The sequence below is a fragment of the Xenopus laevis genome, chromosome 1L (genome assembly GCF_017654675.1).
Source record: "Xenopus laevis strain J_2021 chromosome 1L, Xenopus_laevis_v10.1, whole genome shotgun sequence".
Lineage (NCBI taxonomy): Eukaryota > Metazoa > Chordata > Amphibia > Anura > Pipidae > Xenopus > Xenopus laevis.
The window spans coordinates 18433136-18537655 of NC_054371.1; the positions used below are offsets into that span (position 1 = coordinate 18433136).

Consider the following 104520-nt stretch of genomic DNA (forward strand, 5'->3'; position numbering starts at 1 on the left):
TACTGTGAGATACAATATAAAAAAAGAAATGTTGCCATGTGGTGCCTTTAAGCTCCATTTTATTATTATTTCACCTGTATTCGTTATTGTTCCATAAAACGAGGCCGGTCTATTTTATTCTATTAAAGTCATAATGATGATATTTGCTTAAATTTCTGCAATAACCTTGACACCATTTTGGATGGAAAGATTAAATACTTCAAACAGTGTAGTGTGGATTCGCACACCCTCCTTTCCAATGGATAAAGATTTGCCTGGTGCACGTGGGTGGAGGCTTGGCACCCTCCCAATGCAATAGTGTAGAAAAACCTCACAGCACTCAGGTCTGCGTGAAAATTTCAATCATTTATTGAAGCGGAGTGCAATGCAACGTTTCGGGGTAACCCCCTTTACTTGACAAGGTTTTTCTACAAGATTAAATGCTTGACAGGAGGGAAAGGTAATCGCATTTTGGTTCATAAATCTCCATTGCCCACACAATAGCACAAGTTAAATGGATACTGTCATGGGAAAACATTTTTTTCAAAACACATCAGTTAATAGTGCTGCTCCAGCAGAATTCTGCATTGAAATCTATTTCTCAAAAGAGCAAACAGATTTTTTTATATTCAATTTTGAAATCTGTCATAGGGCTAGACATTTTGTCAATTTCCCAGCTGCCTCCAGTCATGTGACTTGTGCTCTGATAAACTTCAGTCACTCTTTACTGCTGTACTGCAAGTTGGAGTGATATCACCCCCTCCCTTTCCTCCCCCCCCCAGTAGGGATGTCGCGGACTATTCGCCCGCGAACTAATTCGCGCGAACATCGACTGTTCGCGTCCGCCGAATGTTCGCGAACGTCGCGCGACGTTCGCCAATTTGGGTTCGCCATAGCTGGCGCTTATTTTTGACCTCTCACCCCAGACCAGCAGATACATGGCAGCCAATCAGGAAGCTCTCCCTCCTGGACCACCCCCACACCCCCTGGACCACTCCCCTTCCATATATAAACTGAAGCCCTGCAGCGTTTTTTCATTCTGCCTGTGTGTGCTTGGAAGAGCTAGTGTAGGGAGAGAGCTGTTAGTGATTTGAGGGACAGTTGATAGTAACTTTGCTGGCTAGTAATCTACTTGATACTGCTCTGTATTGTAGGGACAGAACTCTGCAGGGATTTGAGGGACATTTTAGGTTAGGTAGCTTTGCTGACTAGTAATCTACCTTCTACTGCAGTGCTCTGTATGTAGCTGCTGTGGGCACTGCTGCTGATCTCATCTGCTGACTGCTGTAATAACCCAATAGTCCTTGTAAGGACTGCTTTTATTTTCTTATTTGTTTTTTTACTTTGCTACTATAAGAGCCCAGTGCTATTAGTCTAGCTGTGTTGGGGAGTGGGACTGGTGTGCTGCTCCTAGTAGTTCAGCACCAACCAGAGTAATTTTTTTTTTTTTTAATATACATATATATATTTTTTTATTTTACTTATCTTACTGTTCTTTAACGTGTCCAGTGCTGTTTGCTGTTCTTCATAGTAGTGCACCAATAGTAGTGCACTTGCAGGCATTGTTTGCCCAGTGTGTTCTTCAAACAACTGCCACCTAGCTGTGTGAGCTTTTTCACATTCTGTCTAAATATCAATAATAATACCGTCTCCAGAAACACCACCTGAGTGACGTTTCCCAAGCAGCAATAATATATTCCGTATCCACTGCTGTAGTGTATACGTTGACATTGCAGACATTGTTTGCCCAGTGTGTTCTTCAAACAACTGCCGCCTAGCTGTGTGAGCTTGTTCACATTCTGTCTAAATATCAATAATAATTCCGTGTCCGTAAACATCACCTGAGTGATGTTTTTACAGCAGCAATAATATATTCCGTATCCACTACTGTATACGTTGCCCTTGCAGGCATTGTTTGCCCAGTCTTTAACCAAGTGCCACCTAGCTGTGTGAGCTTTTTCACATTCCGTGTCCAGAAACATCACCTGAGTGACGTAGTGTGATTTCTGCCCTTTACAGCACAAAACGCAGCGCTGTGTCAACAATGTATTTTTCAGATACATTTTTGCCCTTGATCCCCCTCTGGCATGCCACTGTCCAGGTCGTTGCACCCTTTAAACAACTTTAAAATCATTTTTCTGGCCAGAAATGTCTTTTCTAGCTATTAAAATTCGGCTTCCCATTGAAGTCTATGGGGTTCGCGACGTTCGCAAACCGTTCGCATTTTTGACGCAAGTTCACGAATATGTTTGAGAACATTTTTTCCGACGTTCGCTACATCCCTACCCCCCAGCAGCCAAACAACAGAACAATGGGAAGGTAACCAGATAGCAGCTCCCTAACACAAGATAACAGCTGTCTGGTAGATCTAAGAACAACACTCAATAGTAAAAGCCAAGTCCCACTGAGACTGATTTAGTTACATTAAAGGAACAGTAACGTCAAAAAATAAGTGTTTTAAAGTAATGAAAATATAATGCAGTGTTGCCCTGCACTGGTAAAACTGCTGTGTTTGCTTCAGAAACACTACTATTGTTTATATAAATAAGCTGCTGTGTAGCAATGGGGGCAGCCATTCAAAGGAGAAAAGGCTCCGGTTACACAGCAGATAGCAGATAAGCTCTCTCTGTCTAGTGGTGTTATCTGTTATCCATTAGTTAACCTGTGCCATTTACCCGTTTTTCAATTTCCGCCATTGCTCCACAGCAGCTTGTTTATATGAACTATAGTAGTGTTTCTGAAGCAAACAGATCAGTTTTACTAGTGCAGGGCAACACTACATGATATTTTCATTACTTTAAAACACTTATATTTTTTGGTGTTACTGTTCCTTTAAGTATGAGAAATAACAGCCTGCCAGAAAGTAGTTCCACCCTAACGTGCAGGCACAAGTCACATGACTTGGGGCAGCTGGGAAATTGACAATATGTCTAGCCCCATGTCAGATTTCAAAATTGAATATAAAAATACAGTTTTCAGTCAAAATCCAAATCTTGAAATTATTAATTAGATCCCTATGATTGCTACCAATTGAGGGGCTCCTACTGGTTGCTAACAGATAAGCATATTTAATGTACATTTGCAAGACATGGGAGTTGCTGGTCTTCTGAATGCAGTTAGAACCCTCCATGCAAGATAGAATGCTTAACACCGAGCATGGACTCAACTTTTCATCTTAAACAGGTACAGGTACAGGTATAGGATCCATTATCCAGAATAGGGATGCACTGAATCCAGGATTCGGTTCAGGATTTGGCCAGGATTCAGCCTTTTTCAGCAGTCTTCGGCCGAACCAAATCCGAATCCAAATTTGCATATGCAAATTAGGAGCAGGAGGGAAATCACGTGACTTTTTGTCACAAAACAAGGGAGAAAGAAATGTTTTCCCCTTCCCACCCCTAATTTGCATATGCAAATTAGGATTCGGAATTCTGTATTCAGCCAAATCTTTCCGGAAGGATTCGGGGTTTCGGCCGAATCCAAAATAATGGATTCGGTGCATCCCTAATCCAGAAACCTGTTTTACAGAAAACTCTGAATTATGGAAAGGCCGTCTCCCATAGACTCCATTTTATACAAAGAATCCACATTTTTAAAAATGATTTCCTTTTTCTCTGTAATAATAAAACAGTAGCTTGTACTTTATCCCAACTAATTAATCCTCATTGGAGGCAAAACCAGCCTATTGGGTTTATTTAATGTTTATATGATTTTCTAGTAGACTTAAGGTATGAAGATCCAAATTACGGAAAGATCTGTTATCTAGAAAACCCCAGGTCCCAAGCATTCTGGATAACAGATCCTATACCTGCAGCTGCAAATCTACCATGTGATAAGTAATCAATAGGCTCAACAGTTTTAAACATCACTTCTACAATTTCAATTAAAATGACATGGACCTCAAATCCATTGGATAAATGAATTGTCACCAATTAAAAAAGTCAAAAACAAAACAACTAGTAAGAAATATTGATCTAGTGTAGTGTTTCAATTGCTGTAGAGCAGAGGTCCCTGTTAAGGCTGCTATATCTAGAGACAACAAACAGGCAGCATTCCCAACAGGTGAGACACATTCAAATAGAAAAAGAGTTGGGGAGCAACACAAGCATGAAAAAGTTCTGAGGGTGCCAAATAAGTGCCACGACTGGCCCCTATGTGGACTGGTAGCCTACAGGAGGCTCTGTTTAGCAGTGCACCTGGTTTATATACAAATTCAAAAATAAGCACCTGCTTTGAAACCACTGGGAGCAACATCCACGTGGTTGGGTGAGCGACATGTTTGGGGATCACTGGTGTAGAGTTAGCCCAGTTCAGTTCTGTTCACAGGGTCGGACTGGGCCAACGGGACACCAGGAAAAAACTCGGTGGGCTCCCTGGCTCTTGTGGGCCCCGCCGGCCCAGATCTGCACCCAGATCCATGGCTTCTTTCGGCCGCGACCTCACTTTGTTGAGTGGTAGCGGCAAAAACATTGCGCAACGGCATGTAGCGAGACAACGCAGCGGGGGGTCTGGAGGGGGTCCTGGGACAGAAGCCCTGGTGGGCCAGAGGCCCAACAGTCCTAACCTATCTGTTCAGTTCAGTATTCAGCCAAATCCCAAGTCCTTTGTGAAAGATTTGGCCGAATACCGAACTGAATCGGAAACCGTGATTTGCATATGTCCCAAAATAGGGGATTTGGAGCATCCCTACCATGAACACAAGATATGATTGTGGACTCACAGTTCTATAATAGAATCAGGAGTTCATTTTATTAGAAAGGTTCAGGGAAGTCAAAGCACTATTTACCCCAATACATTGTAATCTCTCTTTTCAAATATGTTAAAATCTTCATATTTTCCCCAAAAAATTACCCCAGACCATCACCCTTTGCACAATGTCCCTTCCTCAAAACAGGAGTCTCTATTCACTCCCTCTCTCCCGATAAATCAGGCTCTGCCCCCTGTTCCCCAAATTCATCAACATGTTCCTTTCTCTTCCCTACAAATACAAAAGCCCCCTTCCTATAGCTTTGCTCTTCCATACCTCCCAACTGTCCCGTTTTCAGAGGGACAGTCCCTCTTTTGACAGCTCAACCCGCAGTCCCTCGTTTGTACTGGAAAGCCCCGATTTTCTCTGCACTGAACAGCCAGAAAAAGAAACAATGTTTCTAATTTAATTGGCTTTTGGCAGAGAGACCAGAACAGCCAGGAGGTTCAGATAAGATATTTTTGTAACAATTTTGAGATAAGCAAATAAGTAATTGTAACAATATAATATAACAGGTCCCTTGGGAGAAGTTAGACTCACAACTTAAAGTGCAATTCCCCTTCATTCGCAAAACTGTAATTAGGGCATGTGGCCACAAAAATGGTCATGTTTAAAAGAAATGTGTCACGCTAAGCACAGGTCATTTTTTGTCTCTCTTTTTATTTCCAAAATGTTGGGAGGCATGGCTCTTCAATTCTACTTCTACCAAATACATCAGCCTCTACATCGCTCTCCCCAAATATACCAAATATACATTTACAAGCCTCTGCATCTCTCTCTCTCAAAGTATCCATTTACAAGAAAATCCAGTAGAAATCCCATCAATTATATTATAACAATTATAGCCAATGTTTGTTATGCTGGGAGTCTTCACACACCAAATCCAAATAAGTCTGATGTCAAAAATTTCAAAAATGAAATCTCCCAGGAATTCCTTTGTTTCCGGCATTGCCACATTGAGTATTATCAAGCTGAATGAATTAATAACATCTAATAAATGTCCCTGTGGCTGTAACCTTGAACAATGTGAGAACAGAATGAGACGATGAATTGGGGAATGAGTGAGTTAACTGTACACCTGTGGGTTAGCCAAGCAGAAGACCTCTAGTGGTGCCGCACATTACTGTCTCATTTATCCACGAACTGTCTCTTGTCTTCTGTATGTGCTGCCAGTGCTTTCCTTTGCCTGCATGCAATTGCTTGTGCCAGTCTGCATCCAGCCCTGTGCCCACCTCCAGTAGCCTGCACATCCACACACACACACACACACACACAGACACACACAGACACACACACAGGCACACCTCTCTCCTTGCCAAACTATGGGCTGGAATTAAAATGCACTCGTCTGCTGCCTCTCAGCACTCTCCAATGGACTTGCACAGAGATAGGGCTGCAGGGACAAGACACCTTCCTCTCTGGAACCCACTCGTTGCTCTCTAACAGCCTCTATAGATGACCTACAGGCATCCCTTTAAATGCCAGGGGTTTGGCATGGCCTCAGGTAAGTGATATTTACTTTGCATAGACTGCTTGCCCTTCCATTCAGTGTTTGATCAGAGTGATGTGTCCCACCTGTATAAAGGCAACTGATAGCGGAGGAGACTCACTTAGATGTACAGACAACACTTCTTGTGGCTTGGGATCTTCTTTGTTTTTTTGGAACGTGATTTCTACCAACAGGGTTGTCATTGTGCCATCTGCAGGGATCGGCAGGTTAATTCCACGTGGTGACTTTATATACAGGGGTGTTATATGTGTATATAAGGGACAAATCCAATTGTATCAGTGAGGATGTTACAATACAAACAGTCTTGTGTATAAAAGCAGTGAGTAGCATTTATAGAGCTCAGTTAAAGTGTCACAACAGCAGGATTGTCCTGTCACTGTCACACACACATATATACACTTACACACACACACACACACACACACTTACACACACACACACATATATACACTTACACACACACACACACACACACACACACACACTTACACACACACATTTAAACACACACACACACATAGAGTCGTGCTGCTGAGCGACTGGAGCGACGTCGCAAACATCCCTGCGGCTAAGGGAAACACTGCATTAAGCTGATTTATTCGCTGGTTAATTAGGCTTAGCTGGTAAAATGTTTTTAATTACAGATTCACGCCAGTCGGTTTATTTGTCCCATGGGCTGCTGTTGTTGGAGGCAGGTGCACATTCATTTGTTATATGTGTTCACTATTAGAAGCTCTTATTTCTAAGTACTGTTTATGGTCTTTGTCTTTCTGTGTGCACAGACCATTCCTTATCTCTATATTCTCCAAATACTAATACACAAAACCCCAAATGACCTGTAAAATATTTATAAATAGTGCTTAATGATGTCATCAGAGCTACATGAAATTCCTTTGTCGTGGTAACTTCTAATAACCTTATCATTTACAGTAGGGGGTACATTATCTATTATAATACATGAGTGATACTCAGAGTTCCCTGTATAACTCAGCCTGCAGTCTTGTGTCTTTATATGGTCACAGAACCACTCAGTGACTTCTAATATCCTTATCATTTACAGTAGGGGGTACATTATCCCTTATAATACATGAGTGATACTCAGAGTTCCCTGTATAACTCAGCCTGCAGCCTTGTGCCTTTATATGGTCACAGAACCCCTCAGTGACTTCTAATATCCTTATCATTTACAGTAGGGGGTACATTATCCCTTATAATACATGAGTGATACTCAGAGTTCCCTGTATAACTCAGCCTGCAGCCTTGTGCCTTTATATGGTCACAGAACCCCTCAGTGACTTCTAATATCCTTATCATTTACAGTAGGGGGTACATTATACCTTATAATACATGAGTGATACTCAGAGTTCCCTGTATAACTCAGCCTGCAGCCTTGTGCCTTTATATGGTCACAGAACAACCCCTCGGTGACTTCTAATATCCTTATCATTTACAGTAGGGGGTACATTATCCCTTATAATACATGAGTGATACTCAGAGTTCCCTGTATAACTCAGCCTGCAGCCTTGTGTCTTTATATGGTCACAGAACCCCTCAGTGACTTCTAATATCCTTATCATTTACAGTAGGGGGTACATTATCCCTTATAATACATGAGTGGTACTCAGAGTTCCCTGTATAACTCAGCCTGCAGTCTTGTGCCTTTATATGGTCACAGAACCCCTCAGTGACTTCTAATATCCTTATCATTTACAGTAGGGGGTACATTATCCCTTATAATACATGAGTGATACTCAGAGTTCCCTGTATAACTCAGCCTGCAGCCTTGTGCCTTTATATGGTCACAGAACCCCTCAGTGACTTCTAATATCCTTATCATTTACAGTAGGGGGTACATTATACCTTATAATACATGAGTGATACTCAGAGTTCCCTGTATAACTCAGCCTGCAGCCTTGTGCCTTTATATGGTCACAGAACAACCCCTCGGTGACTTCTAATATCCTTATCATTTACAGTAGGGGGTACATTATCCCTTATAATACATGAGTGATACTCAGAGTTCCCTGTATAACTCAGCCTGCAGCCTTGTGTCTTTATATGGTCACAGAACCCCTCAGTGACTTCTAATATCCTTATCATTTACAGTAGGGGGTACATTATCCCTTATAATACATGAGTGATACTCAGAGTTCCCTGTATAACTCAGCCTGCAGCCTTGTGTCTTTTATGGTCACAGAATATCCAGAGAATATCCTTATAATTTACAGTAGAGGTAAATGATATAAGTTATATATACACAAGCTGTCTAATTCAGCCTGAAGCTTTGGGGTGATGGAGTTGCTGATATCCTTATAATACACAAAAGCCATGAATATCTTGTAAATTATATCCTTATATACGGTGAGTTCTGATGTCATCAGTTATAAATGGTGAGTTCTGATGTCACTTTTTATTAGCAGATGGTGCTTTGGTAATACCATAATTAAGCAGAAACAAACAATATGGCTACTCTCATCAAAATCCATAAATATAAATGTGAATGTAAGGAATGTTCTCTACAGATAATATTCTATCAGTCTCAGTGCAGAAAAAATATACTCTGAATGTTCGGTAAAACTTAAAGACATATGTTATCACACATGGAGCTTTATCAGCTTCACTGATACAAGATGTTCCCGTAAGATAAATATATCTAAAGACTCAAATGAAACAGTGACCAATGTTGGACACATTTATCATGAAAATGGTGATATTTTACCAAGCCATGCCAGTTTTTATTAACATGTATTTATAGAGCACCAACATATTGCGCAGCGTAGTTTTGGTACAGAAGTAACCAATAGTGTGATTGTGAGAATATTTTGGAGACGCTGCTGCGAACGATGGTTTATCTATGGGCTGAGAGGAGCGGTCTCTAGAGATGCCATACATTCATATTCAGTTCTTGGGCTTCCCACTCATGTTCCGCTTAACAAGAATAATAACTTTCTACATGGTACAGTATCCAGCAATCTGAACAAACAAAGGGGAACTATCAGTCATTTCTATCATTACGAATAGCAAGAGCTGTAACCTCCATAACTAATGAGAGAAGCTTTTTTCACAGTGATATATGACACGAATATTAAATAAGGTTTTTAGAGGATAGTTTAAAAAGCGTAGGGAGTTTATCATTTAAGTCTGATTTTATTCTTATTGTACTTAAAGGGGAAAAACTATTTTTTTGGTGATTTATTAAACCCATATGGTGTTACAAGTCTAAATAAAAAAGTATTCCAACTCAGACCTGTCGAGTTCATGTAGAAGTCAATGGCAGATGTCCCAAATCAGGTTTAAATGGGTTTCAGTAAAAGTCGCGGTATTCAGGCATCGAATCAAAAGAGTCGCAGTATTCGGGCATCAAATCCGAAACAAGTTGCGATATTCGGGTGTCAAATCAACAAAGTTGTGGTTTTCAGATTTTTTCCGCCGTTTATCGAGTTTTTTTCTGCACAATAAATTTTCAGGAACATGTATTGATAAATAGGGGAAAAAATCTGTGCGGATTTGGACGTAGTAGTTTTTAGAAAACTGTGAGAACTTTTCGAATTTTGCTAAATATCCCACTGTGTGTATGGGTCCTCAAACTATGGGGTTAGCTCTTTTAGGATACCACTGGCCTCTATGTTTGGGTATGGAAAAGTGTGTAAGCAAAGTGTGTATGTGCAACTGTAATGGATAGAATGCAGGTGAGTGTGAGGCACAATGGGGAATGGATAGAGTGCAGGTGAGTGAGGCACAATGGGGAATGGATAGAATGCAGGTGAGTGAGGCACAATATGGAATGGATAGAATGAAGATGAGTGAGACACAATGGGGAATAGATAGAATGCAAGTGAGTGAGACCAATGGGGAATGGACAGAGTGCAGGTGAGTGAGGCACATTAGGGAATGGATAGAATGAAGATGAGTGAGACACAATGGGGAATGGATAGAATGCAGGTGAGTGAGGCACAATAGGGAATGGATAGAATGAAGATGAGTGAGACACAATGGGGAATTGACAGAATGCAGGTGAGTGAGACCCAATGGGGAATGGATAGAATGTAGGTGAGTGAGACACAATGGGGAATGGATAGAATGCAGGTGAGTGAGACACAATGGGGAATGGATAGAATGCAGGTGAGTGAGACACAATGGGGAATGGATACAATGCAGGTGAGTGAGACACAATGGGGAATGGATAGAATGCAGGTGAGTGAGACACAATGGGGAATGGATAGAATGCAGGTGTGTGAGGCACAATGGGGAATGGATAGAATGCAGGTGTGTGAGGCACAATGGGGAATGGATAGAATGAATATGAGTGAGGCACAATGGGGAAGGGATAGAATGCGAGACACAAGACTAAAGACCAGTTAAGGTACAGAACTAAAGTGAATGCTCCTTTATTATCCATGATACTACAGGACCAACACACTTCCTAATATTGCTGTGCTTACTGCAGAAGAAAATATAAAAAATATTATGGCAGGGGTTGATTACAATTCCTTTGCGACCCAGGAGGTGCCTCCCCCTCCCGCCAGAACCCTGGTACTTCCCCCACTCTAACCACATTCTGCCCATGCCCCATCTCCAAATGATAACACTGGGCCCCCTTGGTACTATGGGCCCAGGCAACATCCCAGATCGGTCTAAAGGGGATCCACTACTGATCTACGCTAGCTTAGTGTTATGGGATTTCTCTGTGATGGCTCTAAGCAAACTTGGGGGGCTGTTCCTTCTGAATTATTCTTAGTACAGGAAGGGTTCATATACTGAAATTTTTTGTATATCTATATATGCAAGTTATGCACATACTTTGGGGGCAGTTTTGTGCTTAATACAGGTGAGTACAAAAAGGCTTATTTATGAAGGTACCTGTACAATAGGTGCAAAGCTGCCACTTACCCAGAATGTACCCGTTGACCACCTTTAGCACTTTTCCCCCCACTAACAATCTAATGTACCTGAATAGGTGCTGGTTATTAGTGATTAGCAAATATATTTTGGTTGCGCTGAGTTTCAGCAGTGAATTTGAGCTGCACATAATGGTGTTTGTATCCTGACATTAGGGGAAGGGACTCTTGTCTACTTATGGGATATGGTTAATGAAAGTCATTATTTCCTATCCTCAGTCTTTTTCCCCCCAAGTTCTCACATATGTATCATAGTTAACACCCAGTTCTTACCTATATAAACCATCAATCATGGGATCACAGTTGGGTTTAAGAATGTCTGATTGATATGTATATGGTATACAAGGTAGTACCTTAGCAAAAACATGTTCTGGACCAACAGAAAAGCAGGAGCTTATATAGAAAGCAAGGAACCTGCTGATGCCTCCCCAAAATAAAAAGAGAGACTCACAAATACAATTGGCATCCTACTCTGAGAAGTTACCCTTGATTGAGGTTCTTCCTGTCAGGTTTAGGGAAGTTGGTCTTGCACCCAGACTGCTGTCAGGTCCCTATATTTCCTATATTCCATATATTCCACCCATTGGCCAGCTAAGCCTGCTGGATGGTGAAGTTTACAAGTGATGGAAATAGGAGATTGTTATCTTTGTGCTGATTAGCTATAACGAAGATGGGAATGCTTTGTCTCTTATGTAATGAAAGAATGTCAAATGAATCGGATTATTTCACACAAAGCCGTGAGGGGGTTAGCACTTACCAACCAAATCTCCTATGTAATAACACTGTGCAATTATCACTGAGCTGGGATCACTGCTCATATGACAGAAGGGCAATAGGCATTAACGGACTGATTAAACATATTTTTCTCACATGCTGTGTGAAACCGAAGTGTGAATTGTTTCCTGCGCAGCCTTGATAATACAGCAATAGACGCAGTTAGGGAAACCATTTTAATATAAAACCCCAAGTGGGGCTTCTCCTTTATTATATATAATTACTGATGCCAAGTTACTTAGCACCACAAGAGAGGAATTGGCTATACTTACTTAACTACAGTTACGGGACACTAATAGCGATGGGCGAATTTCTCCCAGTGAAAAATTAGCAAAACTAGAATTTTGACACCTGCATCAATTTTGACGCCCGCGTCCATTCACCTAAATTTTGATGTCTGCCTTAAAGTCAATGGGCGTCCGAATAGTGTTGACGCGAGACGATTTTGATGCAAGTGACTTTTCCGACGCATGCCCAAATTTTTTTGACGCCAGTGAATTTTCACAAATGTATTCGCCGCTGGCGAAACACAGAAATTCGCCATGGATTCGCACATGCCAATTTATTCGCCCATCACTAGACGCAAATTCTGGAGTTGAAATGAACACAAAAACACACAAAGTAACCCATAAATAGAAATAAAAACAGAGAGGGAAGTAGCCCGTAAAACTATTCCACCTTGTCTCAGTCCCTATATACTGGGCAGAGGCTAGAGGTGCAGCTTTCTGTAGCCTGGGAGAATCGATTCAGATCTGCATATGAAAGAAAGTCTGATGTTTTATTTAGTTTTTGTTGGGTGATGGAAACTGGAGGAGGTTGGTCCAGGAAAGACTTTTCTCAGATGTTCATTTCGGTTAGTGGTGAGGGAAGGAAGGTGATATTGACAAACCAAGACTTTGCAAACTGCCCATTGATTTGGTTTGTTTGGTGGAAAGTTGCCAAAGGACAGAGCGATGGACTCTGCTGGCTATTGGGATATTGGTGGGTTTGTGGGATTTTCTTTGTTTCATGATCTATGAATTGTTTATAATATGTTGAATATTACTCCTGGTTGGGCTTTATTTAAGCCAAAACCACCTATTTACTTAAAAATCCAGTTCCTAAAAACTAAAAGATGCTAATGATGTCAATGTGGAGCCTCTTACAGACTAATATTAGAAACATTAATAATTCCCTTTCATCCATTGTCTTAAAACACCCACATAATCGAATGCGATTCTTCTACTGGGTATAATTTATAAAAATGTGTATTTGCAGGGAAGGAGAAAAATCTTCATCAGGCACTTGAGCAAACTCATTTACTAACCTTAGTGCCTAAGACTGATTGGAAATCTATAGTTCTATAAATCGTAGAATGGTTGGCAAGAAATTGTCCATTAATAATTTCCCTCCTTGTTTTTATGGTGTTTATTCTTTTCCTGGCCCTGCAACAAAACATTTGAAAGAAGGAAAAGCTTGAATGTTCATGTTTTACTGATTGATAGAAGGAATTCAGTCGAGCCAAAGACTCACTTAAAATGTAATAAACTAATATACTGCAGGTCTCATTTATCTTTCAATTTACATTAGTTCTGCATCTTCCTCTAGCCTTGTTAGTCTCAAACATAACATATAGGCACCAAATCAGAAAATGAAATGAGCCTGATCATGGTTTATTTGCCAACGAGCTGGGAGATGTAGGAGTAGCATGAGGACACCACCATAGACATCTCTTTGGATTCAGTATTCGTCCAAATTAAAAAATACTGTATTTGGTGCATCCATAGTAAGGTCATCACAAAGGACAACCAGTCTACCCAACCCAGTTTTAAGCCATTGGTAGATAAATAAAAGGCCTCATATTTAAAGTGACATTCTACATCTCTTCCCCAAATCTGTGTCTACACCCCCTGCTCTGTCCCAAAACTTAGTGTTCTTCCCATAAAATGGTGCTGGTATTTAGAGCTGATTAAACATTGTATAACCGATGTGCATTAATATGAAATCCTATGCTTTTTCCTTCTAACCAGCCCCCAACCAAATTAAGGTACAGTTCTAACAGTCATAAATGACGATTATTTCAAATTCCTCCATTAAATGAAAAATTGGCCAATTTGTCAACAAATTTACCACTGGTTTGGAATGGACACCTCTTTTCTGCATGGAAAGCGTTTTCCTTTCAGCTCAATTTGACCGCCGTTTAATCATGCTGCCAGCAGTGATTCCCAATTATGCAGCCATCTCTAACTAAGGTTGATTATTTGCATTTTGATAGTTTGTTCAGAAAAGGTGCCATGGGTGGTTTTAGCTTAAATAAAGCCCAACTAGGAGTAAAGAAATTCCACAATTCCACATTACAAACAACTTTGTCAGGTCCCACCAGCTAGTATTCCTCTGTGGCTAATATGAAATGTTACAGTATATAAGAATGTGCATAGTTACATTATTCACCAAATTATGACATATTTAATGGGATCCTGTCATCAGAAAACATGTTTTTTCAAAACACATCAGTTAATAGTGCTGCTCCAGCAGAATTCTGCACTTAAATCCATTTCTCAAAAGAGCAAACAGATTTGTTTATATTCAGTTTTGAAATCTGACATGGGGCTAGACATTTTGTCAATTTCCAGCTGCCCCTGGTCATGTGACTTGTGCCTGCACTTTAGGAGAGAAATGCTTTCTGGCAGGCTGCTGTTTTTCCTTCTCAATGTAACTGAATGTGTCTCAGTGAGACATGGGTTTTTACTGTTGAGTGTTGTTCTTAGATCTACCAGGCAGCTGTTATCTTGTGTTAGGGAGCTGTTATCTGGTTACCTTCCCATTGTTCTTTTGTTTGGCTGCTGGGGGGGGGGGGAAAGGGAGGGGGTGATATCACTGTAACTTGCAGTACAGCAGTAAAGAGTGATTGAAGTTTATCAGAGCACAAGTCACATGACTTGGGACAGCTGGGAAATTGACAATATGTCTAGCCACATGTCAGATTTCAAAATTGAATATAAAAAAATCTGTTTGCTCTTTTGAGAAATGGATTTCATTGCAGAATTCTGCTGGAGCAGCACCATTAACTGATTCATTTTGAAAAAAATTTTTTTCCCATGACAGTATCCCTTTAATGTCTTCACAACCATGGAGTGATAATGCCTTTGATAATTGCAGGCTTTTGTCAAATCTTTATACAGGTTCATCCCAGTCAATGTTTGCATAGATCTTGTCACAGAGCTCGTTACTCTTCCCTAGACCTTCTCACTCATGTTCCTACTCTGGTACCAACTCCATTGCTCTCCTTGTTGGAGGCCAAGTCTGCTTTGACTACCGTACTCTTATCTGTCACTCCTGGAGTGGAGTTATCTACATGGGACCTTTTTCTCCACTACTTTGAGGTGATGTTCTATCGTAGAATTCTCCAACCCTCTACTTCTGCCTCAGGCACTTGACACCACATACTTCACTTTTATAGTACAGCACCCATAGAGGCTTAGCAGGCTTTCCCCTTCTCCTTTACTAAATACTAAATAGAAATGAAGCATGCTCTACTGAGCCCTAATACAGGTCATCTTCCTGCTATACCGAAATTCCATTTACAACGTTCAGTTCCCTTTCCTGATCAGAACTCTCTCTCTTTGGTCCTCTCGCAAAAAGGCCTGGCGGCACCCGATTACTGGTGGTCTCCTCCCAGAGTTAAAGGTGGTTGTTATAGGAGGAGGAGTGAGCCGTGACTGTGACTTTGGCTCTAGCTCTGGGTTTGGAACTCTGTTTGTAATAGCGAATGGGTATTTGGAAGACCATATGTGGACTTGCAGCATACAGGACTGTCTATTTGACAGTACACATGGTTTTTATGCAACCAAAACTTAGCTCCAAGCCTGAAATTCAAAAATATGCACCTGCTTTGAGGCCACTGGGACAGGGTCGGACTGGGGGGGGTCAGGGTCCACCGGGTCTGACACATCAGGGCCCCACCACCGCCCCCAGTAGCAGCCAGGTCCCCCCGCTAGCTCCCCATCCCAGTAGCAGGGCCCCCCTGCTGCCCCAGTTGCCAGGCTCCCTCTGTCCCTCCCCCCCTGTTGGTGCATACCTGCTTTGCATATTGCGCCTTCCTTACGCAATTGGGTGGGAGGAGGGGAGGTCTGGCGGATCTGGGCTGGCGAGGCCCTCCCGGTTTTTTCCCGGTGTCCCGCATGCCCAGTCCGACGCTGCACTGTGAGCAACATCCAAGTGGTTGACAAGCAACAGGTTGCTCGTGAGCCACTGCCCTAGAATATCTCAAAGTACCCATCTCTCACTTATGCCAGGGTGCCCGTCTTGCTAAAGCACATACAATGATTTCTATAATTTCTTACCTTAGCTTAAAGTTTGAGAGCTCCCCAAAAAATCTCCCACCCCCCCAACTCCACCAAAGCCTTTTACAGAAATGACCCGCATTACGCTCCCATATTGACACCCACGGTGCACTCTATTATATGGTCACTGGGTGAACTGACTGTTTCCCTTTTTGCCACATTTCCGAAGCTGAAGTCTTGGTCTGTAATTAAAAAGTTGCATATAGTTACACATTGCCTTATGTTCTCGGAGGAATTAGAGAAATAGAAGGGGATGCTGCTAGTAACAATGTTAAAGAAGAAATACAGCAGCACCAGGTCACCTATATAAATGCTCGTGTGCGGTGTTGCGTAGAAATAATGTATTGTGTGTTTTTATATAAAAAGGTTTAAATAAAAGGAATGCGTTCCTCCATCAGGAAAGAGAACCTGCCAGATTTAATATGTAGTATAGATTGTATAAGTGTTTAAATATTCATATTAATAACTATAATGATGGCCGCATTGTCGTTCTTGGATGGTAATATAAAATCCCTGCCACTATTCTGCTTTCGTTTCATCTCTTTTTATCTATTTATTAGCATAAGATGAATAGTTATAATTAGCAATGAGAAGAAAAGAACTGCTCAGGATTGTAGAGCTGATAGAGTCCAAAGCGGAACATCCTTGCCCAGATATAGAGCCCAGTGGACACATAGAACCTGGAGAGAAATTCCCTAATTCAGTTTTAATTTTTTTTTTATGTTGGAAGTAATCGAGTTGTATTGTTTCTTACCAGCCTGTGTGGTGGCGGCTGTAAAAGGCAGGGTTAGTTAAATACTTTAGGGAGTGAAGGTTTGGCAATTACAATCTCCAGTTCTGATTTTTATTTGTAGTGCTACAAGCGCAGGAATGTAAAGGAGCCTGGGGATAGGACTAAATTGTGAGTAATCCTAGCTCCTATTTAATACCCATCCTTTAAAGGACCAGTAACATCAAAAAATTTAATTGTTTTAAAGTAATAAAAATATAATGTAGTGTTGCCCTGCACTAGTAAAACTGCTGTGTTTGCTTCATAAACACTACTATTGTTTATATTAATAAGCTGCTGTGTAGCAATGGGGGCAGCTATTCAAAGGAGAAAAGGCTCAAGATACACAGCAGATAGCAGATAAGCTCTGTAGAACATAATGTTATCTGTTATCCATTACTTATCATGTGCCATATAGCCGTTTTTCAATTTCCGCCATTGCTACTCAGCAGCTTGTTTATATGAACTATAGTAGTGTTTCTGAAGCAACCACATTAGTTTTACCAGTGCAGGGCAACACTACATGGTATTTCCATTACTTTAAAACACTTTCAGTTTTTGGTGTTACTGTTCCTTTAAGTAGTTTTCTTCCTTTCCTATCTTTAGAATAATTTCTTTGTTGGCCCAGCTCCTCAGTAATTGTTTTCCTTAATGGCAGGGTGCACGCCACATCATGTGTTCACCTCCACATGCTTCTATGGAACCAAAATACGAAATTGGCAGCACTCCCAGTTGTAGTATAAAACCACCTTTATTCTTTTACATATATCATGGCAACAGCAGCAACGTTTCGGACCTACAATGGTCCTTTTTCAAGCTGACAAAATATTATGTCAGCTTGAAAAAGGCGGTTTTATACTACAACTGGGAGTGCTGCCAATTTCGTATTTTGGTTCTATCTTTAGAATAAGCCTGCTCATCCCCCCATACAGCCATACAGGTATGGAATCTATTATCAGTAAACCCCTAGTGGCAGATATACTACCCGGCGAAAAATTCGCAACTATCGATTCATTTCACCAGGCGAAAATTCGTTAAGACAATGCTAATTCACTAAAATGCTGAGTGACGTTGGCGACTTTTTTGCTATCGTTACTTCGGCAATGCGAGCAATTCAAAGCGAAGATGCACTAGCGTTCATTTCTGCCTAGCGCAAATTCGCTAGAGGCCTTGCGATCGGGTTAATTTGCAGACGGAAGGGAAATTTAAAGTTGAATGGACGTCTTTATGTTACATGTTGCAGCAAATACATTACGTTTCGATTGTTAATTACACAAGTCCAGGGAACCATAATAAAGACTATAGAGTTATTATAATGCCCTACACATGAGCCCACTGTATAGTGAATCTTCCATATGTTAGAAAATGTAGGGGGTACCCGGTTACCCAAAAATAAATTTATGGACTTTTGCAGCCTATCAGGAGAAAAAAAAAAGGAAAAGACGCCAGCGTTTTTTTTTTTAACTTTTTTGCGTTTTCCACTCACAGAATATGATGTAAGTAACAGAAGATTGAGGAAGATCTATACACTGCAGTGCATTTTGCCTGGTCTGAGGTGGTGAAGGCAAGTCTGGCGAAAGAGGTAAAAACCGCATTTTAGTGAATTTGAGGAGTAACGTTCATTCGCCAGAGCGAATTGTTGCCTGGAGACAGAGTGAGAATGAGCGCTAGCGCCTATCTCTTTCGCTAGCGAATTGGCATCTGTGCCCGTTAGTAAATTACCGATGTCCCTGCGGGCGGTAACCCTGGCGAATTGTCACCAGTATTTGCCATTTCGCTCCTTTAGTAAATCTGCCCCCTAATATCGAAATATGCAGGGTCGGACTGGGGGGCCCGGGGCCCACCGGGACTCCAGTCCAGGGCCCCCCTACAGGCCCCCGTCCCCCTGCTGCAACGCGCCGTGCGGCGCCCTTCAGTGTGCATGCGCACACGATGGCCCCCTCTGTGTGCGCACCGCGCTCCGTCTGCACACATGCGCGCACGGCGCTGTGTCTGCACGCATGCGCACACTGCGCATCCACGAAGATCCTTTTTTTTTTTTTTTTTCAAAAAACAAGCATCGGGGGATGGGGCCTGGCCCGGCGGGGGCCCACGAGGGTCGGGGCCCACCGGGTTTTTTCCCGGTGTCCCGCCGGGCCAGTCCGACACTGGAAATATGTACAGGAACTAACATAATAACAGATACATAAAGCCTACAATATATACAGAATCACAGATTAAAAGATCTTCTTTCACTAACAGGTATGACTGGGAAACTACAGAGAATATATTGATTGCAAATGATTTAATACTCACACACACGTGGTTCAGACGTGAGATATTGACAAAAAAAAGCTGCAATGGAAAGAAAAGCAACAGGGAGACATATGAAAGCAAAGAGTATATGAAAGGAGATAAGCAAATGTTTTTAGTGGCATTGCAATCAGGTGAATCAGCTCCTTGAGTTCTGACTCCAGGGAAAAGGATGCGAGCGACGATTTTATCAGTGCAATTTGTATAAAATTTTGTTTTAATTTCTTCGGCTGCTGCTGTTTAACGTGTTTATTAAAGGCTGAGAAAGCTGAATTTTCATAATTACAGATGCAGCTGAGCACTGTATAAATACTCTCTCCGTCTTTTCAGTTTACACCTACCTGTAGTGGGAAAACTCTCCAACGGTTCAGCCATTAATCGGGTCACTTAAAAGAAAACGAAAGCTTAACTAAAGAAGTAGCTAGAAATGTTGTACATTTTGTTTTGTGCTTCTGTACCAGCCCAAGGCAACCACAGCTATTTAGCAGTAAAGATCTGTGTCTCCAAAGATGCCCCAGTAGCTCCCCATCTTCTTTTCTGCTGATTCACTGCACATGCTCTGTGCTGCTGTCACTTACTGAGCTTAGGGACCCACTCACAATATACAGTACACATAGAATAGAAATGTCACAATATAAGGCTGATTAGTAATTAATACACATAATTACTACATGGCAGCACAGAAACTAGTGCAATTAGCATCAGAATTTAATAATCAGCAAACCTGTAGCATCAGCTTATATTACAGCCAGGGAAGCTCATTTTCTGCTGGATAATTAGTGACGAGACCTAAGCTTAGCTTCTCAACAGCCAATCAGAGCCCACTGAGCATGTGAGTGTCACAGACACTTTCCAAGATGGTGACCCCCTGTGACAAGTTTGAAGTCCTGGATCATTGCTGCTATTGACAAGCTGAAACTTTAGCCTCGTGCAATAAGTTCACTATATAAAATATGGCATTTTTTAGTTCTCCTTTAAGTCAAGCAGCACTGAGTTCAATTCCAGGTGTCCCAAACTTGTGTCAGAATGCAGTCACACTTTATCTCCCTGTGCAATGGAAGCCAAAATTGTGCCCCCTCCCCCATGTTGATGGCTGTAGTTATTTAGGGTCATTTCGAGAAATTTCCTTTGATAGACCCTGGGAATTAGGGACAGTTATGACTGGTGTCAGTATCACAGCTAAGGTTTTATGTGAGTGATAATGGATTGGTCTTACAGGAGAGATTGTCCACTGACGTAGTCATTTGGCACAAGGAATGACCACCTGGGCTAACTGCAGTCTGGGCAAGTACATTAGCATTACAAGATCACTTGACAATTCAGGGACACGTCGAGAAAGAGCTGGAGAGCAACATAGCATGAAAAAATTCCCAGGGGTGCCTTCAAAGGACTGTGATTGGCTATTTTGTAGATCCTATGTGGACTGGCAGCCTATAGGAGACTCTGTTTGGCAGTACACCTGGTTATTATGCAACCAAAACTTTCCTCCAAGTCAGGAATTGAAAAATAAGCACCTGCTTTGAGGTAGGGATGTGGCGAATCCACTATTTTGGATTCGGCCGAACCCCCGAATCCTTCGCGAAAGATTCGGGTGAATACCGAACCGATATTTGCATATGCAAATTAGGGGTGGGAAGGGGAAAACTTTTTTTACTTCCTTGTTTTGTGATTTACACAATTTCCCTCTCCACCCCTAATTTAGGATTAAGATTCGGTTCAGTCGGCAGAAGGATTCGGCCGAATCATGCTGAAAAAGTCTGAATCCTGGCCGAATCCAGAACTGAATCCTGGATTCAGTGCATCCCTACTTTGAGGCCACTGAGGGCAACATCCAAGGGTTTGGTGAGCTCGTGTGCCACTGGCTGGGGATCACTGCTCTATCAGGTAACCATAAAGTACATGTATGGATTTGCCTCTTATAAAACCATGCAGATGACCGCAGCCTCCGACAGGCTTTCCAGATCGCTATCTGGCCGGATGTCGATCGGACGGGACTAAAAATCTCGTCAGATCGCGGACCGAATCTATTCGTTGATGCAATCCGACTGCCCGTTTATCCATTGTTATGATCTGATCGTTGGGCCCTATGGACTACGATCGGATCAGCCTGATTTCGCCCACCTCAAGGTGTCGCCAAACGAGCGGATCTCTCAGTGTATGGTAACAAACAGGTACTGGTCTGTAGCCTGGGCTGATCGGCTCAATATCGGAAAAGTGGCCAGTGGCATAACTAGCTATGAGGGGCCCGGGTTGCCACCTGTCCGGTTTTGACCAGGACAAGCCGGTTCTTTGAAGGGCAGCCCGATCAAAACTTTCCAAATCAGGAAAACCAGGCAGGATTCCCTGGGACTGACACGGTAATCGGCCAATCACTGATCGCCACGTCATAGTCCCGCACCTGATGTCACAACCCTTCCCCACAGCGTCACAGCCCAGTCCCATGCCAAAAGATGGCAACCCTAGCCTGGATATGGGATAAGCACCCAGGCCGCCCGCTGAGACCCTCCTTTGAAATCATGCACTCTACATGCATCATGGAAAAAGTCCCCACCCTGTTGCTCGTGATATGCTTATTGGGGCCCCGGCAGGCGTCAAGGGGGTGTCACTGCAGGTACCAACCCCAGCCAATGGGCATCTCTTACCTTTCACAGGTCATGGCTTAAGTCTTTGGGGGCTTCCCAAATGGATGTGGTAGGATTTTAATAGTTGAGGCAAGAAAGAAAAAAAGAGGTATCACTTATTGATCAATTAAAACTCCACCCTTCAAAATGGTATACTTCATTTTTGGATATATTCTATATAAAACAACGGTTTTTATATACAAAACTGGATATTAATGACACTTATCAGTTGATAAAAAAGTTGATATATCTGTGCTAAAAAAGCCTAAGAAAAAGCTAAAGCAAAGCGCGTGTCGGCTACATCTTAACAAACGGTTTATACCATTTTAACTTCATATTTGGGGGGTTTTAGATAAATCCTAAAAAAAACATTTTTTTCTTCAATACCTGCTCAGGAATCTATTTCTTATCTAAGCAATCTGCTTTCTCTCTTAAGCGCTCTGGGAATTGGGGTTTTGCTGGATAGCTAGCTCTTAACGGAGGTAGATAAGGTAACATTGAGACCACAGTCCCAGAAGCCCTGACTTCTCCATCTTTTGTGGGGTCCCGAAGATAGCAAAAATACTGAACGGGACTTCTCCACCCACTACATTTTCTCTTTTCCTACTAAGTTGTACAATCTGAGCAAGTACATGAATTTTTCTGGATGAACTGGTAATTTGATTCAAGCACTATAGCACTTTATTATTTATTAATTCAATAATTTCATAAGAAATTTAATCATTGAGTTGCTAAAGAATTCTTCATTTTAATAATTAGCAACAAGTCACTTTTTGCACCAGCACTTAGACACTTTAATTATTAGGAATGAATATAAATCAGTTGGACTTATCTATTGCACTAGCACTTTATAATTAATTATTAGGGATGTAGCGAACGTCGGAAAAAAAGTTCGCGAACATATTCGCGAACTTGCGCAAAAATGCGAGCGGTTCGCGAACGGTTCGCGAACCCCATAGACTTCAATGGGAAGGCGAACTTTAACATCTAGAAAAGACATTTCTGGCCAGAAAAATGATTTTAAAGTTGTTTAAAGGGTGCAACGACCTGGACAGTGGCATGCCAGAGGGGGATCAAGGGCAAAAATGTATCTGAAAAATCTGCCTGTGTGTGCTTGGAAGAGATAGTGTAGGGGGAGAGCTGTTAGTGATTTCAGGGACAGATGATAGTAAGTTTGCTGGCTAGTAATCTGCTTGATACTGCTCTGTATTGGAGGGACAGAAGTCTGCAGGGATTTGAGGGACATTTTAGCTTAGGTAGCTTTGCTGGCTAGTAATCTACTGTTCTCTTTAAACAACTGCCATACGTTGACCTTGTAGGCATTGTTTGCCCAGTTTTTTTGGACGCAGCCACTGAAGCACAGTTGCCAGAAAAAATATGCCATATAAATGCTGAAAATAGTCATTTTTCGCCATACGTTGACCTTGTAGACATTGTTTGCCCAGTTTTTTTGGACGCAGCCACTGAAGCACAGTTGCCAGAAAAAAATATGCCATATAAATGCTGAAAATAGTAATTTTTCGCCATACATTGACCTTGTAGACATTGTTTGCCCAGTTTTTTTGGTTGCAGCCACTGAAGCACAGTTGCCAGAAAAAATATGCCACATAAATGCTGAAAATAGTCATTTTTTGCCATATACGTTGAGTCAACGTATGGCAAAAAATGACTATTTTCAGCATTTATATGGCATATTTTTTCTGGCCTCTGTGCTTCAGTGGCTGTGGCCAAAAAAACTGGGCAAACAATGCCTACAAGGTCAACGTATACACTACTACAGCGGTGGATACGGATTACGTAAAATATATTATGGCTGCTTGAAAAAAGTGACTCCGGTGTTTTTTCTGGAGACGGTAATATTATGGATATTTAGACAGAATGGGAACAAGGTCACACAGCTCGATGGCGGGTTGAAGAAAACAGTGTGCAAATAATGCCTACAAGGCCAACGTATACACTACTACAGCGGTGGATACGGATTACGTAAAATATATGAATGCTGCTTGAAAAAAGTGACTCCGGTGTTTTTTCTGGAGACGGTAATATTATGGATATTTAGACAGAATGGGAACAAGGTCACACAGCTCGATGGCGGGTTGAAGAAAACAGTGTGCAAATAATGCCTACAAGGCCAACGTATACACTACTACAGCGGTGGATACGGATTACGTAAAATATATGAATGCTGCTTGAAAAAAGTGACTCCGGTGTTTTTTCTGGAGACGGTAATATTATGGATATTTAGACAGAATGGGAACAAGGTCACACAGCTCGATGGCGGGTTGAAGAAAACAGTGTGCAAATAATGCCTACAGGGCAAATAATGCCTAAAAGGTCAACTTATACACTACTACAGCGGTAGTAAAATAAAAAAAAGTAAAATAAAAAAAAAATGAATATTAAAAAAAAAAATTAAAGTTGGTGCTGCTGAACTACTAGGAGCAGCAGATTAGCACACCAGTCCCACTCCCCAACACTGCTAGACTAATAGCACTGGGCTCTTATAGTAGTAGTAGTAGTAGTAGTAGTAAAACAACAAAAAAATAAATAAAAGCAGTCCTTACAAGGACTACTGTTATTGCAGCAGTCAGCAGATGAGATCAGAAGCAGGACAGCTGCCCACTGCAGCTACATACAGAGCACTGCAGTAGAAGGTAGATTACTAGCCAGCAAAGCTACCTAAGCTAAAATGTCCCTCAAACCCCTGCAGACTTCTGTCCCTCCAATAACAGAGCAGTATCAAAACGATTACTAGCCAGCAAACTTTCAACTGTCCCTGAAATCACTAACAGGCAGCAGCTCTCTCCCTACACTATCTCTTCAGCACACACAGGCAGAGTGAAAAAACGCTGCAGGGCTTCGGTTTTTATAGGGAAGGGGAGTGGTCCAGGGGAGAGCTTCCTGATTGGCTGCCATGTACCTGCTGGTCTGGGGTGAGAGGGCAAAAAAAAGCGCCAACAATGGCGAACCCAAAATGGCGAACGTCGCGCGACGTTCGCGAACTTCCGGCGAGCGCGAACACCCGATGTTCGCGCGAACAAGTTCGCCGGCGAACAGTTCGCGACATCTCTATTAATTATCTCTTTTTAGTCCATATATTATCTTATTAAGGGTCTTTTTTTAGCACAGATATATCAACTTTTTGATCAACTAAGTGTCATTAACATCCAGTTTTGTATATAAAAACCGTTGTTTTATGTAGAATATATACAAAAATATAGAAGTATACAATTTTGAAGGGTGGAGTTTTAATTGATCAATAAGGGATACCTCTTTTTTTCTTTCTTGCCTCAACAAAAGTCAGATCCCTTTTTTGATCATTCCAATCTATATTTACCATTAGATAGATCCTCTTTACTCATCGGGATGTGGTAGGATCTAATTCAGTTAAGAAATTTGATCACAAGTGGAATAGATATAAAATAGACAAGGAATAGGGCATTACTTGTGCAGGCTATACAGACAAACTTGCCCATTAGTTTTCTTAGAAAAAGCAAAGCATTAGGAATGGGAAACCTGAAGGTGGGAGAATCCATAGACAGTAAATTGCACAGCACTAGACTCTCTGAAACAAGCTGAGATGTGTCCTCTTACCCACCATTAAGGGCCTCTGTTTCTTAGAAACTACAAATAATACCTGGTACCCTTGTGGCTTTGTATTAAATCTGCACTCAGACCCCAGGGGCACCGAATCCAAGATAAATAGACCTGTCACTTGTCGGCAGTCACACAGAACAGTCTCATGTCCCCTGAAATGTAATTGATTTGGCCTTTGGATCTGGAGAACTTTCTGCCTTAACATCTGCTGACAGTTTCTATGTGACATGGTTATTAAATAAAATGTGAAATACTGTATATATTATTCCATTACTGGGGTGCCTTACTTTTTATTCTTAGTATACAGGTATGCGACCTGTTATCCTGAATGTCCAGGATCTGGGGTTTTCCGGTCAACAGATCTTTCTGTAAGTTGGATCTTCATACCTTAAGTCTACTAGAAAATCAAGTAAACATTAAATAAACCCAAAAGGCTGGTTTTGCCTTCAGTAAGGATTAATTTTATCTCCCTTGGGATCAAGTACAAGCTACTGTTTTATTATTACAGAGAGAAATTAAATCATTTATAAACATTTCAATAAAATAAGAGACGGCCTTCCCATAATTCGCAGGATTCTGGATCATGGGTTTCCGGATAACGGATCCCATACCTGTTCTTATGAATATCATCAAATATGAGTAGAGATGGTTGAACTTTTATTTCTATATTATTTTTGCTAAAAAATAATATAAACTCCCATAAATTCCTGCGCGACAATCTGAAAAAGTTTTGGTTTTCGTGCGACAATCTGAAAAAGTCACGGTTTTTCCCAATCTGATTTTTTTTGTGGTTTTTTAATGATTAAAAACGGTAAATCGTGGATTCTAGTTTGGTTGGACTTTTTTTATTTAAAGCATAAGAAAAATTCGCAATTTGATAAATAACCCCCTTAATGTGGCTTGCTTTGTATGATCTATTGCTGTTTGACATTGTTGGGAGACCATTACTGATTGTGATGTTTTACTTTGATTGGGTTTTTAAGCTATGGGAGGGTCTGTTAGAGAATATATATATATATATATATATATATATATATATATATATAGGTGTTAGGCTTTTGGGGGGTCTAATGAATTTTTAACATGTTGAAATAAATGTGATTTTTTTAATACAGTTGCACGAAATATGTGCTTTGGGGTTTGCGAAAAAACGTCATGACTAATTTGAATCGTCGATTGATGCTTAGTGATGGGCGAATCTATTCGCCAGGCGCAAATTTGCGGCAAATTCCCACGATTCGCCGCCGGTGAATAAATTCACTAAACCGCCGTAAAAATTTGCCAGCAAAAATTCACCGGTGTCAAAAAAAATGGACGCCGGACGCCAATGCAATTTCATCAAAAACGAGACGCCGGCCCCGTTTTGCGAATCTTGTGGGAAATTCGCTAATTTTTCAGCTAAGCGAAACACCCCAAATTCGCCCATCACTATTGACGCTCTGAAAACGTGACTTAATCGATATGTAGCCGTGAAAATTCACCTTTATCAGACAAAATCCCTGACTTTATCGGATTATCCAGTGCAGAACACGATGTCAGGAAACAACTTCAGGGACATCTGCCATTGACTTCTACATGACCTTCACAGGTTGAGTATTTTCGCATTTTTAGCAGCTTTGAGGTATAAAAAAATCTCTAAAAATGTTAGGTTTTTTTCTTCTAAAAATTTGATTTATCCCCTTTAAAAACTCGATCAGAAAAATTTGAGGGTTAATAAATGGGCCCCTAAGTGTAATGTTATCTATGGTGTCATTAAAGCCAGGATTAGACCACAATCTCTCCAATGACATGGAGCTGTAATGGCCACGTACTTTATATAAAAATTAGCTTTGTTTCGAAACTTAAATATTTTTATCAAAATAAAAATGTTAATATTTTTCATAAAATAGACATTATCACAAAAAAATTCTGGTTTATAAACAGTACCGCGTGTTTACGGTTGATCATTTATTTGGTTGTTTCCATTTCCATTTCGCTCGGCAAATGATTTCTATTCTGGGAACATCGTGCCCTTAACAGTCTCAAGTTCTTCTTATTTTAAATAATGTGAAACTGATGGAGCAACGTGAGAGAAATAAACGTTCTGATCCCCACTGAGAGCAGAAATAGACCAAGCATGGCCAGACATACAGATTTACTTACACGTAAGCCGTTTGGTAGTTTGGAATCCTGATGATGCAGTAAATCTATAATCAATCCCTTCTCTATAAACTATTTGGAATGTCTCATTCTCCAATGAGTGGGTGACACACAGAAGTAATGAGAGATGGAACCCTTTTTTTCATTGTATTCATCAAACCTCAACATGAAGTGACCATCAAAATATTTCTGCCAATCACCTCTCAGCAACCCCATGTATCTGGCCAATGGAAACATATGCTAACGCTTCTGTTTGGTAGATCAAACCCAGACAAGCAACATTCTGTATGGTGCCAACTCATTAGGACTCATTTTCCAGCAGAAGTCAGAGTTTTAGGGGGGATAGATAAGTGCAGATTTGTTCCTTTCAAATGAGTAGTCACACCTATACTGTGCCTATATCATTTGTAAGATGAATTTCCCCTTTAGTATCATTCTTGATAGAATGATACATAATGGGGCAGATGTATTAAGGGTCGAATAGCGAGGGTTTATTAACCCTCGATATTCGACTGGTGAATTAAAATCCTTCGAATATCGAAGTCGAAGGATTTTGCGCAATTCGTTCGATCGGACGATCAAAGGCATAATCGTTCGATCGAAAGATTAAATCCTTCGAACCAAACGATTTCGAAGGATTTTAATCCATCAATCGAAGGATTATCCTTCGATCAGAAAAAACTTGGAAAGCCTATGGGGACCTTCCCCATAGGCTAACATTGACTTCGGTAGCTTTTAGGTGGCGAACTAGGGGGTCGAAGTATTTTCTTAAAGAGACAGTACTTCGACCGTCGAATGGTCGAATAGTCGAACGTTTTTTAGTTCGAATCATTCGATTCGAAGTCGTAGTCGAAGGTCGAAGTAGCCCATTCGATGGTCGAAGTAGCCAAAAAAAACACTTCGAAAGTCAAAGTATTTTTTATTCTATTCCTTCACTCGAACTTAGTGAATGGGCCCCAATATGTTGTCATTCTATTTTCCCAGCTGTCCCAGTGTAGAATAGTGCCGACAGTTCACATTGAGAGGTGCAACTCACCAATCGTGGGGGGACCCACACATAAAGGGGACCCAGTAAGCATCCCCTGTACCCCCACTGGCCTTCTGTAATTCCCATTCCAGACCCCTCCCCCAGTATTTATATACACAGTAGCAGTGTGTGAACAGTGCCACCATCAGTAAAAATGGAGCCCCATCCACAATGAAATACCGTAATTATGCAATCGTTCCACCAATAATCCACCCAAACTCTGCCCACTCACCACAACCTTCCATGACTTTCTTGGTACATCTCAAGTCCCCTTCTGCAATTGAGGCCCTTTCTTCAATAACCCTGTACCTCCCTAATGCCTACGCTCTGAGTGTGACGTATAAATAGTGGGTGGTGCCATGAGCGTGCCATACTAGCACAAGGGTTTGATTCAAGGAATTTAAGCTCTGAATTTTTAAAGGACAAGTAAACCTAAAAAATAAGTGAATGTAAAATTGATGAGGGTGATATTTTAAGGACTTTTGTAATGTATATTCATTATTTATTTATTTTTAATTCCAAGATATTAAAGGAAACATGTACTGTTATTATTAATGAAATTTGTTACAACAGCGCCACCTGCTGGTCAGTTTCTCACCAGTCTGACCACCAAGTAGTCAAGGAAGTTGTCAGGAGAAAGAAAGAGGCTGCTCTGATGTTCTTCTGCTTAGGAACGATGTGAGAAATGTTTCTATTTTTTTTCCTAAGCAGAAGAACATCAGAGCAGCCTCTCTTTCTCCTGACAACTTCCTTGACTACTTGGTGGTCAGACTGGTCAGGAAATGACCAGCAGGTGGCGCTGTTGTAACAAATTTCATTGATGTAATAGTACATGTATCCCTTAATATCTTGGAATGAAAAATAAACAAATAATGAATGTACATTGCAAAAGTGCTTATAATAGCCCCCTCATCAATTTTACATTCACTTATTTTCAAGGTTCACTTATCCTTTAAGCTTCCCAAAAACATGGCACCCAAGCATCCAAAATCACTCCCTGTTGAGTTAACCACCTAACAAGCACTTGTACAATGACTTTCAGGCAGTTACAGCAGATCTGTGCCTGAACTGGCCACTCACTCACTGGGCCAAAATTCAGCAATCAGATCATGGTGTTTGATGAGACCCATGGGCTGAGGAAGAGGATTTTCAAGAACAGAGACAAGTTCAGCAAGGCCATCGGTTAAGGGAAAGCAACAAAAGTAATGGTCCAAATTCCTGGTCAAAGGTCAGGGCAGACAGCAATTGTCAAAATCCCAAAATGTCAGAAAGTTGACAGGAAGTACAAAAGGCTCATGGACACAGAGGTGATTGACAGCAGTTTTTATAGATATGGCAGCATGAAGCAGCAGGGGAAAATGAAGGACAGTCAACACATTTTAGGATGTTATGAACTAAGTTTTTCATAACTCCAAATATTTCCAAAAGAATAATTCATTTTGATCTGCAGCAGTAAGGTCCCGTGTGAATCTTCCTACCGTTATCCTTTTCCCTGAATTTCTTGTACTTCTCCATGTCTTGGCTTCCCCATGTTATGGCCCAAATCAATCAGAGAATCCCTGGGGCTAACTCTGGCCTTCTTAAGGTCAGTTCCATTAGAGTTTGCCTCTTGCATTCTTCCTAGAATAAATGTTTGAAGCAGCCAAGCAAAAAGATCATTATGATATTACTGTTGCTGTGGGTTCAGAAGAGCCATAAGATGATGGAGCCTTCCCTTCTCAAACATTGTACTAATCCCCATCAGGTCCTGCGGTTCTTCCAGTGCGTCTGGCTTTCCATTTCAGTCAGTTCCTGGAGCTGTTTATTTATATTTTACAGTTAGGGGACCTGTTATCTAGAATTCTCGGGGACCTGGGTTCTCCATGCTTTAAGTCTACTTAAAAATAATTTAAAATTCAACAATCCTAATAGAATTCATTTACCTCTATTAACAATTCATTATACCTTAGGTAGGAGCAAGTACAACGTACCGTTTTATTGTTACAGAGAAAAAGGACATCATTTTAAAAAATCTAAATTATTTGATTACAACGACTTCGGTAGACTTTGGAAAATTAAGTGCTTTGAGCGCTCGGCAACAAATCGCCTCTTCTTCGGGCGACTAACCTCCCCAAACTGCCTTCCCGCCAGCTAGAATCTAAATTTGTTGCCGGGCGACTAAATCTCCCCAAATTTTCGAGTGTGTCTTTGCCCTTAATTCTGAACTTTCTCTGTAATGAGTTTCTGGATAACGGATCCCATACCTGTACAGTAATACTATGGGATGTTTTATAGTAAATTTAAATAAGAAAACAACAAACATGAATGTTGGTTTATAGACTTCAAATAATGTGCAATTCCACGCTCATTAACTAATGTAATGCAAAATGCTCTTTTCAATCCGTTCATTGCCATGTTTTATACCCACTATCTGGGTCGGACGAGGCCAGCAGAACACCTGGGAAAAACCCAGTAGGCCCCACCAACCCAGACTTCTCCCTGGTTGAAAACCCTGGTTGCTGGTTGGTGCCCCCCTGACCTCCCCACATGGCTCTGATCCCAGCCACAAAAACAATAAGGTATGCAGGGGGAGGAGGGGTTGCCACTGGTTGGGGGAGGGAGGCCGATTGAGGCTGGGGCAGGGGTCGAGTCCAACATTGCCCACAATGCAGTACTTCCCCCCCAGTATGCCAATATTATTGTGGGTATCTGTTAAGTAATGTTCTCCCCAACTGGCATTCAATATGCCACTGCAGGCCACTATGGGCACAAGCTTTGCTGCACAGATTCAGAATGGGAATGGGATCATTTCTGCCCAATACCTGTGGTGCCAATAATGGCAGTGTCATACTGGCCCACCAGGACAGGGTCAGCCAAGTGTCATTGGTCTCTCCTATTCCTAGCCATTTGACCTGTTACATGGTCATTCCCTATTTCTAATTGGGAACAAGGAGGAAAATAGATGCAAGGATAGATTATATTATGTAAACAAAAGAGTCTAGTACAATAAAGAGCCTGAGTGAGGACAACAGGATGGATCATTTGGAGATGGGGCCAATGTCCTAAGGCTTTATGGGAGGCCCCTGGCATCCCAGTCTGATAATGAATGATGGCATTAGCATCTGATTCCCTTGGCACAAGTCAATTGCATCAATAGATGTAACTCTCTAGGGGAACAATAGAATTCCTGCAAGGTCCAGGTTTGTGGTAGATCCAGGGTTCCTTAATGTTCATGAATACAATAGCATCGCATGCAATAATCAGAGAAGGCTGAATGGCTCTCACCACAGGTTGATAGGATCATGCATGGGTGCAAGTACCATTATGAATTTTGCATCTCTCCTAGCACTTTGCACTTTGCAAATTAATTGAGCAAAAATTGTATAAAAACCTGTTTGTAAATACCATTTCTTAAGTGAGTACAGTAGCAGTGATTCTGATTATTACCTCCAGTGCATGAAATATCAAGAAGTAAATCCACAATTGTTTTAGTTTAAATTATATCTCTCAACCTCTTACCCATAAGCCATTGCATCATAAGGTTCTACCCAGAAGTCCGACACGTCTTTTGATCTCTCGTTCTTGTAACAGCACCCTGGAGAAGTCTTATAAAATGGATTAGCTCCTGGGTAAATCCTTTGGGAGGAAAATAATTTCCGTAATAATAAGTAATAAGACAAAACCACCTAAAGGCTGGTATAGGAACGCTGATAAAATGCTTACATAGTTACATAGTTAAATTGGGTTGAAAAAAGACAAAGTCCATCAAGTTCAACCCCTCCAAATGAAAACCCAGCCCCATACACACACCCCTCCCTACTTTTAATATAGGGAGGTCACCTATCACTGTTTTTCAGGATTTTGGTTCATGATACAAAGTGACCTGATCACCTTTGCAGTTAGTCGCTTATATCCAAGTGCATTGGCATGTTAAGCTGTTCTGTTTTAAGGGTCAGGGCACACAGGCAGATTCGGGGAGATTAGTCGCCTGGCGACTAATCTCCTCTTCTTTGGGGCGACTAATCTCCCCAAACTGCCTCCCTTCCTTCCCTCCGACTAAAATGTAAATCGGCGGCGGGATGGCACTCTAAGCAATTCTTTTTCCGAAGTCGCCCAAAGTTTCCTCATCAGGCAACTTCGGGCGACTTTGGAAAACATATCCGAGTGCCATCTCGCCGCCGATTTACATTTTAGCCGGCGGGAAGGCACGGGAGGCAGTTGGGGAGATTAGTCGCCCCAAAGAAGAGGAGATTTGTCGCCGGGCTACCCGAATCTGCCTGTGTGCCCTGACCCTTACCAGTGTGGGCCACACAATAGAAGTCGGACCCTGAATGAACATAGAAAAACAGCATGACAAAGATATACAGAGATATCTGTGTAAAGGCAATACATTTAAATGGTTTACAAGGATGAATCTATTTCACATTCAAGCAGCAGCTCACAAAGGGGATTGTTGGAATTCTCTTTGGCGTCGAGCCAGTAAAGAATTAGAAGAAAGGTCCCTGCAGGTTAATTCATCTCTCAGATTGAGTGAAAGACCTTGCCAAGAGGCAGCAACTGACGTCTCATCCACAGAGCCAACCTGAATGGTACAATGTAGCACCGTCATAATCATCTGATTTATATTTAAGGGCCAGAGAAGATCCAACAAATGAAAGGGAAGCGTTTAAATATAGTATTCGGTTACCCTTCACTGGCTGTGATTGCTTTAGGGACTCTACTGTAGGGATGTCGCGGACTGTTCGCCGGCGAACTTGTTCGCGCGAACATCGGCTGTTCGCGTCCGCCGCAAGTTCGCGAACGTCGCGCGACGTTCGCCATTTTGGGTTCGCCTTACCTGGCGCTTTTTTTTGACCTCTCACCCCAGACCAGCAGATACATGGCAGCCAATCAGGAAGCTCTCCCTCCTGGACCACCCCCACACCCCCTGGACCACTCCGCTTCCATATATAAACTGAAGCCCTGCAGCGTTTTTTCATTCTGCCTGTGTGTGCTTGGAAGAGCTAGTGTAGGGAGAGAGCTGCTAGTGATTTCACTGATTTGAGGGACAGTTGATAGTAAGTTTGCTGGCTAGTAATCTACTTGATACTGCTCTGTATTGGAGGGACAGAAGTCTGCAGGGATTTGAGGGACATTTTAGGGTAGCTTTGCTGGCTAGTAATCTACCTTCTACTGCAGTGCTCTGTATGTAGCTGCCTGCTGTGGGCACTGATCTCTTCTGATCTCATCTGCTGACTGCTGTAATAACCCAATAGTCCTTGTAAGGACTGCTTTTATTTTCTTTTTTGTTGTTTTACTTTGCTACTTTAACAGCCAAGTGCTATTAGTCTAGCAGTGTTGGGGAGTGGGACTGGTGTGCTACTGTGCTGCTCCTAGTAGTTCAGCAGCACCAACCCGAGAATATTTTTTTTTTTAATATACATATAATTTTTTTTTTTATTTTACTTATCTTACTGTTCTTTAAGGTGTCCAGTGCTGTTTGCTGTTCTTCATAGTAGTGCACCAATAGTAGTGCACTTGCAGGCATTATTTGCCCAGTGGCCATCTAGCTGTGTGAGCTTGTTCACATTCTGTCTAAATATCAATAATAATACCGTCTCCAGAAACACCACCTGAGTGACGTTTTTCAAGCAGCAATAATATATTCCGTATCCACCACTGCTGTAGTGTATACGTTGACCTTGTAGGCATTATTTGCCCAGTGTGTTCTTCATTTTCAAACCACTGCCACTTAGCTGTGTGAGCTTGTTCACATTCTGTCTAAATATCAATAATAATACCGTCTCCAGAAACACCACCTGAGTGACGTTTTTCAAGCAGCAATAATATATTCCGTATCCACCACTGCTGTAGTGTATACGTTGACCTTGTAGGCATTATTTGCCTAGTGTGTTCTTCATTTTCAAACCACTGCCACTTAGCTGTGTGAGCTTGTTCACATTCTGTCTAAATATCAATAATAATACCGTCTCCAGAAACACCACCTGAGTGACGTTTTTCAAGCAGCAATAATATATTCCGTATCCACCACTGCTGTAGTGTATACGTTGACCTTGTAGGCATTATTTGCCCAGTGTGTTCTTCATTTTCAAACCACTGCCACTTAGCTGTGTGAGCTTGTTCACATTCTGTCTAAATATCAATAATAATACCGTCTCTAGCAACACCACCCGAGTGACGTTTTTCAAGCAGCAATAATATATTCCGTATCCACCACTGCTGTAGTGTATACGTTGACCTTGTAGGCATTATTTGCCCAGTGTGTTCTTCATTTTCAAACCACTCCCATCTAGCTCTGTGAGCTTGTTCACATTCTGTCTAAATATCAATAATAATACCGTCTCCAGAAACACCACCTGAGTTGTTGTTGTTTTTGTTTTAAAAATAATGCCAGGCAAAGGCAGGCCGCCACGCAGAGGCACTAGGGGCCGTGCTGCTATGCTATCCTGTGGCCCTAGGAAATTGCCCAGTTTTAAAAAGGCAATGACCCTGAACTCCCAAAATGCTGAAGAGGTAGTTGACTGGCTTACACAGCACACCCCATCCTCTACCGTTTCTAACTTTACCACAACATCCTCATCCTCCACTGCTATGGGCACCCCACGTAACACTTCCTCCACCACCGGCGCCCCTTCTTCACTGGAGTCAGAGGAGTTATTTTCACATGAGTTTCTTGAACTGAGTGATGCGCAACCATTATTGGCAGAAGAAGATGAAGGAGATGAGGACGTTACACCAGATTTAATTCTGGCAGAGAACACAACAGAGATGGACATAATGAGTGATGACGAGGAGGTCCCCGCTGCTGCTTCCTTCTGTGAGCTGTTAGAAGAAATTGATGCATCTGAGGAGAATGATGATGAGGAGATTGATGTTTTGTGGGTGCCCAGTAGAAGAGAGCAAGAGGAGGATAGTTCAGATGGAGAGACGGAGAGTCAGAGAGGCAGGAGGAGAATAAGACTTAGAAGAAGCAGGGAGGACAGCTCGCAGGGAACAGTAGGGCAACAACATGTATCGGCACCTGTGGTCAGCCGGCCAACGCACCCGCCATTGCCGTCAACGCCGCCGACTTCTACTTTTACCCCCAGATTGCCAGCCTCAAAAAGGTCAGCAGTGTGGGATTTTTTTAATGTGTGTGCCTCTGACAAAAGCGTTGTAATTTGCAATGAGTGCAGTCAGAAACTGAGTCTTGGGAAGCCCAACAGCCACATAGGTACAACTTCTATGCGAAGGCACATGAACGGCAAGCACAAAGCACTTTGGGAGCAACACCTCAAAGGCAACAGGCAAACTAAAAGCCACCCTCCTTCTGGTCCAGCATCTTACTGCTCTACCTCTGCTGTCCTTGACCCGTCTGAACCACCCTCCACTCCGCCTTCCACCTTGACCACCAGTTCCCATTCCCAGTCATCTGCCCCCAGCCAAGTTTCTGTGAGGGCCATGTTTGAGCGTAAGAAGCCAATGTCTGCGAGTCACCCCCTTGCCCGGCGTCTGACAGCTGGCTTGTCTGCACTCTTAGCCCGCCAGCTTTTACCATACCAGCTGGTGGACTCTGAGGCCTTCCGCAAATTTGTAGCAATTGGGACACCGCAGTGGAAGGTACCCAGCCGCAATTTTTTTTCAAAAAAGGGAATACCACACCTGTACCACCATGTGCAGAGCCAAGTCACCGCATCTCTGTCACTTAGTGTTGGGCCAAAGGTCCATATGACTACTGACGCATGGTCCTCCAAGCATGGTCAGGGCAGGTATGTCACCTACACTGCCCACTGGGTGAACTTGGTCATGGCTGGGAAGCAGGAAATGTGTGGCTCAACAACGACAGTGGAGTTGGTGTCACCGCCACGGATTGCACGCGGTTCTGCCACCACCTCTACTCCTCCTTCGCTCTCTACCTCGTCTTCTTCCTCTTCTTCGTCCTCTGCTGCTGGGTCCTCCTTCTCCTCCACACCTGTGCACCCCCAGCTCCCCCTAGGCTATTCGACGTGCCAGGTACGCCGTTGTCATGCTGTCTTGGGGATGACGTGCCTGGAAAGCAAAAACCATACCGGATCTGTACTCCTGTCATCTCTGCAGTCACAGGCCGATCGGTGGCTGACCCCACACCAACTGAAGATCGGAAAAGTGGTGTGTGACAATGGAAGCAATCTGTTGGCAGCACTGAGACTGGGCAATTTAACACATGTGCCCTGCATGGCACATCTTCTGAATTTAATAGTACAACGTTTTGTCTCAAAGTACCCAGGATTCCAGGACGTTCTCAGGCAGTCCAGGAAGGTGTCGGCCCATTTCAGACGTTCCTATACAGCCATGGCACGCCTTGCTGACATTCAGCAGCGGTACAACATGCCAGTCAGGCGTTTGATTTGCGACAGCCAGACTCGCTGGAATTCAACGCTCCTCATGTTGGAACGTCTGCTGCAACAACAAAGAGCCGTCAACGAATACCTGTTTGAACTGGGTGGTAGGACTGGATCTGCAGAGCTGGGGATTTTTTTCCCCCGTTACTGGGTGCTTATGCGCGATGCCTGCAGGCTCATGCGCCCTTTTGAAGAGGTTACAAATATGGTCAGTCGCACCGAAGGCACCATCAGCGACCTAATACCCTTTGCTTTCTTCCTGGAGCGTGCCGTGCGACGAGTGACAGATGAGGCTGTAGACCAGCGTGACGAGGAGTAGGAAGCGCACGATTTCTGGTCGGAATCACCAGAACGAACCCAGGCACCTGCTGCAACGCAGGGAGAGGTGTCAGAAGTGGAGTCAGAGGAGGAAGGTGGCTTTGTGGAGGAGGAGGACCAACAGGAGCAGGCTTCCCAGGGGGCTAGTGGTGACCTTTTGGGGACCCCTGGTCTTGTACGTGGCTGGGGGGAGGAGACCGTGGATGATGCAGTCCTTGATAACGAGGAAGCGGAGATGGATACCTCTGCATCCAACCTTGTGAGAATGGGGTCTTTCATGCTGTCATGCCTGTTGAAGGACCCCCGTATCAAGAGGCTTAAGGAGAAGGACCTGTACTGGGTCGCGACTCTACTAGACCCTCGGTACAAGCATAAAGTGGCAGAAATGTTACCAACATACCACAAGTCTGAAAGGATGCTGCATTTACAAACCAGCCTGCAAAACATGTTGTACAATGCTTTTAAGGGTGATGTCACTTCAGGAACTCATCAACATTCCAGGGGCAGAGGTGCCAGTAATCCTGCCACGAGCGCACCTGCAAGGACAAAGCACTTTGGCCACTCTGTAATGTCAGACATGCAAATGTTTTTCAGTCCAAGGCAGCGGCAGAACCCTTCGGGATCCACCCTCAAAGAACGCCTCGACCGGCAGGTAGCGGACTACCTGGCATTAACTGCAGATATCGACACTCTGAGGAGCGATGAACCCCTGGACTACTGGGTGCGCAGGCTTGATCTGTGGCCAGAGCTGTCACAATTTGCCATGAACCTCTTGTCTTGCCCCGCCTCAAGTGTCCTCTCAGAAAGGACCTTCAGTGCAGCAGGAGGGATTGTAACTGAGAAGAGAACTCGCCTAGGTCACAAAAGTGTGGATTACCTGACCTTTATTAAAATGAATGAGGGGTGGATCTCGGAGGGTTACTGCACGCCGGAAGACTTGTTCTGAGTTTCTGATTCTGACTCCCCATGCAGCTGTCCTTCTCTGCACGCCTCATGACTCCACATACAGCTGTCCTTTAGCGTCCTCCTCCCTCCACCACCGTTACAAACTAGGGTGCAAACCCTACTGGTTTAATTTGAATCCAGGTAAATCCTGAGTTTTTCTGGCCTCTGTGCTTCAGTGGCTGCGACCAAAAAAACAGAATATTTTCAGCATTTATATGGCATATTTTTTCTGGCCTCTGTGCTTCAGTGGCTGTGACAAAAAAAATGAATATTTTCAGCATTTATATGGCATATTTTTTCTGGCCTCTGTGCTGCAGTGGCTGCGACAAAAAAAAATTAATATTGTTTGCATTTATATGGCATATTTTTTCTGGCCTCTGTGCTGCAGTGGCTGCGACCAAAAAAAACAGAATATTTTCAGCATTTATATGGCATATTTTTTCTGGCCTCTGTGCTTCAGTGGCTGTGACAAAAAAATGAATATTTTCAGCATTTATATGGCATATTGTTTCGGCCTCTGTGCTTCAGTGGCTGCGACAAAAATAAATGAATATTTTCAGCATTTATATGGCATATTTTTTCTGGCCTCTGTGCTTCAGTGGCTGCGACCAAAAAAAACAGAATATTTTCAGCATTTATATGGCATATTTTTTCTGGCCTCTGTGCTTCAGTGGCTGTGACAAAAAAATTAATATTTTCAGCATTTAAATGGCATATTGTTTCGGCCTCTGTGCTTCAGTGGCTGCGACAAAAATAAATTAATATTTTCAGCATTTATATGGCATATTTTTTCTGGCCTCTGTGCTTCAGTGGCTGCGGCCAAAAAAAACAGAATATTTTCAGCATTTATATGGCATATTTTTTCTGGCCTCTGTGCTTCAGTGTCTGCGACAAAAAAAATTTATATTGTTAGCATTTATATGGCATATTTTTCCTGGCCTCTGTGCTGCAGTGGCTGCGACAAAAAAAATTAATATTGTTTGCATTTATATGGCATATTTTTTCTGGCCTCTGTGCTGCAGTGGCTGCGACAAAAAAAAATTAATATTTTCAGCATTTATATGGCATATTGTTTCTGGACTTCTGGTTCAGTGGCTGCGACAAAAAAAACATAATTTTTCAGGAAAGTACACATGCCTAATTTTTCAGGGTTCTGCAACAGTGGCAAAATCGCATCTTTTATGGTCACCGCAGGTGATCAATAAAGTAGACCAAAACTGGGCCCACACTGCAGAATCAGTGTTTTTTGGTTCACTTCACTGTACATTGAATTACCTCTGCCTGACAGTGCACGTGCGCACAAGCACGGTGACTGCTAAACACACCACTACAGAAATATTGCCACCAACAGGACGAACATCCTGGAGGTGACAAGCAACTAGTAATTAAAAACTATTATTTGCTCACTTGACGGTATCATTCATTAAAGCTCTTTGCGTCTTTTTGCGTTGCAGTAAGCACCGCGTTTCGTCTTTGCGTGTGAACAGGCTGTAACCTTTACACGACTTGATTGGCATGTAGACGCCGGACGTTTTAAAGCATTTTATTACACAGGTTTAGAAATGTAGTGTGATTTCTGCCCTTTACAGCACAAAACGCAGCGCTGTGTCAACAATGTATTTTTTAGAAACATTTTTGCCCTTGATCCCCCTCTGGCATGCCACTGTCCAGGTCGTTGCACCCTTTAAACAACTTTAAAATCATTTTTCTGGCCAGAAATGTCTTTTCTAGCTTTTTAAATTCGCCTTCCCATTGAAGTCTATGGGGTTCGCGACGTTCGCGAACCGTTCGCATTTTTGACGCAAGTTCGCGAATATGTTCGCGAACATTTTTTCCGACGTTCGCTACATCCCTACTCTACTGTACATTTTATAAATAAACTGCTGTGTAGCCATGGGGGCAGCTATTCAAGTTTAAAATAGTGAAAATAAAAATGTAATATAAGATTCATCATACTGAAATAAGAAATTTTCTGAAATTACAGTTACAGTTTCTAAAATAATCAAGTTTATTTTCACTATCCCTCTCTCAGCATCTGTTTCTCTTCATTCTGTCTTCATGCGGCAGTTGGGTGTCAGATATTTATGGACAGTCAGATCCAATATATCTTATAGGGGGGAGCTCACTCAAACTGATTCCAGTTCAAACAAAATCTAACAAAATAACTGCCTTTTGCACAAATTCTGCATGTAGAGAGACAAGTGGATCAGGATGGATTTCACTGCATGTTGAACCTGTATAACTATGCACGTGACAAATAAAGTAACGTATCTTATCTTATGATGTCTGGTGATTTTAATAGAGTGAGCTCTAATACATCTTCTAGAAAAAAGAAGATATATTGGATCTAACTGTCAATGAATATCTGACACCCAACTGCTGAATGAAGACAGAATGAAGAGAAACAGACACTGAGAGAGGAACAGTGAAGATAAACTTGATTAATTCAGAAACAATGCAGAATATTTAATTGATTGTATTTAGAGAGTTAATTTTTGTCAGTATGATGAAGCTTATATTAAATTTTCATTTTTGCGATAGTTCCCCTTTAAAGGGCACCTATCACAGCCAAAATCAAACACATATTAACAATCTGACCAGTACAAGCTAAACACGTTTAATCAAACTACATATATAGTTTTTTGAAAAAACTGCAGGTTTTAAAAAAATCCCTTACTTGTCAAATGGGTTCTTTCACTGAGGGAGACCATACTGAGACTATAATATGCAAATTTCAGGAGCATGCTCAGATTGTAACACTGCTTTGAGTATTCTACCCAGAATGCCTTGTTTTAGTAAACTCCTCCACTAGAAGTATCAGGATATTTCCCTATCTTGTCCCCTGCTGGTAAAGTCATTATGCAAATGAAGGGCACACAGTAACTTCCAGCAGGTGGCAGCACTACTGAACAGCAGCTAACACACAGGTTTGGCTGATTTGAAAATAGCTTAGAAGGGTTGATAAGCAACAAGGAATTTCAACTGAGCATGTGCAAGATTTCAGAGCTGCAGTTGGCTGGGAAGATATAGGTAGGAGGAGCCAGTGAAATCCAAGATGGCTGCCTCAGCTAGAACTGCAGGGGAGATAGGGGAGATCTTGCAGAAGGAATAGTGAGCTGATCATTTACATTATACAAACAATTCTAACTGTTTTAAAAATCGGATTTCTTGAACTTTCACATAGTGTATTTACTTAATGATTTTGGTCATGATTGGTGCCCTTTAAGTTCAATTCCGCAGGATGGACTGCATTGATTCCAATACATGAGCTTGATTGTGAATTTTGCCTGTCATCAGCAGTTAAGCAGTCTGGTTGATGAGGTGTATGGTGAGGCACAGGTAGCAGCAGACCCCAGGGAAGAGTACAATTTTGGAGCCACAGTATCAAGAAATGTTGGAGCAACAGTGTCATACATTGCTGGGGACCTGGGCCAATACGTTGTGAAATCCTTGGGCACTGTGTCATATATTGCTGGGGCCACTGGGTCATTAAACTTGAGCGCTATTGCATTTATCACTGGGACCACTATGTCATGAAATTCTTGGACAACTTTGTTATCAAATGACAGGTCATGTGCCATGCTCCTTTCACCGTAACATGTTATGAAATGGCGGGGGGACTAAGATATATATTGCCAGGGCTACTGTGAGATGAAATGCTGGGTCCACTGTTCCAGTTATTCATACACTTATTGGAGGGGGTCACAGCGCTATCCATGATGGGGGTAGCTTGGAGCGTCTTTGACCTATAATGCTGAAGGGTCATTGTGACCTTTGTTTATTGGAGTCATTGCACTCATTAACATGAGGACAGAAAAAAACATGTGATTCACATATGGATATAAAAGTGTGTTACATATCATCCTTCTATCCTTTTGGAGCCCTTTGAACTGATTTATACCTTAGTAACCAAGCCCTAATCTGGTTATAATACAATAGTTTGAATGGAGATGAACTAATCACTTGGTGTGACCCAGGCATTGTGCAGAAAAACTGCAGATATTGTAGAAATAATATCATAATCAATACATGGATTTGGTGGGTTTCATCTGAAACACTGATACTGGTAGTACAGCCCAACACCAATCTGCCATAACCCATAACAAAAAAAAGGACGAATTGGTGTTACCCTAAAAACCAGTGTTTAAATCCACTGAATGCTGGGACCTTATCAATAAAGCTGTACACAATTAACTATAAATTTGCACTGAGCTGTAATCCAGTAATTCTTATACATGAATGGGGTATTGTGTGTAATTATGTAAAATTATACACATTGCCAATATTGTCTGGAAAATGTTCCCTTTGTATGTAGCATTGCTTAATTAATGCACATTTAATTGCATTTAGTGACTCATTTGCTTTAGAAGAAAAATAACCCACCACTTTTTGGTTATTTATCTAGAGTAAAATCAAGGGATGCACCAAATCCTGGCTTTAAGGGTTCCGGCTGAATCTCTGAATATAGGGTTATGGATTCGGACCAATACCCAACCGAATATGAACACTTCATCTGCACCGTAAAAGCTGACATACGGATGAAAAAAACAGATGGACGCTTTTCTTAAAGTTATATAGGATTCGGTTTGGCCAATGTCTTGGATTTGTCTGAATCTTTCTAAAGCTTGGATTTGCCCTAATCCCGAACCGAAGCCAGGATTTGGTACATCCCTATTAAAATCCGTAAAATCCACAAATACAAAAGTACGGCAAGTATAAGTGGTCGAGGTCATGTAGAAGTCAGTGGAAGTTGTTCTTCTTTTTGTGCAAATTTCTGCTTTTAATTTGTGTTTTTTGTTGTTTTTTGGAGATCTGGACATTTATTTACAAAAGTTCTTCATTCAGATTTTTTTTAGGGGGGATCGCTCAGCGGATACTTTGATTTGTGCATTTTATAATCAGATCTTTGAATAACTTTAATGGCATTCTTGGTTTTAGAGAAATAGAGTTTGGTGGTTTAAAATGCCTCTACCACTATTGACCGACTTGACTTCTAATAAATGGGCCTCCACGTCTAAATTCATATTAAGCCTTAGCTTTTCCTGATTATTGCATTCCATTAAACACATCTCTGTGCTCCAGAATATAGATCTATATCTCTAATTTGTTGGATCCTCGCAACTGCTCATGGTTTTGTTTTCTTGTACTGCTTGAGAAATCTTGAAGAACTCAAGACTGGGCATGGTGGTGGAGACTAGATCTTCCTCAAGCTCATTTTGATTGTAGTCATGCTGTGAGGGTACCTGTGCGGCGGGGTCGTCCGCCGCGCCATCGGCGGGGGCCCGCCGCACCATTCCTCTTCCTAGCCGCGCCAGCGTGTTTTCGCTGGCGTCAGCTCCTCTATAGGGCGCGCGTGGCGCGCCTCCTTCCATTTAAAGGCGCGCTGACGTATGATGTCAGCACGCAAAGGCGCGAAGTTCAAAAAGTATTTAAGCCCATTTCTGTCCACCTTGCCCGTGATAGAACTTGTTCTAAGTGGTTTTCCTGAGCTTTGTGCGTTTGTCTTGAAAATTCTGATCTGATTATCTGTGTTTGACCCTGCCTGTTCCTGACTACTCTCCAATCTGTATCCTGACCCTTGCCTGCCTACGACAACTCTCCTGCTTAACCCCTTGATTGACTACCCGGTTTTGACCCTTGTCTGCCTGACGATTCTGATATCCGCCTGCCTCGACCCAGCCTGTCTGACCATCCGCTTGCCTAATCCTCTTGTGCTGTGACCTGCGGCCCAAAAGACTCTGCTTCCAGCCCTGCCCCCTTTGCCAGCCAGAACATCTCGCCTTGCACCCCTCGTTAAGTCCAGGTGGCACCCAAGTAAGCTGAGGGCTCCTCCCGAAGCCCAACGGTGGTCACACTACTGGTGAAGCCGAGCCGAGACCAGGGTGCTTGGCACTTGTTCTGGTATTGGGTGCCGGCCGTGACACATGCTCTTAGTCTTGTCTTGGTCCCAGACAAGAAAGGTCCTGTTGATATTTGTAAGTGAATAGCTGCTGAATAAGTGTCCAGTTTAGGCCAATTCTGGCATATCCACAGCCCACACATGCTAAATTTAAAGGTTCCTGATTCTGAGAGTCAAATAGATGGGAATAATCTGTCTGTGTCTTATATCAGAATTCTAAAATCCCCTGTACTGACATTCTATTGAAAATACCCTTGTGTCATTTATGTTTATCCACACATTATTTAAGCACACGGGACCCATTCGTGTCCTGATGACTAAAGATGAGGCTCTTAGTGGTCCAGCCCTGGTGACCATTAAGGAGCAAAAGCTGCAGGGGGTCTTTGTGTTGTAAGCGGTAACCGTGGGCAGCAATTTAATAAGCAACAGCAGGTGAGACATAGCAGGTCCCTACACATGTCATTGTGAGACATTTATAGCAGATAGAAATTATATCACTGTTATAGGAAAAATCTCCTCTGGTGACCTCTTATTTCTATTTGCATAAAAGCATGAGCAGAATCCATGAAAAGCACGAGCGGCTAATGGTATTTGGCTGGCTTTGTGCAACATAAAAGCAGAACAATTTGGAACAGCAGGGACTGGATAGGGGAAGGTTCTGGGTAATAACATATTTCAAGTTGTTTAAACATAAAAGCACAAATCTATTCTAAAAGGTAAAGGAAATTAGTTTCTAGCAAAGATCAAGTTTATTAGCAAACCTTTTACTAGGACTTAAAATATTGAACATGTTCCATATACTCTTATTATTATTATAATCATTATTCACAATAATAATAGTAGGGATGCACTGAATCCACTTTTTAGAGATCCGGCCAAATCCTTCGGGAAAGATTTGCCTGTTTGTGTGACAAAAAGTCCCATGATTTTAAGGATTCGGATTCGGTTTGGCCAGACACGAAGATTCAGCCAAATCCTGCTGAAAAAGACCCAATTCTGGCTGAATACTGAACCGAATTTTGCATTCTGTGCATCCCTAAATAATAGTAATCCAGTTTTACAGGAAAATGTTGTCTCTAATTATCTTGCCACCAACTTCTTTACTTGGCCAAGTTGACCAGCAAATCTATTCTACCTCAGTTGCCACAGCAGTGACATTGGGTTAGAGGATGATAAAAGATTCCATTAGGCTGAATTGACTTTTACGTTAGCACACCAGTCTCGTGGGGCTTTGTCACATCTCCAAAACCAATCTATCCAAATCTGCACAACAGCTTCATTCCAGGAGCATGGGAGGTCTCGGGATCACTTGACTGCCTACCATTACTCAGTGCATTACCCCTGTTCACTACTTTGCTTAGAAGTACCTTGTACCTTCACTATAATTTTCCATCAGAATATTCTACTCTCTGCTCCACTTCCACCTCTGCTTCAGATAAATACTCCCTATAGGCTGCCATCAAGGATTTCTCATCTTCTCAACTAAATGAACTGAAGTGCTAACACCAGGCATTCATTTAGATTATAGATTCTTGATTAGATTGGCGACATCTTTGGAGGTTTTATTTCTTGGCTTCCCCTAGAACTTGCCCTTTTTAATTATTAGTGTTCATTAACTATCATATAATAGTACTAATTGTGAGCCCAAAAGGTCCTTAGATCATGCCACCCAACATAAAAGATACCCTAAAGAAAGGTGAAAGGTTTCAGCTCTTGAGTTGCATCTGCGCATTGGGCTAGACTAGGTTGGGCACAGGATAAATGTGGACGATCCACAGCTTCACCACCGCATCGTGTTGAGGGAAACCACTAGGTTTGGTGTCTATCAGGGACCTGCATGGTTTAGGGTACCTGTTCAGTCAACATTATCTTACCTAGTTAGCTTGCCTAAAACGTATATTTTGGGATGAGTTTGGCATTTGATGTGGGAGGTTAGTACCCGGGTACATTTTTGAGAGATAAGCGTTTGGTTGTGTACAGACATTTATTCTAGATATATATGGAGTCTATATCAATATTAATGGTGGTGCATTATGGCTTTGACTTTTCTTTTTTTTTACTTTTTGTGTGTTTTTTAAGGTAGAAATAACTTTATAAATTTTGTATTTCAAAAAGTTGTCCTTTTAAAACAAAAAGGGATTTCCTGCATTGAGATTGCTTAAAGGATAAGTAAACCTTGAAAATAAGTGAATGTAAAATTGATGAGGTGGCTATTATAAGCACTTTTTTAATGTACATTCATTATTTGTTTATTTTTCATCCCAAGATATTAAGGGATACATGTACCGTTAACATCAATGAAATTTGTCACAACATCTCTACCTGCTGGTCATTTCCTGACCAGTCTGACCACCAAGTAGTCAAGGAAGAAATTGTCAGGAGAAAGAAAGAGGTTGCTCTGATGTTCTTCTGCTTAGGTAAAAAAATAGAAACATTTCTCAAATCTTTCCTAAGCAGAAGAACATCAGAGCAGCCTCTTTCTTTCTCCTGACAACTTCCTTGACTACTTGTTGGTCAGACTGGTGGGAAAATGACCAGCAGGTGGCGCTGTTGTAACAAAATTCATTAATAATAACAGTACATGTTTCCTTTAATATCTTGGAATTAAAAATAAATAAATAATGAATGTACATTACAAATTACTTAAAATATCACCCTCATCAATTTTACATTCACTTATTTTTAAGGTTTACTTGTCCTTTAACATACTAAGGTTTGACTCTTCTTTAGGGCATCTTTTGTGTTGGTTTAAATGCCCCTTAAGCTTCTTGCCCATGGGAGGGGGTTTAATATTTGCAGGATATCGGTTATTTACCACTGATTAATAGTAGAGCCCTGACATATATATATTTCTGTATCCTTAGATCATGCCACCTGCCAAAAGGCACCTCTATGGGGTCAAAATTGAAGTTTAGAAGGGGGGTCAATCAGAGACCCTGTTATTTCACCATTTTCCTGTCCTGCTGCATCCATACATTGAAGGTCCTGCTGTTGGCAGAATTACGGAGGCATATGCCTGTAATGGAGATTAGATAGTACAAATGTGCAGCAGTAACTACTCACAAGCAACAGATAACTGGAGGTAATTTCCATACAGCATTGTGTTGACATCAACTGTGCTTCCAGGTATTTAACACATGTGCCTGTGCTGTTCAGCAGTAAATGTTATAAATATATATATATATACACAAAAGGATGCAGGATTCATTTTCTTCAGATGGTAATATCACAGCAGCATAGAGCAATGACATAGAAGTACGACAATTTTTAGGCACAGTGGGACATAGGAACTGCTCACCATCCCACGTGCTAATGATATGGTACAGTCTTTGCATATAAATAAAGGCAATTCTTACTCTGAGAGGTTTCAGTATTTCACTTCATTTTGCAATTTCCATGCATTCTCTGCTTACAACTTTGCGCGTGCCTGCTAAAGAAGTATATAATATATAATTTATTTATATGTGGTTTATTTCATTATGTGTATATTTATGTCATTTATACACAGCAACAGATGGAGCAATATGTTTGTGCATCTGGTACATTATCACCCTTTTCTTCACTGTAGAACAATTTGGATTAAATCTGCATTGCCCTATATCTCTCGTCTCATGGCTGGCATTTAGAATAGGAAGTGGGTCACCAAATGTCATTGCAGACATCGGTAGTAACACACACGGTGCTCATGTGAATCATTTACAGTGTTGGTCAGAGGCAGACAATGCAGATCAAGAACCAGGACACATTTACAGGGGCTCAAATCAGGCCAAGGTTCAGAATATCACTCTACAAGCCCAACGGAGAATTGTGTGTTAAGTATGTGGCTCCACAGCACCTTGTGTCCCCAAACACCACCCAGTTTCTGAATGGCTTACAAGCTACAACATGGAGCTGGCCACTGCTCCTGTATAAACTATAACAAACAAGGGAAAGTTGTGCTCACTGCTTAGAAAGCAGCAAGTAGGTTGCAGGTTAAACGTAGTCCCTGTGTAAAATGTATAATGAAGCAATAGAATTCTTAATGAATCAGATGAAAATTGAGCATAGGACTGGCCAGATATGGGATGACTTTGACGTAGTTGTTCAGCTTAAATATATTGCAATATATGGACAAACAATCCCTGTTTTGTTTAAAGGATAAGTCGTTTTAGTAGCAGTATGCACAAATGTCTCAATGTCCTGAATATACCGTATTGATAATGGGTTGAGTGCAGAGGACTCTTGTATTTGACTATATGTATTTTGTGGTCACAGCCTCATTGCACCCCCGCCTAATGGTTTTACAAATTAGTGGTGAGCACAACTTACCCTTGTTTGTTATGTTTCTGGTTTTGACCATTACCTGTACTGACCCTAACTTGTTCTTGACATTTTAGAATTCTCATTGTGAACCGTGTTCCTGTTTGGTTTTGACCCCGGCCTGTTACCTTGACTGTTCCTGGTTTGGTACCGTATTGTCTGATTGGTATTGACCTGTCTCGTCCCTTGACCACGCTCATTGTTCCCTGTCCTTTCTGTTTATGTTACAGTTCCCTTGCCTGCCCAGAGCTTCCCCCTTGATCCTCTCACGTTAAAGTGATATTGACACTATTTCAAAATGCTAATCTACATGAAAGGTTACCTATAGGTCATGTTGATCGTTTTTTGTTGATAGTTCTGCTTTTGTAAGTAATTGTCACTTGAAGCAGGGCCGGAACTAGGGGTAGGCAGAAGAGGCACGTGCCTAGGGCACAAAGGCAGAGAGGCGCCAGGCACGTACCTCTTTTGACGCTTTCCCCTAGTTTGGACCCATCTGTGGCTGCAGTTCCTGCTGAATGGCAATCGTGTGTTCTTCTGCACATTTGCATGGCACCGGCGCTTCTGCGCATGTGCAGTCACTCGTCCTCCTCTGTGCATGCGCAAACGATTGGGGGCTCCATAGTCGGCCGGGTTGCCTAGGGTTCCTGGCCAACTTAGCCCGGCACTGACTTGAAGTTCCTAAAGCTGACTGTTTAGTCAACCTGATAATGCTAATGGACACCGACTGCACAGATATGGAAGCCCCCTCATAGGGAAAAAAGGGGGAAAGAAATGTAATGTAAAAGCATCAGGCAGATACTTTTATGGCAAAATTATAAATAGCATTCAAAGATAATGTTATGATAAATATTAAAAAAAAGTTTATTTTCTGGTGTCAGTATCTCTTTAAGTCCTGGCGGCATCAGAATATTCAAAATTAGACGAGCACTCGATTTTCATCCGTATAGGCTAAAAAGTAAACTTTTATTCCAAACTTGTTAAAAACATCAAATCTCTGGTGCGTTTGGTATCAACGGAGACGTAGTCATAGGGGTTACACATAAAAACAGCAAAACGGCTTTTTAACAGCTTTTCCAGACATGACTTCAGTGATTACAATAATTACAATTAAAACAAAATGGGTTGTTAACCCTTTGCTGCCGACAATGTTTTAACATGAATCGAAATAAATGTCACTTTCATATTTACCTTAAAGAAGATCAATTAAATACTCTTAAAGTGGACCCGTCACCCAGACATAAAAATCTGTATAATAAAAGTCCTTCTTAAATTAAATATGAAATCCAATTTCTTTTTTTTATTAAAGCATTCATAGCTGTTGTAAACTCATTTAAAAATATCAGCTGTCAATCAAGTATTGCCTACCCCATCTCTATGCCTAGGCATAGAGGCGGGGCAAGCAATTACTTTCACTTTCCATTCAGCACTTCTTACGCTCTCCCTACATTCCCCCAGCTCTCTTAACGATTTAATTGTGTAACCAGGACATGGGGATGGACATCAGGTCCCCCATTCTGGTGCAAAACAAGATTCGGAGATGATACAAGACTTGCCTTAATAACAGTGTCCACAAAATGGCTCCTTCCTGGTTGCTATAATTATGAATTCCCAGACTGATGGAAACAATATTCAAATAATTTATACAGTGTAATTAAAGTTCATTTTGCTTGACTAACATGATAAAATAGGATTTGGATAATTTTTTTTGGGTGACGGGTCCCCTTTAATTACATTTTAACAATATAACATTAATGCTTCTACTCGAATACAAATGCGGTTAAAGTTTGGCATAACTGAGCACCAATGTTAGCCTATGGGGAAGGTCCCCATATGCTTTCCTACCAATTTGGGATCCAAGGAAAATCGTTTGATTGATGGATTAAAATCCTTCGAATCGTTCGATTAATCATTCGATCGAACGATTTTTCCTTCGATCGTTTGATCGTACTAAATGCGGTAAATCCTTCGACTTCGATATTCGAAGTCGGAGGATTTTACTTCGACGGTCGAATATCGAGGGTTAATTAACCCTCGATATTCGACCAATAATAAATGTGCCCCTAAGTATTACCCAATGTTTCCTAAACATGCACCCCCTTCTGTGTTTTAGGTATTATAATAGGAATTCTTAATTACTGCCCATGTTTTAACTTTGGATAATTAGGCTTTTCGATCATTATTTTGGACGTATTCCCTATATTGTTGTGACAGGTGCCTGAAGTAGCCTTTGCTCATGTGTCCAACCTTGCAGCAGCTAATATCACTTCCACCAGCGCCAAACCAGAAGAATTTCAGATTTGTGATGTATGAGTCGTTCATAGTGTTCTTATCAGTTGCTTTTCATAAGTTCATTCTCTCCTTAATAATGCTGCTGATGAAGAATCGCTGTTGAATCCCAGGCTGATGTACATTAGCAGTGTAGAATGAGGAGGTTGCTTGAATTTGTAGCTTATTAAAAGAATGTCTATCACTGTCGTGTTGTGGAACAAACACAAATGTTTCCCTCTTGCTTCATCATTACAACTGCCCAGTAAAGGTCAAATAAAATGTTTGTTGCGGGAAGCCTATAACCTATAATCCTTGTGTTTCTTGTTACAGGTCAAAGCAGACTAAAAATGTCCATGGATAAAAATGTCTCTCTACTCTCCAATTTTTCCTATGCCCCGTCTTTCCTGCGGAGAGAAGGCAACAGGACAGCGTTGGAGATTGCTCCACAGCAAGTGGTCGTTGGATTATTATTGACTGTTATTGACCTGATCACCTTCTTGGGCAATGCGGTTGTTTTCATTTGCCCAGTGGTAGAAAAGAGACTTCGAACAGTCACGTACATGTTTATCATGTCACTGGCCATGGCAGATCTTCTGGTTGCCTGCCTGGTCATGCCTTTTAGGTAAGGATGTTTTTATTAACATTGTGCTTCCCATAAGTTTGCATAAAAAAAACTAGTTCTGTATTGTATTCTATGTTTAACACCCAGGAGCTGATGTATGAACAATTTCCACTCAGAAAAGTGTTTAAAAAAAACGGACACATTTATCAAAGCCTAATTTATCAGGCTTAAATTAATAAGCAGTCACATTCCGTTAAACACCATTGGGTGTTAAAGGGCATGTAAAGGCAAAAAAAATAAAATCCCATTTTTCTTTCTTTCATGAAAAAGAAACCTATCGCCAATATACTTTAATTAAAAAATGTGTACTGTTTTTATAAGAAACCTGAATGTATGCAGTGAAATTTTCCCTTCATTTACTGCTGTGGATAGGAATTGTCAGACAGTCCCTAACTGCTGAGCAGGGAAACAATCATACTTATGAACAGCAGGGGGAGCCCCCGCCTTACTTCCCAGCCATGCAGAACTCAAGCAGCTTTGTTTGTTTCCCTGTAGAGCAGTCAGCGACTCTGAAGAGATTTGTATTTGATTTTATTTTTGCCTTTACATCCCCAGCTGCAGGGACAAAGATCATGGAGCCAGATTCAAACAGAAAAACTGGGATTGTATTCGGAGGATTATTTTGTTGCAGCCACTGGTTCTGCAGAGTTGGAGAAAGTTTGTATTAAACAATACAAAAACTATAAAATCCACATTAGATTACATGACAACACAGGACCCAGTGCAGTCTGTATATTCTGATTATTAGTCAGTCTTGCTGTATCGTTTTCTGGCAGATGTTATTTGACTTTTTTTATAGATAATTTATGTTGATCCCTAAGCAGCCCAGATCACACTGAGCATGTGCACAGTCTTGGTCTTGCAAAGATGTTTAACAACGTTACAAGATGGTGACCCCCTGTGGCCAACTTTGAAAGCGTAAATCATTAATATTTTAGCCCAATTTGGCACAAAACTTCTGTGGCTGCTACTTTAGTAACAAATAAATGGTAACAAAACTATAGAAAAGTATTAGAACCCCGAGCCTTTGCCCTGCCATCACAGACCCTGTGCTCCCTTATGAGAGAAACCATTTTTCTTGTTGGTGGTTCCCTAGCATCTGGCTGATTACTAAGTCTCACAATGTGGGAAGCAGCAAAGCACTTCTGGTGAGCCACAAGAAGCAGATAAGCTGGAGACGTAAAGGCCTCTAGTAGCTTGAGAGAGAGATAAGGGCCTTCAACACCCAAGAGCTGGAGCTCCCCTAGTGAAGAAGACCTTTCGGATTATTTGCCCGAAGAAGAAGCGGTTTATCACTGGGCAACTAATCTCCCGAAATAGCAGCGTGTGTCTCTGCCCTTAAGTGATATTATATTGAAGGAGCTCTCAAAGATTTGTTACTTCTTGGACTGTGACTACTTACTGACTTCCTATTATATTATTTAATAAAGATATGGCTTGCCCTGTCATCTTGTGAGTCCATACTAAATGGTACCAAGTACCCAGTCTCTACGTATACCACCATGGAGTGACCCAGGGCTGGCCCCATGTTAGTAGATGAGTGCCACCATTTCCAGAAAGGGAGAAAATTATAAAAACAGCCTTCTTATATCTGATATATATCTTCCCAACTTGCATCAAGTATTAAAAATTGTGGAAGGGACCTGTTCTGATTGGCCAGACAGTTATATCTATACTGAGGCACTGAGACTCCATGGTGTCTTCTCTCCACTATGTTACTGTATTCTTCATTTCTATTTCTTTTGCTTTATCTGAACTTCTATCATGAATGCAATTTTCTGAGTTGTGGTTTCAATCCAACGCATGACAAGATGCATCAGCCCTTTTAGATTAGGAGTGTTTTAAATCTTTGCAATTCCACAGAGCGCGTCGGGGTTATCATTGGATCATAGGCAAACGCATGTCATTAGTATTCAAACTGACAGTTCTTCTATTCCCCGCGCTATCGGTTCAGAGGCTCAGGAATTATGTTTTGGCTTCTTACAAGTTGATCAAGCTGAAACATGAGGGAGTTATGATTTGGGATTAATTAATGAAGAAACTCTTGTATCAAAACATTTCTGATAATGAAAGAGCTTTGTGTTTTATAAATTCATTGTTGAGACATTGATCAGGTGCAAATGTGAAATTATTTTTGATGCAGACATTTGTCTCAAAAAGGCAGATCCTAACACTTGTTTTTCTTTATGTTAGTATAATGCCCCAACATGTATACAGTATGTATGGATACTTGGCTTAGTCTGTATGTGTGGTATATATCTACAGTATATATATATATATATATATATATATATATATATATATATATATATATATATATATATATATATATATATATATATATATATATATATATATATATATATATATATATATATATATAAAAATAAAAAAAAGACCAGCAACATCATGATTTTTTTTTTTTTCAAGTGGAAAAAAGTGTTATTGCATGTATAACCGACGTTACGTTTCGGTCCCCATTGGAACCTTTCTCACCTTGGGGACCGAAATGTAACGTCGGTTATACATGCAATAACACTTTTTTCCACTTGCAAAAATCTTGGTGTTGCTGGTCTTTTTTTATTTATATATATATATATATATATATATATATATATATATATATATATATATATATATATATATATATATATATATATATATCTAGAGAGAGAGAGAGGTTAGCCTTCCTAAGGTGCATCCCTAATACTGACAGCCATGACAGATTTGATATATAGCATCTGATATATTGACTGGCTACAGGATCCTTTACATAATAACAATTGTTTCCCAAACAGAAAATTAACAACAGCCAAAACACTAATCCATGCCCTTATCTTATCCCGTTTAGACTACTGCAATCTTCTACTAACTGGTTTTCCTGACTCCCATCTCTCTCCCCGCCAATCAATATTAAACTCTGCTACCAGGCTCCTTCTGCTTTTTCCTAAAAGTGAACCTGCTCAACCCCAACTAAAATCCTTAGCGTGGCTGCCTGTTAAGCAAAGGATAGGATATATACTTCTTCTGATAACATTCAAAGCCCTTCACTCCTCTGCTCCTCACTACATTTCTTCTCTTGTCTCACTATATGTTCCTGGTCGTCTTCTCTGCTTCTCTCAGATTCACCTTCTCTTCACACCATCCACTTCTCATCTCAAACCCTTCTATCTTGCTCCTCCTTACCTCTGGAATTCCATCTCTGAATTCCTCCATAAGGAATCATCTCACAATCTCTTCAAGTAAAAACTAAAGTTGGCCATAGATGCACAGATAATATTGCACGAAACAAATTTTCGTACAATATTCGGTGCGTGTATGGTGGGAATAGAGCCAACCGATGTCGGCAGAAGTCGGCTCGTCGATCGGGCAGGAGGGAAAATTTTGATCGATGCCTTTGAAGGCACCAGAACATCGCCCATTGTTAGTGCTGAATCGTCAGATACAGGTAGAATTCTATTGTTTCTATCTGTATATCTGACGATACAGTTCTACACATGGGTATTGAAACCAACGATCTTTCCTGGAAACATCTTTTCCAAGAAAGATCGTAATTGTTACGTCTATGGCCACCATTAGAGTCTACCTTTTGGTGCACTAGAACATTAGCCTAGTCCTGTACCTACTGACTATGACTCTCCAGAAGAGTAAGACAGTGAGAGAAGAGAGAAAGAGCAGCTTTGTGCTCCATCAAGGAGGTGTAGAAGGAGCTCTGAAAGTGTATTTCCGTATGATTGGAAGGACCAGCTGAAACACTGCAATCTTCATACAAATAGAACAAGCCAAGCACAAGTTTCATGTGGCTAGACCCACCACAATGGATTTTAGGGCAAGGAAAGATAGAATCGTAGGGTAGGGTACTAAGTTGTTTGTGATTCTTGTTGCTGGTATGGGGTCCCTTTCCTTCAAATAATGCAAAAAAGCAGGGTACTCTTCTTCTCAGTGTCGTGCCCAGTGTCGGACTGGGACATCAGGGGCCCACCCAAAAACCTTAGACCAGGGGCCCACCATAAAACCTTAGACCAGGGGCCCACTCTCAGTACTATTATTCTTCATCTCCTCAATTAACCTCTATTATCCTAGTCTGTTATCTTTACATACTATAATCAATTATTCCATATATTTAGCGTCTGTTATCAAAGAAATAGGAAATGGCCATGAAATAGGCCAAAAGTTTAGCAGCATGAGGGCCCACTGACACCTGGGCCCACCGGGAGTTTTCCTGGTATCCCTGTGGGCCAGTCCGACACTGGTCGTGCCGCCATATTTTTGTGGTTTTCCAGCATCTCTCATTTCTGTACTGCTCATGTGCAAGTCCTGGGGGTGCCTGTGGCACAGGGAAAATATAACGATGAAGAAAAAGTGCTGGTTCGTGGTCAGAATGGAAGGGAATGGTCCAAACACTGTACCCTTTGATGTACTTTATGCTATGTGTACAAAAATATGTAAAGAGGTTTAGCTGGGTCAGCTCAGATGGAGCAGGTGCAAGATAATATTCCGAAAAAGCTCACAGCTCAAATAAAACATTGGGTGCAAGAAGCTCACAGCTCATATCAAACATTAGGTTCAAGATAATATTCTGAATCTGCTCAAAGCTCAAATGGAACATTGGGTGCAAGAAAATATCCCAATTAAGCTCACAGCTCAGATGGAACATGGGTCCAAGATAATATTGCCAATACAGTGTGTTAATCTCACTAACCATTCTCTATAAGAAGCCCACATTTAGTTGGCACATGCTGATTACAGTGCAGGGTAACTTTGTCTTGGGCTGCTTGTTGAAATTAAAGGACAGATAAATATAATTGCATTTTGCTTCTATATAATGATGATGAGTGAGTGTAACAGAGTCAGTGAAGAGGCCGTACAAGTATATAATGAGGGAGCCATGATTTACACCATTGGGAAGCTGGAAAAGTCTTGGCAAATGAAACATTAACAACACTCATTTATCACACAGCGGGAAACAAAAATCCTCAATGGAAAGAAGAAGTTCAAGTGCGGATGAGCTGCAGTGAAGCTGTTCATCAAATGTAGTCATTATAGGGATAACTTGATGAACGTGATTATGCAATTTTCTTTAGCGGTTGGTTTTATGGATCGGTAAAGGTTTCAATGGCAGTTAAAGGGATGGCAGGAAAACACATATGAGAAGGATTTGGAAACTATATTGACTGTGTGGATCTGTGCGGTGGAAAGCAAAGGTATAAGATACGCTGGGTGCAAGTGATATTGCTCTGGTGGAGCTATGTCTGTAAGGCTGGTCACAGGCATGTTAATAGATAAAATTGGGGCTCTGTGACCATATGTCCTTGGAAATCATTTGCATAAAAAAATGTAAAACAGCGTGACGTGACAAGTCGGCTTAGTGCATGATGTATTGGAGGAATTAGCTGTATCAGAAGCTTCTCGAGTCCTTGAGGCCCAAATGTCACAAAACTCCTGGCTGCAGGAAAGTGCTGTTATACACACCATGGATGGATAATATTCTTATAATACACAAAAGCCATGAATATCTTGTAAATGATATCCTTATAAACGGTGACGAGTCACATGACTCACTAAAAATTGTGTATTATAATAAAGTGCCACTTGGAAAATATTAGGATACTAGAAGTAACCTTGGATATGGAACTCCTTGGTGACTTATAATATCCTAAGATTTTACAATAGGGTGTACTTTATTCACTATATATTTCAAGGAAGATAATGACAACACTAATTAATGCTAACTCCAATACAGCAGTTGTGGGGGGGTGGTGACAAGGGGGCCCAGAGCGTGGGGCCTCCAGAGTTTTTTTTTGGGGGGGCAGCATATTTACGGTACGCTACTGATAGTGTGAACTACTAAACAAGGGGACCCTAACCTTTTATATATGTGAGCCGCATTCAAGTTAATTCGCCAAATATTATAGATAGTTCATTAAGGGGTTTTCTTCTAAAATTTCTCTGATCTTGGCCCTTATTCGGAAAGGGAGAAAACCACAATGCTGGCCTCCACAAGCTTTGGAAGCTTTCAAGACTCTCAAAGAATCTTTTTCATCTGCTCCGATCCTTAGATACCCCAACCCTCTTCTGCCTTTCTTCATTGAAGTTGATGCTTCGGGTGTTGGGGCTGGAGCCATCATGTCACAAAGGTTACCTTGTGATGGGAAACTGCATCCATGCGCTTTCTTTTCTAAAAAATTCTCATCTCCGGAAAAGAACTATGATTTGGGAAATCGTGAGTTGTTAGCCGTCAAATTGGCTCTTGAAGAATGGAGACATCTGTTGGAAGGTTCCCCTGTACCTGTATCAATCTTCACTGACCATAAGAACCTTGAATACATCCAAACACTCAAACGTCGTAATCCCAGACAAGCTCGTTGGGCGCTCTTCTTCTCCTGCTTCAACTTCATCATTACTTTCTGCCCTGGCTCTCGGAATAATAAAGCTGATGCACTTTCCAGAAGTTTTGTTCCTGAAGACCCTTGTTCTGAGAATCCTGAACCCATAGTGCCCCCAGCTAAGATTGTGGCTGCTTTGTTTCCTTCTATGGCCTCTCAGTTGTTAACAGCACAATCTTCTGCTCCTTCGGATACTCCGTTGGGTGTAGCTTTTGTTCCTCCAGAACTTCGTCACACCATCATTTCCCAATCCCATAACTCCAAGCAAGCTTTCTCTTTGAAAGGACGTTAAGGACTTTGTATTGTCTTGTGCCACTTGTGCAACCTCCAAGTCTGGGCATTCTCCTCCCAAGGGGCTACTTTTACCCTTGCCCATTCCCTCCCGACCATGGACTCATTTAGCAATGGATTTCATCGTGGATCTTCCTGTTTCCCTTGGACACACTGTTATCTGGATTGTGATCGACAGATTCAGCAAGATGGCCCACTTCATACCATTACGCAAGCTACCTTCGTCCTTTGAACTGTCTAAACTATTCATATCTCATATTTTTCATCTTCATGGTATTCCGATTGAAATTGTTTCTGATAGAGGCTCCCAATTTGTCTCTAAGTTCTGGAGATCCTTATGCAAAGCCCTCAACATTTCCCTTCAATTCTCTTCTGCCTACTATCCTCAATCCAATGGTGCTACAGAGAGGGTTAATCAAGCACTCGAGCCGTTTCTTCAGTGGCATGTATCCCTGTGTCAGGACTACTGGGCAGATCTCCTTGCTTGGGCTGAATTTGCTCACAATAATGCTCTACACACTTCTTCTGAAAGATCCCCCTTCTTCTGTGTCTATAGTCAAAACTTGTTGACGTTCCCTCAAGATTTTCTTCTCACAAATGTCCCAGCTGCCAACGATAAAGCCGTTCATATGTCTGCTATCTGGCATGCCCCGAAAGCCAACCTGGAGAAGAGTTCTCTTTCTCAAAAGAGATTTTCCAAGAAAAGAGTTTTGTCTCCTCAATATAATCTTGGCGATAAAGTTTGGTTGTCTACAAGAAATATTCATCTCCGAGTGCCGACTCCAAAACTTGGTCCTAGGTCCCATTTCCAGTTATTAGATCATTAATCCTGTGGCAGTTGTCTTCAACTTCCTCCGGAGATGCGGGTGCCAAACGTCTTCTACGTATCCCTTCTCAAACCATCAACTTCTTCTGTTTCTTCTTCTTCTACTATTCCTACTCCTGTTCAGGTTGAGGGCCACCAGGAGTTCGAGGTGAAGAGGATCCTGAATTCCCGGGTTTCCAGAGGCGTACTCCAGTATCTGGTCGAGTGGAAGGGGTTTGGTCCTGAGGAATGCTCCTGGGTAATATCCATGCTCCTCTTCTCATCCAAAAGTTCCATAAGCAGTTCCCGTCTAGCCCGAGTCATGGTGGTCCTGAGGCCCCCCCATAAGGGAGGGGGTACTGTAAGGGAAACTACTCACCAACGATATTCTCATCGCCATTCCTCGATCCAAGATGGAGGCGCCCAGTCCTCTCATGCCTCTCATGTGGTTCCTCCTGGTTGCAGTGCTGTGACGTCAGCACCTTCTTGCCCGCTGATTGGACGCAAGCGCCGGAATGGGCGCCAGCTTCAGAACACCAGCATCGGGATGCCACTGCGTCCGTTTTGGCGCCAAAGGAGGTCTATTTAAGGAGCCTGCGGACTGCAAACATCGCCCAATTGTAGGTTCTACCTCGTGTGTACCTAGGTGTTTTACTGTGTATTGATTCTGATCTTGATCTTGACCTTGCCTGTTTATCGTCTATTGAACCCTTGCTGCCTGAACTGACCTTGTTGCCTGGACTTTGACCATTATTTTGCCCAATCCTATTGTACCTCGAACTGTGCTGGTCTACAGCTTCATCTTTGGTCCGCTACTCCAGTCTGAGCCTTCAGGCCCTTACAACATGTTACTTGTGATTGGGAATCACTGTACTAAACCTACTAAAAGTAGCTTTCTGCTCCACTGAGGAGGCTCCATGTACGGATATTTTCCCAGGTGACACTTGACAAGTTGTAGTTACTTTTATTGTATTCCCTAAGAAAAAGAGCATTATGTTACACTGGGAGCAGACCACTGTGGTGTGATTATTGCCCAAGTGAACTGGAAATTTTCACATTTTTTTAATCAAAACAAAGTCGACCTAACGCCCATCCACGAATTTACCCAATATATCAAAAAATCTGATCTAAAAAGTTGGTGCGGAAAAAGTCATGACAATATCATGGGTCTAATCGAATCATATGACTTTTTAAATTTTTAGCTCAAATTGTGTGACTTTTCCGATTTAACACCAGAAAAACTTTTACAGATTTTCTAAATAAAACCAGTGCAGATCATGATGTTGGGAAACATCTTCAAAATGTAAAAGGCACATCTTCCATTGATTTCTACATGACTTCGACAGGTTTTAGCGAGTATTTTTGTATTCAGATTTTTAGCAGCTTCGGAGTATAATAAATCTAAAAAAAAATACGTTTTTTTCTTCTAAAAATTAAACTTTTTCCCCTTTAGAAGCCAGAAAAATTTGAGGTTTGCCAGAAAAGTACTTTTCAGTAAATCAGCTTTTCCTGTTTTAAACCACAGGTGTGGGATCCATTATCTGGAAACCCGTTATCCAGAATTATGGAAAGGCAGTCTCCCATAGACTCCATTATAACCAAATAATCCAAATTTTTAAAAATGAGTTTTTTCTTTGTAATAATCTAACAGTGCCTTGTACTTGATCCCAGCTAAGATATAATTAATCCTTATTGGAAACAAAACCAGCCTATTGGGTTTATTTAATGTTTACATGATTTTCTAGTAGACTTAAGGTATGAAGATCCAAATTACAGAAAGACCCATTATCTGGAAACCTCCAGGTCCTGAGCATTCCGGATAACAGGTCCCGTACGTAGGGGCTTATTTATTAAACCTCAATTTTTTCTGGTCGAGTTTTTAAAGGGGAAAAAGTTGAATTTTTTAGTGGAAAAAAACTAAATTTTTTTGAGATTTATTATACTCCGAAGCTGCTAAAAATCAGAATAGAAAAATACTCCAGCTGAAACCTGTCAAAGTCATGTAGAAGTCAATGGCAGAGGTCCTTTTTACAATCTGAAGATGTTTATTGATATTGTGATCTGCGCCAATCAGTAAAAATTGATGTGTTCGGTGTTATAGAATCTTGCTACAATATTTTGGAGAGGACCCAGCTGAGATGAGGAGTCACTTGTAGCTTGTGCTCTTCCCTTTAGAACAGCTGGAAAAGGAACCCCAAGTATTTATAGAGATGAAGTGCTTCATTCCTTCAATTCACTTTAATATCAAATGACTAATATTGTAACTTAATGTATAAAAACTATATATTTCAACCCACTACCTGAAGAAGAGGCTATAGACTCCTGAAAGCTCACTTTTTCTATAGATATTTAACAATTTATCACATCCTGACACAAGAAATTCCCTTTTTTAGCACTTGGCCCTGTGAATCCAATAACATTGGCTGGAGTAATTAGTATATCCATGGCTATGGCGGTTGGGCGACACATCGTTGAGTTCATGAGGGCGCCAGTCTCACCGGAGAGGAACAAAAGAGAAACAATTTCTTTTGTCCTTGATTTGCCGTATTTGATATTGTTTGCACAATTCTCAGTGGTTACAAAACTGTTCAGTCAGTGATGTTTGTCCTGCAAAGGAACCGCGTTGTTCAGTACAACTTGCGTGACTTAAAGAGAAGATACATTGGGTACATTGCTGAGTGATGTGAGATACAGCGGCTTTATAGTCACACTGAGCTGTGCTTTCATTCTCTTTCTCCCTGTAAAGCGCAGAGAGATTAGCGGCAGATTGGAAAACAGACAGAGATGAAAAGCGGTTTCGATTTCAATCAATTGTGTGATGTCATTGATGATGACGATGTCCTTGTACTCCTGTAATACCCTCACATGATTACATTTCTGCTTAAAGGGGGACTAAAGTCTTAAATAGAAAACACTCATTTAACACCTGCGGTGCTCCTGAAGATGAGGTTAATAGGGATCACCGTTTGTTTCAAGAATATTCACTTCCCCGCTCTGCAGCCTTTGGTAATGGAGTACTCCCGCTCCAAATGTATAGAAATCTGTAGTTAAAATTAAAAGCACAAAGAGAAAAGGGATCTTTTCTAAGTGCAGAATTTAGTTATAGATCAACATATCCCCGCATATAAAGTTACACTCACAGGATAAAAAAATATAGTAATCGCATATACGTTTCTTATCTGTCCGTATGTTTCGCTCTCAGTCCTAGTCCGCGGGGGTTATTTATAAACACCGGGTAAAATTGCACCTGGGCAGTAACCCATGGCAACCAATAAGATCATTGCTTTCAGTGTTCAACCTGCAGCTGCCTGAAAAAAGCTGATCACTGATTGGTTGCTATGGGTTATTGCCCAGGTGCAAATTTGCCCAGTGTTTACAAATGAGCCCCCGTGTATTTGGTGCTCAGAACCAGTCCCGTGCCGGTAATTAATCCTTCTATGGTCTGGATTTTGAGCTCCCTCAATTTACACTCGTTCTTGGAGTAGTTTCAGATATACGGACTCTTCACTCTTTAACCAGCGGGTTTCGCGGACTCCGATCCGCTTTCTCAAGGACTTCTTGTTTCATACATCACTTCCTTGTGACTGGTTCTGAGAGCAAAACATACGATACATATGCGATTGCTATATTTTTTTATCCTACAAGTGTAACTTTGTATGCGGGGATATGTTGAACTATAACTAAATTCTGCACTTAGAAAAGATCCCTTGTCTCTTTGCACTTTTATTTTTAACTACAGATTAAAAAGAATAAGGCTATAAATGCTGTATTTTGTATACTAAACATAAACATGAACTTACTACACCAGAATCCTAATTAAACAAATGATTTATGCTGTCAAAGTTCGCCGCAGGCGGCTGTCATCTTGTGGCTATGTTTAACATCTTTGCAAGACCAAGACTGTGCACATGCTCAGTGTGGTCTGGGCTGCTTAGGGATCGTCATAAATTCAGCGTGGGATCCGCTGGGCGGGCGCCCCTAGGCCGTGCGCTCCGCGCGGTCATAGCGCCCGCCCGCACTACCACACGCTGGCGCAAAACCTGTGCTCCCCACAGAGCGACTGGGCGGCATGCCGTCCCCAAAAATGTGCGGCCCTTAATTAATAATCAGAATATACAGACTGCACTTGGCCTGTGGATACAAATCACTACACGGTCACTGGCTGCTTTACAGGGAAACAAACAAAGCTGCTGTAGTTCTGGAAAGTAAGGTGCTGTTTGAAAATATGATTGTTTCTCTGCCGCAGTTAGGGACCGTCGGAAGTTTCATATAAACAGCAGTCAGATCAAGTATAACGAAGAGGGGATTTCACTGCATATAGTCAGGTTTCTTATAAAAATGATACACATTTTTTTAATTAAAGTATATTGGAGATAGGTTTATTTTTCATTAAAGAAAGTAAAAATGGGATTTTATTTTTTTTTCCTTTACACCCCCTTTAACAAAGTGTTGAATGTGCTTGAACTCAGTAGTTAATAGACAAGTATTTGTGTAACTGTAACATGGCAAGAATAGGGCTGTAAAACTTGCACATTAAAGGCACCCAAAGTACATCATTATCGACAAAGAATGGGGACATAGACTAGAAAGAGGTTGGAAGGGGGAGTGCCTCTATGCTATCAATACCGCACTGCCATTTGCAGACTGTAGAGTCCTGCATTGGGTCAGGTACCCACAGAATACACCAAGGTAGTCGGATTTTGATTGGAAAACCCCCAGTCCCCTTACCATGCAGATGGTCCGTGTGTACCCTGCCTGGGTACCCAGGCCAATTGCAGGCTGCATTCCCCCGACCTCCTGCAGTTAAATATAAGGATTTTCCCCTAACCTGGTTGATATGCGCTCCGGAGTGATGCCACTTCTGGTTTTTGCAGGTCCCAGGTCGGCCGAAGATTGGGGGTGCTGCTGGTAGTTTCCAGTAGTGGGAACAGGGGAATTTATAGAGGGCCAGCGGGTCTGGTTATCACCTAGTGGGTCTGAGTTGGGCACGGGTCTACCCAACTGGACCAGCGCAGAACTCTAGCGTCAGGCCTGGATTTGTGGCGAGGCCCCAAAGGTCTAGAAATTTTGGGGGTGGAATGCCACCCAGACGCATTTCAAATTTGGCGGAAGCATAGGGGATGCGATGCTGTTTAAACTGCCTTCTTACCTAATCTCCAGTGCTCCGGAGGGAGCCTGCGCACGCATGCACGGGGGGAGCATGCTCGCAAGGGTCTCTGCGTTCCAAAATGGAGCAGCAATGTGTCTATGTGCAGGGCAAGATACAGTAGTAGATTGTGCCTGTTGTTTGCACATTGCACCCTCCCCTTTACACAATAAATGATCTGTTTCTTGCACCAAAATCACAGTCATAGGCCAATCGAGTTCATTGATTTTATTTATATATAAATAAGAAAGTGCTTGTTGTATGACAAACCTGCATCTTCATATTTATATATAAGCTGATAGCGTCAAATGGGAAGATATAAGGCTGGTACATGTATGGGACCTGTTATCCAGAATGATCGAGATCTGGGGTTTTCCAGATAATGGATCTTTCTGTTATTTGGATCTTCTGGAAAATCATATAAACATTAATAAACCCAATAGGCTGGTTTTGCTTCCAATAAGGAAATTAATTATATCTTAGCTTGTATCAAGATACTTTTTCATTATTACAGAAAGGAAATCGTTTTTAAAAATGTTGATTATTTGGATAAAATGTATTTCTATGCGAGATGCCCTTTCTGCAATTCAGAGCTTTCTGGATAATGGGATTCCAGAAAACAGATCCCAGACCTGGTACACAATAAATGTGCCATTTTTAGTAGGAATTCCGTTATTGTGATCAGGTGATATATTTTTTACTTATTATCAGGGGTTGCATTCTCTCTGCATCTTTAAAGTTCCTTCATTTATCTACAAACCTGAGACCTTTAAGAAGGATGCAGCCGGCCTGCAGTTTGTCCCACAGAGATACAGATCCCCAAGTCACTTTTGTTGCTAAAAGCAGCCACAGAATGGGAAATGCTTCTCAGCGCTGCAGGGGAGTGAGCTCAGTAACACGGATAGCTTTGATCATTGGGGGGAAATGCTGTTTTTAAAAGATGAAAGATATTTGAAATAAAAAGTGATATCGGGGGAAATGCTGTTTTTTAAAGCGATATGGGATTCATTAGAAATGCAGCCCTTGCAAACTTGACTGTAGATAAAGCAAAAAACTCCCTGTTGGGCAGAGTTTGGCGAGAAAGTTGCAATATGAAGCACAAAGACTGCAATTAGAAATGAAAGAAATGAAGATATGGATGTGTCTGGGGCACAGCCAGCAAACTAAGTGTCACACTGTGGCTGTTTAAGGGTTAAAGGACAAGGAAAGTCTAAAATAGAATAAGGCTAGAAATGCTGTATTTTGTATATTAAATATAAGCATGAACTTACTGCACCACAAAGCCTAATCAAACAAATGATTTACACTTTCAAAGTTGGCCACAGGGGGCTGTCATCTTGTAACTTTGTTATACATCTTTGCCTGACCCTGACCCTGACCCTGCACATGCTCAGTGTGGTCTGGGCTGCTTAGGGATCGTCATAAACAAAGCTGCTTGAGTTCTGCATGGCTGGGAAGTAAGGCGGGGGCTCCCCCTGCTGTTCATAAGTATGATTGTTTCCCTGCTCAGCAGTTAGGGACCGTCTGACAATTCCTATCCACAGCAGTAAATGAAGGGAGAATTTCACTGCATACAGTCAGGTTTGTTATAAAAATGGTGCACATTTTTTAATTAAAGTATATTGGAGATAGGTTTCTTTTTCATTAAAGAAAGTAAAAATTGGATTTTATTTTTTTGCCTTTCCTTGTCCTTTAAAAGGTGCATTATATTATACATTCCTGAAACAGTGTGTAGGATTTGGGTTATTCTTGGAAACATGTCATTTGATTAATTCTGACAAAATAGGGTAACAGTAATGTTTTTTGCACACTTTGTGCCCTGGCCTTGGAGCGTAGAGACCTGCATGTGCCCCACAAATACAACTCTGCCTGATTTCGTATTCACAAGGCGCAGGTGGGATTGAGGCACAAAGGCTTCACCGTTCCCTAAACAACCCCTAAAGTGTTTCCCATTCAGGCACAAGCTGCCAGCGAACTCTGTACTTTCCACCTACTCTGCACCCAAAGCTGGATTTGCAATTGAGAAGTGCAGGGCATCGTCAGACCTGGTTTAATAATGAGCACTAAGGCCCTGTTGTGTTACAGATCTGCAAATAACCAACGAGAAAAGTGCAGATTGGGGATAAATTAACCAGTTCTTCAGCTGTTGCTGTTGTCCATTGGGATGTCAAAAAGGCAAAAAAAAGCTCCAAAATATAGGAACATAGTAAGTTAGGTTGAAAAAAGACACACAGCCATCAAGTTCAATCTTTTAAGTCTATATATAACCTGCCTAACTGCCAGTTGATCCAGAGGAAGGAAAAAAACCCATCTGAAGCCTCTCCAATTTGCCTCAGAGGGGAAAAATTCCTTCCTGACTCCAAGATGCAATGGGACCAGTCCCTGGATCAACTTGTACTATGAGCTATCTCCCATATCCCTGTATTCCCTCACTTGCTAAACACCATCCAACCCCTTCTTAAGGGCAATGGCACACGAGGAGATTCATCACCAGCGATAAATCTCTGCTTCTGCGGGTGACTAATCTCCTCTAAAAGCTTTCCCATAGAAAACAATGTGAATCCCTGGTGGTAAAAGCCACATGTCACTTCATTCTAGTGATGCACCAAATCCAGGTTTCTTTTCAGGATTTGGCCTTTTTCAGGAGGATTTGGTCGAATCCTTCTGCCAGCTGAACCGAATCTGAATCCTAATTTGCATATGCAAATTGGGGGCAGGGAGGGAAATCACGTGACTTTTTGTCACAAAATAAGGAAGTAAAAAATTGTTTCCCCTTCCCACCCCTAATTTGTATATGCAAATTAGGATTTGGATTCAGTTTGGTATTTGACCGAATCTTTCGTGAAGGATTCAGGGTTCGGCCGAATCCAAAATAGTGGATTCGGTGCATCCCTACTACATTCTCCCAAAATCACTTGAAATTGCCTCAAGTGGAAACTTCGTGCCATTTTGGGAGACTGAAGCAACTTATGAGTTTTACCACCAGTGATTCATATTATTGAGTGGGAAAAGAAGGAAAGCTTTTACGGGAGATTAGTCACCTGCAGAAGCAGAGATTTATCACTGGCGATTAATCTCCATTGCCCTTGAGATATCTAATGTTTCAGCCAGTACCGTATTGACGTGTTAGAAAACGACCAAATTATTGTTGCTTTGTAAATCCACTTCCTCTAAGCCATAAATCAATACGTCAGTCAACTCAATCCCATGATAAAGGGGCAGTGTGTGCCTGAAATTGTCACAGAAACAATTAGTTTGTTTTCACTCTGTAGTAGTAACCTGTAGCAACCAATCAGACTGTTGCTTTCATTACTCTTATTATGATTGTCCAATCAGACGACCCCAAAGCAGTAGACTGATAGGGAAGGGGGCAGGCTGACAGCCAGTAATCTAGTTGGAAGCCTTTCATAAGGGTCAAGGCAGATTCGGTGTCGGCCGGCGACAAATCTCCTTTTCTTTGGTGCGACTAATCTCCCAAACTGGCTCCCCTGCCTTGCGCCTGCTAGAATATTAATTGCTGGCGGGATGGGAATCAGTGCGATTTATTTTCCGAAGTCGCCTGAAGTTGCATCATGAGGAAACTTCGGAAAACTAAGTGCTCCGAGTGCCATCCTGCCGGCAATTTACATTTTAGCCTGAGGGGAGGCAGTTTGGGGAGATTAGTCGCCCCGAAGAAGAGGATATTTGTCGTCGGCCGACTAATCTCCCCGAATCTGCCTGTGTGCCCTGACCCTAAAGAGTAGACAGTGTTGGACTGGGGGGCCTGGGTCCCACTACAGAACCTGACCCAAAGGCTCTGATTGAACCCCCTTCCCTGGCCACTAAACAACCCTGACAGCAGTCGGGCAACCCACCCAGTCAATCCCCCGCTCGCCCAACTTTGATACTAAAAGCTCTTATAGCGGCAAAGGCAGGGCTAACTGTCAGGATATGTCTTTAAATAGAGTGTAAATCAGACGGGAAACACAAACCGTATTATTTCTTTATAAAGGATTCGATTTACAATCACTCCTCGCTGCTGCCACATTAATACACACAGATAAGTGAATAACTAAATGTTCCCTTCCATTAATCTTTTTTCTGCTTAGCATTTGCCTCTCACTGGAATTCATTTCCGAACACACATTCCTGTTCTACATCTCCCAGGAACACACTGCCTTTTCCTATTGTGACATTTACAGACCCAGCCCTAGAGCTGTAATATTTACAGGGAATTTCCATCTCTGGGCTATTGTAAGATGCCTCGCTCACACACGTCTTTATTTACTACAAACAGATAAATAACAATCAATTCATTAGCATTTTCCTCCCAGCAACCGGCTCACTGGAATTCATCTCACACATTTATTTACCTGATCCGTCCGACTACATCTTCATTTTGTGACATTTCCATACCCAGCTCTACAAATGTTGTGGGATTTCAGGATATAAATAATATATACAATATATACAATGGTTCTTAATCTTTGTTTTTTGTTTCAGGGGCCCAAATTATATACCTCACAACTGTCCCGTTTATAGAGGGACAGTCCCTCTTTTGACAGCTCAACCCACAGTCCCTCGTTTGTACTGGAAAGTCACGTTTTTCTCTGCACTGAACAGCCAGAGAAAGAAACAAAGTTTCTAACTTAATTGGCTTTCGGCAGAGAGCCCAGAACAGTCACAGTTGCAGATAAGATACTTTTGTAACAATTTTGAGATAAGCAAATAAGTAATTGTAACAATATAAGATAACAGGTCCCTTGGGAGAAGTCAGACTCACAGCTTAAAGGGCAATTCACCTTCACTAGCAAAACTGCAATAACTGGAAAAAAAACACAGAAATATGTTCAAACTTTCATAACCTGCCAAATTTTGTGAAATCAACATGGTAATTAGGGGGTGTGGTCTCATAAATGGGCATGGTCAAAAATTTGCCAAACTGTGCAGGGCAAACTTTTTTGTCCATCTTTTTATTTATAAAATGTTGGGAGGTATGAAATTATGTTGCAGAATGTTAAAACCTATTATTCACAATTTTATTTATTCACCAACAGCTTTGGGTCTCACCCCATAAATTAGGAACCCCTGGTATATTGCAACTTTTTGTTTTGTTCACTTAAATAAAGAGCTAAACTACATCCTTGTTTTTAGAAATCTGTAGATATCATACATTTTTCAAATATTCTTCCCAAAAATTCAGATGACATAAAAATACACACAATACATAATGTACAATTTAGAGAGATAATAGTGATGCATTCCAGCTTTGTACAGGAACATGTCAATGCCAATTTAAAAGCATTATTCACGATTCCTTAATCTAATCCCTGGTCCTTTTGCAGCCTGTATTACTTATCCCAACCGACTCTGACATTGCTTCTCCAATTGCTGGAGTTTTGGCTCTGGGTTTGGGCTAAATACTCTGTTTCAATTGGTGCAACAGCTTCACCAGTGACTGCTTCACTCGCAGCACAACACTTCGTCAGACGTAGATTCGCCAGGACAACGCTAATTCACTGAAATCCATAGTTGCGTCCAGGGTGCCGAACGCTGGCGAAGTTGCGCTAGCATTACTGTGCCAAGTAAATCGAAGTTGCGCCAGCGTTGGCTAATTTGTATATGATGGGAAGTTAAAGTTGAATGGACGTATATGTTGCAGCCAATACATTACATTACACAAGCCTGGGAAACCTTAATAAAATAAAACAGAGGTGTTATATTGCCCTACAGTTGTTATATGAGCCCAGTGTATAGTTTATGTGCGATATGTTAGGAAATGTAGGGGGGAAGCCAGTTAACCCAGAAAAAAATTATGCTCTTTTGCAGTCTATCACCCTGAAAAAAGGAAAAGACGCCAGCGTTTTTTGGGACTTTCAACTATTTTTTAAGAAAGTCCCATCTACTCTATTGCACTTGGCCTGGTCTGAGGTGGTGAAGGCAAGTCTGGCGCAAGAGGTAACGTTCAGTAAAATCCGCATCTTAGTGAATTTGTGTATTTACGTCCATTCACCAGAGCGCAAATTCGCCAGGCGTTAGGGAGCGAAGTACCGCTAGTCCTTCGCTAGCGACCAACAGTAAATCAGCGAAGTTACGAAATGACGTTATGCTGGTGAATGTTCGCCTGCATTAGTCACTTCGCCCTTTAGTAAATTTGCCCCCAAACTCTATAGTTAATATAGGTATGGGTATATAGAATTTATGGGAAAGTAGAGAGGGGTGTGTGTATGGGGCTGGGTTTTCATTTGGAGGGGTTGGACTTGGTGGACTTTGACTTTTTTCAACCCGATTTAACTATGTAACTATGTAACTATGTAACTATGTAGCCATGGGGTAACAAGAGCCTGAGATTGGGGCAAGGAGGACCATGACTTGGTGGGGGGCCCTGAGTTGGCAGCCCCAGTGGGCACTGGACACCCCACACACACATATATCTGTAACAAGTTGTGGCTAATTCCTTCCTGTAGAGAATTACAGAATTATCTTTGCTTTACTCGAATCAAATATTAAGGGTTTTTATTTAAAGTGATATTTATAGATCCTGGAAATACTCCTGTTTAAACTAGAACAGGTCCATTGATCAAGTGGGTTATAAGTGCTGTTATTACATATGTGCCCCATGTAATGTACTTCTTGCCCCTAAACCATAAACTGGAGCTTAGTCTCTGTAACATGAAGCCCATACCGACTGCCCCTTATGATGCTTTCAGACTACAGACCCTAAAGTAGCTTCTCAATAATTCATTCAACAAACAGATTAAACCACAAAACTTTGGGGGAACATTATATCCTTTATGGTAGCAGTCAGTTATGTACCCTGATCATTGAAAATAGACTGGTTCTTATTTTGTGGAACCATAATGGAAAGTGAAATTATTTCGGCAGATATGTGGCTTCCTTTTGAGGGACAAAAAATACAATTTGCTTTTTCTGTGAGCCTCTTCCCATTTGGATTCAGCGATGAGCTCGTTTTCCAGAGGACACCGGCATTCATAAGCTCCTTGGCTTTCTGATCCAGTCGTTTCATGTTCCTTTTATCTGATGCCAAAGACTCACACGTATAAGGTGCCTTCTAAATCCATTCACTTCGGATCTATATCTAATATAGAATTCACAGTAGCACCTCTTCCCGCGACAATTCTTTAATCCTTTAGAAGAAGCGGTTGGAAAGCTGGGAGTAGAATTATTTCTTGTCTGGAACCAGAGCAATTTACTGGGTCACTATAAAACATGGGCACAAGTCACAGATTATTTGTACATGGAAATTAAAATTAAACCTGGAATATCTTTTGGGAGCAAGGCATTATATCTACAGGTATACTGTTTGTATTGGAACACAGTACACGTTTTATTTCCTTGCATTGGAAAAAATCAATTGAAAAAGTGACAATACTGATCTGTGGCACCGAGGCATTAAAAGCTGGATAAGAAATGATACGGCTATTACCATCCAAAGTCTTGAAAACTTATAAATGAATGAATTCTTAAAGGACAAGTAAACCTAAAAAATAAGTGAATGTAAAATTGATGAGGGTGATATTTTAAGTACTTTTGTAATGTATATTCATTATTTATTTATTTTTAATTCCAAGATATTAAAGGAAACATGTACTGTTATTATTAATGAATTTTGTTACAACAGCTGGTCAGTTTCCCACCAGTCTGACCACCAAGTAGTCAAGGAAGTTGTCAGGAGAAAGAAAGAGGCTGCTCTGATGTTCTTCTGCTTAGGAAAGATGTGAGAAATGTTTCTATTTTTTTTCCTTAGCAGAAGAACATCAGAGCAGCCTCTTTCTTTCTCCTGACAATTTCTTCCTTGACTACTTGGTGGTCAGACTGGTCAGGAAATGACCAGCAGGTGGCGCTGTTGTAACAAATTTCATTGATGTTAACAGTACATGTATCCCTTAATATCTTGGAATGAAAAATAAACAAATAATGAATGTACATTGCAAAAGTGCCTATAATAGTCCCCTCATCAATTTTACATTCACTTATTTTCAAGGTTTACTTATCCTTTAAGAGCTACAAGGACTGTTGCAAAATGATTGTAGGGGGTAGAGGGAATAATGCAATGGAGAAAGTAGGAGAAAAGAAGCTGAATGCGGTGATACAAGTTTGCTGGTCTTCAGGTGGAGACATCAAAGTCCTCCTATATGGAACACGTTTCATTTGGCATTACACAGATGATAATGGACCCTATTGTTTACGTTAAAGGGGTTCTTCGCCTTTGAGTTAACTTTTAGTATGATGTAGAGAGGGATATCCTGAGACATTTGCAATCGGTTTTCATTTATTTTTAGTTGTGATTTTTGATTTATTTCTCTTTTTGTTTGGCAGCTCTCCAGTTTCAGCAATCTGGTTGCTATTGTCCTAGTTACCCTAGCAACCATGCATAGATTTGAATAAGAGACTGGAATATGAATAGGAGAGGCCTGAATAGAAAGATAGGCAATAAAAGCTAAAAATAACAATAAAGTTGTAGCCTTACAGAGCATTTGTTTTTTTTTATTTCAGCGCTGGAAAGAGTCAGAAGAAAAAGGCAAATAATCCAAAAACTGAAAAGTTGCTCAGAATTGGTCAATCTACAACGTACTAAAATTTAAGTTAATGGTGAACCGCCCCTTTAAGGCTAAAGTACTAGTTTAATTACTACCAAGTCTAACTTACTCTTCCAGGACTGTGCCTAGTACAGTAGTCCCCTGGTGTTAGGAATAAATGTTGGCTTGTACGGAGCCTATGTGCTGAGTAGCTCACCACTTACAAGAACTGCAGGTTCTAGTGATATTTGTTAAATAAAAATGAAATTTCTGGGACAGACAGAAAAAACAAAGATAAAGTAATCCAGGAAACAGGCCGAAGGTGGGGACAGGCAGAAGCCATACAGAGTCAGATAATGGGGAACAAGGACAGGGAAGGAAAAGGACTTACAGGAACAGGGTCACAGGATCACAAGGCTTGGAGTAGACTGATTGGCCAATGATCCAGCACCAGGGATTTGGGGGAGCAGGCATAAATAGCCCTTTAATGAGTAGTGCTGAGCAAAGCTGCCCAGTTTCAGCCAAAAACTTTTTTTTGCGAAACACATTGAGTGAAACACATTGAGTGAAACACATTGAGTGAAACACATTGAGTGAAACACATTGAGTGACAATATTTCACGCTTCAAATGCATTAAGTCAATGGGAGTTTTTTCTTGTGGCGACTTTTTTGTCCAAATGCATTAAAGTCAATGGGCTTTTTTTCTTATGGCGACCTTCTGGTCTCTGCAACTTTTTTGTCTCTGCCAATTTTTGACGGAGTTTCATGGAAAAATTTGCAGGTGGCTAAATGTGGAATTTCACTGCGAATCCACGGCTGCCCAAAAAATTCACTCATCGCTATTAATGGCCAATTGTCTGCAGCTGGAATGTGGGCAGTGACCAGGGAGTATCGACAGCAAAAAGGAGTCACAGACATTCTGTTAGGTTCAGATGATGCCGCATTGCCTCCAGTGACTCAAGCAGGGGGAACATCAGCCAGTATATAACAGACCTGTATATAACAGGTCCCTGGTTCGAAACCAGTGAATACCTGAGATATTGCTTATTCCACCACCAATTGCTTCCAACTAACCACACTCATACGATACTCGAATGGGAGTTGTCAGACGTATACCTTGCAAGTCCACCTAGGAGGTCCAACTATTGCTCCCGGCCTCCATTACCTCATATCATAAGGTCACATATATAGGGAAAAATGTATGTATCAGCAGTGGTGCACCTTTAAAATCTTCTTGCTCATTGTGATGGGCAGTAATGTTAACCTGGGAGTGTTGCCCAGGAAGGGGCAATTACTATACATCAAATCCCATGGTCTGTGTTTCCCCTGAGCCCCCCTGTAGTTATGGGGTCTGCCGTATGGTAGTTATGCCTTTGTGCATTAGTCATTCAGCCATTTTCAAAAATAAATATGTTTATCTCACTAAGTGACCTTTATGGCTCTTCAGTGTTGGACCGGCCCACAGGGATACCAAGAAAACTCCCGGTGGGCCCAGGTGTCAGTGAGCTACTTGCTTCTAAAAATTTGGCCTATTTCATAGTCATTCCCTATTTCTTTATGGGAAACAAATGCTTAATTATGGAAGAATATATTAAGTAGAGATAAAAGACTAGGATCATAAAGAGGTTGAGTGAGAAGAGTAGGAATAATAGTTTGGAAAGTGAGTCCATGGTCTAAGGTGGCCCCACAGTCTAAGGTTTTTTGGTGGGCCCCTGGCATCCCAGTCCGACACTGGGGCTCTTACAGACAATCGTTTTTAGCTGCACACCCCTGCGTTCCGGTTTCATTCGTTCAGCCACAGGGGAGCGCAGGAGTAGACGCACTGAATTCTTTTCAATGGAGCTGTACTTTCAGGGGCACATTTACTTAGGGTCGAATATGGAGGGTTAATTAACCTTCGATATTCGACTGTCGAAGTTAAATCCTTCGACTTCGAATATCGAAGTCGAAGGATTTAGAGATCGATTCGAATCGAACGATTTCAATCCATCGATCGAACGATTTTCCTTCGATCACAAATTGGCTAGAAAGCCTATGGGGACCTTCCCCATAGGCTAACATTGATGTTCGGTAGGTTTTAGGTGGCGAAGTAGGGGGTCGAAGTTTTTTTTAAAGAGACAGTACTTCGACTATCGAATGGTCGAATAGTCTAACGATTTTTAGTTTGAATAGTTTGGTTCGAAGTCGTAGTCGAAGGTCGAAGTAGCCAATTCAATGGTTGAAGAAGCCAAAAAAATACTTCGAAATTCAAAGTATTTTTTATTCTATTCCTTCACTCGAGCTAAGTAAATGTGCCCCTCAATGTGATTGGGACGCCGCATGTTGCATTTTTCCTACGTTCGGCGCTTACATGCGTCTTTGTGAGAACAGCCCCATTGAAAAGAATTCAGTGCGTCTACTCCTGCGATTTGCTGTGGCTGAACTCATGAAACTGGAGCGCAGCTGAAAACGCTCGATTGTGAGAGCCATAAAGCAGGGCTTCCGGAATTATCTCGCAGACCAAATAGTCATTGTACTACAACTGTCCTTCAACTTCAGCCTCCCTGACTCTACAACTAAAACTTACTGTATGGCTGAAGCTACAAGCAGTGTCAGCACTTACAGAAGTCAGCGAATACAAAGCCAATGGAAGATTTTATTTTTTTAATGTATTTATTAATGTATTTATCAATGTATTTATAAACAGGTAATTATTAATTTAATAATATTCATTTAAAGAGTACAGTGTAAAGGCAACTGCGCAGCTCTGGAACCCTATACCCAAAAAGTTGCCTGTTCCTTTAGGTTATGCAGTTGAAAAAATATTTAAATAGCGTAAACCTGATATTTCTACCGTATGTAAATGATATTTGCCTTACACATCTCATTGAGTGCAACAGAAATAAGGCTCCTATTGAGATGAATAAGTAACGCAAGTACAGATAATATACTAAATGACCCTATTTAACTGCTAAATGAGACCTAAATGAGCAGCTCGGCTCACGGCCTTTCACAGGTTAACAGAAATCTGGTTGGTTATATAATAAATATAATATAATAAATATGGATAGGATTCTCAGCGGCAGACGAGCAGAATAATGCAACATGACTAATGCATGACAGGAACACTTGACTCTGTATGAGCAGAGATTTTATATTTATTGGAGCAAATTCACTGGCTCTTGCTTGGCTGTAAAATCATCATTGTTATTTGCCTTGGACGTTTGGATCTTTAATTAAAGGGACAGCCGCACTAAAACAAATGGCATAAGGGTGCAGTGCAGAAATGTGGCTACTTGAGCTTGCTTCCATACTATTTGCTGGATGCTTTAAGGAAATGTATCACCTATTAGGGCTAGTCCACACGGGGAGATAGCCCTGCGTTTGCGGTCGCGGCGACAAAGCACCGCGCCAGTCGCCGCGACCGGCGCAGGCGACAGTTTTGTATGGGCGCCTATGTAAAAACGCCTGTGCTAACCACACGAGGCGATGCGCTTTTCAACAGTCGCCTGAAAATGCCTCGCCAGGCTGTTGTCATTACTGCTGCCTAGCAGTGCTGGGTTCAAGGTTCATTCCAGTCAGCTTATTACAGGTATGGGACCCATTATCTGGAATCCTGCTTTCCAGAAAGCTCCAAATTACGTAAAGTCGTCTCCCATAGACTCCATTTTATCCAAATAATCCACATTTTTTTAAACGATTTCCTTTTTCTCTGTAATAATAAAACAGTAACTTGTACTTGATCCCAACTAAGATATAATTAATCCTTATTGGAAGCAAAACCAGCCTATTGGGTTTATTTAATGTTTACATGATTTTCTAGTAGATACAAATTACAGAAAGATCTGTTGTCCAGAAAAACCCAGGTCCTGAGCATTCTGGATATGCAAGCAGTTTATGGTTTTTCTCTGGGTACTTTGGCTTCCTCCCACCCTCCAAAAACATACATCCGGGTAAAATGACTTCTGATAACTATGTATCTGAGTGCAAGCTCCTCTGGGCCCCCTGGATAGTGGACTATGGATAGTCTATGGCCAGAATTTGGTTAGACTGTAGCACCAAGACTCTCCTTGTATCTGTGCCATAAATTACCACCAAAATTACAGGGCACTGATGCCGGTTATGTGTTGTGCTAATTATTTCACTTGATCAGACCCAGCTTGTAATCAACACTTGCACCAGGAACAAGGGCCAGAATTAGGAGTAGGTGGAAGAGGCACGTGGATCATTATGGACATTATAGAACTAAATTGTTTCTGTAATTATGGAGCTAACCTATTCAAGAACAAATCTATAATAATAGACATTGAGATTGGAAATATATGGGAAAATAGACCAACATGGCCACCCTCCTTGCACCCGTGTGTTTGTCGCTGATGGGGCAGAAGGTAAAATGATGTGCGGACAGTGGGGGAAAATTTATAGGTTCCCAACGTTTCGGGGTCACGCCCCTTTCTCAAGCATGCTTGAGAAAGGGGCGTGACCCCGAAACGTTGCACTTCGCAATAAACACGCAAGGCAACTTGCTTGCAATTATGCTGTGTGCCTTGGGAATCTTTCTGCTAGACTGTTTGTGAGGCGCCCAATCCTCTACCTTCGTGCACCAGGTGTCGTTACTTTAATTTACTAAGGGTGTGCGAGAGCCATAGTTGAACTGGAAAAGTTATAGGTGACACAAGAGCTACTGACTAATGACCTTCCACCACTGGGCTCTTGCCATGTGCCTCTTCTGCATATTCCCTAGTTCCAGCCCCCAATAGAGAAGCACATTACAGTTTTCTTGTTTTTTAACTTTTTTGACCACTTCTCTAATAATATTTAACATTCCAGGCCCAATCACTTACAGCAGGAATCAGATACAGATCAGCAGAATTATTTCATTCAAGCAGAAAAGGTGGAGCACATGAGCTGGCATCATGTAACCTGTTTTTTTGGAAGGGCCCCAGATCCCAGGGCACAGTTAAATAACTATTCACCAAAAATATAAACACCTATGATTAAAGCATAAGTAAATCTTTCAAACAAGTGAATGTAAAATTAATGAGGGGGCTATTCTAAGCACTTTTGTAATATACATTCATTATTTATTTTGTTTTTATTCCAAGATATTAAAGGATACATGTCCTGTTAATATGAATGAATTTTGTTACAACAGCGCCACCTGCTGATCAGTTTCTGACCAGTCTGACCAGCAAGTAGTCAAGGAAGTTGTCAGGAGAAAGAAAGAGGCTGCTCTGATGTTCTTCTGCTTAGGAAAAAAATTAGAAACCTTTCTCAAATCTTTCCTAAGCAGAAGAACATCAGAGCAGCCTCTTTCTTTCTCCTGACAACTTCCTTGACTACTTGGTGGTCAGACTGGTGGGAAAATGACCAGCAGGTGGCGCTGTTGTAGCTAAGTTTATTCATATTAACAGTACATCTATCCCTTAATATCTTGGAATAAAAAACAAAATAAATAATTAATGTACATAGCAAAATATCTTAGAATAGCCCCATCATCAATTTTACATTTACTCGTTTTAAAGGTTTACTCATCCTTTAAGTACCGGAGGGTACAAAATGTGTAAGGTTGGTTTTTATGGGGTCAGTATGTACTATTTTTTAATATGTTCATTGAATAAACTTGAACTTTTATGGAGGGGATATATATTTTGGCAAATAGTTAAAGTGTCTTATTTCAATGAGATGAAGCTTATATGATATTCTCTTTTTTACAATAGATCCCCTTTAAAATGTTTTTTGGGCTAAAGTTCCCACGGCCTCTCACTGTATTTAATGTATTTGTGGTGACAATAACCTCTGCCTTAGTATCCAAGTCTTTGTTTTTAGAAGTCACGGTACCATTATCTGCTTATTGACTATATACTGTTATCTTATGCATTTTGTAAAAAAGCAATGTGTTTTCTCATGACGGAATTCCTTTAAGTAAAATCCAAAATGTGTATATACTGAAATACATTAGCAGCGATGCAGACTAACATAGGGAAGTAGAGGGATCAAGGTTGTAAGCAGGTGGCAATATGAATACAATAGGGTATTGTGCAGACTTGTCTCTCAGCTCCATTTGTTTCTTTTGATGCAATAAACACAATATTATTTATTGGTTGAGAGAGGAGTTTCTAGATATAGTTGTTGTAACCTACAGTAGCTCTTAACAGGGTTAAGTGAAGGACTAGCAGAGCTAACAGTGGAAGGGAAGACACAATAGTAGAAAGCAGCAGTAGGAGGACAGAAGACAGATCTGATCAAGAAGATGATTAGAAGGACAGATGATATAGATAAACAAATATAATAATGTATCAAGGCTGGAACTAGGGGTAGACCGAAGAAGCACAAATTGTAGGCTGGAATAGGTACAGCTTTGTACTGTATGATTGAGGTCCAGTGTTGGACTGGGACACCAGGGGCCCACCAAAAAACCTTAAATCAGGGGCCCACCAAAAAACCTTAGACCAGAGGCCCACCAAAAAAACCTTAAACCAGGGGCCCATCAAAAAACCTTAAACCAGGGGCCCACCAAAAAACTTAGACAAGGGGCACACCAAAAACCTGAAACCAGGGGCCCATAAAAAAACCTTAAACCAGGGGCCCACCAAAAAACCTTAAACCAGGGGCCTACCACAAAACCTTAAACCAGGGGCACACCAAAAAACCTTAAATCAGGGGCCCACCAAAAAACTTAGACCAGAAGCCCACCAAAAAACCTTAAACCAGGGGCCCACCAAAAAACTTAGACCAGGGACCCACCAAAAAACATAGACCAGGGGCCCACTCTCAGTACTATGTATCTTCTCCTCACTCAACCTCTATTCTCCTAGTCTCTTTTCTTTACATATTATACATACCTCCCAACATTTTGGAAATAGAAAGAGGAACAAAAAAAGTTGTACCACACCCATTTTTGTGGACACACCCCCTAACTACCATGTTCATTTTACAAAATTTAGCAGGTTATGAAAGTCTGAACACATTTCGTTTTTTTTTCAGTTATTAGTTTTGCTAATGAAGGTGAATTGGTGAAGCTGTGAGTCTAACTTGTCCCAAGAGACATTTTTATCTTAATTGTTACAATTACTTATTTGCTTATCTCAATATTGTTACAAAAGTATCTTTGTGCACCTGGTGGCTGTTCTGGACTTTCTACCAAAGTTAAGTTAAGTTAGAAACTTTGTATCTTTTTTTTCTGGCTGTTCAGTGCAGGAGATCAAAGAGAAAGTCAGGACATTTCAGCCGGGACTGTGGGCTGAGCTGTCAAAAGCGGGACTGCCCTGCTCAAAACGGACAGCCCCTTTGTTCTCATAGAAATAGGGAATGGCCATGAAATAAACCAGATGTTTAGAAGCATGAGGACCACTGACACCTGGGTCCATCGGGAGTTTTCCTGGTATCCCTTTGGGCCAGTCAGACACTGAGGAGGTTATTTATCAAGGTCCGAATTTATCCCGGTATTTCTAAGTTAGAAATCCGAGCAACTCCAGTTGCCCGAATGGACCTTATTTATGAAGAAAGAAGCCAGAAAAAATAGGGTCAGCCAAACTTCGGAGCTTTCCTCTGAAAACTCAGAATTGTTTGTGGTTTCTGCGCAAAAAACGTAGAAAACTACGGAAAAAAAGCAGAAACCCATCAGATATCAGCGCAGACACTGGGACCTTCCCCATTGACTTATACAGGACCTCGAGAGCTTTTCGATGCCAGGGTTTCGGATTCTGAGTTTTTAGACCATCGGATTTTAATAAATCTCGAAAAATTAATTGTTTTTCTTTTTCCTCCAAAAACCCCAAATTATTCGAGGTTCGGATATTGGGACCTTGACAAATAACCCCCTGAGTCTTGACATATCATTTACCTGCAAGTCCTAGAAATCTTTATTTGTCCGCTTTTCAGAGGAGTCAAAAAAAAGAGCCTGGTGGAGTCTGTATGTTTATACTAAAAGGAAAATTCCAACCAGTTTTGTTGTGTAATGAAAGAAAATGTGTTGAAAGGTGTTGGAGATATTTGTACATACAGTATTTGCTATTGTAAACTGTGTTTCTATGTCCCTCTCTATTCTGTGCACGGCTTGTCCTGAGCTTTGAAACCATGTGGCAGAAGTCTGCAGTTTAAAGGAGAAGTAAAGTCCTTTTATACTTGGGGTGGCAAAAGTTAGGCACCCCCAAGTGATCGCATGTACTTACCTTTACATCCTGGGCCGGTGCTCCTATCAGCAGAAAACTGCACCAGCCTGGGGTTATTCCAGTGAGCACCACAAAGTGATCATCTTCCTTCTTCTTTCTTCTCGCTGCTGTTCATGTGCAGTAGAGTGAAAAACCGAACTTTAATGAAGTCAGTTATTTAGTCAGGGGCGATTCTTGCCACTATGCCGCCTGAGGTGGTCTTCTTTTGCCGCCCCCTGCCCATGGCACTAACCTTTACAGCACCGGAGAGGGTCCACGTCGCTTAGTGCAGAAAGCGCAATTGCGCTCTCTGCACTAGAAGAGCTGAATTTGCGGGTTGAAAACTGGAAATTCGGCTCTTAGTTACCAGGAGCGGCATTTTTGTCTCCCCTGGCAACCAGGGGATCGCTGCCGCCTGAGGCGAGTGTCTCAACTCGCCTCATTGGTGGAGTGCCCCTGTATTTCGTTTTACTGCGCATGCGTCTACCCCGGCAAATTTGAAGAAAGAAGAAGAAGGAGCCGATCTATCCGTGGTGAAAGTAAATATAATCACTTGGGGTGCTTAAAGGGATACTGTCGTGGGAAAACATGTTTTTTTCAAAATGCATCAGTTAATAGTGCTGCTCCAGCAGAATTCTGCACTGAAATCCATTTTTTCAAAAGAGCAAACAGATTTTTTTTATATTCAATTATCAAATCTGACATGTGGCTAGACATTTTGTCAATTTCCCAGCTGCCCCTGGTCATGTGACTTGTGCCTGCACTTTAGGAGAGAAATGCTTTCTGGCAGGCTGCTGTTTTTCCTTCTCAATGTAACTGAATGTGTCTCAGTGTGACATGGGTTTTTACTATTGAAATCTACCAGGCAGCTGTTATCTTGTGTTAGGGAGCTGCTATCTGGTTACCTTCCCATTGTTCTTTTGTTTGGCTGCTGAGGGGGAAAAGGGAGGGGGTGATATCACTCCAACTTGCAGTACAGGAGTAAAGAATGATTGAAGTTTATCAGAGCACAAGTCACATGACTTGGGGCAGCTGGGAAATTGACAATATGTCTAGCCCCATGTCAGATTTCAAAATTGAATATAAAAAAATCTGTTTGCTCTTTTGAGAAATGGATTTCTGTGGAGAATTCTGCTGGAGCAGCACTGTTAACTGATTCATTTTGAAATTTTTTTTTTCCCTTGACAGTATCCCTTTAACAGAGTAAATAGGCCTTTCCTTCTCCTTTACCAGACCGTTGAAGAAGCATGCAAGGCATTTTTGAGATCTGTAAGCAGGTTGGGAACTGCGGGTGAGCAAGAAAGGCAAGTGCTTCTGGCACAAAGGCTGGGGAAGACACAGTTGGAGGGGGAGTGATCAATGAGGTAGAGGAAGAGCCGTGGGGTGTTGCTTGGAATTAGTGGCCTGACGAGCTCATCAAGTTTGTAGGGCGAGTGGAAATGTGAGGACCCAGTGGTGGGTTCAGGCATTGGGGTAATAATTCTTGGGCGTCGCTGGCTGGAAGAGAGTTGGCTTCACTTTACAAATTAGCATAAACCAGTAGCCAAAAATGTTAAATGTTAATTTTCTCAAAATTTGCCAAATGTTTCCATTGTATATGATTTCTAATAGGGACACTGAAGTCCTGACAATTCAGTAAAGTGGAGCAGAACTCTGGGCTTAATAAAATACAGTTACAGGGTATCAGCTGCTGGATAGTTGCTTGACAGAGGTGATCAAACATGACCATGTCTCTGCAACAAAGACCCTCTTGGCTACTAAAAGGTCCGTTAGATCGAATGCTCCAATGATTGTCACTTCTTTTATCAGTGCGATCTAGAAGCGAGCAATAAAACAGATGCGCTACAAATATATAACAAGTAAAAAGACGAGGGAAAGGAAATTATGGATCAGTATGAGTGACACAGACAACAGGACTCATCTGTTTAGAGATCCGATAAGATGCTATTCAGGAATGTGGAATAATATATTCCCTACACCTCTTTAAAGGGATACTGTCATCGGAAAACATGTTTTTTTCAAAACACATCAGTTAATAGTGCTACTCCAGCAGAATTCTGCACTGAAACCCATTTCTCAAAAGAGCAAACAGATTTTTTTATATTCAATTTTGAAATCTGACATGGGGCTAGACATATTGTCAATTTCCCAGCTGCCCCTGGTCATGTGACTTGTGCCTGCACTTTAGGAGAGAAATGCTTTCTGGCAGGCTGCTGTTTTTCCTTCTCAATGTAACTGAATGTGTCTCAGTGGGACATGGGTTTTTACTATTGAGTGTTGTTCTTAAATCTACCAGGCAGCTGTTATCTTGTGTAAGGGTAGGGACACACTGGGCGATTTGGGGAGATTTAGTCGCCTGGCGACTAATCGCCGCGACTTTCCACGACCAATCTTCCCCGAATGCCTCCCCTCACTCTGCGCCTGGATAAAATGAAAAATCGCCTGCGCTAATCACACGCGGCGATTTGTTTTCCGAAGTCGCCCGAAGTTTCCTCGTGAGGCAACTTCGGGCGATTTCGGAAAACGAATCGCCGTGTGTGATTAGCGCCGGCGACTTTTCATTTTATCCAGGCACAGAGTGAGGGGAGGCATTCGGGGAGAAAAGTCGCTGCGATTAGTCGCCAGGCGACTAAATCTCCCCAAATCGCCCAGTGTGTCCCTACCCTTAGGGAGCTGTTATCTGTTTACCTTCCAATTGTTCTTTTGTTTGGCAGCTGGGGGGGAAAAGGGAGGGGGTGAAATCACTCCAACTTGCAGTACAGCAGTAAAGAGTGATTGAAGTTTATCAGAGCACAAGTCACATGACTTGGGGCAGCTGGGAAATTGACAAAATGTCTAGCCTCATGTCAGATTTCAAAATTGAATATAAAAAAATCTGTTAGCGAAATGGATTTCAGTGCAGAATTCTGCTGAAGCAGCACTATTAACTGATTCATTTTGAAAAAAAAATTTTTTCCCATGACAGTATCCCTTTAAGAAAGCAATTCAGAACACGGATCAGGCAATGCAGGATAGATGTTTTGCTGAAGCTTTTGGCACTGATCCGCCTTACCGATTGGTGCATAAAATAGATCATGAGAGATGGGGAAACTGGAGCAATGACAGAGGTTTCCTTGGAAATTAACATATTGGCACTGAACTAAAATTGTGATTTTCAGTAGCACCAGGATTAGTACTTGGCTCAGCCTTCAATAAATGATTTTGTATATGGTTTAGAGAGTAAAATCAATAAATGCAGCGACAGTGATTTCAGCACTGAGGAATGACGGAGAGGAAAATATCAGAAACAGCTCAGTGCTAACAGCAGAGACAGGGTTTATTTACATTAAGGGCAGAATTTAAAGGAGAGCTAAACTATAAAAACAAATAATGCTAGAAATTGTGCATTTTATATATTGAACTTACTGTGCCAACTTAAAGGTTCACATCTATATAACATTAATGATCCAGGTCTTTAAAGTTGTGCACAGGAGCTCTCCATCTTGGATTTTGTTAGGAGTGTCAGGTTTGTCTGTTATCAAGTTGATGCTACAGGGCTGATTTTTGATGCTAATTGCACTGGTTTCTGAGTTTGAAATAATTACTAATTAGCCCTGTATCCTGACTTTTATATTCAATATATACAGTATATTGTGAGTGGGTCAAGTAAGAGACACCAGCCCAGAAAATGTGCAGTGAATTAGCAGAAAAGAAGAGTTACTGGGGCTATTAGGGCATATTTAGAGAAATGGAGCCACAAGGAAAGCTGTTCACTTACTACAGAAACATGGGGCTCCCATGATCTGCCGATTCTTATTTATTGAAACTGTAGTTTGTTTGTGATGTACATGGCTAAACTGAATGTACTATCCGTAGTTATTTTAGATGACTGTTAAATAGATGTAAGGGCATCAGTAAGTCAATTGGCATGAACTTTTTGTGATTCCATTTGCATTTATGAGCATTATGACCAGCTGCTAGAAGCACCCATATAGTATTTCAGCTCTCAGTCTAACCTAAGAAGCCCCATACAGTATGACATCGCTCTGTCTAAACTAAGAAGCACCACCCAGCTCTCAGTCTAACCTAAAAACCACCCATACAGTATGCCAGCTCTCAGTCTAACCTAAAAACCACCCATACAGTATGCCAGCTCTCAGTCTAACCTAAGAAGCACCCACACCGTATGCCAGCTCTCCCTGTAACCTAAGAAGCACCCATACAGTATGCCATCTCTCAGTCTAACCAATCCAATAACCATTAACAGATAAATAGCAAGAATGTTGCAGAATGGCAGGAGAGAATTACATTTTTTACTTGTTCCCAAAGGACTTTAAAGGGAAACTAAAGTCTAAAATAGAATAATGCTTGAAATGCTCTATTTTGTATAATCAACATAAACATGAATGGACTGTGCTAGAAGTCTAATTAAACAAATGATTTATGTTTTCAAAGTTGGCCACAGGGGGTCACCATCTTGTAACTTTGTTCAACATCTTTGCAAGATCAAGACTGTGCACATGCTCAGTGTGGTCTGGGCTGCTTAGGGCTCGTCATAAATTATCAAAAAAACACAAGTCAAATAATACTTGCCAGAAACCGATACAGCAAGACTGATTAATAATCAGAATATACAGACTGCACTGGGTCCTGTGTTGTCATGTGATCTAATGTGGATTTTATAGTTTTTATATTGTTTAATACAAACTTTCTCCAACTGCAGACCCAGTGGCTGCAGCAAAATAATCCTCCAAACTGAATCCAAGTTTATCCAGCAGCTGGAGTTGGAAACATTAAAGAGGATGTAAAGCTCCCCATAGACGCGACGATTCTTCTTGCCGAGCGACCGATTTTAGGGAAGTCCGACCAATCCTTCGAAATTATCGTGCGGTTAGTGGGATTCGAACGATCGTACATCTTACCATTTTTCGGCCGACATCTGTCAGGAAATTGATCGGCCAGGTCAAAAAATCTCCCAGTGCAATCTATCTATGTTTGCAGGGCCAAGCAGGCAGCTCCCCTTTGTTTTCCTGCCAAATTGGTCTTTTTAGTTGATGTTCAATTCATACGATCGTACGATCATTCCGAGAAGATTGTGGTCTCATGCTCAGGATCTGATCTTTTAAAAATCTCAACATCTATGGCCAGCTTTAAGGCAACAATAAAAGACAATTTTTATTTTATTAACTGAAAAAAAACCTATCCCCAATATACTTCAATTAATAATCTGTACAGTTTTTATAAGAAATCTGACTGTATGCAGTGAAATTCCCCCTTCGTTTACTTGCTCTGACTGCTGCAGATATGAATCTGCCAACTGTTCTACAGGGAAACAAACAAAGCTGCTCAAGTTCTGGGAAGTCCCTCCCCCCTGCCGTATGACCTTTTCCATGCAAAGCAGTTAGGGACCGTCTGAAGTTTCCTATCTGCAGCTGTCAGGTTTCTTATAAAAGCAGTACACATTTTTTAATTAAAGTATATTGGAGATAGATTTCTTTTTCATTAAAGAAAGTAAAAATAGGATTTTATTTTTTTTGCCTTTACATCCCCTTTCACCCTCATTTACAACTACGTGTGAAAGGGCTCACAATAAAATCAATATAAATGTATGTGCTATTCATTAAAGACCTAATCGTGCCCAAACATGCTTCTTGTATTTCTGTGAATGTGGGCTGAGCGGCACAAGTGCACCTATTGGAATTAACACCACCCTGGACATGGCAGCAATTCCAAAAATCCCACAGCAGGTGGCACCACATACACTAAGCGTGTCACACACTAATTCCATGATTACCATCATGCTTATTGGTCTGCTGGAAGTGAAGCCATCCTCACTCTGACAATGATTGTGTAATGCTATAGTAAATTGGAGCAGCACATCTTCTCCAGAGCTATGAGCTTTACCATATATCTGCCCGGACAAGACTCTTTACACCTAGGAGTGAGCCCTAGCGATGGTGTGGAGGCCGGGTGTTGTTGACCTACAATTATCATCACTACAAAATATATGGGCGCCAGTGGTTCTTAACTGTAGAACTAATTTAATGAACAAAGTCCACAGAAGAGCTTGGCAGACTAAAGCTGGAACATAAAACAGTTGTGGATAGCAACAGTGGTCACTATATATCCCCGAAGGGTAAAAGAGAGAACGTTAGTTCTTTTTAGTCCAGAAAAGATTAGCATATAAGCAAAGATTCTTTATTGTAACTATTATTAAAAATTGTGATTTGTAAAGAAAGCGATGATTACTGAGTTGTAGCTAGATGTATTAAACTGGACTGAAAAAGTCCTAATGTTTGCTCCAAAAAGATTACGACACCTTCAAGCATTTCTTAAGATTGTGCAATTAAAATTTACAATGTGCAATTAAAATTCGCAGCGCAATTAAAATTCGCAATGCAATAACAGTTTAAGGCACAATATTACATTGCGAGATGTGGATTTTTATTCTCATTGGTGCAAATTGTTTTTCTCTCTGCGACTCCCAAAGTCCCTACTTCTGGGTAATAATACACCCAGGAATCTAATGCCACTCCTCGGTGGAGCCTGTTCTGCTCAGTTAACAGCCTAACCTGTCTGTTACTCCTAGAGTGATCTATTCAAGTGAGTTATCTGTGACAGTCTAGACTTGACCTGTCTAGGTTCCACTGCACCCTTCCTGCCTGCTCAGGTAAGGGAAATAAAATGGACCCTGAGCATGTGTGGTCAGTTTAGATGATCTTATACATTGCCACTTAGTGGCCAAACTAAAGAACTCTAGGGGTCATGCTTTGACCCATGGCTAAGGACTCCCCTTAGTTGTCCAAACATCAAATAGGTCCACATAGCCGGCAAAGACAGGCACTTTTCACCTAGGCAGCCCTTCCAAAAACTGGGTTGTCAAGGTATAATCCGGACAGGTGGCAACCCTATTGTATTCTGATTCTTAGATGGGTGCCTCCAAGCCCAGACAGGCAATCTGTAGTAGCTTCAGTAAGAAGCCACAAACATTCACTATACACAGGGTCTGTGGGGGGCTGCTTGGGCTCGTACATAAAATGCCAGGGCCAGTTTTTAAGGCACCACTTCTACTTCTACATTCTATTTAGTGGATTTCTTTATCGGGATTAACTTCAAGCTCCCAGTCTGCAGTGGCGGAACTACCGGGGGAGCAGGGGGGGCAAGCGGGCCAGGGCTTCCATCCCCTCAGGGCCCCCTGCAGCCCGTGCGCCACTGAAAATGCGGGCCGTACGGAGGGGGGCGGGGCCCGGCTGCGAGTCACGCACCAGGGTCCGCCCCCCTCTAGTTACGCTACTGCCAGTCTGCAACAACCTTCTTGCACCTTAAAGGAATTAAAAATCGGTAAATAGATAGGCTGTGCAATATAAAAAATGTTTTCAATATAGTTTAAAAATCTTTTTTTTAATATAGACCCACATGGGTCATAACTGTTGCTTTTGAATCTGAGCTGAATGCTGAGGATCAATTACAAACTCACTGAACAGATATGTCCCATGTGGGCCCCCTTAAAGTCGCAGGAAGCAGACGTTCTGTTATGTTATGTTATATTGTTAACATTACATTAACTAACTATATTGAAAACATTTTTTATTGTGCACAGCCTTTTTATTTTTACACTGAACTGTTCCTTTAAACATATTTTCTTCCTTGTGTCCCCTGAAAATGCCTACTGCTGAATAAATAATCTTAGAGTTTATTGATCTTTCAAATACATTATTAGCTTAGTGTGTGCCACCCAAAAATAGATGTATGAGCTACGTTCTAATACTTTTGTAACTTATTGTGGTCTCCTCTAAAGCTTCCTTGTGTCTTGACTTTCAGCATCATTTATGAAGTGACAGGTATGTGGCTCTTTGGGAAACAGTTCTGCAAAGTTTGGATCTCCTTTGATGTCATGTTCTGCACCGCTTCCATTGTCACGCTGTGCTTTATCAGTCTGGACAGATACTGCTCCGTCGTGACCCCTTATCATTATTCCAAGAGAATGTCGCGCCGCAGGTGAGTTCGCTAATTTTTTTAGCATCATTTTTTTAGCCATCATATATAGTAATGTTCATATACTGAAGCCAATTAGCTTTATAAAGATGAAATAAAGTATTAGGAAGATACATTCTAAATAGGAATGAAGGCCTGGACCAGCAACAAAAGAATAACTACAATGCTCAGTATCACTCATCATTGAACTCATAATGTTGGCTTCTATCTAAGGGGCAAAGTAATAACAGTTGCAAAGTTTTCTCTTGTTCAAGTAACTAATAGTAGCCAATCAGCATGTAGCATTAAAGGGGTTATTTATCAAAGGTTGAGTGATAGTGAGTTTTTTTTTACATCAAATGAACTGGAATGACCCAGAAACTTGAACGGTATCCTATTTAAGAAAAAAACTTTAACGTCTAAAACTCAAACGAATATTACCGACCTGAAAACTCAAATCGAATATGAATGGAACTCGATACGAGTTTTTTCTCCCAAAAGGAAGGCTATTAACATCTTCTAATGGGTCACTGGACCTCTTCCATTGACTTCTACATGAACTCAGCAGGTTTTAGATGGCAACCTATCGAATTCGAGTTACTTCCAGGGTCAAGGTATGACTAATCTCGAATTTGAGTTTTGACCAAAATCTCAACTCAAAATTTCAAATTCGAATTTACCATTCAACCCTTAATAAATCTGCCCCTAAGTGCTGAGCTATTTCATTTAATTGGTTGCAATTAGTTATCAAACCTCAAGAAGACTAAGAACCAAAAGCATATAAGAATACAGCAGATGCATAAGCACATAAAAACAATGAGAGAGGGGGTTGAATATGGATATTTCCTGGAATGGTTGTCCAACATTATTTTGGGTCTTGGAGTAACTTTGAAAAATGACCAATTAGTAGCCATGATGTTCTCCTATAGCACTGAAGTTGGGTGCAGGTTCCACACTAGTGTTTTACCCAATAACTGCATGCAGAGTACATAGTTAGCATGAATCAACATGTTTAAAACCCATTTCCAAATTTGGATATTTCCCTATTTATTGTGAATAAGCTGATGATACCATGGCTCAGAGCTCCGTAATGCCACTATAAATAACAATGTATGCAGTTATAAGGGAGGAATTACATATTGACAACTGAGATGCTCAGAAATAAGTTTCCTTTCTTCTCCCACTGCACTAATAAACGTAAAACAAACTTTCTCCATGAGGGAGGGTGCATGGAAGATACAGTAGCTGTATTAAAATCCTATAAAAGAAGGCTTCTAAACCGGGGGAGGGGCTGGGTGGTCAATTAGGGTAAGATTTTGGAAGAATTACTATTCATTGTAAGAGATACTTCTGAAAAACTAGACTCAATTTAGGGTGAAATTAGGGGTGAAAACATATTTACTGCCCTAGATACTTTTGGAACAATGGCTAAATGCAGTGGGGTAACTGTGGAGGTCTACAAGAAACCAATCCCTTCCCCAGCCGCTCTTTTACCTGCAGCGGGGAAGCAGAGGGCAAGTCGGCAAGGGCAGAGAGTGGGTGGAGTTAGACGGGGAGTCTGGAGGTGAGTGGGTGGAGTTAAGGTGGGAAGTGGGCGGGAGGATGAGGATCTGAGTGCACTGGGCCCCTCTGAAGACTTTTTTGCAGGGTGGCCCGTGAACTCTAGTTTTGCCACTGGCTAAATGGCTGATACACCAATGTATCTGTAACATTGTTATGAGCTAAGAGGGGACTTCACTAATGGTTGGACCTCCAAGGGGGCCACTTCTATAAGACTTCCCATCCAATCAAAAGATACTGTCCATTTAAATGTTGCCCTTGTTAGAACTGATCCATAGTGAGTCCATAATGTCTGATACCACAGGTTCAGCTTTGAATTTGAGTTGTAGAACGTCTACGGTTTCAGACATTATCCACAACATATTCTCATGAATTGCAACTCAGTCCCAACCTCTACCTTTACAAGCAATGGCTTTATCGGATCAAATTATTTGAAAAAAAGAAGATTTCAGGCTCATGGGTCAGTATCCATTTCTGTAAGCATAAAACTAGCTCTGTGTACTGACTGTGCAGTTCTTTAGGAACAAAATCAGCCAACGGCTGTCAATCCAGTCCTCATATTTCCCTGCTACCTGACAAATCCAGAACTTCAGCAAGTTCTTATTTAAGATCAAGTATATTCTCTATTCTCTAAGGAATAACAACCAGACTGGAGACAAGAGACAAGAATTTCACTCTTGAATTCATATTCTCTCGAGGGAGTTGTTCCATTCACAGTTGAAGACAGTCAGAACTAAAGACGAAAAATAAATGAACGGTTTCTGAAATGGCTAAGAACTAAAAAAAATGTTCTAGAATATTTATATAACTTTGCTCTAAGATGAGTTTCCATTTGCCAGAGTTCTCTCTCACACAAGAGTATCCAGACCATAGAGCAGAAATTTTTTTTGAGATCTAGAACTCTTGACAATGATAGATATCTTGAGGTCAGTTTCTTTACATGGACATTTAAGAGTCTTGCAAGACCTATACTTTAGTATGAGGTGAGAATGAGAGACCTATTGGGGTTAGAAATGATGGTGGAAATTTCTCATAGGCTAAAGATGGTTCCAGTCTGTAATGGCTTAATATCATTGGTAGAACGTGTGCCTACACTCAGGCCCGGACTGGTAATCTGTCAGTTCGGGCAATTGCCCTAGGGGCCGCTCTACCCTGCTTTCAAGTGGGCCGCCCCTGCCTAATTAGATCCGGTGCTAGGTGCTCTTGCCTGCGTGAAATTTTAAATAAAGAAACTTACTCAAACACTTCACCATTACTCCCCTCTTGAAACGCTGCATTTAAAAGAGTGATATAATTATTGTTTTCGCACACTATTGTTAGCAACTTTGGCCACATCTGAGACTTTGCCACCGCCGCCATTTTAAACTCACTGCGTCACTTCCCCCCCCCAGCGCCTCATCGATACTGCACATGAGCCTCCCTAAGACCCTGGGATGTAATAAATCAGGCGCACGTACAAGTAAAAAAAAGCAAGCGTTTTTTTCTGTAAAAATAAATGCTTTATTAATACAGACCTCAGTCAGACAGACAGACCAGAACGCTGCTGAGAAAGTTGTGTGCTAGCAGTGTCCACCAGCTCCTACATTGCTAATGAAGCGAGCAAGTATAGGAGCTTCAAAGCTTCCCTTCTCCTGGGGCATCTCCATAACAACGGAACAGCATGAGCTACAGCAGGCAGGAGCAGAAAGGTCAGCGATGACGCTTGTCAGTCACATGACCCAAACATCCGCGCTACACCGTGGAAAGCTTAAGCAGTACTAGTGCGCATGCACAGTGCTCCACAGAAAAGAAGTGCGCATGCGTGTGCCCTAAGAAGATTTTATGGCCTGCAGCAAAGGTACACTTGGCAGAAATAACTCACAAATTGCAGGAAAAAATTATGTAAATATATTTACATTATATGGGCAATAATTAGAGATTTTTTTTCTTTCTTTCTTCTCCTTTAATCACTGACACCAGCATACACTGTGGGGTCACCTAATTATACTATCTTTAAAAGAATCCCTGACCCTTGACGTGCTTCACATAAACCTGTCCATCCTCCCCACTCTCTGGCATGACACTCACTAATGTAAAGTTCGAGCAGAGAGAGAGAGAGAAGGACAGGGCTGCACAAACTTTGAATTTGTCGGTGGGAATTTTTATCACCTCACCACATACTGGTTTAGAAGACTGAGAATTTGCACTTAATTACATTAATTAAAAATGTCACTACAGTGTACCATATAAAGACACAAGGCTGCAGGGAACTCTGAGTATCACTCGTTTATTATAAGGGATAATGTACCCCCTACTGTAAATGATAAGGATATTAGAAGTCACTGGGGGTTGTTCTGTGACCATATAAAGGCACAAGGCTGCAGGCTGAGTTATACAGGGAACTCTGAGTATCACTCATGTATTATAAGGGATAATGTGCCGCCTACTGTAAATGATAATCATATTAGAAGTCACTATGGGGTTGTTCTGTGACCATATAAAGGCACAAGGCTGCAGGCTGAGTTATACAGGGAACTCTGAGTATCACTCATGTATTATAAGGGATAATATACCTCCTACTGTAAATGATAAGGATATTAGAAGTCACTGAGGGGTTGTTCTGTGACCATATAAAGGCACAAGGCTGCAGGCTGAGTTATACAGGGAACTCTGAGTATCACTCATGTATTATAAGGGATAATGTACCCCCTACTGTAAATGATAAGGATATTAGAAGTCACTGAGGGGTTCTGTGACCATATAAAGGCACAAGGCTGCAGGCTGAGTTATACAGGGAACTCTATTACTCATGTATTATAAGGGATAATGTACCCCCTACTGTAAATGATAAGTATATTAGAAGTCACTGAGGGGTTCTGTGGCCATATAAAAGCATAGGGCAGCAGGCTGAGTTATACAGGGAATTCATGTATTATAAGGGATAATGTACCCCCTACTGTAAATAATAAGCATATTAGAAGTCACTGAGGGGTTCTGTGACCATATAAAGGCACAAGGCTGCAGGCTGAGTTATACAGGGAACTCGGAGTATCACTCATGTATTATAAGGGATAATGTACCCCCTACTGTAAATGATAAGGATATCAACATATACATATACTGTATAAAATATGCGTGCATATAAGTTAAACACAAGCATGCATTTATGTGTGGGCTGCTTTGATTTTTTTGCCGGGGCTGCTTTTTACTACCAGTCCGGCCCTGCCTACACTGATTCTCTGTGTTGAATTATTGGCCTCACTAATGTGTTAGATGTCCAGCACTGATGATAGACCACCAATGGAAACAGTGTTTGTCTAGGGTATCTGGGGCTACCAGAAACCTCACCCCAATGGCCTCCACCTCTGCTATTGTGGCCCCATCATCTCGAACAAACCCCCCACTGCATACCTTTTCTCATCGCAGCATATCTCCAGCCACCATCCACCTGCTGGCAAATCACTCCCCCCATTACAAACCACTCCCCCGTCCCACAGATACTGGGTGGGCAATAGGGCAGATGTAGGCTGGACTCACTGGGATTTCTCCCATTGTCCTGGGAGCCCAGTCGACAATGAAAGGAAATCAGCACCCGTGAGCTACTAGGGTAAACTCCACCTGCAGAGTTCAGAGCAAGAGCCTCAAGTTGATATTCTGCTACAGCCTTGCAGATCCATAAACTATAAATGGGCCTGCTTTCCATAATGCATAATGCATAGAGTGCAGATTGTATGGAATGCAAAGGGACTTCATGTCCCAGAATTCATCAACTCCCAATGGAATAAAATGAGGGAAAGGTTACAATACACTGTACGGTGGGGACTCCTCCATGCAAACAGAGACAGACTATCATGGTTTCCTTTCAATCGGAGGAATCAGTATGTCTGTGTACTTTTATCTCGATTTCTAGCAGGTTAGATAGTGTTTATGAAACTTTTCTACACAAGACATATTGAACGAGCCCATGTCAAAAAGGGAAGAATATTTTCCCTTTAAATAAATATAACTTGTAACTCGTACAGATCATGTTGTCTGTTTGTGTACCAGACTGAGACACCTGTATTGTCTAGCTAGATAACATATTGTGTGAATATACAGAGAGTATTTTATGTCCAAAACATGTAATGGATATATATATATATTGATGACATAAATAATACATTTTGGGATATTATTCTGTGTAGCCCAGGGGAGCCCATACTTTAGTAATGCGAGGTCTACTTTTAGTGATGTTGTCCCATTATGATCTACATCCATAATATCATTGTTAGCATTCTGTTCCATGGAAAATATTACTTAAATGTTATATTAATTTCTAAGAGAATTTATATTACTATATTTAAAAAACAACTATTTCTTATGTATCTTTAACAGAATAAATCTGAACGAAAAGAATAAAACAGAAAGGTCATTTTGTCAAGCTGTTTGAGGACAGTGTCTTGAGATCTACTGATATCCAACTAAGGACAGAGACACACGTTCAGATTCGGGGAGATTAGTCGCCCGGCGGCATATCTCCTCTTCTTCAGGGCGATTAATCTCCCCAAACTGCCTTCCCACTGGCTAGAATTAAAATCGCCGGCAGGATGGCAGGTTGGCACTCCTCACAAGGAAACTTGGGGCGACTTCGAGAAAACGAAGCGCTCTGAGTGTCATCCCACCTGCGATTTTCATTCTAGCTGGCGGGAAGGCAGTTCGGGGATATTAGTCACTCTGAAGAAGAGGAGATTTGTCGCCGTGCAGCTTATATCTCAGAATCTGTCCTTGTGTCTCTGCCCTAAGGGCTTCAGCACACGGGCAGATTCGGGAAGATTTAGTTGCCTGTCGACTAATCGCCTCTTCGTCAGGGCGACAATCTCCCCTAACTGCCTTCAATCTGCCTTCCGCCTGCTAAAATGAAAAATCGCCTGGGGCAATGCGCTCGCGGCTCTTCGATTTCCGAAGTCGCCCGAAGTTTCCTCGTGAGGCGACTTCAGAAACTGAAGGTCTACTGGTAGATCCCGATCTACATGTTGGACCCCCCATAGTGTAGCTAATTCAGTAGATAAGGAAATAGTGCAGACAGTGATGAATAGCCCTACAGGAACAACACTGCTCTTGTTTTACATGCTTGAGATAAACAGGACTATTAGATGCACAGACCTGATACACACTGATCTTTTCCTATTACACTTCCCAAAGTCACATTATTTCTGCTTTATCCACAGATGTATCATTATGACAGTGACTATATGGGTTTACTCCTCTCTGATTTCCTTTCTGCCCGTCATGCAAGGATGGAATGAAATCCCCGGTGTTGATTCCGACAATGGGAAGCAATGTATCTTTGTCACCAACTGGACCTTTGCCATTGTTGCCTCATCCTTGGCATTTTACATCCCCTTCATAATCATGTGCAGCATGTACTTCTTTATATACCGGGCGTCTCGGCTGAAAGCCACTCGCATTGTGTCTCAGACCTTAGATTTGCATTACCACCCAAACAGTAAACGTCAAAACAACCTGCAACTGGAGAACAAAGCCACCAGGACAATGGGCATAATCATATCAGTGTTTGTCATGTGCTGGCTGCCATACTTTGTTCTAAACGTTCTAATAGCTGCCAAGGGCACCGATTCCACCAGTAGAGTCCTGGTGAACGCTTTCAAGTTCATTACTTGGTTGGGATACTGCAATTCCACCATCAATCCCATGCTATATGCCTTTCTAAATCGGGACTTCCAAAGGGCTTTGAAGAAATTGCTGATCTGTAGACGTTGGAGATCCCAGGTGGACATAGGAGACGACATGGTCTCCATCGTGACATTTTCTAAGACAGCTCAAGATCCAGAATATAATAACATAAAAATGCCAATCAGCAACTGTGTGTTAAAGAACAAACCAGCAATGAAATGCAACCCTGCAATACATTACTAACCAATAACACACACATGATGACCCTATAGGGCACACACTCACCTATATTTACCTTTCTTTATAACCTGAATGTATCCGATGCACAAGCATAACCAATATTTCAACCTTAATCTCATATTCTTCTAAAGTCAATCGACAAATAATATGTAATTACTAAAAGCAAGTTTTGTTTGGACGATACTGTCCTCTGAATGTATATTTTTACTTATTGCAGCTTCTCCCCACACTGAGAGCAACAAATGAAAGACAAGACACAAGAGGGGTCATTCACAAACACAAAGTGCAATTTCTGGTGCATGTTTTTACCCATAATGCATCCATTTCCCCATAATTCAATTGTAATTGCATCCACCCCAGTTGCTCCTGATGCATCAGAATAGAAATAACTGCATTTTGACTGGGGTGAATCGGGTGTAAGTTGCAGATAGCACTTTCAGAGTGGGGATTCTGTCATTTTTTGGAGAGCACATTCAAAGTGTTGCATCGAAATCCCTGGGTGCAATCCTGGTGCTCCTATCGACACAATCCACTGAGGGAACCCTGGAGCTACTGCCAGGTCCATGGTGGTGGTAGCTCCAGAGTTCCGCATTTCCAATAGATGCAGCGGGCCCCATTCATCAGAAGGACGGGATGGGTGCATTGGCAGCCATGTTGAAATGCAGGAGGATCTTTGGATACAAGTACCTTAATGAATTGTAATAACATGTGCTCTCCATTGTATCCATTTTAGGGCATCTGCATTTCATAGCCCTTAAGACAAAGAACAGAAACCAGCCAAAACAGGAGCACACTCAATTAGAATAGGAGTAGAATGAAAAAAGAATAGTTAAAGGAGAAGGAAAGGTTAAAACTAAGTAAAAGGTCTATATAAATACACCAGTAAACCCTCAAAGTAATGCTGCTCTGAGTCCTCTGTCAAAAGAAACACCACATTTCTTTCCTTCTATTGTGTACTCATGGGCTTCTGTATCAGACTTCCTGTTTTCAGCATAAACCCCCCGGGCTTGGGCTTGAGCATGCTCAGTTTGTTCCTCTCTCCTTCCCCTCCCTGCTGTAATCTGAGCCCAGAGCATAGATTTGCCACTTGTGCATTTTTGACCCGAACAGTTCTGTTTTCTAAGGTCTTTCCGGGTTTCAAGTTCTGTTCAGTTTTCAGCCTTGTGAAAACCGAACAATAATCTAACCAATAAATAAATGATCAAGTGAGGTTGATTTCTTCTTACAGAAACAAATAAACAAAGCAAAACAATCAAAAGTAAGAAATAGTTTTTCTAAATTAGCATTGCTGTATTTCAGTGCTTTCTGGATAACCGATTTCCGTATAATAGATCAAATACCTGTAATTAAAGGATTGTGCTTACTCATCAATCAGATTATAGATTAGAGATAGGGTCGCCATCTGTGTTGTTTTGAACTGGACATCAAAACTTTATGTCCATCTTAAAACATTTTGAAAACTGGATGGAAATCCAGCCAGTTGCTTCTTCATAACTCCACCTACTTCATTGTGCCTGCCTCTTATGTCATTGCTGCTCCACCCCAATGCTATCTGCCTCGCCCCCGTTGTTTGGGTTTAGCCCCTGGCAAATCTACCAGAGCTATGAGTGAGCAGGGACAGACTCAGGCAGGAAGTGATGTCACACCAAGCTAATATGGCAGCTGCTATCCTAAACAAACAGAGAACGTTTCTAGAGCTGTTTACTCAGGTATGGTAAAGCATTCTACAGAATAAATATAGTGCTATAGTTTGTACTATTGTGGCTAATCTATTGGTAACACACTGGCTCGGTAGCTTTGCTTCTCCTTTAAGAAAATAAGAAAGATAAACAGCTAAAACAGAGAAGACACACAAACTGTTGAACTCGAGCCATAAAGAATAGGAAAAGAGAAAGAGGATAGGGATACAAGAGAGGAAACAAGGTGATAGAAAAGGGAAATCCAAAACCAGAATTTACAGACAGTATTGAAAGGAATAAAGGAAAGGGAAAAAACATATAAAGTTATGGAAAATGTAAAATAAAATGTAAATATGTTGATATATCATATTAACATATTCTTTGTTGATTGAATGAATCACATTTGCTAGTAACTCTATGTTTCATGGGCAGAAAGCATTACAGCTGCTCTTTATAGTATTCAGCTGTCGTGGGATGCTGAGACTAAAGGTGGCCGTAGATGACAAATACAATGTTTCCTGGAAAGATCGTTAGTTTCAATACACACGTGTAGAGCTGAACCGTCAGATATACAGATAGAAACAATAGAATTCTACCTGTATCTAACAATTCAGCACTAACAATGGCCGATGTTCTGGAGCCTTTAAAGGCACCCAATCAAATTTTTCGATGACGAGCCGACAGATATTTAAAGGGATACTGTCATGGGAAAACGTGTTTTTTTCAAAAAGCATCAGTTAATAGTGCTGCTCCTGCAGAATTCTGCACTGAAATCCCTTTTTCAAAACAACAAACAGATTTGTAATATTCAATTTTGAAATCTGACATGGGGCTAGATATATTGTCAGTTTCCCAGCTGCCCCCAGTGATGTGACTTGTGCTCTGATAAACTTCAGTCACTCTTTACTGCTGTACTGCAAATTGGAGTGATATCACCCCCTCCCTCCCCCCCCCCACCCCAGCAGCCTAACAACAGAACAATGGGAAGGTAACCAGATAGCAGCTCCCTAACACAAGATAACAGCTGCCTGGTAGATCTAAGAACAGCACTCAATAGTAAAAGCAAAGTCCCACTGAGACTGATTCAGTTACATTAAGTAGGAGAAATTACAGCCTGTCAGAAAGCAGTTCCATCCTAAAGTGCAGGCACAAGTCACATGACTGGGACAGCTGGGAAACTGACTAGCCCCATGTCTAGGATTACCACCTTTTTAAAAATGTTTAACCGGCTGCTGGGGGGCGGGGACACAAAGGGGCAGGCCGTGATGTCAAAAGGGGCGGGGCCACGCCACGGACACCAGAAGAAGTAAAAGAAAAGGTAAGTTCCAGGGGATTGGGGGCAGGCTGAGGGCTCCTTTTAATCGTATTACAAATTTACCGGCAGTTACATTGCTGGTAAATTTGTAATACCGGCCCCGGCCTTGGCAGGTATTTTACCGGCTAGGCCGGTAAAATACCGGCCGGGTGGCAACCCTACCCATGTCAGATTTCAAAATTGAATATAAAAAAATCTGTTTGCTGATTTGAAAAATGGATTTCAGTGCAAAATTCTGCCGGAAAAAACATGTTTTCCTATGACAGTATCCCATAAGTCTTCTGCCGTTATCGGCATCTCCCACCGTACACGCGCCGAATATGGTATGAAAATTCGGTTTGTGCGATATTATTGGTGCGTCCATGGCCACCTTTATACTTTCATTCCAAAAGGGGCGGCAGATTAGCCAACCCAGAGGTACAGTATATAATTGTTTATTTTAATTGCCATCGTCTGAATGTATTCATGTACCGGTGCACAATGTACACATGAAACTGATTCTGTACTACACGCTAGAATTGTATTTTCCAAATGTAACTGAGACCACTTGCAAAGTCAAAATGACTCCACCCCAAGTAAACGTGGACTTTAAGGGGATTCAATGTACTTCTCATCTGAAACACGACAGGACAATCGATGTGCACAAGAGCAGGGAGCACTCACTGACCCTTGAAGGAGACACCGCTGTGCTGCTTTGTGTATCCGCTCCAGAAGCGACTACATTCCAGCAAGAAAATCCTCAATCACGGAGCACCAGCGGTGTTAAAAGGCTTTTGTGGAAGTGGCTTCTGTCCACGAAACGCGCCAAGCGTTAGTTTGCTGTGTGCTCCATTCATGCTTTTTAACATTTTCGAAATAAAGCGATGGTTTTAACACCGCTGGTGCTCCTTGATTGAGGATTTTCTGCACAACCTTCCACTGTTTCTAGATTTAAAAACTGCACCGCAATGTAAGATCACATGAATCTTTTTTTTTTTATTCTTTGTAATGAAACTTTTCTGAGATTTTCTATTTCCACTGTATGTAAATTGACTTGCAGCACAACTCACGACCCCTAATGTTCCAACAGAGTAGACCCGGTGAAACAAAAAACAATGGTTTCTAACTACTTTTAGCAAATTCACAGCTCGGGCAAATTGAATAAGTGATTTATTTACCAATCACTGTGACAAACCACAGCCGTCTCCACATTCCCAGGAAGGGGTTATAATATATATCACCAATTTCGGATGGGCACGCCAGGACCTGAAATTAAACAGCCGCTCAGCCATCGAGCAGGTTCCAAACTCAATTGTCTTCCTCGTTCACAATGAAACTTTTTGCAATAGAATTTTGAAAATAAAATTAGGTTCTGGGCAAAGTCATTGCCAGTGGTATTTATTCTGTTTCTAGCAATGCTCTAAATTTATTTTACATCTACGTGCGTCTTCCTTGAAATCTAAAAAAAATTGCGCTCATGAGTAGTGATGGGCGAATTTGATTTGTCCCATTGGCCGTGAATTTCACGAATTTCCTGCGAAATTCGTGAAACTGGTGAAAAATTTGTGAAACAGCAAATTTTTTCCCCGGGGAAACAATTCACCGGCTTCAAAGTGGACGCCGTTGTCAAAAATTGGCTCCGGCGTCGGAACCGGCACCGGCGGTATAAAATCTTTGACGCTGGCGGCGAAACCGTCACTGGCATCAAAATTTTCTCTGCAAATTTGCAAATTTATTTGCCGGCGGCGAAACAGGCAAATTCGACACGTATTCTCGCCTGGCGAATAAATTCGCCTATCACTACTTATGAGCTAATGCTCCAATAGGCCGGAGATATGTTTGTAGTTCTGTCAAAAATTAAAGTCAATGGCCGTCCGTTTATTGTCATCGGTGTCTAAATTGGCTCCAGCGTCGGAAACGTCACCGGCGGCATAAAATCTTTGACGCTGGTGGCGAAACCCTCACTGGCATCAAAATTTTCTCTGCAAATTCGCAAATTTATTCGCCGGCAGCGAAACAGGCAAATTCAACACGAATTCGCGCCTGGCGAATAAATTCGCCCATCACTAATGCTCCAATAGGCCGGAGATATGTTTGTAGTTCTGCCCTCATCAACGCTGCATAGATACTTAATGAAAATAATTATTAGATGTTCAAAGCTAAACGAAAGTGTTAAAAATGGTCTGCTTTATCCTTTTGGGGAAGGTCAGAGAGAGATGTATCCATTAATTCAGAAAATGTGCCTAAGGGCTTCTTTTTCTCAGTACATGTATGGGATTCATTATCCGGAAACCTGTTATCCAGAATGCTTTCAATTACGGAAAGGCATTCTCCCATAGATACCAGTTCCCTTCTATACCAGTGCCCACTCTTTTCCAGGTTCTATCCACCTTTTCAGCCACAGGTGCTTAGTATTAGATACAGGTATGGGATCCGTTACCGGAAACCCATTATCCAGAAAGCTCAGAATTACGGAGTCTATCTCTATTTAATCCAAATAATCAACATTTTTAAAAATGATTTCCTTTTTTCTGTAATAATAAATCAGTAACTTGTACTTGATCCCAACTGAGATATATTTAATCCTTATTGGAGGCAAAACCAGCCTATGATGTAGAGAGTGATATTCTGAGACAATTTGCAATTGGTTTCTATTATTTGTGGTTTTTGAGTTATTTGGCTTTTTATTCAGCAGCTCCCCGGTTTGGAAATTCAGCAATCTGGTTGCTATGGTCCAAATGACCCTAGCAACCATGCATTGATTTGAATAAGAGACTGGAATATGAATAGGAGAGGCCTGAATAGAAGGATGAGTAAGAACAAGTAGCAATAACAATGCATTTGTAGCCTTACAGAGCATTTGTTTTTAGATGGGGGTCAGAGACTGGAAAGAGTGAGAAAAAGGCAGCAAATATAAAAATATATTAAATATACAAAAACTACACCTGCCGAAGTGTTGCGATGTGAGCGAAGCCGTCGCTGGCGAATTTACGGAGGTTAGTAAATTTGCCCGATAATCTGAAGTCCACTTTGTAAGAAGTCCCACTCTGAATTTTTATACCTGTTTTCCAAACCGGCTCTAACACTGTGGGCGTTGCCTTTCTGTTTCCATGATCCGCCCCTATTAAAACTCACATAAGTCTATGGGACAGTTTAAATTACAAGTAAAGCTAAATTGGTGCCACAAATCGCCACCTTGAATGAATATATTTCCAGTGAAAATTGCAGCTACTATTGAACAATATTTAGAAAAACAGAAATAGAGATGTTAAAGGGATTGTTCACCTTTGAGTTAATCTTTAGTATTATGTAGTGATATTCTGAGGCCATTTGCAATTGGTTTTCATTTTTTATTCTTTGTGGTTCACGAGTTATTTCGATTTTTATTCAGCAGCTTTCCGGTTTGCTGTTTCAGCCATCTGGTTCCTAGAATCCAAATTCCCCTAGCAACCTTGAACTGGTTTAAATAAGAGACTGGAATAGGAATAGGAGAGGCCTGAATAGAAAGAGGAGTAATAAATAGTAGCAATAACAATAAAATGTGTAGCCTTACAGAGCATTTGTTATTAGATGGGGGTCAGTGACGTCTGTTTGAAAGCTGGAAAGAGTCAGAAGAAAAAGGCAAATAATTTAAAAAAAATGCACAAAATAAATAATGAAGACCAAATGAAAAGTTGCTTAGAATTAGCCATTCTGTAACACACTAAAAGGCCCTTTAAGAGTTTTTACTATTCCCTATCGTATTACTTATTTTGAAGCATGAAATACATGTCAGGAACATCTGCAGGAATTAGAAGACAACAGACGGACTCTCTTCCTCCAATAAAGGTCATGATGTAATTAACTACTGCCCCAATACAATGGTCACATCCCTGACATCACAACAAGCCCCTACTTTGCAGTTCTGGTTTATGGCAGTGGAATGACACCAACAAGTCCAAAATACAGAGTCAGATTTGATCAATGCAGGTTCTAAGGAGGCTATGAAACTCCATGCCCATAGAATTGTAGATCATGTTTATTGTTGTCTTATTTAAAGATGCGGTAAATACAAGGCTGTGCCCTCAACTGCTCCGTCTTTAGCTTGGCATTACCTTCCCTGCATCTGACATGTCTAGAAGTAAAAAGTGCAAGATTATATAAAATAGTGATTTGTGTAAAGATCCAAAAAGTTTGGGACATCGAATGACCATAGAATCATAACACGGTGTAGAGTTTGGCACAGCTACTTAGCTTCAGCATTATAACTATAACTAGCCCTAAACACCTTACCCACCAGGACATATTTCTATATATATATTATATAAGGTGAAGGTGGAACCAAGAAGCTGACACTCTGAAGCTGTTTGTAACCCCCATCTAGTAAACAAGACATGACTCAGGGTTAGGGTTGCCACCTTTTCTGAAAAAGATTACCGGCTGGTGGGGGGGCGGGCACAAAAGGGGGTGGCCCGTGATGCAAAAGGGGGCAGAGCCACGCACCGTGACGCAAAAGGGGGCGGAGCAACACCGCGCGATGTCCAGAAGACTGAAAAAAAGGTAAGTTCTGAGAGAATTGGGGGTGGTCCAAGGGCTTTTTTTCAAGGGTATTACAAATTACCGGCAACTACATCGAAAGTAAATTTATAATACCGGCCCCGGCCTTGGCAGGTGTTTAACAGTTAGGCCGGTAAAATACCGACTGGGTTGCAACCCTACTTAAGGTGAGGTGGAACACTCTTGGAAATTTAGTGGGTGAGACTAGCTAATGCCAATTCGTAATTAGGGATTCACAGATTCCAGGATTCGGTCTTTTTCAGCAGGATTCAGATTCAGCTGAATCCAGGGGTGTAACTATAGAGGAAGCAGACCCAGGAGGTATAGGGGCCCCATGAGGTCCAAATTCATATACCTGTACAATTTCAATAAATATTGTTAAAACTGGTCAACCTGGGGGCAGGGGCAGATTTCTTTTTGGGCCGCCCATAGGTCAGAGGGTCAAATACCTGCCCCTTCTCCTTGCGAGCGCTCCTCCCCACACATGCGCACATTGCTGGTTCTTCAACTTATGTGATCCGAGACCAGCTGCGCGCATGCAACGTCTTACTGTTCTTTTGCTCCCGGTGAGCGGCACGCCGCCCCTAAAAATGTGCCGCCCTAGGCCCGGGCCTTTCTGGCCTCACCACAAATCCGGACCTGCCTGGGGGCCTGAAAAATAATCTGGGGGCACAGTAATTAGTAGTTACGCCACTGGCTGTATCCAAGTGCCTGGCTGAACTGAATCCAAAAATTCACATGATTTTTCATCACACAAACATGTTCGGATTCGGTTCTGCATTCAGTTGAGTCTTTCACAAAGAATTCAGGATTTGTTTGAATCCTAAAATAGTGGATTCAGCGCATCCCTACTCATATTTATCAAAATATATTTATCATTTTCCATTTCCAGAAACATTTTGCCTCGTACGGGCCTGTATCCATACATCTGCGCGCCCAGCATGCGTCTGTATGTGATTCA

The 104520-nt window shown here is 41.5% G+C and overlaps 1 protein-coding gene across 1 annotated transcript; it reads left to right on the forward strand.

Moving 5' to 3' along the window:
* Nucleotides 1–5881: 5881 nt before the first annotated feature.
* On the forward strand, nt 5882–96937 carry LOC108719539 (histamine H2 receptor). The gene is made up of 4 exons (XM_041587450.1): nt 5882–6230; nt 51074–51365; nt 88446–88622; nt 95345–96937. The coding sequence occupies exons 1-4, from the start codon at nt 6182–6184 to the stop codon at nt 96051–96053; spliced, it is 1227 nt and encodes a 408-aa protein (XP_041443384.1). The 5' UTR covers nt 5882–6181; the 3' UTR covers nt 96054–96937.
* The last annotated feature ends 7583 nt before the right edge of the window (nt 96938–104520 follow it).

Coding starts and splice junctions, on each gene's coding strand:
- LOC108719539 (XM_041587450.1), top strand. CDS start 6,182: ATGACCTACAGGCATCCCTTTAAATGCCAGGGGTTTGGCATGGCCTCA. Junction 6,231..51,073: donor GGGGTTTGGCATGGCCTCAG/GTAAGTGATATT, acceptor TTCTTGTTACAG/GTCAAAGCAGACTAAAAATG. Junction 51,366..88,445: donor TGCCTGGTCATGCCTTTTAG/GTAAGGATGTTT, acceptor CTTGACTTTCAG/CATCATTTATGAAGTGACAG.